General features: G+C 44.7%; 1 protein-coding gene across 1 annotated transcript; it reads left to right on the forward strand.

Annotated features, from left to right (window-relative positions):
• Positions 1-35909: 35909 nt before the first annotated feature.
• MED11 (mediator complex subunit 11) lies at positions 35910-107991 on the forward strand. Its single transcript, XM_044305920.1, has 4 exons — positions 35910-35996; positions 57052-57197; positions 66079-66209; positions 107571-107991. Exons 2-4 carry the CDS (start codon positions 57113-57115, stop codon positions 107709-107711), a joined length of 357 nt encoding a protein of 118 aa, XP_044161855.1. The 5' UTR covers positions 35910-35996; positions 57052-57112; the 3' UTR covers positions 107712-107991.
• Positions 107992-144179: the final 36188 nt, after the last annotated feature.

The following is a 144179-nucleotide window of genomic DNA, read 5'->3' on the forward strand; positions in this document are numbered from 1 at the left end:
AGAATCAGAAGGCGCTGATGCGTTTTTTGGGCTTTGCCAATTATTACAGGAAGTTCATTTTGAATTATTCTTCTATTGTTAAACCACTCACTGATATGACCAGAAAGGGGGTAGATTTTTCTTCTTGGTCAGTAGAGGCGCGTAAGGCTTTTTCTGATATCAAGGAGAGTTTTGCTTCCGCTCCCATCTTGGTGCAACCTGATGTTTCTTTACCCTTCATAGTTGAGGTTGATGCTTCTGAGGTGGGTGTGGGGGCGGTCTTGTCTCAGGGTTCCTCTCCTGCCAATTGGCGACCGTGTGCCTTTTTCTCAAGAAAACTCTCCTCCGCAGAGAGAAATTACGATGTGGGAGATAGGGAATTGTTGGCCATCAAGTTGACTTTTAAGGAATGGCGCCATTGGCTAGAGGGAGCCAGACACCCTATTACCGTATTTACTGACCATAAAAATCTGGCCTACTTGGAGTCAACCAAGCGTCTGAACCGGAGACAGTCCAGATGGTCTTTGTTCTTTTCTAGGTTTAATTTTGTTGTCACGTTACGCCCTGGAGTTAAGAATGTGAAGGCAGATGCCCTGTCACGTTGTTTTCCGGGAGGCGGGAATTTTGAAGACCCGGGTCCCATTTTGGCTAAAGAACACCACGATACGGTCCTTGCTGGGCACCCGGGGGTAAGAGCCACACTGGATCTCATCGCTCGGAGATTCTGGTGGCCTGCGCTTCGTAAGTCGGTTGAGGGTTTTGTGGCAGCCTGCGAGACTTGCGCTCGTGCCAAAGTCCCTCATTCACGGCCATCAGGTCCTCTCCTTCCCTTACCCATTCCTTCCCGTCCTTGGACACATCTGTCCATGGACTTCATAACGGACCTGCCTCGTTCCTTGGGGAAGACTGTGATTCTGGTGGTGGTGGACCGTTTTAGCAAAATGGTGCATTTCATCCCTTTTCCTGGTTTGCCCAATGCTAAGACGCTGGCGCAGGCATTTATTGATCACATTGTCAAATTGCACGGTATTCCTTCAGACATAGTCTCTGATAGGGGCACGCAGTTTGTTTCCAGATTCTGGAAGGCTTTCTGTTCTTGCTTGGGGGTTCGGTTGTCATTTTCTTCTGCTTTCCACCCGCAGTCGAATGGCCAGACAGAGCGCATCAATCAGAATCTGGAGACATATCTGCGCTGTTTTGTGGCGGAGAATCAAGAGGATTGGTGTTCTTTTTTGTCTCTTGCTGAGTTTGCTTTAAATAACCGTCGTCAGGAGTCCTCTGATAAGTCACAATTTTTTGGTGCATATGGGTTTCATCCGCAGTTTGGGACTTTCTCGGGAGAGGGGTCTTCTGGTTTACCTGATGAGGACAGATTCTCCTCGTCTTTGTCATCTATTTGGCAAAAGATTCAGGATAATCTAAAGAGCATGAGTGAGAGATATAAGCGTGTGGCAGATAAGAGACGTGTGCTTGGTCCGGACCTGAATGTTGGTGATCTGGTGTGGTTGTCTACCAAGAATATCAAATTGAAGGTTCCCTCCTGGAAGTTGGGTCCTAGGTTTATTGGGCCTTACAAAATCCTGTCTGTCATCAATCCTGTTGCATACCGTCTTGATCTTCCTCAGACTTGGAAGATCCATAATGTTTTTCATAAGTCCTTATTGAAACCTTATGTTCAACCCATTGTACCCTCGCCTTTGCCTCCTCCTCCGATTATGGTTGATGGGAATCTTGAATTTCAGGTCTCTAGGATTGTGGATTCTCGTCTTGTCCGCGGTTCTCTTCAGTACCTTGTTCATTGGGAGGGTTATGGTCCTGAGGAGAGGATGTGGGTCCCAGTGACGGACATTAAGGCCTCTCGTCTCATCAGGGCTTTCCATAGGTCCCATCCTGAGAAGGTGGGTTCTGAGTGTCCGGAGTCCACTCGTAGAGGGAGGGGTACTGTCACAACCAGACAGCTGAGAAGCTCTGACAGAGGCCTTTCAGAACCTCCTCCTTGACTTTCTTTGTTGTGGTATTCAGTTCCTCCTGTCATGTGTTGGACTAATTGCTTGCCTTTAAATTCCTCCCCAGAATGCTTTTCTGGGCGGCTTATACTTCTTCCTGGAGTGTGTGTGCATGCTGATCTTGTTCTCCTGTCTGCTACAAAAGCTAAGTGTTGAACATTTATCTGTTATTTTCTGTTTGCTGGATCCCAGGTGACCCTGACTCCCTCCGTATCTTGTGTAGGGAGCTGGTGGTCGTGTCCCCTCACTATTGTAGGGTGTTCAGGGGTTATATAGTCAAGTTACGTGGATATGCAAACCTCCACCATTCGGATCTTTGCATAGGCTGAGCAGCCAGGGAAAGTGCCAGGTCTTCTGCAGGGGTCTCCCCTTGGTTCCTTAGTTTTCGGATCCAGCGAGTCATTTATGCATGTTGCTTTGCCTTGTTTCCTGTACACCGTCCGTGACAAATACTTTCGCTATGCTTTACACTAATCGCTACACTAACTGCATGCGCCTTACTGAACTAACTATCGCCAATAACTACACGTTACACAGATAGTTACAAGTAACACAGTATTTATTATTTACAATACACTACGCACGCAATACACTAACAATACAGCAGTAAATATACAATCCTAAACTACACTACACGTTCCCAAATTCCACCCATAAACTAACTATAAAGTTCACACATACAAGTAATATTAACAACAACCCACCCATCTGCACTGTCCCTACGGGGTACAAGGGGTTAACAGTGGCACTGCAGGGGAGTGCAGGCCACAGACACTATAGATTCAGCACTGCAAGGGTTACTTGCAAGTGAGTGCTGAGGTTATCTAATTATACGCTATATCTATATATATTTATAGATCAATGGTTATAAATATATATACATATAGACGTACACACCACAATACAAATCTAGCTACACTAGACAATTCCCAATTCCACCCCACACTCTAGCTGTACATACATTCCTTAGCAGCCCACCCCAAAACACACACTCAGCAGCTACTGGAGTAAGCAGGCAGCAGTGAAGGGATAAGATTACAGGGAAGGGGTGAATATGGTTGGCACTGCAAGGGCAGAGGTACAATGCCATGCCAGCATATACTCAGCCATCTCCAGGGGCATATGGGCCTCTCTTCCTTCAGGCAGCAGTCCCAATGTGTCTCTGATTGTAGTCTGGTTGCAAGCGACCCTCTTCCTGGTTTCAGGCTCCTATATCAGCCTCAGAAACCGCCCACCTCCCCCCTTCTCAGGGGTGTGACATCATAGTGTGACTGTGACGTATGCATGCCAGTTGGCCCCCTGAGGCTAGCAGCACCACACGCCCAGCCATGTCACAAACACAAGGTGGGGCTGCATAGTAAATAGGCTGATAAACTCAACAAAGTGCCTCAAATCAATTGATCCCTTAGCCTTTCGAAGTCACCAGCCACCTGGAGACATATCCACCCCCTGCAGGAACTGGCTGAACGCCGGGGAAATTTAAGTATATATATATATATATATATATATATATATATATATATGTATATAGATACTTGGGGCGCATCTATATACATATATATACTCATTATAAACCTGGGGGCATACATGGGCAGTTATAGGCCCATATATATATATATATGTATACACACCCATATAAGGGGCATAATGTATTCTAAGGGGGATTATATATATATATATATATATATATATATATATATATATGTTATAAGGGGCCACAGCCATATATATATTATAAGGGGCATGGTCTAAAGGAGGCACATAGTTCCCACAGGCGCCACCATGAGCCCCTGGGGATCACCATGGGCACATCTGCACACATCGTCCCATGATGCTGTGGTTAATGTATGCACATATATACCATACATGCCCGCACGTGTTTGCAGGCATGCATGGATATATATGCATACGTCTCAACCCTTCCTCAACAGGGTAGTCTCAGGGAATACCCCTAAATTTAGTTGCCCAAATGTCAAACGGGGTATTCTTCTGAAGAGGCCTACAGGCTTCTGACCCAGTCGGATGAGGAATGGGAACCCTCATCTGATGAATCTAGCGGGTCAGAATACGAACCTGTAGAAAGCAGTGGCTCTCTGACCCAAAGTTCGGACGAGGAGGCCGAGGTCCCTGATAGCACCAGGCGGACCCGGCCCCGTGTCGCTAGACCACAGGTTGCGCAGGATCCGCTTCAAGGGCAGCAGAGTGGGGCTGGCGCTGTCGGATTACGTGGTGAGGCATACACCAGCATCGCAGTCCTCCCTGGACCTAGTACCAGCACTGCCATTCAACCTGGTGAAGTGGCGAGCACCAGAAGGGCAGTTGAAGCAGGTACGGTGGCACGAGCAGTAGTGACCCCGTCGCAGCCACCGTCACAGCCAAAGACAGGCCCGTAGACCCCCTAGAATCCCTGAGGTGCTGGCAAATCCTGATTGGCAGTCCCACACTTCAGAGGCACCTGTAGTTCCCCCTTTCACCGCCCAGTCTGGAGTTCGGGTTGAGACAGCTCAGATCGGTTCGGCCTGGGATTTTTTGAGCTGTTCTTGACTGCGGAGCTCTTAGACATAGTCGTGGCCGAAACAAACAGGTATGCCACACAATTTATAACCGCCAACCCGGGAAGCTTAATAGCCCAGCCTTTCCGGTGGAAACCAGTCCAAGTTTCCGAAATTAAAAATTTTCTGGGCCTTCTCCTCAACATGGGTCTAACTAAAAAGCATTAATTGCGGTCATATTGGTCCACGAACCCAATTCATCACATGCCCATGTTCTCTGCTGCTATGTCCAGGGCACGTTTTGAGGCCATCCTGCGTTTCCTGCACTTTAGCGACAACACCGCATCCCGTCCCAAAGGCCACCCAGCTTTTGACCGGCTCCACAAAATTCGGCCCCTCATAGACCATTTCAACCTGAAATTTGCAGATTTGTATACCCCAGAGCAAAACATCTGCGTAGACGAGTCCCTGATACATTTTACCGAGCGCCTTGGCTTCAAACAATACATCCCAAGCAAGCGCGCCCGGTATGGGGTCAAATTGTATAAGCTCTGTGAAAGGGCCACAGGCTATACCCACAAATTTCGGATCTATGAGGGAAAAGATCAGACCCTGGAGCCGGTCGGTTGCCCTAACTACCTGGGGAGCAGTGGGAAGACAGTCTGGGACTTGGTGTCACCCTTATTCGGCAAGGGGTACCATCTTTATGTGGACAATTTCTACACAAGTGTGGCCCTCTTTAGACATTTGTTTCTAGAACAGATTGGCGCCTGTGGCACCGCGCAAACTAGTCGCACGGGCTTCCCCCAACGGCTCGTTACCACCCATCTTACAAGGGGGCAGAGGGCTGCATTGTGTAACGAAGAACTGCTCACGGTGAAATGGAGAGACAAGCGTGACGTTTACATGCTCTCCTCCATTCACGCAGACACGACAATACAAATTGAGCGAGCAACCCGTGTCATTGAAAAGCCCCTCTCAGTCCACGACTATAACCTTCACATGGGAGGGGTGGACTTCAATGACCAGATGTTGTCTCCGTATTTAGTTTCCCGCAGAACCAGACGCTGGTATAAGAAGGTGTCTGTATATTTGATTCAATTGGCTCTGTATAATAGTTTTGTTCTCTACAGTAAGGCTGGGAGAACTGGATCCTTCCTCAAATTTCAGGAAGAGATCATTGAGAACCTCCTGTACCCAGGAGGTTCCGTGGCCCCATCCGCCAGTGTAGTTAGCCGTCTACACGAGCGACATTTCCCCAATGTCGTTCCTGGTACCTCAACCCAACCGTCACCCCGAAAAAGATGTTGTGTCTGTAGCAGGAGTGGAATAAGGCGTGACACCCGCTATTTCTGTCCTGACTGTCCTGACCACCCTGCCCTATGCTTTGGAGAGTGTTTCCGGAAGTACCACACACAGGTACACCTAGCATAGGGATCACATCTCACCAGGACAGGCACACAGGGCTATTAGGGCCAGTTCACATACAGCTGCTGCAAACGTCTCCTTTCACCTGGGACAAAGTGCATATTGCACTTCGCCACATCTTTGGGCGCTTTGTGCTTTGCACATTGACCCATGGGAAAGGAGTAACACCAGTAAGCAAAAAGGTTAATGTTTAGTTCAAAAAGTTAAAGTTTATATGTTCTGTTCCAAAGTTAATAAAATTATTGCGTTGCGGCCTGTTTTTTTTTTTTTTACCTTCCAGGTGGACCAACCGATCGACTAGCTGCAGCACTGATGTGCATTCTGACAGAAGCATTGCGCTGCTGTCAGATTACACGCAAGTCTGTGTATGCGGCGCTGCAAGACGAGATTTCTACTCTGCAGTAAAAGATACGTTTGCCAAGGCATACGAGCTGAGGAGGAGGCGGTGTTCCTATGCTTTGGCAAACACTTTGTATATAAAAAAAAAATTAAAAAATCCCGGCAATGATTTATTCATCCACATCGATTGATGTGAATGGAGAAATCTGGTTTGCCAGGGCATACAAGCTAAGTGGGTATGGATGTTGGGCGGAGCTCCTATGTCCTGGCAGACGCCTTTCCCCTCTTTTTTTTTTTGGCAGAGATTTTTTCATCCACATTGATTGATGCGAATGAAGAAATCTGTGCCGTTCATTTTTTTCTTTCAGCCCAGAGGCTGAACGGAAAAAAAAATCTCATTACCTGTATGCTCAATATAAGGAGAATAGCAGAAACTCCTAATGCTGGCCATACATGTAATGATTGCGGAGACCCTCAAATGCCAGGGCAGTAAAAACACCCCACAACTGACCCCATTTTGGAAAGAAGACACCCCAAGGTATTCGCTGAGGGGCATATTGAGTCCATGAAAGATTTAAATTTTTGTCCCAAGTTAGCGGAAAGTGAGACTTTGTGAGGAAAATAAATAAATAAAAAATCAATTTCCGCTAACTTATGCCCAAAAAAAAAAAATTCTATGAACTCGCCAGGCCCCTCATTGAATACCTTGGGGTGTCTTCTTTCCAAAGTGGGGTCACATGTGGGGTATTTATACTGCCCTGGCTTTTTAGGGGCCCTAAAGCGTGAGAAGAAGTCTGGGATCCAAATGTCTAAAAATGCCCTCCTAAAAGGAATGTGGGCCCCTTTGCGCATCTAGGCTGCAAAAAAGTGTCACACATGTGGTATCGCCATACTCAGGAGAAGTTGGGGAATGTGTTTTGGGGTGTCATTTTACATATACCCATGCTGGGTGAGAGAAATATCTTGGCAAAAGACAACTTTTCCCATTTTTTTTTATACAAAGTTGGCATTTGACCAAGATATTTATCTCACCCAGCATGGGTATATGTAAAATGACACCCCAAAACACATTCCCCAACTTCTCCTGAGTACGGCGATACCAGATGTGTGACACTTTATTGCAGCCTAGGTGGGCAAAGGGGCACACATTCCAAAGAGCACCTTTCGGATTTTGCAGGCCATTTTTTACACATTTTGATTGCAAAGTACTTCTCACACATTTGGGGCCCTAAATTGCCATGGCAGTATAACTATGCCACAAGTGACCCAATTTTGGAAAGAAGACACCCCAAGGTATTCCGTGAGGGGCATGGCGAGTTCCAAGAATTTTTTATTTTTGTCGCAAGTTAGTGGAATATGAGACTTTGTAAGGAAAAAAAAAATCTTTTTCCGCTAACTTGTGACAAAAAATAAAAAAATTCTAGGAACTCACTATGCCCATCAGCGAATACCTTAGGGTGTCTACTTTCCGAAATGGGGTCATTTGTGGGGTGTTTGTACTGTCTGGGCATTGTAGAACCTCAGGAAACATGACAGGTGCTCAGAAAGTCAGAGCTGCTTCAAAAAGCGGAAATTCACATTTTTGTACCATAGTTTGTAAACACTAACTTTTACCCAAACCATTTTTTTTTTGCCCAAACATTATTTTTTATCAAAAAAAATCATTATATTTCGATTAATAACAAAAAATGTCAGCAGCAATGAAATACCACCAAATGAAAGCTCTATTAGTTAGAAGAAAAGGAGGTAAAATTCATTTGGGTGGTAAGTTGCATGACCGAGCAATAAACGGTGAAAGTAGTGTAGTGCAGAAGTGTAAAAAGTGGCCTGGTCATTAAGGGGGTTTCAGCTAGCGGGGTTGAAGTGGTTAAAGAAAAAATGCTTGCTGTGTTCAGATTGTACCCTGTATCCCCAGAACAGCAGAGCGAGATTCTTCTTGCGCAATTAGAAGGAGCTGCTCTCAGAGAAGTGAAATCCTGGCCAAGCTCCGAGAGAAGGACACTGGAGCAGATATTTGAACGTCTCTACACCACCTTTGAACCCAGGACCGTGTCAGAGGTCTAGATGAGGTTCTTCAGTAAGAAAAAGCAAACGGGTGAGTCACTCAGAGACTTTGCATTATATTTACAAGAAGCCCGTAGAGCTGTTGTACAAGTAGAGCCCCGTTAGGCAGAGAATCAGGACAAAACCCTGAAAGAACAGTTTATTGAAGGTGTTAATACAGACAATTTAAAGAGTCAACTAAGAATGTTAGCCGCCCAGCATCCAAGTGTCGCTTTCCTAGATTTTAAAGAACTAGCTATCAGTATACTGGGAAAAAGTTCACCAACAGAACCCGTTTGATCCGCTGTAGTGCCAGCAACACAGCCGGTCACCCCTGTCAAACCTTTACCTGTCATCAGTCAGGCAACTGAAGCCCCAATGCTGACGCAGTTGCTGCCCTTACTGAGCAAGTCCAATTCCTAACTAAAAGTCTGGAGAAAGTTCACAAAAAATTGGAACAATGGGAAAAGCCACTGTTACTGGAGGACGAGAAACCTGTATCCAGAAGGCTCTTCTCCCCTGAGTACAAAGGGACTTATTCCAGAAATTCAGGCGGATGCCCACCTCACCGCACTAGTACCCCCAGGCGGCCTATCTGTACATACTGTCACAAGCCAGACCATACAGAAGCCACCTGCTGGCAGTTAAACGGGCGACCCCCAAGGTCAGGGATTACCCCTCGGGAGGTAGATCAATAGGTCCAGAAGATCCTTATTGGATGCCAAGATATGTAGGATCCCGTCCAGAAGTGACACTTCAAATAAATGGAGTTCCTTTTGTTGCCCTAGTTGACACAGGATCCCAAGTCACTACCATACAACAAACAGCATTTGAGAAATACCGGGACCAAAATCAACTTACCCAGCCACCAGAATCCTGTCTGAGTCTCATAGCCAGTAACGGCAAACCGGTACCAATACTGGGTTACTGGGATTCTACCATTCAAATAGGAAGAACCATCCTATCCCAAGGCATTATTGTAGTGCAAGTGAAGGAAAATAACAACCCTCCTATAGTCCTAGGCATGAATGTCCTTAGAAATTGCTATGTTGAAATGTTGGAAGCTTTACACCAATCCGTGCCTACTGCTTCTTTTTCTTCTAAGAAGGTAATCCAACAAACCATCCGAGTACTGAGTGCACAACAGAAATTCGCCAATGAAAGAGGAGAAATTTGCTGTGTCCGCATCCGAGATAATCAACCTCTGATTCTCAAGCCCAACACCGAAACTCTCCTGTGGTGCCGAGCTGTAGTCGGAATTCAAAGTCAAGACTACCAAGCCTTGGTAGAGTCCGTCGTCTTGGAAGACTATCCTTTAGTCAGAGCTCCAAGAAGCCTGGTCACTAAAGGTAAACTGCCTATTTGTCTCCTCAACTTGAGTGATCACAGTGTAACATTAACCAAGTACCGTCCCATCGCACAGCTGATCCAAATCACCTTTCAAGGCATCAGTGTGACTACAGATCTCAAGAAAATACACCCACAGGGCCAAAACTTAAACACCCCCTGGTGGAAAGAACTTAATGTGGGAGATGCCTCCACACCAGACCACTACATAGAAGGTGTGTTGCAAGTCGTGAAAGAACATCACCGTGCCTTCAGCAAACATTTTACAGACTATGGAGAAGTAGACATCATAAAAAACTCCATCCCTACAGGTTCACACCCACCGATCAAGGAAAGGTATCGGCCTATACCACCTACTGTGTATCAATCTGTCAAGCAAATGATTCAAGAGATGAAAGACTCAAACATCAAAGACAGCCATAGCCCATGGGCTGCACACTAGTCCTAGTCCGGAAAAAAGACGGCAACATCAGATTTTGTGTGGACTACTGTCACGAGGGTATCGAGAACCACGCCTGACTCCGTTATACCCGGGGTCAGGAAGTCGCAGCGGTTGGCTGCACGCTCTATTTAAGATAGGGCTGTTTTCCTTATGGTAGCTTTCTGGGTTTGCTTTGCAAACCCTTTTGGCTCACTCAGGGATCCGTAGCTCCTTCTCCTCAGCTGTTCCTTGTCCAGCACTCCCAAACCTCCTTATATTCCTCTCTCACACTTCTCTGGTTGCCAGAGATAGAGCTTCCTGCCTGGACATCTATTCTGACCCACTGGAGCTGTGTTGCTGCGCTCTCGGATGGTTGTTTCAGAACGCTACCCTCCGGATCCCTGTTACACCTTTGTGGACTGCTGTGGTCGCCCACCTGGGTGTTTGTGTTTGTTTGTATTTGTCTGTCCTCTCCCTGGTGTTTCCCTCTTAGTGCAGTGGTGCGGACTAGCGATCCCACCGGCCCGTTCACTATCTAGGGCTCATTTCAGGGAAAGCCAGGGTTTAGGCACGTGATCGCCGCACGGGTGAGGAACCCGTCTAGGGACGTCAGGGCAGTCAGGTGCCAGCCGCAAGGGGAGTTAGGGGTCACCACCTTTCCCTCTCCCTTGGGCAGGGCTTTCCCTGTTTTCCTCCCTGTGCGTGACGCCGGTCATTACATTATCTCTGGCCCTTATTTTGTGTAGGTAAAAAAAATATTTTTTTTTTTACCTACTTAGAATCCAGTATGGATCAAATTGCTGCTCTGTCCAGACAATTTAATGGCCTGTCTTTGGAGGTGGTAGGATTGAAGGCGTCGGTCCTGCAGCAATTACAACTGACCGCAAGCCCAGCGGTTGCTACTGGTAACCAGGTTGTTGCAGAACCCAAGGTCCCTCTCCCTGACAGATTTTCTGGGGGAAGGGACAAGTTTTTGACGTTCCGTGAGGCCTGTAAGTTATACTTTAAACTGCGCCCTTACTCCTCTGGTAATGAAGATCAGCGGGTGGGGGTTGTTATTTCCCTGCTGCAGGGGGACCCGCAGTCCTGGGCGTTCTCTTTACCTACTGATTCCCAGGCTCTTCGGTCAGTGGATGAGTTTTTCGGGGCCTTGGGTCTCATATATGACGACCCTGACCGAGTAGCACTGGCTGAATCAAGATTACGGAGACTCTTACAAGGAGAGCGGCCGGTAGAGGATTATTGCTCTGAATTCCGTAGGTGGGCTACGGATACCCAATGGAACGACCCGGCTCTCAGGAGTCAGTTCTGCTCTGGGTTATCCGAAAGGGTTAAGGATGCGCTTGCATTATATGAGACCCCCGTTTCCCTTGATGCGGTTATGTCCCTTTCTATCCGTATAGAGAGACGCCTTAGGGACAGGTTGAAAGAACAGGAGAAATTGGTAACCCCTCCCAAGCAGCAGTTAGTCTGTACGGACTTAGACGAGCCTATGCAGCTAGGAGGAACTACTCGTCAGGTCCGTCCTCCTGAGGCTCACCGTAGGCGCAGGGTTTTTCTTCGTTAAAAAGAAAGATGGGGGCCTGCGTCCTTGCTTAGATTTTCGCGAATTAAATCGGATAACCATCCGAGACCCATACCCTCTTCCTCTCATTCCTGACCTGTTTAATCAGATTGCGGGTGCTAGGTGGTTCTCCAAACTTGATCTTAGGGGGGCCTACAATCTGATTCGTATTAAGGAGGGGGATGAGTGGAAGACAGCGTTTAACACCCCTGAGGGGCATTATGAAAATCTAGTTATGCCTTTCGGTCTGACCAATGCTCCTGCCGTCTTTCAACATTTCGTTAATGACATTTTTAGTCATCTAATCGGCAGGTTTGTGGTAATATACCTAGATGATATTTTAATTTATTCGTCTGATCTGAAAACACATGAGGTGCATGTCAGACAAGTACTGCAGGTCCTACGGACGAATGAATTATATGCTAAGATTGAAAAATGTGTCTTCGCCGTTCAGGAGATACAATTCCTAAGTTATTTTTTATCTGCGTCAGGTTTCCGTATGGATCCTAGGAAGGTCCAGGCAATTTTAGATTGGGATCTTCCTGAGAACCTCAAAGCACTGCAACGGTTCTTGGGCTTCGCGAATTTCTATAGGAAATTCATTAAAAATTATTCAGTTATTGTAAAACCCCTTACTGACATGACTAGGAAGGGGACTGATTTTTCTAAATGGTCTGACGCCGCTAAAGTTGCTTTTTCCTCTCTAAAAGAGAGGTTTACCTCAGCACCTGTACTAGTCCAACCTGATGTCTCTCAGCCTTTTATTGTTGAAGTCGATGCGTCAGAGGTGGGAGTGGGGGCTGTGCTGTCTCAGGGTCCGTCTCCTGGCAAATGGCGTCCTTGTGCTTTCTTTTCTAAAAAACTATCTGCAGCAGAAAAGAACTACGATATTGGCAATAGGGAACTATTAGCTATTAAACTTGCATTTGAGGAGTGGCGTCACTTCTTAGAGGGGGCAGTCCACCCCATCATTGTGATTACGGACCACAAAAATCTCCTGTACCTCGAATCAGCTAAGCGTCTCACCCCTAGACAGGCTAGGTGGTCGCTATTTTTTACCAGGTTTAACTTTGTGATTACCTATCGTCCTGGGGCAAAGAACACCAAGGCTGATGCACTATCTCGTTGTTTCCCTGGAGGGGGTACTGTGAGTGATCCGGTGCCCATTCTACAAAGAGGAGTGGTTGTCTCTGCGGTACACTCTGTTTTGGAGGGGAAGGTGCTAGAGGCCCAGGGGGACGCCCCGGTCTCTTGCCCCTCAGAGAAATTGTTTGTACCGTTGAACCTACGTTTCGAATTATTAAAGGAACATCATAATTCGGCACTTGCTGGGCACCCGGGTAGTAAAGCAACCTTGGAGCTATTGTCTCGTCGTTTTTGGTGGCCAAAGTTGCGTCAGGATGTATTAGATTTTGTGTCTTCTTGTTCTACCTGTGCGCGCGCAAAAGTTTCACATACACGTCCTGCAGGGTCTCTATTACCACTCGTCATTCCCAATAGACCGTGGACACATCTGTCAATGGATTTTATCACTGACTTACCTTTGTCTGCGGGTAAAACAGTTATTTTGGTAGTAGTGGACAGGTTTAGCAAAATGGTACACTTCGTTGCGTTACCCGCACTACCTAATGCTAAGACTCTTGCTCAGGTATTCGTCAGTGAAATCATGAAGCTTCACGGGGTCCCCTCCGATGTTGTTTCGGATCGGGGTACCCAGTTTATTTCTAAATTTTGGAAAGCTTTTTGTTCCCGTTTGGGGGTACACTTGTCCTTTTCCTCAGCTTTCCATCCTCAGTCGAATGGACAGACTGAGCGTACCAACCAAAACCTTGAGACATATCTAAGATGTTTTGTGTCTGAAAACCAAGAGTTGTGGTCATCATATTTACCGTTAGCTGAGTTTGCCATAAATAATCGTCGTCAGGAATCCACTGGCAAGTCACCATTTCTTGGTGCATATGGTTTTCATCCCCAATTCTGTACTTTCAAAGAGGGGGGGTCTTCTGGGGTTCCCGAAGAGGAACGTTTTTCGTCATCTCTTTCATCGGTATGGCAGAAGGTGCAAGCTAACTTGAAAAATATGGGAGGTAAATACAAATGCATGGCTGATAAGAGACGGTCGCCAGGTCCGGACCTAGGAGTGAATGACTATGTGTGGTTGTCTACTAGGAATATTAAATTGAAGGTTCCCTCTTGGAAACTGGGTCCTAGGTTTATTGGCCCTTACAAAATTGTAGCCATCATCAACCCCGTGGCTTTTCGCCTGGAGTTACCTCAGACTTTTAAAATTCATAATGTTTTTCATAAGTCGTTACTCAAAAAATATGTTCCACCTCTAGAACCATCACCGCTGCCACCCCCTCCTGTTGTCGTGGATGGTAATCTAGAATTTCAGATATCCAAAATTGTTAATTCTCGTCGGGTCTGCCGCTCTCTTCAATATCTGGTGCATTGGAGAGGTTACGGTCCCGAGGAAAGAATGTGGGTTCCTGCGTCTGAGGTAAACGCCGACAGGTTAGTTCGGGTTTTTCATGCCTCTCATCCTGAGAGACCTGGTCCTGAGTGTCTGGAGGCCCCTCGTAGAGAGGGGGGTACTGTCACGAGGGTATCGAGAACCACGCCTGACTCCGTTATACCCGGGGTCAGGAAGTCGCAGCGGTTGGCTGCACGCTCTATTTAAGATAGGGCTGTTTTCCTTATGGTAGCTTTCTGGGTTTGCTTTGCAAACCCTTTTGGCTCACTCAGGGATCCGTAGCTCCTTCTCCTCAGCTGTTCCTTGTCCAGCACTCCCAAACCTCCTTATATTCCTCTCTCACACTTCTCTGGTTGCCAGAGATAGAGCTTCCTGCCTGGACATCTATTCTGACCCACTGGAGCTGTGTTGCTGCGTTCTCGGATGGTTGTTTCAGAACGCTACTCTCCGGATCCCTGTTACACCTTTGTGGACTGCTGTGGTCGCCCACCTGGGTGTTTGTGTTTGTTTGTATTTGTCTGTCCTCTCCCTGGTGTTTCCCTCTTAGTGCAGTGGTGCGGACTAGCGATCCCACCGGCCCGTTCACTATCTAGGGCTCATTTCAGGGAAAGCCAGGGTTTAGGCACGTGATCGCCGCACGGGTGAGGAACCCGTCTAGGGACGTCAGGGCAGTCAGGTGCCAGCCGCAAGGTGAGTTAGGGGTCACCACCTTTCCCTCTCCCTTGGGCAGGGCTTTCCCTGTTTTCCTCCCTGTGCGTGACGCCGGTCATTACAACTACAGAAAAATCAACCAAATTACCCACAAAGATGCTTACCCTTTGCCACGCATAGAGGAATCCTTAACAGCTTTAGGATCTTCGGCCTACTTCTCTACTCTTGATTTAACCAGTAGATACTGGCAAGTACCCATGGCACCAGAAGATGGCGAGAAGACTGCATTCACCACCCCTATGGACCTATTTGAGTTCAATTGCATGCCCTTTGGACTTTGCAATGCCCCTGGAACTTTTCGGAGACTCGTGGAGCGTTGTCTGGGCCACAGAAATTATGAAACCGTCCTGCTGTACCTAGATGATGTCATCATCTATTCCAAGTCTTATGACCGAAGTTTTTCAAGTTCTTATTAAGCACGGACTTAAAGTTAAGCCATCCAAGTGTCATCTATTGAAGCCATAAGTTAAATACTTAGGGCATATCGTCATCTCCGAAGGTGTTAAACCGGATCCAGAGAAGATAGCCGCAGTCCATAATTGGCCTATTCCCACTACGGTGAAGGAGGTAAGAAGTTTCCTTAGCTTCGCAGGATATTACAGACGTTTCATTCCTCACTTTGCCCAAATTGCAGAGCCAATATTGGAACTTTTGAGAGGGCATCCTAAAAGATACCAGAAGACTCCCAAACCAGTGGAATGGAACACTGAAAGAGAAATTGCCTTCCAGTTCCTGAAGAAGAAATTAACAGAACCACCAATCTTAGGTTATCCAGATTATTAACAGCCATTTCATCTTTACACAGACGCAAGTAAGAAAGGCCTGGGAGCTGTTTTGTCACAAGTACAAGAAGGTAAAGAAAGAGTCATTTCTTACACTAGTAGATCTCTTAGAGTTAGTGAAAATAACGACCAAAACTACAGTTCCATCAAGTTGGAATTCCTTGCACTCGTGTGGGCTGTTACAGAAAAATGTTAAGACTATCTTGCCGCAACACCCTTCATCGCCTTCACTGATAACAATCCACTAGCACATCTTAACACCGCCAAGTTAGGAGCGTTTGAACAAAGATGGGCCTCACGCCTTGCTAACTATAATTTTACTGTAAAATACAGAACAGGAAAAGCAAACAAAAATGTGGATGCATTATCTCGTCTGCCAACCAAAGAAGACCCCACTTCACAAGAAGATATTTGGGAAGAGGTGGAAATGCCATCCTTCTACCACAACTTTGCCCATCAAGATATCATCTCTGTTAAAGGGAAAAAAGGTCTTCAACTCTCAACTGCAAGTGGATCCAAAATCTCACGTAGACCAAGTTACAAAACGAAAGCAGAGTGTTAGGAGAATTACAAGATTTCTTCACCAGTGAAAGAACCCCAGAAAGAATCCGCAGAAAGAACGCAGATCATAGGCGTGCGCACAGGGTGTTCCGGGTGTGCCTGGGCACACCCTAATCACACCTCTGTGCTCCTGCACCGCCGCCTGCCGCAGCTGCCTCTTAAACTCCAGCTGTCCCGCACATTCGCACAGCTTCAATGACATCTGCTCGACTGCTCCTGGGAAGTCCTGTGCTCCATGTCCCGGCGGCCAGCTGCATAACGTCACTCACTCCGACGTCATGCGCCTGCTCCGCCTGCTTCATTAATAAAGTGGGAGGAGCAGGCGTGAGTGACGTCATGTTATGCTGCCGCCGGCCTAGTTTGAATGTTTGAGAGCCCGTCCAGTGCCTGTGTGAATACTAGCTGGAGGGAGTCCCACTGTCCCAGGAAGTTAGTAATAGTAACACTTTACCAAAGGAGCGCGGCGGGGTCTATAGTTGCCAGCCTGAGGCCTCCACCCCCCCTGTTGGGGGTCACTGTCAGGGACACTGTTATGGGGGGGGATCTGTGGACACATATATAGCACAAGATGCTGCTATATATGTGTCATCCACAGATACCCCCGCGCCCCCCATAACAGTGCCATCCACAGATATCCCCTTAATAGACTATTAAGGGGATATCTGTGGTCTGTGGATGACACTGTTATGGGGGCATCTGTGTGGAATATGACACTGTTATGGGGGATCTGTGGCTGATACTGTTATGGGGGAATCTGTGGATGACACACTGTTAATAACAGTGGGTCATCCACAGATGCCCCTATAACAGTGCCATCCACAGATATCCCTTCAATAGACTGTTAAGGGGATATCTGTGGTCTGTGGATGACACTGTTATGGGGGCATCTGTGGAATATGACACTGTTATGGGGGATCTGTGGATGACACTGTTATGGGGCATCTGTATGGAATATGACACTGTTATGGGGGATCTGTGGCTGATACTGTTATGGGGGGATCTGTGGATGACACACTGTTAATAAAAGTGCATCATCCACTGATGCCCCCATAACAGTGTCATCCACAGATGCCCCCATAATCGTGTGTCATCCACTGATGCCCCCATAACAGTGGAGTGTCATCCTCAGATGCCCATAACAGTGCGTCATCCACAGATGCCCCCATAACAGTGTCATCCACAGATGCCCCCTACACCTGCGCACTGAGGAGAGACTGAAAGCAGGGGAAGATCCGCGGTAAATAAATTATTTTATTATAGTGCTGAAACTGCTTTAAACTCTAAAGAAAAGTTTTGGAGAGTGTTTCTCTCTTTCTCAGGTCTGAAGCAATACCGAGGAAGAAAGGAAAACTCTTGAAAGCTTGTCTTTTAAGTATTAGGATAGTACTATAAAAAGGTATCCCTGCTTACCGCAATACTCTCCTATTTTGTAATCTTATTTATATATACTTATTTAGTTTTTTTTCAGTAGTATGATTAAGTGGTGAAAATTATTAGTGCCCCCCCCCCCCACTTTTTACTGTGGTATCTTATGTGCCCCCCCTATATATTGTTCCTAGAGTCGCCACTGTGCAGAGGCGGAGTCACGGCAACGCTAGGGTGAGGCTTGGCCTGTGTGTGTATGCATATAATATATATATACATACACACGTGCGCGGGGCGTGTGTGTTTGTACTTTAGGGTGCACACCCTAATGCAATAGGCTGCGCACGCCTATGACTCAGATTTAGAATTGTCCAAATTATGGAGACATAGAAAACACCTCTTTCTACAAAAGGGCCTACTACTAAGAAGAACTTTGGACCCAATTACATGGGATCGTCTTTATCAAATCCTAATACCACGCCGTGATGCAAGAATCATTCTTGAGATGTACCATGATCAATCAGGACACTTTGGCGTGCAGAAAACAGAAGCCACCATCCGTAGAAGATTTTATTGGATCGGGATGAGAGGAGATATTGAGAAATGGTGTCTAGAATGTTACACCTGTGCTGTTGGAAAAGGTGAGAAACATGACCGAAGAGCTCCCTTACATTCCATTGTGAGCAGAACACCGTTGGAAATAGTAGCAATTGATTATGTAAAGTTGGAACCAAGTAGCTCAGGTTATACCTATGCTATGACCATCATTGACCACTACACAAAATTTGTTGTAGCTGTGCCTGTAAAAGACTTGACCGCAAGAACAACTGCAGATGCTTTCTGGAAACATTTCTTGTTACTATATGGATGTCCAGAGAGAATCCTCACAGATCAAGCATCTGCCTTCGAATCACAGCTCTTTAACCCCTTAGGGACGCATGACGTACCGGTACGGCATGTTTCCCGAGTCCTTAAGGACCCATGACGTACCGGTACGTCATGGCTTTAATTCGCGATTCCGGCACCGCGGGGGTTAATCGGAACGGGATGCCTGCTGAAATCATTCAGCTGGCATCCTGTAACAACGCAGGGGGGGTCATTTGACCCCCCCGTATCGGCAATCGCAGAAAACCGCAGGTCAATTCAGACCTGCGATTTTCTTAGTTTCCGGTCCATTCGGGTCTCCGGTGACCCGATGAACCGGAAAAAGACTGTGATCGGTGGCGTGATTGCACACCACCAATCACAGTCTGTGCATTTGGAGAGGCGGTGCTGGCCCTGGGTGCTGATTGGTGCTTGTGCAGAACAGGAAGAGGAGCGCAGGAAGTTTGAATCTCACGCCTCTCTCCCCTCCACTTCCTGTTCTGCACGAGCACCCTGCAGCACCGTCCAGAACCAGCTCTTGAATCCCCCCTAATCGCCATCCATCACACTCCTGCACCCATCGCCATCCAGGTAGGTTAGGGTCAGTGAGGGAGAGGCACCATTAGGCAGGGAAAGAAGGGAAAAGTTAGGAAAAAATAAAAATAACTTTTATCCTAAACTTTCTTTGTTCCATCTTTCAGACCCCAGACCCCCCCCCCCCCCCCCCCCGCCGCCACTTGCCCCCCCCACCACCAGCCCCCACCAGGACATTTTGGGGCCTCGTGCTGCATACGGGTCTATACAAAAACCCAGTGTCAGGCAATACTGGAGTGGGGACGTCCTATACAAGACCCCACTGTACAGTATGGTCATGACACGTCCCCGGTTTGAGGCCATCCGGAAATGTCTGCATTATTCCGATAATGCAGCATGTCCCCCCCCCCCGAGGTGATCCTGCCTATGACCGTCTGTATAAGATACGGCCGGTCATCGATCACTTTGGGGCCAAATTCATGGAGGCCTACGTACCTGGAAGGGAGGTCGCAGTTGATGAGTCTCTCGTTGTGTTCAAGGGGAGACTCAGTTTCCGCCAATACATTCCCATAAAGCGGGCGAGGTATGGCGTGAATCTATACAAAATTTGTGAGAGTACCTCAGGGTACACTTAAAAGTTTCGTGTGTACGAGGGGCGAGATTCCCGTATTCAACCCCCAGAATGTCCCCCCACTCTGGGTGTTAGCGGGAAACTCGCGTGGGAGATTATGTACCCACTGCTGGATAATGGTTACCACTTGTACGTGGATAACTTTTATACCAGCATTCCCTTTTTCAGGTCCCTTGCCGCCACATCCACGTTCGCTTGTGGGACCGTGCGGAAAATCAACGCGGCCTCCCTGCCCACCCCCTCCAGGTACCTATCCCCAGGGGTGAGACCCGTGCACTTACCAGTGGAAACCTGTTGCTGGTCAGGTATAAGGACAAGAGGGATGTCCTTATGCTGTCCACAATCCACGGTAACAGCACCACCCGCGTCTCTGTGCGAGGTACCACGGCAACGGTCCTCAAGCCCGATTGTATCGTCGACTACAATCGGTATATGGGAGGAGTTGATCTCTCTGATCAAGTCCTCAAGCCATATAATGCCATAAAACCCAGGCATGGTACAAAAAAGTTGCGGTCTACTTGGTGCAGGTTGCCATGTACAACTCTTTTGTACTATCCCGAAGAGCTGGCAGCACAGGGACATTCCTCCAGTTCTATGAGGCAGTCCTCAAGGCCCTGATCTTTTCGGACCGGGAAAGAGCAGGCCGGAGTACCTCGGGAACTGGAGGCGCCCGGATCGTCCCTGGCCAACACTTTCCAGGTGTGGACCCCCATATTGGAAAGAAGGGACGAACCCAAAAAAGATGCAGAGTGTGTAACAAGAGGGGGGTACGGAAGGACACCACCAAATTAGCAAATTTCAAAGTTTCAGTTTCTCTACTTCTGTAATACATAGTAATACCCCCAAAAATTGTGATGGCTTTACATTCCCCATATGTCTACTTCATGTGTGTAGCATTTTGGGAATTATATTTTATTTTTTGGGGATGTTACAAGGCTTAGAAGTTTAGAAGCAAATTTTGAAATGTTTCAGAAATCTTCAAAATCCCACTTTTTATGGACTAGTTCAGGTTTGAAGTCATATTGTGAGGCTTAGATAATAGAAACCTCCCCATTCTAGAAACGACACCCCTCTAGGTATTCAAAACTGTTTTTTCAAACGTTATTAACCCTTTAGGTCTTCCACAAGAGTTAATGGCAGATGGAGAAACAATTTTGAAATTTCTATTTTTGGGAAAATTTTCCAATATACCGTAATTAATTTTTTCCAGGAGTAAAACAAGGGTTAAGTGCCAAACAAAACTCAAAATGGGTTGCCCTGATTCTGTAGTTTGCAGAAACACCCCATATGTGGTCGTAAACTACTGTTTGGCTAAACGGCAAGACATAGAAGGAGGGGAACGTCATATGGTTTTTGGAAGGCAGATTTTGCTGGACTGGTTTATTTACACCATGTACCCTTTCAAGCCCCCTGATGCACCCCTAGAGTAGAAACTCCATAAAAGTGAACCCATCTAGGAAACTACGGGATAAGGTGGTTGTTGTTTTGGGACTATTTTAGGGGTAAATATGATTTTTGGTTGCTCTATATTACTCTTTTTTGAGGCAATGTAACAAAAAAATGTAATTCTAAAAATGTTTCTACATTCGCTATTTAGTTTTGTGGAACACCTAAAGGGTTAACATAGTTTGTAAAGTAACTTTTGAATACCTTGAGGGGTGTAGTTTCTTACATGGGGTCACTTTTTTGGAGTTTCTAGTCTAGGCTACATCAGGGGGGCTTCTAATGGGACATGGTGTAAAAAAAACAAAAAACTGTCCATCAAAATCTGCCTTCCAGAAACCGTATGGAGTTCCCTTCGTTCTTTGCCCTGCCGTGCGGCTATATAGCCATTTACGACCACATATGGGGTGTTTCTGCAAACTACAGAATCAGGGCCATAAATATTGAGTTTTGTTTGGCTGTTAACCCTTGCTTTATTACCGGCAAAAAGGATTCAAATTGAAATTTTGCCCAAAAATGGGTGTTTTGGTACCGGTTTTGTTTTATATTTTTAACACCGTTTATCCGAGGCGTTTGGTCGAAAGTTATTTTTATAGCGACGACTTTTACGCATGCGACGATGCCCAATATGTATGGCTCTCAGACACTAAGCAGGCATCCTAAAAACTGCGGCCCTCCAGATGTTGTAAAACTACAATTCCCACCATGCCCTGCTGATGGCTGTAGTTTGTCTGGGCATGCTGGGAGTTATAGTTTTACAACATCTGGAGGGCCGCAGTTTGAGGATGCCTGCTCTAAAACTAATATTTTTTGGGGGGCAAAAAAATGTTTCTGTGTCTCCAAAGTCTAAGAGCCATAGTGTTTTATGTTCTCTAGTGAACTGTTGGGGATTATAAAAATGTAGTACTCCATGGAAGTGTGATACTCCCCTGAAGCAATCGATAACGCAGAGGCCCGGATGATCGGGGCACGTGTTACATTGAGTAGTGGTGTCCTTCCGTATCCCCCTCTTGTGACACACTCTGCATCTTTTTTGGGTTCGTCCCTTCTTTCCAATATGGGGGACCACACCTGGAAAGTGTTGGCCAGGGACGATCCGGGCACCTCCAGTTCCCGAGGTACTCCGGCCTGCTCTTTCACGGTCCGAAAAGATCAGGTCTTTGAGGACTGCCTCATAGAATTGGAGGAATGTCCCTGTGCTGCCAGTGCTTCGGGATAGTACAAAAGAGTTGTACATGGCAACCTGCACCAAGTAGACCGCAACTTTTTTGTACCATGCCCGGGTTTTGCGCATGGCGTTATATGGCTTGAGGACTTGATCAGAGAGATCAACTCCTCCCATATACCGATTGTAGTTGACGATACAATCGGGCTTGAGGGCCGTTGCCATGGTACCTCGCACAGAGACTGGGGTGGTGCTGTTACCGTGGATTGTGGACAGCATAAGGACATCCCTCTTGTCCTTATACCTGACCAGCAACAGGTTTCCACTGGTAAGTGCACGGGTCTCACCCCTGGGGATAGGTACCTGGAGGGGGTGGGCAGGGAGGCCGCGTTGATTTTTCTGCACGGTTCCACAAGCGAACGTGGATCTGGCGGCAAGGGACTTCAACAAGGGAATGCTGGTATAAAAGTTATCCACGTACAAGTGGTAACCGTTATCCAGCAGAGGGTACATAAGGTCCCACATGAGTTTCCCGCTAACACCCAGAGTGGGGGGACATTCTGGGGGTTGAATACGGGAATCTCGCCCCTCGTACACACGAAATTTGTACTCTCACAAATTTTGTATAGCTTCAAGCCATACCTCGCCCGCTTTGTGGGAATATATTGGCGGAAACTGAGTCTCCCCTTGAACGCAACGAGAGACTCATCAACCGCGACCTCCCTTCCAGGTACCTAGGCCTGTTCAAATTTGGCCCCAAAGTGATCGATGACCGGCCGTATCTTATACAGCCGGTCATAGGCAGGATCACCTCGGGGTGGACATGCTGCATTATCGGAATAATGCAGACATTTCCGGATGGCCTCAAACCGGGGATGTGCCATGGCCATACTGTACAGTGGGGTCTGGTATAAGACGTCCCCACTCCAGTATTGCCTGACACTGGGTTTTTGGACTAGACCCATATGCAGCACGAGGCCCCAAAATGTCCTCATCTTGGCTGCACTGACCGGCGTCCAGCCACTGGGTCTAGCCAAAAATGAGCCTGGGTTTTGAGCGACGACCTGTTGGGCGTATAGATTGGTCTGCTCCACCATCAGATTCCCCAGTGGGTTACTGAAAAAAAAACTAAAATAGTCAATTTCAGTAAACCCCACTGTGGGAATCTGGATTCCAGGATTGCCAGCAAAATCCGGAATCTCAGGCTCGAAGTCCACTGGGGGGCACCAGCTAAGTTCATCGGCAGGGGGCTCCGGTGAACTTATTTGGTGGGCCGGGAAACCAGTACGAACCCCAGGGCGGCTCGTACTAGGGTGGGCCACAGGATCCCTAGCATGTGCGGCCCCTGGCTCCGCCTGGCGGCGTCTCCGCCGCCTTGGTGGCTCATCGTCATCCGATGATGATGAGGAGGATGCGGATGATAAAAGGAACGTTGGGTCATCCTCATCCTCACTGGGGCTCTCAGAGTCGGAGGCAATCTGGGCGTATGCCTCCTCGGCCGAGAACATTCGGCGGGCCATGGGTGGGTGTGCGTGTAGGTGTGCGTGTGTGGAAAACTTTATTATATGTGCGTGTGTGTGGGGGCAATGGGTGTTCGCGGACTAAAAAAAAAGGAAAAAAAGGGGCAAGTGTTAGAAAAAAAAAAATTAAGTTCAAAGTTGATGATCAGCGGTACAACGCTGATCAGCGGTGGGGCGGGCGATGCGCTAACAGTGGACGGACGCTAAAGTGCCGACCAGTCAGCGAACGCAGAAAAATAAAAAAAAGTGGTGGTAAGGGGGCTAGTGGTGGGGGGGGCTGGTGGGGGGATGGGTGTGGGGGTGGTGGGGTTCTGGTGGTGGTGGTGGGCTGGTAGGGGGGGGGCAAGTGGCAGGGGGGGTCTGGGGTCTGATAGATGGATCAAAGAAAGTTTTGTGTAAAAGTTCTTTTTTTTTTTTTTTCCTGACTAACTTTTCCCTTCTTTCCCTTCCTAATGGTGCCTCTCCCTCACTGACCCTAACCTACCTGGGTGGCGATGGGTGCAGGAGGGTGATGGATGCCGATTAGGGTGACGCAGGAGCTGGTGCTGAACGGTGCTGCACGGTCAGGGTGCTGGACAGGAAAAGGAGGGGAGAGAGGAGCGCAGGAAGTTTGAATCTCGCGCCTCTCTCCCCTGCAGCAAACTTCACAAACCTGTTGAATAGTATCTTGGCCAAAATATTTCTGTCCATATTGAGAAGTGCTATGGGTCGCCAGTTCTCAATATGACTTGGATCTTTACCCTTTGACAGAAGGATCAGGGCTCACCTCCTCATTGACTTCGGCAGAGTGCCCGAGGATAGACACTCATTGAACACCTCAGTCAAAAGGAGACTTAAAGAGTCCTTAAAGGTCTCATAAAACTCGGATATTAAGCCATCCGGACCTGGTGACCTCTTCAGAGCTAACCCTTCCATCGCCAGGATAACTTCCTCCTTACTGATCTCTTCCACCAAACCATCAAAAGAGAGGTGAGTCAGGGGTAATTTCAGCCAGGAAAGCCAACATCCTGTCCTGAACTAGATCCTTCCATCCCAAGAGGCATGAGTAGAAGGATCTGACGATTTCCAGGATCCCTGATGTGGACCTGTTCAGGGATCCTGTACTATCAACCAGTCCCATCACCAACTTACTACTCACTGATATCTTGCAGTTTCTGTAAGGGTCGGGCGAGCAGTACTTCCCGAAATTCCTCTCAAAAACCAAAGATGTGTGCCTATCATACTGGCACCTCTTGAGCAAAGATTTCACTCCTCGCGGCTACCTCCAGTCGAGACCAGATGCTCGAGTTTCCTCCCCAGACCCTGGTATAGGCGGTACCTGTTCAGGGACCTGAGGCTCGAGAGCTGGCGGAAGAACTTTGCCGCCCGATCTTTGAATCTCTCCCACCACTCTGACTTAGTATCACAGAGATCCAGAAAAGCTACCTGACTCTGAAGGAAGTCCTCAAAGGATTGTCTCACCTCTGCTTCCTCAAGGACTCCCGAATTCAGCTTCCAGTAACCTCTTCCCATTTGGGGGGACTCTCAAATATTCAAAGAAAACATAATCAGACAGTGATCGGAGAATTCTACCTCGACAACCCTTAAGGGTGAGAAAGTATCAGAATCAGAATTAGCTTTATTCGCCAAACACGACACAGTCGATCGTGCTCGGAATTGGGTTAGGCACAGGTACAGGCATAGTACTAGGGGGTGGAAGGGGGGGTTATGCAATGGGCACATTAGGGTCGAGAGATTATGGGCGGGAGATGTGGCGTGATAAATTCAGCAGTCTGACGGCCGTTAGGAAGAAAGTGTTCAGCCTCCTCGATGTCCTTGCAGGGATGGCCTGATACCTGCGGCCGGACTTTAGACGTCTGAAGAGATGATGGCCCGGATGTGAGTGGTTATTGAATATTTTCAGAGCCCTGGAGCACAGTCTGTTGGAGAAGATAGAGTCAAGGGGTGGTAGTGGCAGTCGAGTAGTTCTCTCCGCCGAGCTGATGACCCTTTGTAGTTTGCGCTTGTCACTGGCTGATGAGCCGGCATACCACACCAGAAGGGATGAGCACAATACCGACTCGATGGTACAGGAGTAGAAGGACTTCAGTAGGTCCTGAGCCATGCCGAACTTCCTCAGTTGTCGAAAGAAATAAAGCCGCTGGTGAGCCTTCTTTATGATGGACGAGATGTTGGGACGCCAGGATAGGTCCTCAGAGATTGTCGTGCCTAGGAGGCGGGCACTGGGTACCCTTGCGACTTCAGATCCGTCAATATAGGTCGGGGGGGGACTTCCCTTCCCTTCCTGAAGTCGACGACCAGCTCAACCGTCTTTGTGGCGTTTAGGACCAGATTGTGCGTGCCGCACCAGTTGCTGACCCTGTCAATTTCCTTACGGTAGGCCTGCTCATCGCTGTCGCTAATCAGGCCCACGAGTGTGGTGTCATCTGCGAACTTGATGACTTTAACTGAGGCCTCCTCCGATCTGCACTCGTTCGTGTACAGAGAGAACAGGAACGGCGATAGTACACATCCCTGAGGGGCGCCAGTGTTGGTTTGGAGGTCAGATTGCCTAATCTGACGACCTGGGACCTGTTAGTGAGAAAGTCCATGATCCAATGTCGTAGTGTTGGGTGGACATCAAGTGCTGTAAGGTTCCTCTGCAGGATGCTGGGGGAGATGGTATTAAAAGCCGAGCTGAAGTCTAGAAGGAGGATTCTCGCGTATGTGTTAGGTTTGTCAAGGTGTTCAGCGACGTATTCTAGGCACATGTTAATCGCATCGTCAGTGGATCTGTTTGCCCTGTAGGCGAATTGCAGAGGGTCCAGCCGGTCCAGAGTGGCGGTCTTCAGGATGGAGAGGACCACCTTCTCTAGGGTCTTCATGACCACTGAAGTCAGAGCCCCGGGCCGGAAGTTGTTTAGATCAGAAACGCCCTGTTTCTTCGGCACAGTAGCCTCCTCCTTAAAAAAACAAACTGTCTATTCTTGACCTAATCTGACTACCTCTATAGAAAGTGAAACCCCCGTGGCCTGGGGTATGCCTGATGTGGACATCCACCAGATGAGCCTCACTAGCTACACTATTTAAAGCGATACTATCATAAGTCAGACGGTCTCTGGCGCCTCCCCTATCTTGGGACCTGGTGATGGTATTGAAGTCCCCTCCAAAGACCACTTGCCAGCTCATAAAAAGAAAAGGCTTGACCCTCATTAAGAGACTTTTCCTGTCCCACTGGGACTGGGGTCCATAGATGTTGATTAGGCGCAGTTCTTGTCCCCCCATGAGGATATCCAAGATCAAACACCTCCCCATTTCTAACTCTAACACCCGTCGACATTCTACCGGTGCGGTAAAAAGGACCACCACTCCGCTATACGGCTCAGCCGCAAGAGAACAGTAGGAGGGCCCTGATCTCCACTCCCTTCTGGCTTTGTCAACCGCTGACAAATCTGGCAGCCGTATCCGACTTAATACTGGCGACATTAATGGTCGCCAGTGTCAGCAGAGCGGGTACCGCCATATAGGGTGATTGAGTTAGACTGCCTTCTTCCCACTCTTTCTAACCCTCCCCCTCCCGGGGCTGTCTTCTAAGGCGGCACGACCCCTCTTGAGGGAGAAGGTGGTGTCCATCTCATTTGTCACCACCGCCTCCCCCTGCGCACCACCCCCGGTTTCCTCGGTCTCAGGGCCCGGTTTTGCCACCCCTCCTGAGGACCTTACATCCCCATCAGAGGGGGGCGCAGGGCCTCCTGAAGGCCCTCCCTCCTTCGCCCCAGTCTCCCACCTTCAACCTCCACCTCAGAAGAAGAGGAGGCAGTGGTCTCATCCAAGGTGAAAAACCGGTTGGAGAGCTCCAGAGGGGAGCCGGTTAGGCCTTCCCTGGCTACTTTGGTCGAGCCAGGTCTTTTCTTGGTACGGTGTTTCCGTCTTTTCCGATTTTTTGGGACCCTGCAGCGCTTTCATAGTGTGAGGACAGAGTCTCCTCGGCACGCTCCAGTCTTTCGTTTTCCTCATTCAGCTCCCTGTCCCCTAGGGTCTCCGATGTGGGAGGGGCAGCTGCTTGGGAAGGGGCAGGCATCACCCCAGGACAGGGTTCCTCCCGCTCCCTCTCCGCCTGGCGCCTCTCCCTCCGCTGCTGCCGGGACGGACCATCTTTGTTCGTCACCGACCCCTGAACTCTCTTGTCTTTGCCAGCACTCGCCTCAGCCGAAGGGACCTCCCGGCCCACTCCTACGTGAGCTCGGGCCGTATTGACCTCAGAGAGAGGACAACGACTGAAAGGGTGACCGAGTTCACCGCACAGGTTGCATCTAATCTCCCCACAAGACGCGGCTAGATGACCAGTCACCCCACACAGCGCGCACTTCTGCACTTGGCAGCTGGTGCTGAAGTGTGAGGGGCTGCCGCACTTATGGCAGAGCTTAGGCTGCCCCCTGTAGAAAACCAAAATCCTATCACGGCCGATAAAGGCAGATGATGGAATGTGGGAAACCGTAGTACCCAGACGCTTGAGCTTCATGTTAAACATCCAGGCGCCCGACCAAATGCCAAACTCATCCAGGTTCTTTGATGGAACCCCCTGGATCTTACCATACCTGCCCAGCCAGGTCATGATGTCAATACAAGAAAGCGACTCGTTACGGGTCAAAACGGTCACTCTCTTGACCTTACTCTGACGGGTTATTGCTTTCGCAAGGAAACCACGCCAGTCCGGCGTGTTCTTAGCCAGCAAATACCCGGACCAGAAGAGCTCAAGCCCCTCTGGCCGGACAAAGCTGACGTCGAACTCCTTGGAGCTGTACGGATGGATCAAGGCAAAGGTGTTAGTCGCCTTGAAACCCATCCCAAGCAGGAGCTCCGCCACCCTCTTTCTTGTAGGGCAAGCTTGATCGCTACTCCACTTGAGACAGACCACATTCTGTCTGACTCCAGGGCAGGATGTGGGCGACGACCAGGCGGTCTCGCCCCCCATTCTGCTCTCGGAAAGCCATCATGCCATGTCTGTCAAACCAGAATGACAGGTCAACCTTCTTTCCCTCTACAATGATGGAGCTCTCCCCCTTTTTGAGGGCCTCTAGCAGTCGCCGCTGCAAGTCACCATCACCAGACCAGGAGAGCGAGGAAGCCAACGAAGACAGCCCCTCTCCCCCTACGGCCACACTGGCATAACTTCTGCCAGGCGCCACGGACGCAGGAGGAGCAGCCGAGCCGGCCCCCCCCCCCCCCCTAAACTATCTACAGCCGCGGCAGGAGCCACCCCAGACCCCCCTGAAGGGGGCACACGGGGAGCCCCTGCCACTTTTACAGCGGCCGACCGCTCCCCCGCATCCACCCAACCACCAGACAACGGGCCAACAGCCCCCATACTCTTATAGTCACCGACCCCAGGAGCTCGAGAGGCCACAGAGGCAACAGCCGGCTGAACAGGCGCACAAGCAGCCATCCCAGCCACCAGTGTCCTACCGACAACCACCCCCATAGCCCCCCCTAGCCCCAGCGGCCAGCGACACATCACATGTTTGCCCGCTAGAGGTGACTCCTTGTCCAGGAGCCACCTCCTGCGAGCAAACTGCTGGGCCAGCTATTCATTTTCACTTTATTATTCATAACTTATTTTATTTCGTCATTACTGCCTGCCTCCTTCAATAACTGAGCACAGGTCGTGATTACCCTCCCCCCTCCAGCGCTTGACTCAGTGCTAGAGGAGGAGGCAGGGTCCTCAGCAATAAGTCCAGTTTTTACATATTCTGCCATGGCATTGGGGGACACAAACCCAGCTTTCTCTAACCTCTTCACCTTTTTTCCTTTCTTTTTTTTTTTTTTTACCTTAGCGGGGGATTGGTGCGCCGTGGAACAACTGTTCCCAGGCACGCCAGTCCCTGCTTCCCCTTCAGCCGCTACCACCGAGTGCTGACGCTTGGGTGCGCCCCGGACACGCCCCCGGCTCCACCCCCGGACAAGGGAGCATCACCAGGCCCGCCCCCAGGTACGCCCCCAGCCACGCTCACCGCACTGCCTCCATTGCTTCCCGTCTCCGGGACTCTCAGGCTCCGCCCATGTGTGGGAGGAGCAGTGTCCTCGTCGCACCGCCCCAGCCCCACGCCACAAGCGCCCACCAGGGTGGCAGACGGGGACACTTACCACAGGAGCGGACCCCGGGGGCCAAGCCACTATCCCTCCCACAGGGAAGCAGCCCACAGCGCCAGAGGCTCCCAGCTGGCCCCGCCTCCTCCATCGCCGGCGTCTTGCGACATTTTTCCTCCCGTGCCCACCATGACAGTGGGACCCAGGGAACCAGCCTGTAGCTCACCCTGCACGGACCCTTCAGCCCGCACAGAGTGAGCCACAGGGACATAGACATAACGGATCTCCACTTTTTGTTTCTTGGCTTTCTTGCTCTTCTTGCCTTTTTTTTCGATTCTGTCTTCTGGCAGCTCACTGCCAAACGAAAACCCACTTAAGTCTATTGGGGACTCCTACAGTCTAATCTGCTGCATCAGGCCCCCACTGCAGCCACTTTCCTCCTCACTGAAGTTGTCGCTAGCCGAGGATGCGCTGTCATCCGAAGTAGGCAAGCCGACCTGCTTGGCCGGGACCCCGCTTCCGCTCTCCAGACTTTGTACTGGCTCCTGGGATTCAGGGGGTGCAGGGGAAGGTTTAGGCCGAGGGGTGACTTTCCCCCCAGACCCAGTTACCTCACTGGGCCTCGGGTTCACCTCCTCTTCCTCACTGTCATCCCCGCACTGCCCCCCTTTCCTCTTCATATCCGCAAAGCGGTCCTCATTGGAGAGCTCCTTGAAGGGCCCACTTTCATTCATTAATCTCTCCCTTTTCTCTTCAGTCGTTTTAATGACCACTTTTAGTTCCCTTATTTTCTCAGCTATGGGATACCTTTTCTTACTGGAAGTCATGTTGGCTTTAACTCGCTCCGACTTTAGCTTAGTCCGCAGAGCTTTGAGGTGTCGCCCCAGCTCCCCATACCTCTGCAGTTGGGACGCGATACGGGAGCTGTAGGTGGTGGTGGATTCCCCCACCCGCCGGGACCCCCAACCTACCTGGGACGACACCTCCATTGCCTCGAGCTGAGCCTCCTCCTTCCTTCCAGGGTCCTCAGGGGGGACTCGGATCTCTCCTTGTGCTGGTCTTCCTGCCCCCTCGCCTCCTCAACTCTGGGTCAGACACTGTGTCTTCTTGCTCCCCGTCGACCCTAGGGAGGGCCCGGGCTGGGGAAGCTGTTATCACCCTGCTAGTCTGGTGCTGCTCCCAGGGACAAAGGTGGAAAAATCCCTAGAAGTTTCACAGGTTCTCAGGAGCTCACAAACACACGTCTTCACACCAAGGCAGCTGATGTGAATGTAGCTAGCATGCCTTTGATGGGGATGTGGGGGTGGGGTATGTAATGTGTGCCTCTCCCCTTAGTGGGGAGGGGGTCATTCCTGCCAGCTGTGCTGAAGCTCCAGGGTGTGGCCAGCAAGCCTCCTGGAACCTGTTGTCCTCCAGTGTGGTGACTGAGGGGAAGGACAAGAAGGGGGCAGACAGCTGCGGGGGAGGAGGATGCAAATGAGGTTAGGGCTGTCCCAGGAGAACTAGGGTTGCCAGGTGAAGCCTCAGTGCAGGGTTCCTCCCCCACTGGGATGTCAGAGAGCCAGGTTAGTCCGTCTGGACTTGCGACTTGGTCGGGAGCTGAGGGGAACAGGCACTACCAGCGGTACCAGCGGCTGTCAAGCGCAGTGGAAGTGCTGGGGCCCTCGGGCCTCTCAGGGGTCTGATGGCTTTCCCCCTTCCGACCAAGTGGCTGCCAAGTCAGATGGAGGCCCGGAGACAGGTCCCGGGGACCTGACAGGGGACGTGGCAGTCTTGTCCATTTTGGCCACGTCCAGTCAGGAGTTTCAGGCAGCGTTAGTGGCTGACGCCAGCCTGAACGCTCTCAAGGAGCAAGCGGAACAGCCCCCCTTGGACTCAGACCTCGAGCGGATGGTCTGGGACCAAGAACAGCTGTGCCAGGTCCCGGTACAGCAGGGCTCACCGGAGGAGTGGCCTACGGACCACCGGCAGTTAGTAGAACTGACAGGGAACATGGCAGTCTCATCTATTCTGACCACGTCCCACCAGGGGTTTCAGGTGGGTACAGCAGGGCTCACCGGAGGAGTGGCCTAGGGACCACCGGCAGTTAGTAGAACTGACAGGGAACATGGCAGTCTCATCTATTCTGACCACGTCCCACCAGGGGTTTCAGGTGGCGTTAGGGGCTAGCGCCAACTTGAAATCTCTCACAAAGCATGTGGCGCAGCTTGGGCGGTTTGGGACCAGGATCGGTTGTGCCACCCCTGGGGCATCGTTCGTCGAGGGTGTCATGCGCTTCCAGGAAAAGGCGCCAGCCTTGTCGCAGTTGGTGCACGACAGTATGGGGCAGGCCCAGACCGTCCAGAAGCGAGGATACGACCAGTTGGCTTGTGAGAGGACCCACCACGTGGCTCAGCAAGCATGGATACTGGTTACAGTACCTCAGGACAAGCTTCAGGCGGCCTGGGCGGACCGTACCTCGCGCACCAGCGTCTCAATGCCAGGATGTTTCTGATCACCCTGGACCACGCCCGGGGAAGGCGGGAGGCAGGTGCTCTCCCAGAATGCCGTCCCTTCTGGGAAATGTTAGCCAACACGCCCAGAAGGACAGCATCCACCAAGATGCCCTTGGGCATGGAGTATGCCCCTGCCACTTCTAAGCGGAGGGTCAAGCAGCTTAAGGGACTTGAAGTATATGTGGCCGCATACCTGGAGGCCATTGCCGTCTTCGGTCCTACAGAGGAGGATCGCCGAGAGCATCTGGCGCAGATGCTCGGGCAGATCTGCCAGGCAGGCTTGACCCTTATGCAAGGAAAGTGCCAGCTGGGCATAAGCGAGGGGCCCCGAGCAAGCAGGGAAGTTTCAGAACCGGAACCTGGGAGAGTGGATGCCAGCTCATCCTGGCTCACCCTCCGGGACAAGCACCAGGTGATGTGCTTCCTAGACACCGCTGGGTACTATATGGAGTTCGCACCCCACTATAGTAGCCTGGCGAGGCTCCTGACGGACCGCACCAGGAAGAAGCTGTCGATTGGACAAACGACTGCGAGGCGGCCTTCCAGACGCTGGAGGATGCCCTTTCTAGCTTCCCGGTACTACAAGCAGCCGACTGCACACGGAAGTTTATAGTACCGACTGATGCCAGCAATTGTGGCCTCAGGGTCAGGCTCAGTCTGGGTGACCCCATGGGTCAGGAACGAATAGGAGGTGGGTACCTGGGAACCTGGCGCTCTAGCCGTACCACTTTGCCATTCACCACCAGAGAGGGTGCGGATGGGCGCACGGGGAACACAGGAATGTGCTGCCCCCTAGCAACCTCTAAAAGGGGGAGGTGTGAGGAATATGGATTAATATTTACTGTCAGCCATGTCCTCACACCCCCATTTGCTGACAGATAGCAGAGGTAGTGAACTGCACAGGAGGGCCCTGCTTCAAAGCCCCAGCCCTGATTGTCATTTAATTCACCTCTTGGCATGTTCATCAGTGTACATGCAAAATAAGTTTCCACCCCCCAGCCATCTGAGTGTCAGCTGGCAAGGAAGAAAGCCCCAGGGGTCCAGGCTTCAAGGATGCCCCAGGTGGATAGACTCACACCTCTTCCAGCAGCTAGAAGCCAGGCCGAGGTTACAGGAAGGATCTCTCAGTATGGGGTCCCAAACCTTCCCGAGTTCAGTCAGATTAGCAGACATATTATGGCCAGCGAGTTATAAGGGATTATGAATTGCCCGGCCATCACAGGCGCAAACCGGAGGCATATTTGTGTCCCGTGGCCACGATGTACATGCCCATGGTCTTTATTAGATGGGGGCATGCCAGGGAAAGGAGATATCCATATCTCTCCACAGAAACCACATAACAGTACCAGTTTTGGACTCTACTTGTAGACGGAACCCAGGCAGGTCCGTTGGTCCCAGAACCATCTCCCTGTGACCCTCTGGTCTGGAGCTATAAACCCTAAAGGGTTTTGTGGGTCATTTGCTGCAAGCCCAGAAGAGGGGGAGTAGATCCCTCCCTGAGGCAGGGAGGGGTGGGGCCGGCTACAGGTTAAAAGGCTGGTGCCAGCAAGTGGGCGTGTCTTTCTCTGAAGAAGAATCACATTGTGTAATATGTTTAGAGGGACCCAGGAACTAGCTGAGATCATGGCCCTTCATGTGGACTGCAGCAAAGAACACCTCACCACCAAAAAGAACTTTCATCTACCCGGTAACTGACTTTTACACTGCTTAACCCTGTTGTACCCATATAATCTCTATCTGTAACCTCAGACTACTGTATATATTCTCTGTGTATATTGTGTTAAATCTAGTTATATTGTGATATATGACAATATAATTGTGTTACTTACTTTGATCCAGCAGTTTCTGCAAAAAACGAAGTTTTATAATATGTAAATTCGGTCTCTACCAGCAAGTAGGGCGTCTACTTGCTGGTAGCTGCTGCAGAAATCCGCCCCCTCGTCGTGTTGATTGACAGGGCCAGCCGGGATCTCCTCCTCCGGCCAGCCCTGTCAGTATTTCAAAAATCGCGCGCCTGTGTGGATTCGGCGCAGGCGCTCTGAGATGAGGAGGCTCGTCTCCTCAGCACTCCCTCAGTGCGCCTGCGCCGATGACGTCTTCTATTTCGGTGATGTCATCGGCGCAGGCGCACTGAGGGAGTTCTGAGGAGACGAGCCTCCTCATCTCAGAGCGCCTGCGCCGAATCCACACAGGCGCGCGATTTTTTAAATGCCGACAGGGCTGGCCGGAGGAGGAGATCCCGGCTGGCCCTGTCAATCAACACGACGAGGGGGCGGATTTCTGCAGCAGCTACCAGCAAGTAGCCGCCCTACTTGCTGGTAGAGACCGAATTTACATATATTAAAACTTCGTTTTTTGCAGAAACTGCTGGATCAAAGTAAGTAACACAATTATATTGTCATATATCGCAATATAACTAATTTCACTAGCCCAAAAAAAAAAAAACACTTTAGTGGGGTGACAGAAGCCCTTTAAGCCACACACCCACAACCACACTCCCTTTGAATGTGTGGCTTATCTTGGCCTGTATTTTTTGTTGGGAAAGGTGGCAATCCTAGGCACAATATGAGCTAACTACAGTGAGCGGGGCACAATATACATTTCTACTATGACGGGGGAACAATGTGGGCATTTCTACTGTGAGAGGGGCACAAGGTTGGCATTACTACAGTGAGGGTGGCACAATGTAGGCATTACTAATGTGAGTGTGCGGGGGGGGGGGGGGGCTTGGGTGTAGCTGCAGTGAATTATTGTACTGGGTGCTGGAAAGCCTAGCTACAACCCTGGGGAAAAAGTACCTATGCCCAATCCCGGCCACCAGAGAGGTTGGCGCTTTTTTCCTATAGTATGCAAGCGCAGCCACTGTATTGTGGATGGTCGTAACTAGGGATGAGTGAATTGACTTTGGATAAAAAGTCGATTCCCATAAAAAGTTTTAATAATCTCGGAAATTAATTTCTACTGTAAAAAACCTTTGTATCAAACTCAGGTTTCGTTCCAAATGGTACCTTGGAACCGAACCTGAGTTTGGTGCAAAGCTTTTTTACAGCCGAAATGAATGTCCGAAGTTATTACACAAAGTCTTGCGAGATTTCATGAAGTAATAACTTCGGCTCATCGGAGCATTCGGAATACATTCTAATATTGTACGGATCACCAGCTCAATACAGTATTAAAACAAAGTTTTATGTGAATCGACTTCGGATGAAGCGTCTGAAGTTGATTCGGTAATCCCTAGTTGTAACCATGGAAACGAGCAGTGAATAATGTGGACAACCACAATACATCAGTAAGTGCCTTGTAATAATTTTTTCTGCAGGAAAAATGCCATTTGCTGAAGTGACAAAACCCCTTTTTTTTTACAGTCCCACAAATTTGCGTTGTCCATGCCGCCCATAAGTGGGTTGTATATGGGGCATTGCGGACAGAGATGTTGGTAAGTATGCCTTTAATAAATATTGGACTGTGAGATGAGAAAATCCCGCACAGCAGAGCATAGTTCTGCTACATCCAGAAGAAATACCGTTATTACACGCATGGCACAAGAAACTCGTGTCACAATCCGCAGCATGACTCCACCACCTTGCCGTAGTCTCCCCGCTTCCCCCGCCTCCTTAGTTCACGTTGGCTTTGCTGTCTCCATGGCAACAGCATGATGCATCTTACGTCTCATTCGCCATCTTCGTGCGACATGTTGCGGATTTCTCCATCTTGGTACTCGCGGAAGCGGAAGTGGTGTGCTCGCGGCTCTATAGACGGCTCGCCTGGTAAGTCGTTTCTGAGGTGTAGGTGCTGCCGCTGTCTGAGTGGACCAGCCTATAGTGGTCAGTCGCCTTGAGCTTACAACGGCCTCCTCCATCAGGATCTGGGTTGTGGAAAACGGTGCCAGTGCACAGCTCTGATGTCGTGCTGGATGCGGCATTCTGTGCCACAGACATGGCATCTATTCAGCCACCACGAATGGCACTGGCTTGATGCTATTAGCCCTGCTGATTGGAGGAGGTCCCAGTCACCCTTTCCAGTCTGAACCTCTGCAGTCACATCTCGTCATATTATTTGATATGTTTGTGTCTGCTTTGAAACGGTAAAATGTGAAACCATATATATATTTTTTTAAAGGGGGGTGTAGGATGCGTTTTTAAAAAAAATGTTATTGCATATTAAGTGTAAAAAAACAAAACAAAAAAAAAAAAAACATATTTTAAAGGGGTTCTGGAGTTTGTTTAAACTGATGATCTATCCTCTGGATATCCGACACCTGGGACCCCTGCCAATCAGCTGTTTGAGAAGGCAGCGCTGCGGCCTTCTCACGGTTTACCGCTGGTCCAGCGATGTCACAACTAGTATCAACTTGTCTGGGCGGGGCTAAGCTGTTCACTTGAATGGAGCTTAGCCCCACCCAGGCCAGTTGATGCTACTCGTGACGTGAGAAGGCCGCGGCACTGCCTTCTCAAACAGCTGATCGGCGAGGGTCCTGGGTGTCGGACCCCTGCCGGTCAGAGGCTGATGGTCTATCCAGAGGATAGATAATCAGTTTGAACAAACTGCAGAACCCCTTTAACTTAGGCTACTTTCACACTCGTGTTTCGTGCGGATCCGCTATGGATCTGCACAAACGCGTTCGTTCAGATAATACAACCGCGTGCATCCGTTCAGAACGGATCCATTAGTATTATCTTTAACATAGCCTAAACGGATCCGTCATGAACACAATTGAAAGTCAATGGAGGACGAATCTGTTTTCTATTGTACCAGATTGTGGCATAGAAAACGGATCCGTCCCCATTGACTTACATTGTGTGTCAGGACAGATCCGATTGTCTCAGTTTCGTCGGACGGACACCAAAACGCTGCAAGCAGCGTTCCTGTGTTCGCCTCCAGAGCGGAATGGAGACTGATCGGAGGCAAACTGATGCATTCAGAGCGGATCCTTTTCCATTCAGAATGCATTAGGGCAAAACTGATCGCTGTGTGTTTAAGACAACTCTTTTAGTACATAAACATACTGTAGTGTCAGATGCATGGTGCAATATAACACGATTTGTCTAAATCCAGGATCAGCTACTCTAGCACTCCAGCAGTTCTGTAACTACAACTCCCAGAATCCTCCTTTCACTTCTATGGGACCTAGAAGAACAACTGAGTAAGGTCTCATGCACACGACCGTGCAGTTTTTTGCCATCCGCAGACTGCGCAGCCACAAAAAACTAAATCCGCCTGTGTGCTTTCCGCAATTTGCGGAACGGAACAGGCTGCCCATTGTAGGCATGCCTATTCTTGTCCGCATCATGGACAAGAATAGGACATGCTATATTTTTTTTGCGGGGCCACGGAACGGAGCAACGGATGCGGACAGCACACGGAGTGCTGTCCCCATCTATTGCGGCCCCATTGAAGTGAATAGGTCTCGGATGCGGACCACAACTACGGTTGTGTGCATGAGACCTAAGGCCCCTTTCACACAGGCGCAAATTCCGTGCAGGTGCAATGCGTGAGGTGAACGCATTGCACCATCACTGAATCCGGACCCATTCACTCCAATGGGGCTGTGCACATGAGCGGTGATTTTCACGCATCACTTGTGCGTTTGGCTGAAAATCGCAGCATGCTCTATATTGTGCGTTTTTCACGCAACAGGGGCCCCATAGAAGTGAATGGGGCTGCGTGAAAATCGCAAGCAAGTGCGGATGCAGTGCGATTTTCACGCACGGTTGCTAGGAGACGATCCGGATGGGGACCCGATCTTTATTATTTTCCCTTATAACACGGTTATAAGGGAAAATAATAGCATTCTTAATTCAGAATGCATAGTACAATAGGGCTGGAGGGGTTAAAAATAAAACATTTAACTCCCCTCATCCACTTGTTCGAGCAGCCCGGCTTGTCTTCTTTCTTCTTCTTTGAGGACCTAGGAGGAAAAGGACCTGTGGTGACATCACTGTGCTCCTTACATGGTCCGTCATACGCGACCTAAGTGTGCATCCTGGAGTGCCGATCCTGGGTCTAGAGCCTCGACTCCTATAAATGATGACAGCATTCAGCAGATCAGAGTGACACTGGCTGGAATTACACATTCAGGTATTATGCTGTTTTAGAAGCAAAATCCATGTATGCGTCATAAAGGAAGAGTCTAAGTACAGATACTACCTAACTGATGGTTTGGAATTCATTCCTGGTTTTGACTTCAAAAACTGCATGAGAAAATCTGAAAGTGTGAACCTGGCCTCATGTAACACAAATGGAGGATATCAAGCTCCTTGCACCCCAAAATGCCCTTCGGTCTTTAGCAATGAACTCAGCGGTTAATGTTGCAGCCAGTAATTTAGCATTTTCATCCCTGCCAGCACAGCTTTGGATTTGCTGGCTCTGCGAAAGCAACTCACACCTAGGGGAAGGCTCGTGAAGTTTTTATATACCCACAAACCCTATTCTTTTATCCTCCCTTGCTGCCAACATTACATTGATGTAGTCACTCTGAATTTATCTAAAGAAAGATATCACAACTTTTTGTATATCTAGCCACATTTTAATTCCAGCACCAAATCATGTAGGAGCATGTTGCTTAACTTTCAAATTCATAGTTCAGGCCGTAAAATAAGGGATCTCGAATGTGTGCTGCTTGTGTCGTTCATTGGGGACTGCAAATTGCGTATCCACAAAAACACAGTTGCTGTGTGCATTCCGCATTTTGCAGAACAAAATGGCCAGCCCATAATAGAACAGTCCTTCCTTGTCCGGAATGCAGAAGATAATAGGACATGTTTTATTTTTTTTGCGAAACAGTGAAGTGAATTGTTCTACATACAGGCTGCAAAAAAGAACAGACACAGACAAAAAAAAATCAAGGATCTGGTCTTCGCTGCAGGGGACCCACCAGGCCACTACCTCTTGGAATAGTCCCGGTGCAGGCAGCTGACCTAAGGGAGACACTGGTGCAAATCATCAAGTGGTCAGGCAATACTCATAGGCCCCTTTCACACGGGCGAGTATTCCCCGCGGATGCGATGCGTGAGGTGAACGCATTGCACCTGCACTGAATACCGACCCATTCATTTCTATGGGGCTGTTCACATGAGCAGTGAGTGCGGATGCGGTGTGATTTTCACGCACGGTTGCTAGGAGACTATCGGGCTGGAGACATTATTATTTTCCTTTATAACATGGTTATAAGGGAAAATAATAGCATTCTGAATGTAGAATGCATAGTAAAATAGCGCTGGAGGGGTTAAAAATAATAATAATTATTTAACTCACCTTAGTCCACTTGATCGCGCTGCCCGGCATCTCTTCTGTCTCCTTTGCTGAACAGGACCTGTGGTGACGTCACTCCGGTCATCACATGATCTTTTACCATGGTGATGGTGATGGATCATGTGATGACCGGTGTGACGTCACCACAGGTCCTGTTCCTGCAATGAATGCTCACCACAGGTCCTGTTCAGCGAAGGAGATGCCGGGCTGCGCGATCAAGTGGACTAAGGTGAGTTAAAGTATTTTTTATATTTTTTTTTTAACCCCTCCAGCGCTATTTTACTATGCATTCTGTATTCAGAATGCTATTTTCCCTTATAACTATGTTATAAGGGAAAATAATACAATCTACAGAACACCGATCCCAGACCCGAACTTCTGTGAAGTTCAGGTTTGGGTACCAAACACTTATGATTTTTCTCACGCGAGTGCAAAACGCATTGCACTTGTGTGGAAAAATCGCACATTTTCCCGCAACGCCCGTGTGAAAGAGGCCATAGTCGATCAACAGGCAGATTTCTGGGCAGGGAAGTCTTTGAAACTAATCTGAGGTCAGGGCAGGTAGCACAGGCTAACGTCAAGGCAGGCAGTGGAGTAACAAGTCTGTAAATAGGCAGACATTCAGTTCACAGATAAATAGCGCACCTCCACTGGTTAAACTAGGAACCTAATGCTAAAATCCTATGCTCACCACTTTCTCCCCCACAGTTCTCTGCACTGCAGCTTCAGTCCTCTTCCTGCTGTTTGGCTGGCAGTGGCAGTATATAGTGAATAAATGTGCAGGGTGATATTCTACAGTGTTGAATGATCAATCACTTGTAGTATAGACCCCCAAGACAAAACTAGAAATAAAGGAAAAAAGAGCGCCAGACCTCGTCTCAAGTACAGTAGGAAAATGGAAAATAGAATGGGAGTGGAACACACCCCTACACAATAATGAATTGTATATCGCACAACAATGTGTCGTGAAGCAATAGCGTGGGGTCGAGATTGTGGGTGCTCCGGGTAAGGGACCCTGGGTATACACCGCTATGTAAGAAGACCTACTCAAACCCTATAGTCAAATAATGTGGTAAAAATGGAATTAATAAAATGGTAAGAAAAATATAAATAGTAAAAGTGTGAAGTGCCCAGGTAGGACAATATCACACGAAATAAATGGATAAATAATAGAATCAATAAATAAATAACACTCACTTCACTGGGGGGTAGTCATCAGGATAAGCATAAAACACCTGTGACTTGAACCCCCCCGGCCAGGATCGCATGTAGAGTCGTAGTGATGGAAGGCAGCAAAAAATCCAGTGCTTCTGATCAATCACCTTTATTGTGTATAAGTGGCTCGACGCGTTTCGGGGACAACAAATCCCCTTCTTCAGGAGCATTACATAACCAAATGACAATAGAATCAAACAATTTATACCCTAATGGCCCTAAAAAGGCGTGTTTTTCAAAGGACCGGAAGTGGTATGGCCGCACTTCCGGTATTTGGAACGCATATGCGTTTCATGATGTAATTACAAGTCAATACATGAATAAATAAATAAAGCGAATAAATGAAGCATCTACAGTAATGACATCAAATAATGTGTGTGTGTGATATATATATATATATATATATCTCAAAATTGGCGAAATGGACTGAATGTATACATATAGCCGGAGCATATCGGACCGGAAGTGACCCCGACTTCCGCTCCGTGGAACACAAGGTGATGCGTTCCACCACGGGCGAGAGCCAGGGGGTCCGGTGACTAGCGGTGATATCAACATGACCTAACTCATCACTTGCCGGAGTCCTGGATGTGCTGTGGATCCTTGCACCATAACGCAAAGTCCTGGGCCGGAAGTGTATATACGACTTCCGCTCGGTGGAACGCATCCCATGCGTTCCAACAGAGACAGGAGCTGAGCTTCCGGTCTACAGCATCGGGGCCCTGGTGGAACGCACAGTGCGGGTCAGCAGGAGCCTGTGATGATTTGCACATGTAAATGATGCCCAGAAGAGCATATTAGGAGGCCAGTACTGCGCACACAAAACTGGTTATTATAATGCACCATAAAATGAGCTATAAAATGTATATATGTTTATACATAGCAAAAAAACAAAAATGAACGCAGTAGGAATACTGCTGAGAATAATTAGATACATTATGATTCGTATTTATATAAAAACTAAAGAAAATAAAATTAGTAATGAATGGATAGTGGATCGTGAATAAATAAATAAATGCATGGGTACAATGGGTAATAAAAAAGTTGGGTAATGAGTATCTAATACCACTAGAAGGAGAAATAAGACTACATATAAAAAAGAAAAATCAAACAAATAAAACCTTTCCTTTCTCCTGTTTTTTATTTTTTATTTTTATTTTTTGTTCCTTCATCCCAATCACCCCTGTCGGCGCCCAAATCCTTCATTCCTTTGGGATACATTGTGATCCCTACGGGTCTGAATTAACTTCCGCTGTTTTTTCTGTTCTTTATTCCATATGGACCGGCATGGGGATCCCCCCCGCCTGGGCTTGGAAGAGCGGCAGACGCAGGGTGGGACTATTTCCACATGGATGTGATCAAGCTTACCCATAGAATAAAAAGAGAAATTAAAGGCATTCTTCTTACCAAAGACATTGAAAAACTCAAAGAAACACCTAATGGAACATGGGTGGACACGACAATGGATCAAAACTGCACCAAGGATCCCACAACCACGATGCGAACAGAACTCAACATTCTCAGACTAATGAAAGACTTTATCCGTAATGAGGTAGATGGGTATTTCTTGACGATCTATCTCTCCTTAGGCGTTATACCTAGAGGCCTAAGGTTACCTATAATATCATCCTTTCCGGATGATTTATCTTTCACTATGAACTGGTTGAAAATCAGTGATGAACTTTCCACTAAAATTATTATACTATTAATTACTAAACGAAAATTAATATGTTCTGATCTAGTCATACAACTCAAAAAACTATTGTCTATAGAATCAAATAAACAATATATGAACTATCCCCTAAAAAGAAAAAGGGAAGAACTTAGACGTTTCGAATATGATGTTGTCATGGAGAAATGCAAGAAGCTCCTAAGAGACTTAACTGATTATTCCACCAATAAGATCAGGAATTGGGAGCGGGCTAAACTCCGCCCCCAAATCCATAACAGGAGTCATGATTACACTCATCATGACCCCTTACTATATTCTGAGACCCTGAAAATACCTCAAAAGTGACTTACCTTTTTCAATAGAAATACGATAAGGGATCTTAAGATGCAAATGACTAGACCTGCTCCATCCAGACAAATGGACCACTCCACTATAAAAACGTTTCCTAAACCAAACCATATCACTACATCAACACACTCAAACTATTCGATACCACCCTTTGGCCTTAAGCCACGCCTTGCAACATCTCCTCCCCAAAGAATATCCGTAGCTGATTCTTTGAAACCAACACCTGTCGAGAAGTCTGACTTTTTTCTAGTAACGACTAACCCTATAGTGGAGGAATTACTTACCAATGCTAAACCCAATGTTTTACCTAACCCAGAGATCAGTCCATCGCTGCCCAATACCGAATGTACTGACTTGGATAATCTAAATTTCCCCACCCATTCTTCAACACCAACTGAATCTGACCAATTCCTAGCTCTTTCATCCAACCTGACTGAGGACACTTTTTTAGACAGAGTCTCCCCTACAATCAGAACCCCCGAACCCCACCCCGCCGTCCAGAATAATCCTTACCAGTATTTTATCCCTGAGTCCGTTTATCAAACCACTAGAAACACCACTCCCAAACACCCCCTCCACACCTCAATCATTGAAAATAACCCACTTCTACACTCCAGTGTCAAGCCTAAAGAAAAAACGACTAAACGTAGATCGAGAGGATGTAGAGGAGGCCGAAATAAATGCACCACTAAACAAGAAACCCAAACCAAAAAATACAGACAGAGTATAGAACCTAACACCGATTTAAAAACTTTTAAAAAATCCAATGGTATTTTCAATCTTTCCAAATACACATTGAACCGTAACGAAATTGAACTCCTTGGTAAAGGTCTATCGTTCTGTCCCACTAACAGTGCTGACCTGTTTGAACTATTTGTGGACCTAAATCAATTTACTAGGAAACTCACACTACATAGACATTTTTCTATTAAAGATCAAACATAACAGATTAAGAGTACTGCCACCCCTTCGAATACCAACCCAGATCTTGTCACAACTGTATCTAGCTTTGCTAACTTAGAATCCAATGGACCAACATCATCTTTGACCACAACTATCATTCCATCTAACATCCAACCTAAATCCAGTTTTTACCCTATTACTAGTAGAAGCTCACATGTAGAAACATTCTACAATATGGTTTTAGCAGACCTTAAACAAAACCTCACAACATCCCCCCCCCCCCCCCGGGCCAATAATCTAAGCTTCAAACAAAGAATGGCCACGAAAACACTAACGGGAAATAAAGATATTGTTATTAAAAGTGCGGATAAAGGAGGGGGGATAGTGGTCATGGACAGCAGCTACTACATCTCTGAATCCCTTAATATATTATCTGATGAGGTATACTATATACGTTTAGCCACAGACCCTATAGCTACATATCAGAAAGAACTATATAACCTCATAGATGAGGGGTACTCTCTGGGTATCATTGATAAGAAATTAAGAACATATTTAAAAATACCCTACCCAGCTATGGCGAAATTTTATTTCCTTCCCAAAATTCACAAGTCCCTGGTTAACCCCCCGGGTAGACCAATCATCTCGGGTATGGGCTCTCTAACTACCAACTTTTCCGAATATATTGACGGTATATTACAAAATTATGTTATCCAGTTACCATCATATTTGAAGGACACATCCCATTTACTACACACCTTAGAGTCGGTGAAGTGGGAAGACAACTATCAGTGGGTTACCTTGGATTTTGCCGCTTTATACAGCAATATCACACATTCCCTGGGCCTTGAAGCTATCAGGGTATTTCTCAGTTCGGACCCTAAAATGCCACCATCACAATGTCAGTTTTTACTTAAATCTATCAACTTCATTCTGCAACACAATTATTTTTCGTTTCTGCACAAAATTTATCTCCAGCAAAAGGGTACTGCGATGGGGACGAAATTTGCCCCATCGTACGCTAACCTTTTTATGGGTCATTTTGAGGAAAAGATGGGCCTACTCTCACATCCCAATATCCGACTATACAAACGATACATAGATGACATCATTTTCATCTGGGATGGTGATGTAGGAGATCTATGCACTTTTGTGGAAACACTAAATAGAAATAGCTGGAATCTCTCATTCTCGTCTGAGTACAGCCAGAGAGAAATTACTTTTTTGGATTTTCATTTAAGTGTAAAGGATAACTTCATCGCTACCAGAACCCATTTTAAGCAAGTGGATACTAACAGCTATCTTGACTATAAGAGCTGTCATCACTACCGTTGGAAAAACAATATCCCATACGGTCAAATGCGTAGGTTACAAAGGAATTGCACTGATAAAAAAATATTACAGGGACAACTAGAGACGATAGGAAAGAGATTTCTGGAGAAGGGCTACCCTAAAGGCCTTATTGCAGACTCCAAAAGAAGGACCTTCGAGACTAGAAAAGAGCCTGTCCCCACAACAAATGGAGACGGTGGAAAGAAATCCAAACAATTTCCTCTAAACTTCATTACCTGTTACAATTCACAACATCTCGCCATCAAAAACACTTTTATTAAACATTGGCCGATTTTGTTGAAAGATCCGATCATTGGCAAGAAATTCTGGCCCCCTCATGCCCCAAAATCGGCGATACAGAAAAACCAACAACCATGGAGAAGTTCTTGGGAAACACTGCCCACCCTACCAGGGTAGGGTCCTTTAGATGTGGGAAGGCCCGGTGCAAATGTTGCGCCATGATTTCTCATAACACCAAAGTGCTATCTCTTACCAAGTTAGAAGGTACGATTCCCTTGCGGCAAGAGATGAGTTGTGGCACATCTTTTGTCATATATTTACTCTATTGCTCTTGCCATATGTACTACGTAGGTCGTACCACACAATCCCTACGCGAACGGATGAACGAGCATCGTTCGAATATCCACCAAAGTGGTCACCCACAGTGTTTCCCGGCATTTCTCAATCCATCACGACGGGGACTCCAGTTCACTTCATGTCACGCCTTTTGGAGTGGGTACCGCACTCCTACCAAACCCTCTGCCGTAAGGAGATGTTTTGGATCTTCAAATTAAATACCCTGACCCCGTTCGGGCTTAATGAAACTTTAGAACATTCCAATTATTAAAGTCCCACCATTAAGATTATGTGCCGCTCGGATAACCATATTTTCTGAAAACACTCAAAAACCCAAATATCAATATCAAAACTAAGAATATAATTCCTTTGAATTATGTATCTAGTATACTCTATCAATACACTATGCCCGTTACTCAGACCTACTATCTCTAGTAGGTGTAAATACCCGAGGCAGAGTGCCATTCGTTGATAAAGAAATGATGATGTGACATGAATATATGTCTTTATTTTGTTTGTTTTTTCTTTTTTATATGTAGTCTTATTTCTCCTTCTAGTGGTATTAGATACTCATTACCCAACTTTTTTATTACCCATTGTACCCATGCATTTATTTATTTATCCACGATCCACTATCCATTCATTACTAATTTTATTTTCTTTAGTTTTTATATAAATACGAATCATAATGTATCTAATTATTCTCAGCAGTATTCCTACTGCGTTCATTTTTGTTTTTTGTTATGTACGCATTTTACGTGTGTGTGTGTGTGTGTGTGTGTGTGTACGTACATAAATATGTGCATATACACATAAAATATATATATATATATATATATATATATATATATATATATATATATATAATTTTTTTATTTTTTTGTTTATTTTATAGCTCATTTTATGGTGCATTATAATAACCAGTTTTGTGTGTGCAGTACTGGCCTCCTAATATGCTCTTCTGGGCATCATTTACATGTGCAAATCATCACAGGCTCCTGCTGACCCGCACTGTGCGTTCCACCAGGGCCCCGATGCTGTAGACCGGAAGCTCGGCTCCTGTCTCTGTTGGAACGCATGGGATGCGTTCCTCCAAGCGGAAGTCGTATATACACTTCCGGCCCAGGACCTTGCGATATGGTGCAAGGATCCACAGCACCTCCAGGACTCCGGCAAGTGATGAGTTAGGTCATGTTGATATCACCGCTAGTCACCGGACTCCCCTGGCTCTCGCCTGTGGTGGGACGCATCACCTTGCGTTCCACGGAGCGGAAGTCGGGGTCACTTCCGGTCCGATATGCTCCGGCTATATGTATACATTCAGTCCATTTCGCCAATTTTTATATATATATATATATATATATATATATATATATTATTTGATGTCATTACTGTAGATGCTTCATTTATTCGCTTTATTTATTTATTCATGTATTGACTTGTAATTACATCATGAAACGCATATGCGTTCCAAATACCGGAAGTGCGGCCATACCACTTCCGGTCCTTTGAAAAACGCACCTTTTTAGGGCCATTAGGGTATAAATTGTTTGATTCTATTGTCATTTGGTTATGTAATGCTCCTGAAGAAGGGGATTTGTTGTCCCCGAAACGCGTCGAGCCACTTATACACAATAAAGGTGATTGATCAGAAGCACTGGACTTTTTGCTGCCTTCCATCACTACGACTCTACATGCGATCCTGGCCGGGGGGGGTTCAAGTCACAGGTGTTTTATGCTTATCCTGATGACTACCCCCCAGTGAAGTGAGTGTTATTTATTTATTGATTCTATTATTTATCCATTTATTTCGTGTGATATTGTCCTACCTGGGCACTTCACACTTTTACTATTTATATTTTTCTTACCATTTTATTAATTCAATTTTTACCACATTATTTGACTATAGGGTTTGAGTAGGTCTTCTTACATAGCGGTGTATACCCAGGGTCCCTTACCCGGAGCACCCACCATCTCGACCCCACGCTATTGCTTCACGACACATTGTTGTGCGATATACAATTCATTATTGTGTAGGGGTGTGTTCCACTCCCATTCTATTTTCCATTTTCCTACTGTACTTGAGACGAGGTCTGGCGCTCTTTTTTCCTTTATTTCTAGTTTTGTCTTGGGGGTCTATACTACAAGTGATTGATCATTCAACACTGTAGAATATCACCCTGCACATTTATTCACTATCCTGTCCAGTGTCAGTAGTCACAGACACTTTTTAGAGCTGCCTCACCTTTCCTTTCTCCTGTTTCTTTTTTTTTTTTTTTTCCTTCATCCCAATCACCCCTGTCGGCGCCCAAATCCTTCATTCCTTTGGGATACATTGTGATCCCTACGGGTCTGAATTAACTTCCGCTGTTTTTTCTGTTCTTTAGTGGCAGTATATACACAGTCCTCAGCGATCTATTGTCATACACCGCTGAGGACAGTAATTGGCTGTAGTGGTATTGTGCCTCATACTACTGCAACCTTGTCTGCAAATGGCGGGAAGAGGACTGGAGCTGCATCACAGAGAAAGAGAGGGAGTATAGGATTTCATGTTAAGTGATGTTGGGGGGATTTTAGAATCCTACACACATGAATTTTGGCAGTAGTTTTTCACCATTAAAAAAAAGCTAAAATACCTGCACTAGATTTACCACAATGGGTCAGGTTGGATGATAAATCTGGTACAGGGATATACTGGTACACTGACTCCATACCAACTATTGGTTGGATTACTTTGAGACAAATTTTTATGCCAGAATTGTGCCTACATTTTGGCACCAAGTGGTGCATCTTAGGCATTGCTCATTTCTGATAAACCCTGCCCCTTGCTAGTGATGATTTGTTGCATGTACATGAGTAAATCTGGGGCAGTGCCCACTGGTGTTTTCTGCATGAAGATGTAAAAACGCAGTGTGCCGTGTGTGCTTGGTAGGCTGTGAAGATACTGCAGTGCTCACCGGGACTAGATTAATAATATAACCCCTTTAATGAAATCAGTTGCAAAAATGTACGTCTTTTCCATCATGGATTCTGACCTAAAAGTACTCTTGACACCTGAGTGAGCAGATCTAGTAAACATATTTGTGTGTTTGCAAAAATGTGAATGAAACATCAAAGAAGGAATTGTGCAAAAGTTTTATGCAAGTGCAGAAAAAAATGCTACATAGAATGCTTTCAAAAATAGAAATGTTACTAGTTTGTTTTAACAAATTAACACAAAGCAATGAACAAAAGAGAAATCTCAATCAGATTAGTATTTGCTGTGACCACCCTTTGCCTTCAAGACAGCATCAGTTGGGGCGTGGTCTGGCTGCCGAGGCGCGCGGATGTAGAGTGCTGCAGCTCCGGAGATAGCACTTCAACCAGCGACTTATATAGCGACGATACCCATGGTGAACACACCAAAACCGGACAGAAAAGGCACCGAACCTTCCCTGACCATGACCGGGAAAAAAAGAAAGGTGCAGAAGCACCCGCAACTGACGAAGTTCTACTTCACAAGGGAGGCGGGAAGATTCCAAGATGGCGCCGGAGAGGAGGATGCCGTTGACAGCGACAAAGAAGAAGACGCCCGCTCAGCTAGTCGCCCAGAGCCTGCGGAAGAGCTGGCCACAGCGAAATCCCCAAGACCTGCACCCGGAATCAGAGATCCAGCTACTGGGCTGGAGGGAGCTTGTGATGCAGCAGCGGCAGGCCGATCACATGGGGAAACGGCGCCAGCGGAGACAGGGGAATCCCCCCACTCTACTCCTATGAAAGGAGCTCCTGAGGCAGTAATCGCCAGCGCAGGTACTTTGGGTTCCAAGGATGACTTGCGGGCTACGGGGGAGGCAGAATTCTTAGCACTGCCAGTCGCTAATATAGCCCTGACAGACACTGCCATGAGAGACATGTTACTGGTACAGAGACGCTCTCTTTTGCATGACATGCGTTTGATAGTGGCCCCCATGAGAAGGGAGGTGGAGGAGATTGGGGCCAGAACAGACCATCTAGAACGAAAATTTGGAGAGTTTGCAGGCTCCCATAACGACCTTATTGATGCTCATTACACATTAGAGGCTGAGGTGGAGGTTCTAAAAAACAAAATGGCGGATCTGGAAGACCGTAGCAGACGCAATAATATTAAGCTAAGGGGCATCCCAGAGACTGTGGTGGCCAAAGATATTCCTCTATACGTCAAAGAGTTGATTAAATGTGCTCTACCTCACTGCAAAGAGGGGGACTTAGAGATCGACCGGGCACACAGAGTCCCACGTCCCAGACATCTGGACGAATCAGTGCCAAGGGATGTTCTTGCCAGAGTTCACTTTTATACTGTTAAAGAGCAGCTGATGTCCTCCGCCAGGAAAAATGGTGGTCTGCCTGCACCGTATCACAAAATAGCCTTATATGCTGACCTGTTGGCTGCTACACTCAGGCATAGAAGAGCCCTGATACCCATCACGTCTGCTTTACAAAAAGCTAAAATTCAGTATAGGTGGGGGTTCCCAGTGCGCCTGCTAATTCACCATATGGGAGAACTGTTTGCTGTTAAAACAGTGGAAGAGGGGAAGAAAATTCTCCAGAGCTGGGATATTCCTATTGATCCCCAGATGGAACAGCGTCGGGGGCATCCCGAAAAAATCCGAAAAGATTGGGACATTGTTAGATGAAGTGATTCACCGGAGGGTGGCTTAATCTTCAGTGCTACAGGCCGGAGCGGTGTTCTGCGGAAGCGGGATTTTACCAAGGCTTCAGACGGGACTTTGATACCCCAAGTTATTTAGGTTCGACGAGAGCCTGTTGGTTCTCACGAGTACACCTACAGTTATGTTTTTAGTTATGTATTATTTTTGTTACTTTGTCTTTACATTATTATGTGAAGCTATGTCCATGATTGGCGCTAAACTTATGCCTGTAATATGCTCCACCATCTTCGTGCTATGGATGCAGGCGCGCTGGCTGGGAGGCGTCTTGCACCTTCTGTATAGTTTAATGTGCGACTTTTATTCCTTACGTTTCAAATTGCTTTACTATGGTAATATCCTTTGCAAGTATTAATGCTAATGGTTTGAATAGCCCAATGCGTAGATCGCATTTGTGGAGGGAGGCCAGATCCCTTAATTGTGACATATTAGGAGTACAAGAAACTCACTTACTAGAGAAAGATGCCAACAGATTACAAAACACTCAGTTTCCCCACATCTTTCAAGCCCATTCTAACTCCAAAACTAGAGGAGTGCTGATAGCTATAAAAAATACCTTGGCATTCACGATGTTAGAACATATAAGTGACTCGGCAGGACGATATGTACTACTGGTATGCACCTTGAACAACTCCCCCTTCACTCTGGTATCGATATACGCTCCTAATAAGGGCCAAGCTAGATATGTGAAAAAAATATTAAAAATGGCTCATAAGAAAAAGAAGGGACAATTATTGATATTTGGAGACTTTAATTTGACCACAGATCCTGAAATGGACTCGCCGTCCTCCTCTTGTAGGTCAGTTCAGTCCTTGAGTGATGCTATTTGGAAGGCGGAGTTGTTCGACGCATGGCGTATCAAACATCCTGCAGACAGAGAGTTTACGTTCCACTCAGGGGTACACAACGTATATTCCCGTATAGATATGTTTTGGGTGGATAGGACGACTTTATCTAAAGTGACAGAGGCGGAGATAGGGCAGATTAAGTGGTCTGATCATGCTGCTATTACACTGAAACTCTCAGAGGACAACAACTACGCCCCAAAGTATCTTTGGAGGAGCAATCCTATACTATTATCGTGTCCACAGCATGGTCAGCGCATTGAATCAGACCTGAAAGAATTCTTCCTTATTAACAAGATGGATGATACTAACCCGGTGACGCTGTGGAACGCCCACAAGGCGTGTATTAGAGGGTCATTCATACAACAGGGGGCGGTGAGGAAAAGGAAATTAGAGGAGGCCATGTCACAATTGCTCACAAAATTGAAACTATTAGAAGATAGGAATAAAAGCGACCCCTCACTCCCCAATGCAGAGGCACTAAAACAAATCAGGCTCGATATAAGGAACCATATGCTGGATTCTTATGAGAAAGGTCTTAGGAAAACCAAGGCACGTTATTATTCCCAGGGGAATAAGGCGGGGAAACTTTTGGCAGCTAGCCTAAAAGCAAAAAGAACTAAAAGTAGGATACATTACCTCCTGCATCCCAAAACACAAACCAAATTATATTCCCCACAGGATATCGCGGAAGGCTTTCAGACATACTACTATGAGCTATACAATCTGCGGAACTCCATACCTGCTCCCCCAATCTTGACAGACATGGTGAGGAGATATCTCAGTTCCCTAGATTTACCCACTCTAACTAAAAATCAACTCCAAGTCCTTAATACTCCAATAACTGTAGAGGAGATTGAGAAAGTGATAAGGTCCTTGCCCCAGGATAAAGCTCCCGGTCCGGACGGTTTTGCAAGTCACTATTATAAAAAGTTTTCGCATATATTGAGCCCCTTCCTGAGAGATTTTTGCCAATCTGCTTTGTCCTCCGGGAATTTCCCTAAAGAAAATTTACAGGCGACTATTATCACACTACCTAAACCAGGTAAACCTGCGGACAGACCGCAGAATTTTAGGCCCATATCTTTATTAAATCAAGACGTAAAAATATACGCCAAGCTCTTGGCTCTTAGGATTGCTACAATACTTCCCTCTATAATCCATAAGGACCAGACAGGTTTTGTACCGACTCGCCAGTCTTATTTTAACACTAGAAGAATGTTGGGCATTTTTCATCAAGTTATACAAAAAAACAGCCCCTTGTTGGTGTTGGCCTTGGATGCCGAGAAGGCATTTGACCGAATTCGGTGGTCGTTTGCCTTCTCGGTGTTATCGGCTATGGGATTCAATGGCCCTATAATGTCCGCAATTGAGGCTCTTTATAGTGCACCTACGGCTAGTGTTTATGTCAATGGAGCCCTATCGGAATCATTCGAGCTGACCAATGGCACCAGACAGGGTTGCCCACTGTCCCCCTTGATCTTCATTATAGCAATGGAACCACTAGCTCAGGCGATTAGATTGGACCCCTTGGTTTCAGGGGTAGGATTGGGAGGGCAAGAGCATGTCATCTCGCTATATGCCGATGATGTATTGTTGTCGCTATCTAACCCAGAAACGTCCTTAGCAGCGGTTATGAATCAAATAGAGCTATATGGCAATCTTTCCTACTACCACCTTAATTCCTCTAAAACGCAAGCACTGCCGATACATATCCCGGACACTCTGACCCGGTCCTTCAAGGAACGGTGGAACTTTGATTGGTGCACGGATAGTATAAAATATTTAGGCACTAACATGTCTGCATCAATGTCAAAGGTATATGTCCTTAATTATGAATCCCTACTGGTTGAGGTAGGTAAAGACATGGAAGAGTTCCATAAACATGAAACTTCATGGTTAGGGAGGATTGCGGCCTTTAAAATGTTCATTCTCCCTCGCTTCTTGTACTTATACCGCACAGTCCCGATTTTGTTACCAAAAAGGTTTTTTAGAAAGGTGCAACAACTACTCTCCAAATATATATGGCGCAATAAGAAGCCGCGGATAGCAAGTAATATAATGCGGAGACCCCGAGCAATGGGAGGTCTAGCGGTCCCAGACATGGAAATTTATTATATTGCCACGTTAGTATCCATGCTTAGGAGTTGGCACAAAGAAAAGGTTGAGATCCCATGGGTCCAAGTGGAGCAAGCACAGGCAGCACCCTTTACCTTGCCAGATTTAGTACATCTGCCCTTCTGGGATATCCAGACCCCAAAAAACTTAACTCCAGTAATGCTGGCTTCGGTGACGGCATGGAAACGTTTTCATGACATAAACAAAGAGGGATATAAGCCGAAAGTGACCTCAATTCCATTCTCTCTGATCAGAGCACTACTTCCACATGCAGATCTCTCGGAATGGAATATAGAGAACGAAAGTAATATTGAACGGTTATTTGAAAATGGGTTGTTGAAATCTTTCCAAACCCTGCAGAAGCAATTGCGGATACCCAAGTCAGATTTTTTTAAATATTTACAAATCCGGCACCTGGTACAATCATTAACATCATCGAATCTGAGATGCAATCAGGTGGGTATGTTATACCTCTCCGGGGAGTCCAAAGGAATTAAAAAATTGTATGAATCCTTACTCCAGCCAATACAATTTAAAAAATCTCACCCTATGCGTAAATGGGAGAGCTCACTAAATATCATCATAACAGATAACGAATGGCAGAGAACAATTAAATTGATACATTCCCACTTGCACTGCTCTAGCCATGTGGAATCGGCTTTAAAGACTATACTGCACTGGTACTACACCCCAGAGAGATTGCAGCATATGTATGTGGGGGTGTCGGGTGACTGCTGGAGGGGTTGTGGAGGGGGGGGTACACTTCTTCACATCCTTTGGAAGTGCCCTCTGTTATCTAAGTACTGGAAAGAATGTGAGGAGCTGCTGAACAGGCTGCTCCAGGGGAAGGTTCAGTGGTCTCCACAATTTGCCTTACTTTTGGTTGGAGTGACAGACCTCCAGTTGAAAAACAGGAAACTGGTATGTGTTATCTGTGTTTTAGCAAAACTAATGATACTGCAGAGGTGGAAATCACAGGAGGCACCAAGTTTGAAAGATTTAGTATCAGCCATTAACACCACCTTTGCTTACGAGAGAATAATAGCCTTAGGGAACGGATCCTATCAAAAATTTGTGAAACAATGGCAGCTATGGCTAACCTCTAGTTATTGTGTTATGGGGTAGATGGTCAATAGTTTATACATAGGTTAGCAGGGATCTCAAAATTGGGATAGAGATTTGGGTGAGTAGGGGTTGACCAACACACATATGTGATCATCACACATATTTATTATACAGCGGACTATCACCATTAGCTAACAAGCAAGAAAAGTTTAATATGGTTACAGAGGAAGGGTGGATACTCATTAAATTATGTTGGGTATACAAAGCATAAGGTTTTCTATGTGTAATACTTGAATTTACATGAAGAACATTGATACTGATCGTGGATGATGTCTATAATACTTGACTCTTTAGTATAAGACAACTGTTATGTTATATACAGTTAGTTGTTTTTTTTCAATAACTCGACTGACGATAAGAAATTTGTAATGCAACTTTTATTGTAATATGTATTTACTTTACAAAATGCCAATAAAAAAGATTGAATCAAAAGACAGCATCAGTTACTATAGGTTCACGTGGGGGTCATTTATCAAACTGGCGTAAAGTAGAATTGGCTTAGTTGCCCTTAGCAATCAGATTCCACCTTTCATGTTCCAAAGGGGCTGAGAAAAATGAAAGGTGGAATCTGATTGGTTGCTATGGGCAACTACGCCAGTTCTACTTTACACCAGTTTGATAAATGACCCCCACAGTTTTTTAAAGAAGCTCAGTAGGAAGGCTGTTCCAGACATTTTGGAAAAATAACAAATCTTCTAAGATGTAGGCTAGCTCAAATCTTTCAGTCTCTTCATGTAATCCCAGACAGACTTGATGACATTGAGATCACAGCTCTGTGGGGGCCATTTTATCACTTCCAGGGCTTCCTGTTCCTCTTTATGCTGAAAATAGTTTTTAATGACGTTGTATGTTTGGGGTTGTTGTCCTGCTGCACAATGAATTTGGAGGCAACCGGATGCCTCTCTGATGGTATTGCTTGATGGATAAGTATCTGCCTGTATTTCTCAGCATTGACGACACCATTGATCCCTGACCACATTGAGGACTGTAGACACAGTCGTTGGCCAAGGAAACTTGAAGCAGTAGATAAAAGACACATGATGCTTACTTCCCTACAAAATCTGCTTCAAACTGGCAGAGAGCAACGGGACCCAGGTAAACCCATCTACTGTTTGGAGAAGTCTGCCCAAAGGTGGTCATCATGGAGAAATTGCAGCCAGCCATAGATTTGACATAAGGCCAAGCGACTCAACAATGCAAGAAAACATAGCAACTGGGGTGGAGAAGAATGGCAGCAGGTGCTGTGGACCAATGAGTCAAAATATGAAATATTTGGCTGTAATCGAAGGCAGTTTGTTTGCGGAGGGCTGGAGAGCTGTACAATAATCGGTGTCTGCAGGCAACAATGAAGCATGGTGAAGTTTCTTTGCATTACAGCAAATGGAGTTGGGGATTTGGTCAGAATTACTGGTGTCCTCAATGCTGAGAAATCCAGGCAGATACTTATCCATCATACCAGGGGTCAGCAACCTTCGGCACTCCAGCTGCTGTGAAAATGCAACTCCCAGCATACACACATGCTCAGCTGTTCTTGTAACTCCCATAGAAGTGAATGGAGGGTTCTGGGAGTTGTAGTTTCGGAGTGTCGGAGGTTGCTGATCCCTGCATCATACCATTAGGGAGGCGTCTGACTGACTCCAAATGTATTCTGCAGAAGGACAATAACCCAAAACATATAGCCATTGCCATTAAGAACTATCTTCAGCGTAAAGAGAAACAAGTTGTCCTGGAAGTGATGATATGGCCCCCACAGAGCCCTAATCTCAACTCGGTCTGTCTGGATTTACATGAGGACAGTAGGATTTCAGCAAGCCTACATCCACAGGAGCACTAAGGTTCGTTCTCCAGGATGCCGAGTTCCTTCAAATCTGTGTGCATGTGTACCTAGATGAATGGAGGCGGTTTTGAAGGCAAAAGTTGGTCACACAAAATAATGATTTGATTTCTCTTTTCTTCATACACTTGGCATTTTGTTAATTTGTTTGAAAGCATGGAGGCAAATGATATTGTGATTAAGGCCTCTTTCACACTTGCGTTGTCCGCATCCGGCGTGTACTCCACTTGCCGGAATTACACGCCGGATCCGGAAAAACGCAAGTGTACTGAAAGCATTTGAAGACTGATCCGTCTTCAAAATGCTTTCAGTGTTACTATGGCACCCAGGATGCTAGTGGGAGCAGTATACTTACAGTCCGTGCGGCTCCCGGGGCGCTCCAGAATGACGTCAGAGCGCCCCATGCACATGGATGACGTGCCATGCGATCACGTGATCCATGCACTTGGGGCGCCCTGACGTCACTCTGGAGCGCCCCGGGAGCCGCACGGACGGTAAGTATTCTGCTCCCCCGCTCCCCACTACACGTTACCATGGCTGCCAGGACTTTAGTGTCCCGGCAGCCATGGTAACCACTCTAAAAAAGCTAAACGTCGGATCAGGCAATGTGCCGAAACGACGTTTAGCTTAAGTCCGGATCAATGCCTTTCAATGGGCATTAATTCCGGATCCGGCAATTCTTCAGGATTTTTGGCCGGAGCAAAAAGCGCAGCATGCTGCAGTATTTTCTCCGGCCAAAAAACGTTCCGTACATACTGCCTAGTAACTGACATAAAATATGGGGGTCATTGCCCCCATGTGTCCCCCAAGCTAATCGCTCTGGTGGGCCCTCACATTCTGACTTAGCAGTACTTTTTTCCACACATGCTTAAAACATTTGCACAGTACTATATGTAAATAATATTTTGTGTACTTCAGGTTGGTGTGGTGCTTTTCTATATTCTGGATATTCTAGACAGGATAAAGATTGGTGGTACTCATGGCAACTTACAGCTTGGCAAATGAAAGACTGCGTATCCTAGAAGAGATTGAGAGGGAAATTGCTTCCATCTTATTGAATGCAGGTAATCTGAAAGGATGACTACACAATGTTTGTTATATAGTACTGTGTACATAATTTTTCATTCCAGAATCAGTTGGGTCACCTGACTGTCTGCAAAATATGAATAAACCTCAGACACACTCCTTGTACTGAATATTCTCAAGCACCCCCCAGAGAGAGAATTGGTAAGGGGAGGTGGGCAATCAAGCTCAGTGTATACAATCAGTCCTGTCTTATCAATGCCCTTTGTAACACAACCCATATTGCCTTACTGCTCAAGATTTTAAAAGGCGAGACACATAGAAGAACAGAACCATAGGAGATTGGGTTAGGGGATACCCTTATCAGGGCGGGTCGGCTGCTCATTTCTGGCTGAGGGCTTACAACTGCATTATGTCAGGTATCTAGGGTATACTAGGTTTTCGCAGTAAAAGACCCCATGGCGCTGCCTCTTATAATACAGAATACATAATTCTGGATCCAACCGGCTACTAAATCATAAATTCTCTTTTTTTTTTATTGTAAATTTTAATGAGAAGTAATAAAAGTTATGTTTTAGACTCATGAAATGTTGAAGTCTGTATCCCTTTCCTTGTACCAACCAGCAGAGTTGTGCACATATGAGCTATAAACTGAAAGGACAGATGCTCTTCATTCTTCACCTCAGCAATTATCAGTTATCACTGAGGTGCATTAGTGTAGCGTTTTCGTACTTGTCCATAATAGCTTTGGATTTGGCATGTCTGCTTGTGTCTGCAGTCTGGGCCATGAAGCTATGCCCACAAACCCTATTTTATTTTATTTTTTACTGTCTCCTGGTGAGAATTGAATACAGTCATGTGAAAAAATTAGGACACCCTTTGAAAGCATGTGGTTTTTTGTAACATTTTTAATAAAAGGTTATTTCATCTCCGTTTCAACAATACAGAGAGATTAAAGTAATCCAACTAAACAAAGAAAACTGAAGAAAAGTCTTTTCAAGATCTTCTGTAAATGTCATTCTACAAAAATGCCTATTCTAACTGAGGAAAAAGATAGGACACCCTCACATGTATTCCCTCTTAAATTGGCTCAGATCTCACACAGGTATATCACACCAGGTGCACATAATTAGTAGATCGTTACTCTGCATGTTGAATGAGGCTTGCCCTATTTAAACCTCAGACATTTAGTTTGGTGTGCTCCTGACTGTTGAAGTGAGGCTTTTTCCTGGAATTAACTGCTCCACATTAAGGCTACATTCACGGATGGCGTGATGACGTGAATACGTCACGTCTCGATCTCCCCCCCCCTGGCCTCCTCTCCCTATGCTCTATGCTCCACATCGGCTCCGGCTCTATGCTTACAGCTGACGCCGAATAACCAGCGCTGTGCTGCACAGCTGAGGCCCAAAACTCGACGAATTGAGCGTCTGGAGCCGCGCTATACCGCGCTTTACCTGATTTGGCTCCTGGTCCCCCTCGCTGGTGGATCGCTGGTGTTCGCTTGCTGAGCGTCTCCTCTTCTACTGGGTCGACTCGTCTTTGATTTGAATGTCTCGCAGCTCTGGAGATCTTCTGCCTTGTTCCCCTGCTGGCTTCTTCCTGCGCTTCCTCCGCTTTGGTCTGGCTGCTCTGTCTGCCGTACTGCTTCTGCTGACGTCTTGCGGCCTGAGGCACTCTTGAACTGCCCGATACCTGAACTGCTCCTCTTACTGGGGGTTAGTGAGAGCTCCAGTCTCCTCTCTCTCCTGCTCTGATCTATTGCACTGGGACGTTTGTGCTCCGGACTGAGGCTCCTTCAGACACGTGAGAATACTGTTCCCTTGACTTCTATTTTTGCTGTTGGCTTTTTGTGTTGTCAAAAAAAAAAAAAAGAAGAAAGGGGGAAAAAAAAAAAAACAAACAAGAATAAAAAAACAAAGATAAAGTAAAGAAAGAGTAAGAGCCGGGAAAAGGGGAGAGGACAAGAGAAAGGAGAAGGGGGAGAAAAGGAAAAGGAAGAAAAAAGAGGGGGGGAAACGAACAGAAAGACAAATAAAGAAAAAGGAAAAAACAAGGAAGAAAAGGAAGATAAATAGATAAAGAAGAAGAGGGGAAGGAGGAAAAAGAAGGGAAAAAAAAGGAAAGAAAAAAAAAAATTAAATTAAAAAGGGCAGGAGGAGAGGGAATGGTCGCCATCTGGATTGTTCTCTGCGTGGGTGATTAGCAAGGCCTGCTTGCTCTCCCACTTTGTGGTCTTGAAAAATTTCTGCTTGGCTGGTGATGCGCATTGAGAGTGTGGGCGTCTCGGATACGTGAGACCATCGTCTTATTTGATTCCATTCTTCTTTTCCTTCGCCACCATTTGAATAACCTTCTTGCTATATTGAAGTGGAAAGAGGGAAAGGAGGGAAAAAAATAAAAATAAAATAAAAAAGAGGTAAAAAGGAAGGGGAAAGCTAAAAAAAAAAGGGGGAGAAAATGGCCCCAAAACGACGGTCAGTGGACCTTTCTGTAATAAAGTCCGGATCTAAGACCCCAGACAACAAAATTGATAAGTTTTTAAAACCGCCCCTCTCAAATGAAAATAATTCAGTAAAAACGAAACTCTCTTCTAAATTGAAGAAACCCGCTAAGCCTCCTCAAACTGATGAAATATCTGATGACGAATCAGCAGAGACAGGTCAGGAAGCGGTAGAGGAAAATCTCTCTACGCAACTGAGAGTTGAATATGATTCTGCAGTACTTAATAAAATTCTCTGTGCTGTGGAAAATAATGGCACCCTAGTGCAAGGGATGTCTACCCAACTGGGCTCAGTGCAGAGCGATATTACTCTAATAAGAGATGATCTGGTAAAAATTCGTGACCGAGTCTTTAACGTTGAAAAAATGGTCGACTCACTGCAAATCGACATAAATACGCTAAAGTCTAAAACTGTTTTTCTCGCCTCAGAAAATCAATTACTACAAAATAAGATGGAGGACCTTGAAAATAGGTCCAGGCGAAATAACGTTCGTATAATTGGCTTCCCAGAAGGAGCCGAAGGTCGACAGCTAGAGGAACAACTTAAAGATGTGGTTTTCAATAACCTTGGGAGCGACTACTTCTCCCCTATGTTTCAGATAGAAAGAGCTCATCGAATCCCAGGAGGGAAACCTACTCCAGGGAGGCCGCCGCGGGCAATCTTAATGAAATTACTACTGTCTGCTGATAGAGATATGATACTGAGAAGAGCAAGAGAATGCACACCTATTGAATATCAGGGCACTAAATTGCTCTTTTTCCCTGACTTTGCTCGACAGACTCAGGAGAAGAGAAGAAATTTTATAGAGATAAAGAAACGTTTGGCGTCCAAGGACATTAAATATTCGCTCCAGTATCCAGCAAAACTAAGAGTGATCCATAACGGGACTTTACAATTCTTTGAAAGACCACAACAAGCGCTAGAGTGGATGGAGCAAATGGGCCTATGATATGATACTCTCCAATATTATGATGCGGGGGGGGCAAGGCTAGAGAGGGGGAGAACGGCCAGAGGTTAGAGATTCGCTGACCAGCTCGGGCGGATCAACAGAGAGGGGGGATGGGAGGGAGCAGGGAAAGGGAACCCACCTTGCAGGTTTGTTGGTGTTTTTTTTTTTTTTTTTTTTTTTTTTTTCTTTCCTTGCTGTGATTGATGGCGACTAGAATTGTAGCATGGAATGTCAGAGGGCTCGGGGAAAGGGTCAAAAGGCAAGCCATAATGGATGCATTGAAAAGATATCTTCCAGCAATTATCTGCATAGTAGAAACCCATCTTACTAAAGAAACCGTGTCCCGTTTGACAATGGGATGGTATTCTCAAGCCTATCATTCCACCTTTAGTGGATCCTCTAGGGGCGTTTCAGTTCTGATCCACAATTCTGTAGATTTCACCCTAATAGAATCTAATATAGATGACCAGGGCAGATTTATTTTTTTGTATGGCGAGCTGCATGGTTGCAGCTATGTTCTTGCTTTCTTCTATATACCTCCGCCATTCTCTATGTATCCACTAATCCAGCTATTGTTTTTTCTTGAAAAGAGACCAGAATGTCGATTAGTTCTGATGGGAGACTTTAATGCGGTCATGGACCCCAAAAGAGACAGATTTACATCAGATGCAGAATCGGGGAGGAATCCGTGTAATTCGCCACTGCCTCAGTTCTGTTTGGAGGCTGGCGTGGTGGATATATGGGAATATTTTGGCGGAGGAAAGAAAATATACTCCTGTGTCTCTAGGGGAGGTAGAGCAATGTCTAGGATTGACCTAGCATTTACTAATGAGAGCAACCTGATCAATATCCGGAAAATGCGATATGGGGTAAGAACAGTCTCGGACCACTCACCCGTACTAATTGAGGTATGCATCAGGGAGAACAAGGACAAGAGGGGGCCAGGATTCAAGCTGAATCCATATTGGCTCACCATCCTGGACAATTATCAGTCTATCAAAATACTGATCTCCTCCTTTTGGGAGGTGAACCTTCCCTCTGCCAACATCAATACAGTATGGGACGCAATGAAAGCATATTCGAGAGGGGTCTTTATAAGCGAGATTGCTGCAGCAAAGAGAAAGTTTAAGGAAGAGGAGAAAGAACTGGCCAAAACTGCTGCACTTACAACTGAGCGGTACACGAGTCATCCGACTGAATACAATAGGGAAGAAATGCAGAAGGCGAGCTGCTCCCTCGAGAAATACTTAATCGAGAAAGCAAATCATAGAGTACTCTTTAAGGGGTTAAAGGATTTTTCGGAGTCTGGACGCCCCGGTAAGCTCCTGGCCAGAATAATTACACAACAAGATAAGAAAAATAAACTTATTCTGTCGATTCGCAACTTAGAGGGGGAAACTATAGTAGAGCCAGAGGGGATTGCGGATACCTTTCTGCAGTACTTTTCCCAGCTGTATAGATCCTCTTCTGGCCTGTCATCTGACCTGGCGATGCGGTTTTTGGATGGGATCCCATTGTCGACCTTAAGCACAACCCAAATGGAATGTTTAGAGGAGGAGCTGTCTTTGCCAGAGCTGCAGGAGGCTCTGGGGTCTATCTCGGGGAACTCATCGCCAGGCCTAGATGGCCTTCCATACGAATTTTACCGTAGGAATGGTGAAGTGATTCTCCCTCAGCTGCTAGAGGTCTTTTCTCATGCAATGAGGGGAGGGGACTTGCCATGTTCTATGATGGAGGCCCTCATTGTTTTGATCCCTAAAAAGGATAAGGACCCGAAAGAATTGAGTTCCTATAGACCAATTTCTTTATTAAATACTGACGTTAAGTTATTATCAAAAGTTCTGGCCAGGAGGCTTTCTCGGGTTATACCCACTATTATACACCCAGACCAAAATGGTTTTATGCCAGGAAGGGGCACACATCACAATTTACATAGGCTATTTATGAATATTCAGTCTCCGGGGTGCGGTACCCGCTCCGTCCTGTCGCTGGACGCTACCAAAGCCTTCGACAGGGTGGAGTGGGTCTTCCTTTGGGAGGTGATGAAAAAAATGGGCTTCGGCCCCAGATTCAGGGCGATGGTTCAGTTACTATATAGCTCTCCAGTTGCCAGGATCAAGATCAATGATACGGTTACAGAGAGTTTCTCCCTAGGAAGAGGCACCCGTCAAGGCTGTCCTCTTTCTCCCCTTTTGTTTAATATTTATATTGAACCCTTAGCAGCTAGTATAAGGCAGGATTTGCAGGTGTCTGGCTTTGGTATAATGGGGAGACAGGATCGTGTATCTCTTTATGCAGATGACATCTTGGTCTTTGTTCACCAAACAGAAACCACCCTCCCTCGCATAATGGACTTGGTAGGTGCTTTCTCCGCCCCATCGGGTTTGGAGATCAACTGGGAGAAGACCGTTCTCCTCCCTATAGATGAGCTGCGAGGTAACTGGGATAACCAGTTAACAACTTCTGGTTGTATAAAGTACCTGGGGATTTCAGTTTCGGCTAAACCTCAGGAATATCTACAACTCAATTTAATTCCCCTGTTGACAAAGTTGAGGGCCAAAATTAAGATATGGCAAAAAATTCTGCCTGCAAGGGCGGATAGAGTCTCTCTAATAAAAATGGTAGTGTTGCCCCAGGTCCTGTATGTTCTGCGTAACTCACCTGTATGGATCGCGGATAAGTATTTTAGACTTATAGAGCGGATGCTGAACGATTTATTGTGGGGGAGGAAGCGGGTCAGACTGAAGGCACTGTATTTCTCTATGCCTTATAATCAGGGAGGTCTTAACCTCCCTTATTTTAAGGGCTACTTTGTGGCCTCTCAACTTTGCTTTCTCAATGACTGGGAAAATAGCCATTTCTGCAATAAAATGGTGAAAGACTCAGGTCTTATGGATTTTTTTTCAGTACTGGAGTCTGATTATCTATTAAATACACAGATTGGGTACACACTTTTTTGCAGAATGGCTATAAGGACTTGGTTGGTTATAAGAAGCTGGTGTGGAGTCAAGGCATCACTTGTTTGTACCCCATTATGGCATAACTCAAAGATCTTGAATCTAGGTGACTTGAGCTGCTGCCAGTACTGGAGGACTAAGAACGTCCAATACCTACATCAGGTAGTCAGTGATGGACAAATTCTGTCCCTGACTGAGCTAAGACAAAGGGCAAATTTGGGTGAGGTAGCTTGGTACGCATATTTTCAATTGAGGTTGGCACTTTCCAGCACTTTGAATAGTCATTTCTTTTTTATAGATACTCCTGAATTTTTACACGACTTAATCACTAAGAAAACAGCCACGAGAATAAAAATATCACACTGCTATAGACACCTAATGAAAAAAAAATTTTCGGGTGTTTTTTCTCCAGGACAAAGATCCTGGTCTTCTTCACTTTCAGAGGTGGGCCCTCTAGATTGGGACAACATAGGGGAAAATTTAAAATTAGTTTCACACAATTTTAATCACATTGTTGTACAATTCAATATTCTTCACAAAATATATGTGACACCCATTTGGCTACATAGGAGAGGATACAGAGCCTCCTCTGACTGCCCACGTTGTGGCAACACCGAGGCAGATCATGTACATCTGTTTTGGGGTTGCCCAATGCTGAGCAGCTATTGGAGAGCGGTCCAAACCAATTTGGCTCGTAAACTTAACATTAAAGTTCCTTCGTCCCCCAGGATATGGGTCCTGGGAGACCTATCAGAGGTTAATTACCAGCCTATAAAACGCCAACTTCTGACCAAGGTAATGTTTTTGGCCAGACTTCTTATTTCTAGATCATGGTTCTGCTCTTCTCCTCCAGACTGTAACAATTGGTTGGGTCTGGTTGAGAAAGTGAAGAGCTACGAGAGGATAATGTACAAACAAAGAGGATCCTATTTAAAATGGGCTGCAGTTTGGAAAGATTGGGATAAGAACAACTAATTCAATTAATTAATTTATTGATCTATTTATAAATTTTATGCACCAATTTTTTTTTTTTTTTTTTTCCCTTTTCCTGCAGGGTGGGGGGGGGGGGGGGGGGGGGGGAAGGATGGGGAATGATCTATTTGTTATGTATTATGTAAACGAATCTTTTGTATATCAATAAAAATTTATTAAATTAAAAAAAAAGAAGTGAGAGTTAGCACCATGGTGAGAGCAAAAGAGCTTTCAGAGGACTTCAGAAAAAAGATTGTAGCAACCTATGAGTCTGGGAAGGGATTTAAAAAGATCTCAAAAGATTTTGAAATCAGCCATTCCACTGTCCGGAAGATAGTCTACAAGTGGAGGGCTTTCAAAACAACTGCCAACATGCCCAGGACTGGTCGCCCCAGCAAGTTCACCCCAAGAGCAGACCGCAAGCTAAAAAGCAGACCCGATGCTAAAAGAGGTCTCCAAAAACCCTAAAGTGTCCTCTCGAGAACTACAGCAGGCTCTGGCTACTGTTGATGTAGAAGTACATGCCTCTACAATCAGAAAGAGACTGTACAAGTTTAACTTGCATGGGAGGTGTGCAAGGAGGAAACCTTTGCTTTCCAAGAGAAACATCGAGGCCAGACTGACATTTGCCAGAGATAAAGTTGACAAAGACCAGGACTTCTGGAATAATGTTCTTTGGACAGATGAGTCCAAAATTGAATTATTTGGACACAACAGCAGAGGACATGTTTGGCGTAAACCAAACACAGCATTCCAAGAAAAGAACCTCATACCAACTGTGAAGCATGGAGGTGGAAGTGTCATGGTTTGGGGCTGCTTTGCTGCAGCAGGACCTGGTCAGCTCACCATCATAGAATCCACGATGAATTCTACTGTGTATCAGAAGGTGCTTGAAGAACATGTGAGACCATCAGTTAGAAACTTAAAGCTGAAGCGGAACTGGACCATGCAACATGACAATGACCCAAAACATACTAGTAAATCAACCAAAGATTGGCTGAAAAAGAAGAAATGGAGAGTCCTGGAATGGCCAAGTCAAAGTCCAGATTTGAATCCCATTGAGATGCTGTGGGGTGACTTGAAAAGGGCTGTACGTGCAAGAAACCCCTCAAACATCTCACAGCTGAAAAAGTTCTGCATTGAGGAGTGGGGTAAAATTTCCTCAGACCGATGTCGAAGACTGGTAGATGGCTACAAGAACCGTCTCACTGCAGTTATTTCAGCCAAAGGAGGTAACACTCGCTATTAGGGGCAAGGGTGTCCTATCTTTTTCCTCAGTTAGAATAGGCATTTTTGTAGAATGACATTTACAGAAGATCTTGAAAAGACTTTTCTTCAGTTTTCTTTGTTTAGTTGGATTACTTTAATCTCTCTGTATTGTTGAAACGGAGATGAAATAACCTTTTATTAAAAATGTTACAAAAAACCACATGCTTTCAAAGGGTGTCCTAATTTTTTCACATGACTGTACATATATCTTAAGCCTTCTAAGTAAATGTCTGTTGGAATGCCAATCTTATGTTTCTCTTATTTGTTGCAGGAAACGTTGTATTGGAGCTCTCTAAGGAGAAACCAAATGAACGCCTCTTAGACAGACATGCTGTTCAGTTCACTACCTCCATGCAGAAGGTTGAATCTGAACTGTCAGCACAAATACGTTATCTTACACAGGTATGTTTATACCCGCATCTTCATATCAGAGGCAGGTGTTAACCCGTCAGTGACCTGCCTGTTTTGGGCCTTACTGACCAAGCATTTTTCTTTTTTTCATCGTCGTCACCTTTCAAGAGCTATAACTTTTTATTTTTTCATCTATGTAGCTGTATGAGGGCTTGTTTTTCACGAGACAAGTTGTAGTTTCTAATGGTGCCATTTTGGTTACACATAACTTTCTGATTAACTTTTATTAACTCTCTGGGAGGGAGATGGGGGGGGAGCAGCAATACTAACACTGAGTTTTTAAGTTATAAATTTTGCAATTTTTGGCATAAATAACATGATATCTTTATTGTTTGAGTCAGTACAATTACAGCGATACCAAATACATATATTAAACAAAAAAAATACGGCTAAATTAGGCATATTTCTGGTGCAGATTGTGGCACAAAGGTCCTTTGCGCCACAGTCTGCAACTTCTCCCAGGTCTAAAAAAGTGTTTGTAGCGGGGAAGGGGATGGGCCGGCAGGCCTGTCTCATTCACCATTTTCTATGCCTGGTTTAGGAAGCTGACTTACAATTAGAAGCGGCAGTGGATCCTCCAAAGTTATGAAGAGACCAGCGACTCTTCATAACTCAGGTGGATCCAGCGCAGGGCCTTAAGACCAGCATCTAAAACGCTGGTCTTAATAAACGTGACCCATAGTTTTTTAGGTTTAGGTTTTAATATTTTTGTGCAGTAAAACTTTAGATTTTTTTATAAAAAAAAAATAAAAAAATCTTTTTGCATCACCGCATCCCAAGACCCATAAATTTACCATATTTTTTTCCCTATAAGACACATTTTTTTCACCCTAAAGGTGGGGCGAATACTAATGAAGCGCTTCCATTATGGAAGCGCTTCATTAGTACCGGAGGACCAGGAAGCGGTGAAGGCTCTGTAGTGACCGCTTCCTGGTTGTCGGCTGTGAAGGCTGTGCACAGTGTGAGGGCGCACTGTGACCTCATGCTGTGCGCGCCAATTCACAGAACAGCAGACGGAGGAGGAAGACCAAGTGCAGGCGGTGAGGAGCGGCGGCGTCCAGAGCAGGAAAGTTAAGTGTTTTGTTTTGTTTTGTTTTTATAAACAAATGCTGGAGGCTGACTTGGGGGCAATATGGACATGCTGGAGGCTGACTTGGGGGCAATATGGACATGCTGGAGGCTGACTTGGGGGCAATATGGACATGCTGAGGCAATATGGGGCTGCTGGGGGCTAATATGAAAGGCAATGGGGGCTGATGAGAGGCAGCAGGCTCTTATCTGAGGTCTGATTGTGGGTCTGATTAACATTGGGGTCTGATTAGTGGTCTGACCTGAGTTCTAATGAAAAAATTATCTAAAACCTAAAAATACGGTATTTCTTTTCTTTGGAGTTATGTGAGGGCTTGATTTTTGCAGGGCAACTTGTAGTTTTCATTGGTATAATTTTGGGGTAAATGACACATTTTGATAATGTGGTCAACTAAGCGTTTAAGATATCCATCCAAATAGATAACTGCTTGAATTTTTCTCAAGTCTCCCCAAATTTTTTTGGCTCCTGGGAGCCTGAAACTTTTGTGATTCGATTTAGACGTATAGCTGAAGATGACCTCCGTTTTACTGATTAGAAGACAACACAACAAAAATTCTTAAAAAATATGTTAAATATAAAAAGTGATTTAAATAGCAGATAATTTTCTCATGACACATCCCCTTGAATTTAGCATAATTTTTTTATTTGTATTTTATTAATGCTTTACATATTATAAAATACATTAATAAAATACAAATAAAAAAATTATGCTAAATTCAAGGGAATGTCTCATCAGAAAATTATCTGCTATTTAAATCACTTTTTATATTTAACATATTTTCTAAGAATTTTTGTTGTGTTGTCTTCTAATCAGTAAAACGGAAGTCATCATCTTCAGCTATACGTCTAAATCGAATCACAAAAGTCTCATGAGCCAAAAATATATGAGCTATATACAGACGTGGACAAAATTGTTGGTACCCTTTGGTCAATGAAAGAAAAAGTCACAATGGTCACAGAAATAACTTTAATCTGACAAAAGTAATAATAAATTAAAATTCTATAAATGTTAACCAATGAAAGTCAGACATTGTTTTTCAACCATGCTTCAACAGAATTATGTAAAAAAATAAACTCATGAAACAGGCATGGACAAAAATGATGGTACCCCTAGAAAACACAGAACATAATGTGACCAAAGGGACATGTTAATTCAAGGTGTGTCCACTAATTAGCATCACAGGTGTCTACAACCTTGTAATCAGCCATTGGGCCTATATATATGGCTCCAGGTAATCACTGTGTTGTTTGGTGATATGGTGTGTACCACACTCGACATGGACCAGAGGAAGCAAAGGAAAGAGCTGTCTCAAGAGATCAGAAAGAAAATTATAGACAAGCATGTTAAAGGTAAAGGCTATAAGACCATCTCCAAGCAACTAGATGTTCCTGTGAGTACAGTTGCACATATTATTCATAAGTTTAAGATCCATGGGACTGTAGCCAACCTCCCTGGACGTGGCCGCAGGAGGAAAATTGATGACAAATCTAAGAGACGGATAATCCGAATGGTAACAAAAGAGCCTAGAAAGACTTCTAAAGAGATTCAAGGTGAACTTCATGCTCAAGGAACATCAGTGTCAGATCGCACCATCCGTCGTTGTTTGAGCCAAAGTGGACTACATGGGAGACGACCAAGGAGGACACCATTGTTGAAAACGAATCATAAAAAAGCAAGACTGGAATATGCCAAACTACATGTTGACAAGCCACAAAGCTTCTGGGAGAATGTCCTGTGGACAGATGAGACAAAAATCGAAGTTTTTGCCAAGGCACATCAGCTGTATGTTCACAGACGAAAAAATGAAGCATATCAAGAAAAGAACACTGTCCCTACTGTGAAACATGGAGGAGGCTCTGTTATGTTCTGGGGCTGCTTTGCTGCGTCTGGCACAGGGTGTCTTGAATCTGTGCAGGGTACAATGAAATCTCAAGACTATCAAGGAATTCTAGAGAGAAATGTACTAGCCAGTGTCAGAAAGCTTGGTCTCAGTCGCAGGTCATGGGTCTTGCAACAGGACAATGACCCAAAACACACCGCTAAAAACACCCAAGAATGGCTAAGAGGAAAAAATTGGACTATTCTAAAGTGGCCTTCTATGAGCCCTGACCTCAATCCTATTGAGCATCTTTGGAAGGAGCTGAAACATGCAGTCTGGAAAAGGCACCCTTCAAACCGGACACAACTGGAGCAGTTTGCTCATGAGGAGTGGGCCAAAATACCTGCTGAGAGGTGCAGATGTCTCATTGACAGTTACAGGAAGCGTTTGATTGCAGTGATTGCCTCAAAAGGTTGCGCAACAAAATATTAAGTTAGGGGTACCATCATTTTTGTCCATGCCTGTTTCATGAGTTTATTTTTTTACATAATTCTGTTGAAGCATGGTTGAAAAACAATGTCTGACTTTCATTGGTTAACATTTATAGAATTTTAATTTATTATTACTTTTGTCAGATTAAAGTTATTTCTGTGACCATTGTGACTTTTTCTTTCATTGACCAAAGGGTACCAACAATTTTGTCCACGTCTGTATGTATAGCTGCATTGTTGGTGGTTGTAGGGGCACTAATAGCTGTAGTGGTAGTAGCACTTGGGAGACGAATTATGGGAGACAAAGAGACCATGACATATCAAAGTCTGAGAAAAGTGTCGGGGGTGGTAATGATTGTGTTGAACAGGAACTGCGAAACAGTGGGGGCGGAGTTTCGCAGTTGAGCTGGATGCACGCTGCTCCGTGAGCTTCGCTGATAGCCTGCCCTAACGGGGCCATTTATTAGCTGTTCCACCACCTAAATATGGGCAAAACCTCCATAGATAGGTCCAGGGACCTGCAGGGAGCCTCAAAATTGAGCTCCACTCAAGGGAAGATCGAGCACTTTATGCGAGAGACTCCTGCAGCTACGGTGTATGAAACCTGCAAGATGGCGCCGACCAAGCAGTGGAGTGCGCAGGTGGAAGACTCTGAGGCTGACGGAGGGAGCGACGTAGAGGATCCCTCAGTGGCAAGCCTTGCTGGCCCAGACACTGGAACCTCTGGTACGTGAACTTGGATATTAAGCAGGATCTAAGACACATGCACTCCAGGTTGGAGTTTCTGGAAACGCACCAAGCGTCCATTATAGACTTTAATAATTAAGTAGCCCACAACGTAGACAACTGCCAGGACTATTTGAACCACCTGTATTCCCTGATAGAGGACCTGAAAAATCGTGGTCGCAGGAACAATCTGAGATTAAAAGGACTGCCTGAGTCCGTGACCCCAGACATGTTGATCCCTGCCCTAACCTCCATCTTTAGAAACCTGCTGGGCCAAGAACCAGGCAACCTGGAGATAGACTGAGCTCATAGAGCACTTCACCCTCTACCGAAACAGCACAAAGCCCCGAGGGACATAATCTGCAGACTGGTCCACTACCAGACGAAAGAAAAAATCCTGGCAGCCTCTCGATCAGCAAACCCTACTATGTATGAGGGTTCCACTATTACCATATACCAGGACTTATCCGCCATAACGCTCCGCAAAAGAAATCATCTGAGACCATCGCTGGACATCCTGAGGAGCAGGGAAATCGCATATAGATGGCTATACCCCTTCAGCCTACTGATTAACTCCCCGGGGTGAAAACTTGTAGTTCGCGCCTTTGCTGACCTGCAGAGGGCTCTGGACATCACCGATTGGAACTTTGCACAAAACATAGCCTCCGTACCTTCACTCCCAGTGATCACTCCTTGGACGCTGGTGACATCTGCTAAACAACAACGCCTGAAGGCCGCAGTCCGTGGGATGACACCAAGGAGACTGCAGCCAGCGCCAGAGGATACATCAAATAATGCCTGAGATCTACATCTACTTTCCAGTAATGAGCTTCCCATATGGTGGTATTATAGGCCCGGTGCGGTGGCTTAAGGCTGTGTGGATGGAAATTTCCTCCCCCAACTACTAACTGACTAGGTCCACAGCAATGTTATATTCCTTTTCTAATGGTTCATTCTCATTTATACTACTTAAAAGTCCTCTCTTACTGAGAAACATGTTCATAGAATTGTTCTACTGCTTTTTCTTCCTGTCTATCCCGTCTGCCCCCCCCCCCACCTGCTCCATTTGGAAAGTATCCTAGACTATATGAGAAATATGAGGTCCGCCATCGAGAACTACCTCTATACAGGGGCACATATATCCTGTGTCACAAAGCCTCTACTACCCATCCAGATTTCGTACCGTATTTTCTCTTTTATTTGATGAGTTACCTATGGCTACCACTAAAGTTTGCACTTTTAATGTGAAAGAACTAAATGTACCGGCAAAGAGGAGCCAAATATGCAAATTTCTGCATAAACACAAGGTATGAATAGCTTTGTTGCAGGAAACGCACTTCAGACATAAACATGTTCCTAGCCTTTCCCACCCGAAATATAATCCGTGGTTTCACAGCACATCTTCCAAGGGGGTTAGTATAGCCATACACAAGATGCTCCCCTTTGCCCAAATTGATCCTGAAGGGAGATATATTTTTCTGAAAGGGGTGATAGGCTCCCAAATATTTACCTTGGGAAACATATGCCCCAAATGTCCATCAGATTGAATGATTGTGTAAGACGTTACTACAATTCAGGGATTTTGTCGAGGGGTGTATTATTATGGGAGGTGATTTAAATGTGCCAATGGACCTGACCTTGGATTCCTCAGGTTCTCTACATCCATCTCAAGAGTGGCTCTGGACAAGCTGCGGGCATCCTTGGCGGACTCCGCCCTGGTAGATACTTGGCGAATGATGCACCCAGGTGAAAGAGACTACTCTTTCTTCTCCCATGTTCACCAGTCCCATAATCGGCTAGACTACCTATTTTTTCCCTTTTCAACATCTGCACCTATGTAATTAGTCTTAGCTGTAATTCTGTTTCCTTGAATCCACCGTGATGGCCACAATGAGAGATGATCCTTGACCTCTGTAGGGGCAGAAACACACAGAGTTTAAATAGCCCCCACCCCTCCACCGCCTCAGTGTTTTACAATTTTCCAAGGTAGGTGAACTGTAGTATGTGTTCTTTGATTATTTCTTCATACCCAATATCTTTTTCCCTAAACTATTAAGAAAATAATCTTTTTATTTTTGGGGGGAAGGGAATTATATGGGCCATCATGGTGGATTCAAGGAAATGAAATTACCCGTAAGACTAATTACAGTTTTCCCATTTCATCCACCATGACAGCCACAATAAGAACTAACAAATATTAAATAGGGTGGAATATCGCCTGCAGAACTTTTTGGCCAAACTGTAGGTCTGCAGAGGCGTTTAGGCTAAGGCGATGGTGTTTAACAAAACTATTTAGACTTGACCAAGTCGAAGCTCTGCAAATTTGGTCCAAAGATACGCCTCCCTTCTCTGCCCAAGAAGAGGCGGTGGTTCTGGTAGAGTGAGCCTTAATACTGCCCGGGCATGACCTTTTCCTGAAGAGAGTAGCAGAATTATATAGTGGATCTAATCCACCTAGCTATAGCGGATTTTGATAGCTTATTTCCTTTATTCTTGCCTGAAAACTGAATCAAGAGGTTATCCTCCTTCCTAAAATCTTTGGAGGCCTCTTAGTACTGAAATACGGTACTTCTTATGTCTAGGAGTTTAATCTTTCCCTCAATCTCCCTCTCCTGAAAGGCAAAACAACCTCCTGTTCACGATGGAAGTCTGAGACTACTTAAGGAAAGAATCCTGTATCTAGTCTTATATGATCCTTAAGAATCTGGAGATAGAGCTCTCTAAAGGAAAGTGCCTGAATCTTCCCTATATGTCTTGCGGAAGTGATGGCTATCAAAAATGCTGTTTTGAAAGAAAGATGCTTGATCGAAATTTCAGATAAGGGAACAAAGTGCGGTTTTGTTAGCCCCTCTAGCACTGTGTTTAGGTCCCACTGGGGAATCCTGGACTTTAATGTTGGTCTTAACCTAGTGGCAGCTTTAATAGATCTTGTTATCCATCTATGTTCTGCAAGACATGTATCATATAAGGTGCTTAAAGCAGATATCTGTACTCTAAGATTACTAGGCCTTAAACCTAGCTCTAAGCCCCTTTGCAAAAAATCTAAGATCTTATTAATTGGAGAAGAAGTAGTATCAGGATGCTCTTCTAGCCAACTGCAGAATCTTCTCCAAATTTTGAGATATATGACAGTTACTTTTTTTTTTTTTCTGCTGGCTTTCAAGGTAAGAATTACTTTGTCTGATAGACCCTGCTTCCTAAGTGTTTCGCCCTCAGGATCCAAACGGCTAGTCTGAAAATTTGAGGATCTGGATGTTGTATAGGAATCTTAAGCAACATCTCCTTCTGAAACTGGATCTTCCATGGTTCCTCCAATGCTAATTGTTTTAGGGTAGAGAACCAACTTCTTTTTGGCCAGTGTGGGGCTACTAAAATTGCTGTTGTTGCCTCCTTTTGTATCTTCTGTATAATACAAGGAATTAGAGGGATTGGAGGAAATGCAGACTAGAGTCCAATCCCAACCTATCCATAGGGCATCCACCGCCCATGGTCTGTCCCTTGGGTCTAGTGAACAGAATAGATCAACCTGAGTATTTTTTCTTGAGGAGATCTTTTTCTGACTGATCCCAGCTGGATGTGATCTTCTGAAAGATGTCCTTGTTTAAGGACCATTCTTCAGGATCTATCCTTCTCCTACTTAGAAAATACGCCTCTATATTTTCGGATCTCTTTAAGTGGACTGCTGTTAATGAAAGGATATTTTCTTCTGCCCATGAGAGAAATATTCTTGCCACTTCCCCCAATAGGTTGGATTTTGTTCCTCCCTGATGTTTTCAGGTATACTACCCACGTGATGTTGTCTGAGAGGATCTTTAGGTGTCTGCCTCTTAATAGATCTGCTGCATCTGAGAGTGTCCTGAGAACTGCATATAGTTCTCTGTAATTTGAAGATCTTCCTCTCATACTGCTGGGCCAAATTCCCTGAACAAACTGGTCTCCCCTATCGTAGCCCCAAGCCCAAGGCACTGGTGTCTGTTATGATCTATACTTTTGGATGTTTGAGCCAATCTGTACCCCAGGGGAGAGTTTTCTTTTCTTTCCACCAGTTGAGGTCTATTTTTTGACTTTTAGTGGTATCTGAATCTTCTTGTCTAAGGTTGATTGTTCTCCATTCCATTCCTTTAAAATCCAGTTCTTTATTACTCTTGTGTGAGACTGACTCCAAGGGACTGAGGTTAGACAGGAGGTTAGATTTCCTAACGGACTCATTGCTTCCCGAATAGAACATCTGCGAGTCGTCTGGAAGCGTGATATTTTCTCCCTGAGGGATTCCGACTTGTCCTGGGGTAGCTACGTCTTCTGAGATCTGGAATATAACTCTATGCCTAGGAATCAGATTTTTGTGGATGGGGTAAGAGTAGATTTTCTTAGATTTACTATCCATCCTAGATCCGAAAGAGTGTCCATAAAGTTCTGTGTGGCCCAGGAACTTACTTCTTTTGAGTTGCCAACTATTAAGAAATCATGCTGTTTTTCTTTTTTGCGTAAGAAGGCGACCATCTCCACCACTAATTTGGTAAATATTCTTGGTGCCGATGAGATGCCGAACAGGAGGGTTACATACTGGAAATGATGAAGGATTCCTTTTGGATCTCTTAACATGCATCTGTCACGGCTGTTTAAGGGTAACAAGAGCATACACAGTAAAAAGAGCTACTGACCAGACCCAAACTAGGGAAGAGAAAGGGTGACCCCTGTCAGACCCTCAACACTCTCCCTATGCTGCTAAAGCACATGCCCGGATCCATGTGGTGGAACGAGGCATGCCCGCGTGCCTAAGACTGATGAGCCCTGTAACCCCTACAATAGTGGAAGGGGCACTGCCACCGATGCCCTGCTCAGAATATGGAGGGAACCGTGGCCACCTCAGATCCAGTCAGAAAATCACCAGGTACACAACAATGTCTGCACACTTAGCTGATGGAGCTGCAGCCGCAGAGAAGATGGATCCAAGGGCCGCTGGCAATATCCGGAGTGCTTGCAGCAACAGAACACAGGTCCAGAGAACTAATAGCTTAACAAGTGAAGATACTCAAGGCAGAGCTACAACTGAAAAGAGAAATATAATCCACGCCCTGCAATAGGAGGAGGGGTGATTTAAAGGCAGGGAAATCAAACGCAGGAGGAACAGCTGGGAGTAAAGACCTCATCACAGGGGCGGAGAGACAGAACAGTGAGAACACCTCCAAACTCTAAGTGACATCATCACAGGGGTGGAGACACAGAGCTGTGAGAACGTCTCAAAGCTCTGGTAGTGACAGCATCTTAGAAATCTTTGGGACACCTGTTGAATTGGAATGTAATAATAGGCATCCCTTAGGTCCACTGACGTCATAAATGCACCCTCTGGAATTAACGGTATTGCCGAGCCGATTGACTCCATCTTGAATCTCCTGTACGTAATTAATCTGTTTAGAGGCTTCAGATTTATTATAGCACTAGTGTGTGTGTGTGTGTGTGTGTAATATATATATTTAGTATAGTACTCCCTTACCCTTTTCCCTTTCCCCCTACCCTCCTCTATGTTTTACCCTTCCACTTTCTCTCCTGTTAACTGTATTACTATGTTACGGTTGTCCAATAATTTTACAACATCTAATTTGTTAGGAGTGAATTAACTCCAACTGTTTACAAAGCAATTTTTCCTTTTTATAAAAAAATTTTTTTACAGATTTATTATAGTACAAAATGTGTTATTTTTTTTTTTCTGAATCTGGAACCTGATGGACTCCTCCTGATCTTACAAAGTCCTGAACACCTTGCCAAATCTTTGTTTGAACACCTTTGTTTTGGGACATGATCTGAAATATCTCTGGAGGTATTGAATAGAATTCTATTTTGTATCCCTGGGCAATGATGTCTAATGCCCAGGAATTTGATGTAATCTAACTCCACTGAACAAGAAATCTCTTCAATCTGCTTCCCACTCTGGCGTCATTGTCTGTTTCCCGGTCTATTCTAGGAATTAAGGATAAATCGTCTGCATCTACTACCCTTGGGGTAGCTCCACCAGCCCAATTTTCCCTTCACGCTGTATGATCTGGGTTAAGAGGGGAATTGACAAAAGGGCTTCTTCCTTGATTCTTTCTCCTCTTTTTTTTTTTGTCGGCCGCCTTTTACAGTATCTTGTTCAATGTTGGACCAAACACGAATTTTCCCGAAAAGGAGATGGAGCATAGTTTAGCCTTGGATGCCTTCTCTCGTAACCAAGCCTTCATCCATAATGCTCCGCGTGCTGCGTAGGAGAAAGCAGCTTCCTTAGAGGAAAAGCGTATCGACTCCGCCGATGCATCTGCCAAAAAGGCAGTTCCTGATCTTAGCAGAGGTATAGAATCTATAATATTTTCTCTGGGAGTCTTATTTTTAAGATGATCTTCTAGCTCTGCTAACCAAATGTACAAAGCCCTAAGCACGGAAGTCGCCGCTATGTTAGTTTTGACCCCAAACTAACAATACATTTATGTTTGGTCAGTAATGGTTCAGACAATTGCACGGCAATGGGGACTCCAGTCTCGTGCACGTTCGCCAACATATATCTCAGCAGATTCCCTTCCTAATACATATGAAATTATTTATACGCTACTTGGATGATATCTTTGTGATGTGGATGGGTACACAGACGCAGCGTGAGGATTTTGTGGCTTGTTTTAATCGCACCAATGACATGAACATGAAGTTTACCCTCAATTTTGGGGGCAATTCCTTGGAGTTTCTCGATGTGTGTGGGATTGTCACAGAAGGGTATAGAAAACCCACTGCGACTAATTCCCTACTGAACCACAGTAGCTTTCACCCACATACCATAAAGGAAGCTATACCATATGGACAATATGTGAGACTGAGACAAATCAATAACACCAATGAATGGTACGCCAGACAAGCAAATGAATTGAGAAAAAGATTCACTAGGAGAGGGTATTCGATCAGGGGATTGGATAGTGCTATGCGTAGGGCACAATTGCACACACAAGAATTTCTGCACCGCGATGGTAAAAACAAAAATGTGATGTAGAAAGTGAAGGTAGATTTGTGTTCGCTTTTAAATTCAGCCCTATGTCGGACTGGATTAAACAGGTCATTCTAAAAATTTGGGACATACTTAGAAATGAATATAGAACCTACACAGAAAATTGCCAGACCGCTTATACTATTCAAAATCTTTATTACAAAAAATCACAATTATTTGCATGATTAGACATAAAAACAATAAAGTGCAGGAGATAAAAACGACATCACTGGAGGAGATCTACAGCGGATCCAAGTCCATATGTATTCAACATGATTTTCACTTTTTAAAGTGCATGTGCAGCAGAATGACAAATAAACGTATAACAAATATTAAGTAAGTCTTTGGACATTTACCCATGCTGTTTCTCCTCCAGGATGGCGCCAACCCCAACGCGCGTTTCGGCGCCGAAACGCGCGTTGGGGTTGGCGCCATCCTGGAGGAGAAACAGCATGGGTAAATGTCCAAAGACTTACTTAATATTTGTTATACGTTTATTTGTCATTCTGCTGCACATGCACTTTAAAAAGTGAAAATCATGTTGAATACATATGGACTTGGATCCGCTGTAGATCTCCTCCAGTGATGTCGTTTTTATCTCCTGCACTTTATTGTTTTTATGTCTAATCATGCAAATAATTGTGATTTTTTGTAATAAAGATTTTGAATAGTATAAGCGGTCTGGCAATTTTCTGTGTAGGTTCTATATATATATGATAGCTGCCATAGGCTTAGTCAATTACTTGGATAAAGTAATCATCCCTCGGTTGAGGTGGATATCGGATGTTATACTTAGAAATGAACAGAGTTTGGCAAAATTTGTGGAAAAGAGGCTGGTGGCCACGTTTTATAAGGAGTCGTAGAATTAAAGGGAACCTGTCACCAGTTTTATGGTGTCCTAACTAAGGGCAACATAAATAAGTGACTGATTCGCTTAGCAAAATGCTAATTGACCCAGTCAATCTGCCAACATTTTGTATTGAAAAGCTCCAGCTGATAATGATGAGTCAGGAATATTCGAGCTCCTGACTCTCCCCGCCCACCTGCTGCTGAATGACAGTTATTTTCCATATGAATCAGCAGCAGTTGGGCAGGGGAGTGGCTATAGCTCTGAATTAAATATACGCTGGACTCCAATCAGCTTATTAGCATGTGGCATACGGCATCTTTGTATGTATATTATGAGGTAACCATCTGTCACACCAGTAAGTGAATACATCTAAGGTACTTTTTAGTAGTTAATGATTGTATATAATTAGTTAGATTATAATCAAATATCCACATGACAGGTTCCCTTTAAGGACATGCTGGTTAGTATCTGCTTTAAAAGAAAAAAAACACAAAGAATTGGCTAACAGGTAGGAAACCATGTGGCAACTTTAAATGTGGTGACTGCTCTTTTTGTAGCTATAATTATCAAAAGAAAGCACTCACCATTGGAGGTGTAAACCATAGGATAACCCAATTTATTACATGTAAAACTACCTTTTGTGGTGTATTTTATGTGGGCAAAACCATTAGGCCTATGTACGAGAGGTTTAGGGAGCACCTAAACTCGGTAAAGTCAGGGAAAGGTTGCCCCCACCTCATAGAGTCCATGGAGGCGATATTAAATGCCTCAGCTTTGCTGGAATCGACGCCGTCCTCCGATGACCCAGGGTGGTGATAGACATCGCCTCCTGCTTCAGAAAAAGGCGCAGCTGTATAATGACACTAAGGGAGTGAATACAGAGCTGCCCTGAATGACATGTCTGTCTGCTGGAAGAATCAGCAGCATCTTGTAAGTGTAGAACTAAAAGTCCCACCTGTATAATGACACTGCTAATACACACAGGATCTTCCCCCTACCTTCTTGTGCAATGCTCTCTCTAGTCTGTCAGATCCTGTGCCCAGAGATGTCACTGCTCCAGGTAGCCAGTATGTGCAGCTGAAGGGGTTAAGAATCCTAGGACAGACAAGACGGCAGTGAAGGGGGGGGTGGCCAGCACAGTGATGTCTCGTTTACAGGCTTGTAAACGACCTTTATCAGAGCAGGGAGAGAAGCTGACATCACAGGTCATGTGACTCTGAGACACCAGCCACTGGGGATAAAGTGAGTTAATTGGAAAGCTGTTACATTTGCTTAGTTCGGAACATAGAAAGAACAAAAAATAACTGACAACCCCTTTTGAGATGTTTTTCTAGCTCTGCTAACCAAATGTACATAGCCCTAGCCACGGAAGTAGCTGCTATGTTAGTTTTGACCCCAAACATGGCGGATTCCCAAGATCTTTTTAGAAGGCCATCTGCTTTACATTCCATAGGATCACCCAGTTGTGAGGAATCTTTTTAAAGGGTAACTTTTTTCACTACTTTGGCTACCCTAGGGGTGGGCGATATAGGCGCTATGCGATATAAATTTGTGCCACGATATGGATTTTGTGCATATCGCCTATATCGCCGGACCGCGATATGATTGTGCTCTCTGTGCACACTATGTTCTCCTGAGCCAGCACACTGGGCACAGTGGAGAGGGAGGGAGTCCCTCCCTCCTCACTGTGCGCGGCTGCCGCTGACCACCAATGACAAAAGAGGAGAAGGAGGGGAGGGACTGACAGTAAATCATTGAGTTTTCATGATCTCAGTAAGCTCGTGAAAACTCAAATCCGATGGTATATTCTAACCCCCAGGTGTTCCCATGGTGACAGGGATGCTTGCCTGGGGGTTAGAATATACAGGGCCACGTCGCTCACAGTAGAACATTTAAAAACTAATCAGTAACTTTAACTTTATTCATTGGTGATCTCTTTACTGTATACCTTACTCTGTCTTGGCTCCGGTAACAGCAGGCAGTGCGGGCTGGCGGCGCTCACTCACGTCACGCGCCTGCTCCTCCCCGCAGGCGCGTGACGTCAGTGAGTGAGCGCCGCCCGCCAGCACTGCCTGCTGTTACCAGAGCTAAGACCTAATAAAGTTAAAGTTACTGATTAGTTTATAAATGTATTCCTGTGAAGCAATTTGGGGATGGCACCGTTTAGGGGAGGGGACTCAAAGCACAGGGCAGCAGGGAGAGTGTAAAGTCCTATTCACCCTAATAGAGCTCTATTAGGGTGAATATGACAAGGGTTATAGCCCTTAAGGAGGCTAATGGTTATAGTTATAGAAAGTAAAAAAAAAAAAAAAAAAAAGTTTAAACACCCCCCCCCCCCCCCAATATAGAAAATATATCGCGATATATATTGCATATTGCACATGCTTAAAATTATATCGCAATATAGATTTTAGGCCATATGGCCCACCCCTAACCTGAATGTCTGTCTATTTTTGGAATATCATCACAAATCTTGCATTCTGTCTGATCAAAGCATAGTCTTTCTGAATTATTTTGCAACACCAAGTCTCTTCTCCAATCCAGCCACTCATCCATAGTCATTTCCCTGATATTTTCATTAATAGGGAAAGACGATGGATTTTTTTGAGCGAAGGCCCCCAAACATATCATCTTGCACCGTGCGAGGCTTAGGAGTGTCCTCTATACCCATTGTGGATCTTACTGCCTTCAACAACTCCTCCATATCATCAGAGGAGAAAAAATATTTTTTATCAATATCTATGATCTCTTCCTTTGAGAGGTGATCCTCCTCCAATACTCGTCTAGAGGTAGAGGAGTCCTCCTCAATGTCCCCTGGGTCAGAGGAGGACTGGATGGAAAGTCTCGGCTTTTTTGCAGGAGGAATAGAGGTGATGGGAGTAGACATGGAAGCCAGGGAAGATTTTATTTCTTCGTGAATGAAGGACTTCATTTCTGAAAAGATATTTGGTTGTTCTTCTTTCAAATTGTCGGACATGCAAGATCTGCATAGTCTTTTTTCTTATAGTTTTCAGGAAGCTTTTTTGAACAAGCAGAGCATTTACATAGTTACATAGTACATAAGGCCGAAAAAAGACATTTGTCCATCCAGTTCGGCCTGTTATCCTGCAAGTTGATCCAGAGGAAGGCAAGAAAAAAACAAAAAACCCTGTGAGGTAGAAGCCAATTTTCTCCACTTTAGGGGAAGACATTGCTTTAGACTTGGGGTCTCTTGTGCCCTAAGGGACAAAAGAGAGCAACCAAATAGCAAGATTATCACATATCAGAAGCTTGTGTGTATGTATGTATGTATGTATGTATGTATACAGGTCCTTCTAAAAAAAATTAGCATATTGTGATAAAGTTCATTATTTTCTGTAATGTACTGCTAAACATTAGACTTTCATATATTTTAGATTCATTACACACAACTGAAGTAGTTCAAGCCTTTTATTGTTTTAATATTGATGATTTTGGCATACAGCTCATGAAAACCCAAAATTCCTATTAAAAAAAATTAGCATATCGTGAAAAGGTTCTCTAAACAAGCTATTAACCTAATCATCTGAATCAACTAATTAACTCTAAACACCTGCAAAAGATACCTGAGCCTTTTAAAATCTCCCAGTCTGGTTAATTACTCAAAACCGCAATCATAGGTAAGACTGCCGACCTGACTGCTGTCCAGAAGGCCATCATTGAAGCCCTCAAGCAAGAGGGTAAGACACAGAAAGACATTTCTGAACGAATAGGCTGTTCCCAGAGTGCTGTATCAAGGCACCTCAGTGGGAAGGAAAAAGTGTGGCAGAAAACGCTGCACAGCGAGAAGAGGTGACCGGACCCTGAGGAAGATTGTGGAGAAGGACCTTGGGGGACCTGCGGAAGCAGTGGACTGAGTCTGGAGTAGAAACATCCAGAGCCACTGTGTACAGGCGTGTGCAGGAAATGGGCTACAGGTGCCGCATTCCCCAGGTCAAGCCACTTTTGAACCAGAAACGGCGGCAGAAGCGTTTTACCTGGGATACAGAGAAGCAGCACTGGACTGTTGCTCAATGGTCCAAAGTACTTTTTTCGGATGAAAGCAAATTTTGCATGTCATTCGGAAATCAAGGTGCCAGAGTCTGGAGGAAGACTGGGGAGAGGGAAATGCCAAAATGCCTGAAGTCCAGTGTCAAGTACCCACAGTCAGTGATGATCTGGGGTGCCATGTCAGCTGCTGGTGTTGGTCCACTGTGTTTTATCAAGGGCAGGGTCAATGCAGCTAGCTATCAGGAGATTTTGGAGCACTTCATGCTTCCATCTGCTGAAAAGCTTTATGGAGATGAAGATTTCATTTTTCAGCACGACCTGGCACCTGCTCACAGTGCCAAAACCACTGGTAAGTGGTTTACTGACCATGGTATTACTGTGCTCAATTGGCCTGCCAACTCTCCTGACCTGAACCCCATAGAGAATCTGTGGGATATTGGGAAGAGAAAGTTGAGAGACGCAAGACCCAACACTCTGGATGAGCTTAAGGCCGCTATCGAAGCATCCTGGACCTCCATAACACCTCAGCAGTGCCACAGACAGATTGCCTCCATGCCACGCCGCATTGAAGCGGTCATTTCTGCAAAAGGATTCCCGACCAAGTATTGAGTGCATAACTGAACATAATTATTTGAAGGTTGACTTTTGTATTAAAAACACTTTTCTTTTATTGGTCGGATGAAATATGCAAATTTTTTTTTAGATAGGAATTTGGGGTTTTCATGAGCTGTATGCCAAAATCATCAATATTAAAACAATAAAAGGCTTGAACTACTTTCAGTTGGTGTGTAATGAATCTAAAATATATGAAAGTCTGTTTATCAGTACATTACAGAAAATAATGAACTTTATCCCAATATGCTAATTTTTTTAGAAGGACCTGTGTGTATATGTGTGTGTGTGTGTGTGTGTGTATATATATATATAATTTGCAAGAAAAAGTATGTGAACCCTTTGGAATGATATGGATATCTGCACAAATTGGTCATAAAATGTGATCTAATCTTCATCTAAGTCACAACAATAGACAATCACAGTCTGCTTAAACTAATAATGCACAAATAATTAAATATTACCATGTTTTTATTGAACACACCATGTAAACATTCACAGTGCAGGTGGAAAAAGAACCCTTGTATTTAATAACTGGTTGAACCTCTTTTTTGGCAGCAATAACTTCAACCAAACGTTTCCTGTAGTTGCAGATCAGACGTGCACAACGGTCAGGAGTAATTCTTGACCATTCCTCTTTACAGGACTGTTTCAGTTCAGCAATATTCTTGGGATGTCTGGTGTGAATCGATTTCTTGAGGTCATGCCACGGCATCTCAATCGGGTTGAGGTCAGGACTCTGACTGGGCCACTCCAGAAGGTGTATTTTCTTCTGTTTTAAGCCATTCTGTTGAGGGATCCGGGCCCTCCAGATGAGGTGTAGGTGTCTCTGGACATCACGGCGGAGATGCAGAGAAAGTTCTGTATGAGCACTGTGTAATTTAAATTTCCTGGCGTCTTGCGTCATAAAGCTGACCCCTGTATTATACCTTACACTGCTGCATTCACTGCGCGCCCCGATGAACCTCAGATGCACTCCATGTGCTGCATCGCACTTGCCGTCAGCCGGTCCCAACAAGATGGGAGACACCGCACGCTGTGCGCATGCTTCTCCTGGAACCGGCTGTGGCTTAATACACAGCAATGATAGCTGTATATAGTATTGATAAAGCAAAGGGTAAAAAACACGAGAAAAGAACCCAGACACAGAATAGGCGCCAATCACCTGTGTGAAATGAAGTCTGATTAGAGTAGAGTTTTAAGAAGTATATATGGTCTGTGAATAGAAGAACGGCTGTGCGTTATTAGAGGAACAGTCTGTATATATCAACAGTTAGTTAAAAGTGGGTTCAAAACCTCAGTTCTGGTAGCATATATAGGTATATAAAACCACAAGCCAATAAATAAAATAAAATACGGATAAAATAAATAAAATTATACATATAAGTAACTCACTTCACATGGGGAGATAGTCTAAGGGTTAAGCATAAAACGCCCAAAGGCTAAACTCCCCCGGCCAGGATCGCTTGTAGAGTCACAGGAACAAACCGCAGTCGCCACAGGAAGAGCTTCTGGAATATTCCTTTTATTAGAATCAAGACTCAACGCGTTTCAGGGGCTGGGCAGATACCCCCTTCCTCAGGAGCAATGTATAAGTAAAAACATATAGAACATACAATGATAAACATGGGCTATTTATACCCATCCATATTGTGTATCCATTAGGAGCACATGTGTCCGGGAGGGATAACAAAGTGATGTCACTTCCGGTTCCGGTGGGGAATGCGTTCCACTGTGTAACGCATGTCCATTCTGTGTTAATTGGTATAAAAAGGAAGAGTCTGTGTCCTACAAGGCATATATTGTGAATATCCTCCGTCCCCGATCTATATGTGAAGGTGGGGAGGAGGTAAAAGGACGCCTCGATCCATCCTAGGTCGGAAGGACTAAACTTCCGGTATATGAACCGCATCATGGAACGCATGCAGCCCACGTGACTTCCGGTTTTCGGACTTAAAGAGGACCTTTCACTCGTATACAAACTAAAAATAACTCCATCTGTGGGCAGAGCGGCGCCCAGGGGTCCCCCTGCACTTACTAGTATGCCTGGGAGCTGCTCCGTTCGCCCGGTATAGGCTCCGGTGTCTCAGCTCTGTCTGTTGTATTGGACTGATTTTTTGTAGGAGGCGTGTCCCTTGCTGCAGTGCTGGCCAATCGCAGCACACAGCTCATAGCCTATACTGCCCTGGCATTTTATGGGCCCATATGCGTGAGAAGTAGTTTGCAATCAAAATCTGTAAAAAATAAATGACCTGTGAAATCCGAAAGGTGCTCTTTGGAATGTGGGCTCCTTTGCCCACCTAGGCTGCAAAAGTGTCACACATGTGGTATCGCCGTACTCAGGAGAAGTTGGGGAATGTGTTTTGGGGTGTCATTTTACATATACCCATGCTGGGTGAGATAAATATTTTGGTCAAATGCCAACTTTGTATAAAAAAAAATGGGAAATGTTGTCTTTTGCCAAGATATTTCTCTCACCCAGCATGGGTATATGTAAAATGACACCCCAAAACACATTGCCCAACTTCTCCTGAGTACGGCGATACCAGATGTGTGACACTTTTTTGCAGCCTAGATGCGCAAAGGTGCCCAAATTCCTTTTAGGAGGGCATTTTTAGACATTTGGATCCCAGACTTCTTCTCACACTTTCGGGCCCCTAAATAGCCAGGGCAGTATAAATACCCCACTTTGGAAAGAAGACACCCCAAGGTATTCAATGAGGGGCCTGGCGAGTTCATAGAAATTTATTTATTTTTTGCATAAGTTAGCGGAAATTGATTTTTTTTTTTTGTTTTTTTTCTCACAAAGTCTCACTTTCCGCTAACTTAGGACAAAAATGTCAATCTTTCATGGACTCAATATGCCCCTCACGGAATACCTTGGGGTGTCTTCTTTCCGAAATGGGGTCACATGTGGGGTATTTATACTGCCCTGGCTTTTTAGGGGCCCTAAAGCGTGAGAAGAAGTCTGGAATATAAATGTCTAAAAATGTTTACGCATTTGGATTCCGTGAGGGGTATGGTGAGTTCATGTGAGATTTGACATTTGGATCCCAGACTTCTTCTCACGCTTTAGGGCCCCTAAAAAGCCAGGGCAGTATAAATACCCTACATGTGACCCCATTTTGGAAAGAAGACACCCCAAGGTATTCAATGAGGGGCCTGGCGAGTTCATAGAATTTTTATTTATTTTTTGGCATAAGTTAGCGGAAATTGATTTTATTTTTTATTTTTTCTCACAATGTCTCACTTTCCGCTAACTTGGGACAAAAATTTCAATCTTTCATGGACTCAATATGCCCCTCAGCGAATACTTTGGGGTGTCTTCTTTCCAAAATGGGGTCATTTGTGGGGTGTTTGTACTGCCCTGGCATTTGAGGGTCTCCGCAATCATTACATGTATGGCCAGCATTAGGAGTTTCTGCTATTCTCCTTATATTGAGCATACAGGTAATGAGATAATTTTTTTTTTTTTCCGTTCAGCCTCTGGGCTGAAAGAAAAAAATGAACGGCACAGATTTCTTCATTCGCATCGATCAATGTGGATGAAAAAATCTCTGCCCCCCCCCCCCCCCCCCCAAAAAAAGGAGGGGTAAGGCGTCTGCCAGGACATAGGATCTCCGCCCAACATCCATACCCACTTAGCTCGTATGCCCTGGCAAACCCGATTTCTCCATTCACATCAATCGATGTGGATGAATAAATCATTCCCGGGATTTATTTATTTTTTTATACAGTGTTTGCCAAAGCATATGAACACCACCGCCTCCTCAGTTCATAAGCCTCGGCAAACGTATCTTTTACTGCAGAGGAGAAATCTCGCCTTGCAGCGCCGCATACACCGACTTGTGTGTAATCTGACAGCAGCGCAATGCTTCTGTCAGAATGCACATCAGTGCTGCAGCTAGTCGATCGGTTGGTCCACCTGGAAGGTTAAAAGGAAAAAAAAGAAAAAACCAGGCCGCAACGCAATAATTTTATTAACTTTATAATAACTTTTGAACAGAACATATAAACTTTAACTTTTTGAACAGAACGTTAACCTTTTTGCTTACTGGTGATTTTTTTTTATTTTTATTTTTTTACCTTTTTATAGGACAAACCTCTCCTTCCCCATGGGACAATGTGCAAAGCGCCCAAAGATGTGGCGAAGTGCATTATGCACTTTGTCCCAGGTGAAAGGAGAGGTTTGCAGCAGCTCTTTGTGTAAATGGGCCCTGTGTGCCTGTCCTGGTGAGATGTGATCCCTATGCTAGGTGTACCTGTGTGTGGTACTTCCGGAAACACTCCCCTAAGCATAGGGCAGGGTGGTCAGGGCGGTCAGGGCAGTCAGGACAGAAATAGCGGGTGTCACACCTTATTCCACTCCTGCTACAGACACAACATCTTTTTTGGGGTGACGGTTGGGTTGAGGTACCAGCAACGACATTGGGGAAATGTTGCTCGTGTAGACGGCTAACTACACTGGTGGATGGGGCCACGGAACCTCCTGGGTACAGGAGGTTCTCTATGATCTCTTCCTAAAATTTGAAGAAGGATCGTGTTCTCCCAGCCTTACTGTAGAGAACAAAACTATTATACAGAGCCAATTGAATTAAATATACAGACACCTTCTTATACCAGCGTCTGGTGCGGCGGGACACTAAATACGGAGACAACATCTGGTCATTGAAGTTCACCCCTCCCATGTGAAGGGTATAGTCATGGACTGAGAGGGGCTTTTCAATGACACGGGTTGCTCGCTCAATTTGGATTGTCGTGTCTGCGTGAATGGAGGAGAGCATGTAAACGTCACGCTTGTCTCTCCATTTCACCGCAAGCAGTTCTTGGTTACACAAGGCAGCCCTCTCCCCCCTTGCAAGACGGGTGGTAACGAGCCGTTGGGGGAAGCCTGCGCGACTAGTTCGCGCGGTGCCACAGCAGCCAATCTGTTCTAGAAACAAATGCCTGAAGAGGGCCACACTTGTGTAGAAATTGTCCACATAAATATGGTACCCTTTGCCAAATAAGGGTGACACCAAGTCCCAGACTGTCTTCCCACTGCTCCCCAGGTAGTCAGGGCAACCGACCGGCTCCAGGGTCTGATATTTTCCCTTATAGACATGAAATTTGTGGGTATAGCCTGTGGCCCTTTCACAGAGCTTATACAATTTGACCCCATACCGGCCGCGCTTGCTTGGGATGTATTGTTTGAAGCCAAGGCGCCCGGTAAAATGTATTAGGGACTCGTCTACACAGATGTTTTGCTCTGGGGTATACAAATCTGCAAATTTCTGGTTGAAGTGGTCTATGAGGGGCCGAATTTTGTAGAGCCGGTCAAAAGCTGGGTGGCCTCTGGGACGGGAGGTGGTGTTGTCGCTAAAGTGCAGGAAACGCAGGATGGTCTCAAATCGTGTCCTGGACATTGCAGCAGAGAACATGGGCATGTGATGAATTGGGTTCGTGGACCAATATGACCGCAATTCATGCTTTTTAGTTAGACCCATGTTGAGGAGAAGGCCTAGAACATTTTTAATTTCAGAACCTTGGACTGGTTTCCACCGGAAAGACTGGGCATAAGAGCTTCCTGGGTTAGCGGTTATAAATTGTGTGGCATACCGATTTGTTTCTGCCACAACTAAGTCCAAGAGCTCCGCAGTCAAGAACAGCTCAAAAAATCCCAGGGCCGAACCGATCTGAGCTGTCTCAACCCGGACTCCAGACTGGGCGGTGAAAGGGGAAACTGCAGGTGCGGCTGAAGTTGGGGACTGCCAATCGGGGTTTGCCAGCACCTCAGGGATTCTAGGGGGTCTACGGGCCCGTCTTTGCGGTGGTTGCGACGGGGTAACTAATGCACGTGCCACCTTACCAGCTTCAACTGCCCTTCTGGTGCTCGCCACTTCACCATGTTGTACGGCAGTGCTGGTACTAGGTCCAGGATGGACTGCGCTGCTGGTTTATGCCTCACCACGTAATCCGACAGCGCCAGCCCCACTCTGCTGCCCTTTAAGCGGATCCTGCGCAACCTGTGGTCTAGCGACACGGGGCCGGGTACGCCTGGTGCTATCAGGGACCTCAACCTCCTCGTCCGAACCTTGTGTCAGACTGCCACTGCTTTCTACAGGTTCATATTCTGACCCGCTAGATTCATCAGATGAGGGTTCCCATTCCTCATCCGACTGGGTCAGAAGCCTGTAGGCCTCTTCAGAAGAATACCCCCTGTTTGACATTTGTGCAACTAAATTTAGGGGTATTCCCTGAGACTACCCAAGAAAAAAAGCAAGCCTGTCTTACAAATGGGAGGCTAGCGAAGTACCGGAGGCCGCTGCGGTTGATAAAAAAAATATCAAAACTGACTTTTTTTTATCGCCGCAGCGCTTGTGAAGTGAATGTGCAGTGATCAAAAAATTATAATTTTTGGTCACTGTGGCGGGGCGGGCGTGGGTGAACGCACGTGTGGGCGACGGATCAGGCCTGATCGGGCAAACACTGCGTTTTGGGTGGAGGGCGAACTAAGGTGACATTAATACTATTATAGATCTGACTGTGATCAGTTTTGATCACTTACAGATACTATAAAAGTACAAATGCTGATTAGCGATACGCTAATCAGCGAATAAGTGACTGCGGTGCGGTGAGCTGGGCGCTAACCGATCGCTAAACTACCTAACCAAGGGGCCTAAACTATCCTAAAACCTAACAGTCAATAACAGTGAAAAAAAAAAAGTGACAGTTTACACTGAACACTTCTTCCCCCTGTCAATCACTAGTGAAAGGGAAAAAAGGGGTGATCAAGGGGTTAATTGAAGCCTGCTCCTCTGCTGGAACCAACCGACCAAAAGGACCAGCAGAGGAGCAGGGAAGCCATTTAACACATCATATTTACTAATCTGATGTGTTAGATGGCTTCTGATTTGACATTTTAAAAATCGCCAGCCCGCCAGCCACGATCATTGGCTGGCAGGCTGGTGGCAAAATTGTTCTCGTTCATTTGCCGGCCCGCGAGGCGCATGCGCGGGCCGGCTCAGTCCGAAATCTCGCGTCTCGCGAGATGACGCACGGATGCGTCCAGGAGGAATGAATCGACCGCCTCCAGGACGCATCCGTGCGTTAAGCAGTCGGGAGGCGGTTAAGTCCCCCCTTGCCCTCCGGCAGTAGTATAGATATAATCTAATGAAAAGTACATGTGTATGAGGAATTGAAAACATGAGACAATGGGGGCATATTGCTAAGATATGCTACTATTGTCTAATAAATGCAGGTCCCACCGCTGGGACCCGCATCTATATCGAGAACAGAGCCCTGAAAGTGGTGAAGAGCGCACTGCACTTGATCAGCCGCCCTCCAATTATTTCTATGCTGCCGCTGAAAATAGCCGAGCAGTGGCCAGTCATGTGCGGTGCACTCCCATTCACTTCTATGGGGACAGCGCTTGGTGGTGGCCGGACCAGAGTCCCCCAGCCACCACTTTACGGGGCTCTGTTTAGAAGAAAGGTGCGGGTTCCACCACAGGGACCCGCACCTATCAGACAATAGGGACATATCCTAGTAATATGCCCCCCATTGTCTCAGATGAGGGAACTCCTTTAAAAGCAGAGAAATGAAAATGTTAAACTGCAAATTTCTCCAACCTTACAGGAAATTTTAGATTTTTTGAAAATAAAGGTAGAATATATTAACTCAAATTTGCTACTAACATGAAGTACAATGTGTCACAACAAATATCTCTGAATCATTTGGACAAGTAAAAGCATTACAAAGTTTTTACCACAGAAAGTGACACCTCAGATACAGTGGATATAAAAAGTTTACACACCCCTGTTAAAATGTCAGGTTTCTGTGATGTAAAAAAATGCGACAAAGAGAAGTCATTTCCGAACTTTTTTCCACCTTTTAATGTGATCTATGCTGAAACAGCAACACGTTGCCCCAGGCAACAGCAAGCATGGCAAAAGTGTCACAACGCACACCAAAGGCCGTGACACAGGCGCAGTCACACACACACATTGTGCTGATTCCTGGGTTTGCACGCTGCCTCCTACACAGCCCAGCATCTCAATGTGGGGAGTGCCATAGCTCAGCTGACCGTTGAAGCAGCGAGCGGACAGCTTGCTGCTTCACCATCTAAATGAACTGCCCGGGCGCACCACCCGGGACATGTGCCCCACTTGCCCCCCTCCTCGCAACACCCCTACTTTTTCGTAAAGTGTTCAAGCATTGCCGCTGCTGCTTTATTGCAGGGTGGTCATAACCATGGAAACGAGCAGTGTACAATTTGGTGGAAAAATTAATCTAGCCATCAAAGGAAGCAATATGGACGATCACAATATATTGGTAAGTGCCTTGTGTTAACCCCTTCAAGACCCTGCCATTTTTCACCTTCCTGACCCTGGCTATTTTTACATACAGTGGATATAAAAAGTCTACACACCCCTATTAAAATGTCAGATTTCTGTGATGTAAAAAAAAAATTGACATAGATAAATCTTTTAAGAAGTTTTTCCACCTTTTAATGTGACCTATAAACTGTACAACTCAATTGAAAAACAAACTGAAATCTTTTAGGTAGAAAAAATCTAAAAATAAAATAATCAGCCTGGCGCATTTTGATTTGGCAAGATTTGTCCACTCTTTGCAAAAACACTTCAAATCTTTCAGATTGCGAGGACATCTCCTGTGCACAGCCCTCTTCAGATCACCCACAGATTTTCAATCGGATTCAGGTCTGGGCTCTGGCTGGGCCATTCAAAAACTTTAATCTTCTTCTGGTGAAGCCATTCCTTTGTTGATTTGGCTGTATGCTTTGGGTCGTTGTCATGCTGAAAGATGAAGTTCCTCTTCATGTTCAGCTTTCTAGCAGAAGCCTGAAGGTTTGTGCCAATATTGACTGGTATTTGGAACTGCTCATAATTCCCTTTTAGTGTAACTAAGGCCCCAGTTCCAGCTGAAGAAAAACAGCCCCAAAGCATGATGCTGCACCACCATGCCTCACTATGGGTATGGTGTTTTTTGGTGATGTGCAGTGTTGTTTTTGCGCCAAACATATATCTTTTGGAATTATGGCCAAAAAGTTCAACCTTGGTTTCATCAGACCATAACACCTTTTCCCACATGCTTTTGGGAGACTTTTGTGTTTTTGCAAAATGTAGCCTGGCTTGGATGTTTTTCTTCATAAGAAAAGGCTTTCGTCTTGCCACTCTACCCCATAGCCCAGGCATGTGAAGAATACGGAGATTGTTGTCACATGTACCACACAGCCAGTACTTGCCAGATGTTCCTGCAGCTCCTTTAATGTTGCTGTAGGCCTCTTGGTAGCCTCCCAGACCAGTTTTCTTCTCGTCTTTTCATCAATTTTGGAGGGATGTCCAGTTCTTGGTAATGTCACTGTTGTGCCATATTTTCTCCCCTTGATGATGACTGTCTTCACTGTGTTCCATGGTATATCTAATGCCTTGGAAATTATTTTGGTACCCTTCTCCTCACTGATACCTTTTAACAATGAGATCCCTCTGATGCTTTGGAAGCTCCTTTGCTATGGGATGCGACTAAGAAAATTTCAGGACCTTTTGTCTCCGCTGAAAAATCATGTTCTGAGCGGACGCCGAACGGACCCCATTATAGTCTATGGGGTCTTTAGGCTCCGTTACGCTCAGTTAGGTCTCAGTTATCTTCAGAATCCGTCCTTTCCGTTCTCCTGCTTCTCAACGGAGCCGAAGAACAGAAAAGGAGAAATGGTGATGTTAAAGGAGCTTTAGAGAGATAAAAGGGACTCGTCCTATAATAGCATTCAGGAGATGTCACACACTAAAAGGTTAGTTTGGAGCCGTTTCACAGAGAGTAAAAATTAATACATGGATTGCTGGTGACAACAAGGAAATCGCTGGTGTGGTAATTTCTCCTGTTGTAAGTTCAACCCCCAGTTGAAAGTTCTGTCTTTTGGTGGGTTACAACACCATGTCAACACTTTGATCACACGCAAAAGCAAATTTGTGGTTTACCTGATATTGTGCATATGCGGTAGATTTTACAGTGCTGCCTATAATTATTCATACCCCTGGCAAATTTTGACTTAAAGTTACTTTTATTCAACCAGCAAGTAATATTTTGACGGGAAATGACATAGGTGTCTCCCGAAAGATAATAAGACTATGTACAAGAGGCATTTTACATTTGAGCAAAAGGTGTCCAGTCCAAAATTATTTATACCCTTCTCAATAATCAATAGAAAAGCCTTTATTGGCTATTACAGCAATCAAACGCTTCCTATAATTGCAGACCAGCTTTTTGCATGTCTCCACAGGTATTTTTGCCCATTCATCTTTAGCAATGAGCTCCAAATCTTTCAGGTTGGAGGGTCTTCTTGCCATCACCCTGATCTTTAGCTCCCTCCACAGATTCTCAATTGGATTCAAGTCTGGACTCTGGCTGGGCCACTCCAAAACGTTAATGTTGTCTCCTAACCATTTCTTCACCACTTCTGCTGTGTGTTTGGGGTTATTGTCATGCTGAAATGTCCACTGGTGCCCAAGGCCAAGTTTCTCTGCAGACTGCCTGATGTTGTCGTTGAGAATCCTCATGTATTGCTCTTTTTTTCATGGTGCCGTTTACTGTGATTAGGTTCCCTGGTCCATTGGCTGAAAAACATCCCCCAAAGCATTAGGTTCCCACCACCATGTTTGACACTGGAGATAGTGTTCTTTGGGTTGAAGGCTTCTCCTTTTTTACACCAAATGATGGAAACATCATTGTGACCAAACAATTAAATTTTTGTTTCATCTGACCATAATACAGAAGACCAGAAGTCGTCTTCTTTGTCCAGATGAGCTTTTGCAAAGGCCAAGCGAGCTTTTGTGTGCCTTATCTGGAGAAGTGGCGTCCTCCTTGGTCTGCATTGTGCAGTGTCCGTTGCATTGTCTGCCTTGAGACATTGCCACCAGCAGAGCCCAGATTTACCAGGATAGCCTTGGTGGTGATCCTCGGATTCTTTTTCACCTCTCTAACTATCCTCCTGGACAGCACAAAGGTCCCTTTTGGCTTCCGACCACGTCCTGAGATTTTCCACAGTGCGGAACATCTTGTATTTTTTTCTCAAATGTAAATAAAAGCTGAGAAAAGTTTTTTTTTCCCACAATAATGCCTCTTGTACATCATCTTATTATGTTTTGGGAGACACCTATGTCATTTCCCGTCAAAAAATTACTTGAATAAAGTAATTGAATAAAAGTAACTAAGTCAAAATTTGCCAGGGGTATGAATAATTAGGGGCAGCACTGTATATAGGTAAGACTATCATATGCCTACATGAAAGAATTCATGAACACATAAATTCAATTGTTACAGGAAAGGGGTGTCCACGCCTTATTAACCATGTTGAACATGAAGGAAATAGTGATATGTTAAAGTTCGCAGGCATAGAAATTGTACCGAACCACCCACAAGGGGGAGACAGACATAAAGAACTTCTCAGGAGAGAGAGTAAGTGGATTCTGCGCTCATGCGCAATGGGCGTCCTAGAGTTAAATGAAAAAAATCAATATGGGAGTGTTTCTAAAGGATTTCGTATGTCATAATGTCGGGTTTTGTTTTTAAAATTGTGTGTTTTTGTAACACGGTAAGGAATGCTGGTCCCGTTGTGACGTCACCAGCAGGCGCTGTACTCCAGTGCCGTTGGTGACGTCACGCATGTGAGATGAGCGCCGGTATTCAAAAGCTGGAGTAGTGATGCCACCATGTTTGGCCTGAAGAAGCGCTTAGGCGCGAAACGCCCGTTGCCTTATCACCTGTGTCAGCACTGCATGTATGTAAGTCCGCCTCCAGCCATTTTATGTACTCAGCTTTCATGTATCCAGCCATCATGTACTGAGCCATGTGTACACAGCAATGATGTATTCAACAATGATGTACCCAGCTCTGGAGGAAATAAAAAGAAGATTGCACCGATTGGTGAGTGCTGCCTACATATTTTCATTTAGAAGCTGAAAATGGTAGATTGAGATTTCAATTTTATCTCTTGGCATTTTCCCTGCCAAAAGTCAAATGATAAAGAAAGCCCATTTGAATTTTCATTTTAACGTTGTACTGACATTCAGATGAGCAGCATGCAAAATGTTATTTAATTCCTGACTGAACAGACAGTGACTCTGTATGTCCACTAGAGGGTGCTGTGCTTCTCCACATATCCAACAGCTATCACAGGATCAAGTTTACAATTCCAATAGATGGCGCTGTGACAGTAAAATCTTAGTATTGTGCCCTATTTTTGAGGAGTGAATTATACTAGGAGTAAGATTATATCATCAACTCTGCTGCCCTGTTAACCCCCTAGATGCAGTTTTGCATAATCACCTGTAGCATCAATGGGGTTAATCCGCTCTGCCATACTTGAGTGAGGACGTGGTGGATGTTGCTCCAGGAAAAAGCCAAGAAGCTTAAAAAGTCGCAAATTATGGTACACATGTCATGCACCATAATCGGTTACTTTTTTACATCAGTATAATCGCATAATACGATTAGGAAATGTACTCCATTGTGTCTGTGTGACCAAAAATAAGGGTGCATGACTTGCAGAAACGCGGAGCATCCTTGGTATCACTGTGCTGATTGGTGGGAGAGCTCAGACCCCCATGATCAGTATTGATGGCTTACAATAGCGCTCAGCAACCTTTGGCAAGGGGTATAACTATAGGAGGTGTAGAGCCTGAGGGAGTCCAAAGACTCCTGTGCTGCTTAAGAAGACACTGGTATTATATAAAGTACATGCTGGTCAAGTAACTCCACTGGCTGAAGAGAAAGGGTTAGGTAAAAAATTTGGCATGGGGGGGTAGGTGGTGCCGTTTAAATTTTTGCCTCAGGCACTGCAAAGACTATGTGCTTCCCTGCCACTGGCAACAAAGCAATGGCTTAAGGGGGCCCAAGCTGAACTCTTGCACCGGGCCCATGAGCCTTTAGCTATGCCACTGCCTTCTGCACGCCAGCTGCTGTGAAACTAAAACTCCCAGCATGCACACTTACTCAGCTGTTCTTGTAACTCCCATAGATGTGAAAGGTTCTGGGAGCTGTAGTTTCAGAACAGTTGGAGCTCCGGGAGGTTGCTGATGCCCAGCCTACGATATTGATATGTCACTCTCTTCTTCTCCGGCCGGTGCTGCACTGTTACCTGACAGCGTGCAAAGTCAGGTCATAGTGCGCGCACTAGGTCCTGACTCTTTACAGGGTCAGGAAAGTGCAGCGCCGGCCACAGCAAAGAAGACCAGTATCAGAAGCGCTTGCACCTGGTGAGTATCGGAAGCTCCTCCCGGCACCTAATGCATGCTAGTGAGCACTTCCATAATGGAAGTGCTCACTAGTATTCGCTTTATAAGACGCACAGCAATTTTCCCCTCACTTTTGGGGGAAATAAGGAAGTCTTAAAAAGCAAAAAATACGGTAATTCACACAAAAAGAGGTCACCATCTATTAGACTCATAATCTTATCCTATGCATTCGGCACAATACTAAGATTTCACCGTCACAGCGCCATCTATTGGAATTGTAAACTTGATCCTGTGTTAGCTGTTTGAAATGTGGAGAAGCACAGTGACCTCTAGTGGACATACAGAGTCAGTCTGTTCAGTTAGGAATTAAAGGAGTTCTGCAATTTTTTTTAAACTGATTATCTATCCTCTGGATACATCATCAGCATCTGATCGGCGGGGGTCCGACACCCGGAACTCCTGCCGATCAGCTATTTGAGAAGGCAGCGGCCTTCTCGCTGTTTACTGCAGTCCCAGTGACGTCATGACTAGTATCAATGGCCTGGATGGGGCTAAGCTCCATTCAAGTGAACAGAGGCCATTGATACTAGTCGTGACATCACTGGGACTGCGATAAACAGCGATAAGGCCACAGCGCTATTGGTAGCGCCGCTGCCTTCTCAGACAGCTGATCGGCAGGGGTCCCAGGTGTCGGACCCCTGCTGATCAAATGCTGATCTATCCAGAGGATAGATCGTCAGTTTAAAAAAACTGCAGAACCTCTTTAAAAAACATTTTGCATGCTGCACCACGCCCACTGCTGCTCATTTAAATGAATCTGAATGTTAATAACATACTAGAGAAATAAGGACCCTTAAAACACAATACTTTAATTTAGATAAGAGTATCCCAAACCTAAATAAAGGCTGACTACAGTACACACAAGATAGAAATAGAAACAGATATCAAAAATAAACAAAACCACTCTCGCAGAAAACACTAGGGGAATGTACTCAGCGACCGAGGTAGGGGGAGTAACCGGTAAACCAGGGAGGGGGGAACTGTCCCTACAGAAAACCCTGGTCTACCCTCAGCCCGGGGACAACTCCTGATGGTGGAGTTTTCCCGTCCTTGTACCTGTCCTGATATGCCCTTTAATTTCCCTGTGTGGTGGGACCTAATACCGGTTCACCCCTATCTGAATGTTAGTACAACGTTAAAATGAAAATTCAAATGGACTTTTTTTCATTTGACTTTTGGCAGGTGTGACGAAATACCGCACCTCGCGGCCCCGCCTGACATCGAGCTCACGAGATACGGTTTAGTCATTGGTTTTCAAGACCAGACGTGACGTTACACCCTCCTTGGGAGCACGTAAGGTCAGCTTGATGCAGTTTATACAGACGCCTCCTTTCCACTAGGGCACAGAGAGGCAGGGGGGTGAGAGACGGTGGTCCACGCGGCCTCCGGTGTGTAACTCCACACTCGCTCACAACCCTGACAAGCTGAGAGAGCCTTTTCACTGCCCCAGTGAAACAGAGCTTTCTCAGCCTAGTAGACTGCCACCAGTTCCTCGTTTGATATAAGCCCAGTCTGCTATCGGGATTATATAGGGTGAGAAACCAGTGATGTCAGCAGTTTGTCCACGGTCCCTCCAAACACATTTCTCAATATGACCCCTTCAGAGAAAGACACTGGCCTCTGGCCTGCATGGTCCTTTTAACCTGTAGTCCGTCACGCCCCTTCCTTCATCTGGGAGGAGTCCACCCTCCCTTTCTTGTCCTGGTAGCCAAAGACCCACAACATCCATTATGGCCCATAGCTCTAGACGTGAAGGTCACACAGAGATGGTTCTGGGACCCGCCTGGGTCCTGACTACAGGTGGAGATCAAACCTGGAACCTGGTGCTGTTATTAGGTTCCTACTGGGATATCTCTGTATCTCCCCTTCCCAGCACCTTACCCCCCCCCCCCAACTATTACCAGGGGCAAGTCCATCTTGGCCCCAGGGTTGCAGATATACAGACGTGGACAAAATTGTTGGTACCCTTTGGTCAATGAAAGAAAAAGTCACAATGGTCACAGAAATAACTTTAATCTGACAAAAGTAATAATAAATTAAAATTCTATAAATGTTAACCAATGAAAGTCAGACATTGTTTTTCAACCATGCTTCAACAGAATTATGTAAAAAAATAAACTCATGAAACAGGCATGGACAAAAATGATGGTACCCCTAGAAAACACAGAACATAATGTGACCAAAGGGACATGTTAATTCAAGGTGTGTCCACTAATTAGCATCACAGGTGTCTACAACCTTGTAATCAGCCATTGGGCCTATATATATGGCTCCAGGTAATCACTGTGTTGTTTGGTGATATGGTGTGTACCACACTCGACATGGACCAGAGGAAGCAAAGGAAAGAGCTGTCTCAAGAGATCAGAAAGAAAATTATAGACAAGCATGTTAAAGGTAAAGGCTATAAGACCATCTCCAAGCAACTAGATGTTCCTGTGAGTACAGTTGCACATATTATTCATAAGTTTAAGATCCATGGGACTGTAGCCAACCTCCCTGGACGTGGCCGCAGGAGGAAAATTGATGACAAATCTAAGAGACGGATAATCCGAATGGTAACAAAAGAGCCTAGAAAGACTTCTAAAGAGATTCAAGGTGAACTTCATGCTCAAGGAACATCAGTGTCAGATCGCACCATCCGTCGTTGTTTGAGCCAAAGTGGACTACATGGGAGACGACCAAGGAGGACACCATTGTTGAAAACGAATCATAAAAAAGCAAGACTGGAATATGCCAAACTACATGTTGACAAGCCACAAAGCTTCTGGGAGAATGTCCTGTGGACAGATGAGACAAAAATCGAAGTTTTTGCCAAGGCACATCAGCTGTATGTTCACAGACGAAAAAATGAAGCATATCAAGAAAAGAACACTGTCCCTACTGTGAAACATGGAGGAGGCTCTGTTATGTTCTGGGGCTGCTTTGCTGCGTCTGGCACAGGGTGTCTTGAATCTGTGCAGGGTACAATGAAATCTCAAGACTATCAAGGAATTCTAGAGAGAAATGTACTAGCCAGTGTCAGAAAGCTTGGTCTCAGTCGCAGGTCATGGGTCTTGCAACAGGACAATGACCCAAAACACACCGCTAAAAACACCCAAGAATGGCTAAGAGGAAAAAATTGGACTATTCTAAAGTGGCCTTCTATGAGCCCTGACCTCAATCCTATTGAGCATCTTTGGAAGGAGCTGAAACATGCAGTCTGGAAAAGGCACCCTTCAAACCGGACACAACTGGAGCAGTTTGCTCATGAGGAGTGGGCCAAAATACCTGCTGAGAGGTGCAGATGTCTCATTGACAGTTACAGGAAGCGTTTGATTGCAGTGATTGCCTCAAAAGGTTGCGCAACAAAATATTAAGTTAGGGGTACCATCATTTTTGTCCATGCCTGTTTCATGAGTTTATTTTTTTACATAATTCTGTTGAAGCATGGTTGAAAAACAATGTCTGACTTTCATTGGTTAACATTTATAGAATTTTAATTTATTATTACTTTTGTCAGATTAAAGTTATTTCTGTGACCATTGTGACTTTTTCTTTCATTGACCAAAGGGTACCAACAATTTTGTCCACGTCTGTATAACTGGTTTATGCCTGTGATGGGCGGGCAATTCATAATTCCTTATAAATCCCCAGTTCCATGATGTCTGATGGATTTGAGTGATCTGGGTAATAGCTGAGACCCCTTACAGGTTTTTTTTTCCCTGTAGGATGAGTTGGCCTCCGTGCTGGCTGAGTGAGGTGTGAATTGTACGCCTGTGGCCTGCTTGAAGCCAGGACCCCTTTAGAGTTCACTCCCTTTGTTATCTCACAGCAAATGGCTGGCATTAGATCATAATTCCACATTCCTCACAACAGGGAAAATGCCTGCAAGAGATTAAATTGAAATCTCAATCTACCATTTTCAGATTCTACATGGTGTTTTCATTTCATTTATGATTTTGATATGAAAAACCCGCTATAGGAAGAGGAGAATTAATTGACAAAGTGGAAATTTACAAAAACCTACACAGACAACCTATGAGGGCCACATATATTGATTAAATCACAACCTATAACACCACTTTGTGCATACCCAGATCACCTAAAAAAAAAGCGACCATCTGTAAGCAAAAAATATATTATTTTATTAGAACAACACAATAAAACACATATAATGGAGTCTTACATCATTGGATGGAGTAAAACGGTTATAAGAGAGGGACGCAGGGGGGAGGGGGACTGATAAATGTGATACATATAGGGGAAGCAGCAAATGTAATTAAATAAATACACATATGTAAATGCTACCCTAAGTTAGTAACTAACAATTAAGGAAATAGATACTACAGCAGGTTTCCACACACAGGCAAAGAACCTAGTAAAGTACATAGCAATAGTGCCTCGGGTAGACCAGGAACCACATATAGTAGCTCATTCAAATGTGAACAAATGTATTAACGTTCACATCACCCATCCAGTGTCCCAAACTTATCCGACGCGTTTCGCCTCGCCGGATGGCGGTCAGGGGCAGTCCTGTGTCCCTCTTTTATACCTGTTTTACTCCATCCAATGATGTAAGACTCCATTATATGTGTTTTATTGTGGTGTTCTAAAAAAGTATATATTTTTTGCTTACATATGGTCAGCAATTACAGTTTGGGACAGTATGTGTCTTTCATGGCCTGTTGGATCTGTCGTTTGCAGTGGTAGCAATGAGTTCCGGTGCTATTGACATCTCCATGGCTGTGCCAGTCTGGTTCTTATCTCCTTTCTCTACGTGCTCTTTAATGGATATCTTCCTGTCCCTAAGAGAAACAGGACAGAGCATTGATTCTACTTCACATTCCTACTTTCTTATGTGTTATGCATTGCCATGCTGTCTTACAAATAATGTGCCTGGGCGAAAGAAGCCACACAGTGGATGGGTTTGTCACTGGATGTCTCCCAGCCAACTGCTGGGCGACATGGTCTGCGACAATGGAGTATAACTTGTGTGTCCTGTATGGCACAGATAATTAATTTGGTGGTGCAACGCTTTTTAAAAACATATTATGGCTTGTAGAATGCGTTTACCATGTCCAGGAGAGTGTCTGTGCATTTCAGTTAGGCCTCATGCACACGACCGTTGTGTGCATCCGTGGCCGTTGTGCCGTTTTCCGTTTTTTCTCGCGGACCCATTGACTTTCAATGGGTCCGTGGAAAAATCTGAAAATGCGCCGTTTTGCAGCCGAGGCCGTGATCCGTGTTTCCTGTCCGTCAAAAAAATATGACCTGTCCTATGACCTGTTCACGGACTCATTCAAGTCAATGGGTCCGTGAAAGAACGCGGATGCACACAAGATTGGCATCCGTGTCAGTGATCCGTGGCCGTAGGTTGCTTTCATACAGACGGATCCGAAGATCCGTCTGCATAAAAGCTTTTTCAGAGGTGAGTTTTCACTTCGTGAAAACTCAGATCCGACAGTATATTCTAACACAGAGGCGTTCCCATGGTGATGGGGACGCTTCAGGTTAGAATATACTGGAAAACTGTGTACATGACTGCCCCCTGCTGCCTGGCAGGTGCTGCCAGGCAGCAGGGGGCAGACCCCCCCCCCCCCCTGTTTTTAACTCATTGGTGGCCAGTGCGTGTTAGAATATACTGTCGGATCTGAGTTTCACGATGTAGCTCATATCCGACAGTATATTCTAACATAGAGGCGTTCCCATGGTGATGGGGACGCTTCAAGTTAAAATGTTCGGGTGTCCGCCTGGCCGTGCGGAGGCAAGCGGATCCGTCCAGACTTGCAATGTAAGTCAATGGGGACGGATCCGTTTGAAGATGACACACTGTGGCTCAATTTTCAAACGGATCCGTCCCCCATTGACTTTCAATGTAAAGTCTGGACGGATCCGTCTGAGGCTATTTTCACACTTAGAAATGTTTTAACAATATAATGCAGAAGGATCCGCTCTGAACGGAGCCACCGTCTGCATTATATGAACGCAAGTGTGAAAGTAAAGGGACTCCTGACTTTACATTGAAAGTCAATGGGGACAGATCCGTTTGCAATTGCACCATATTGTGTCAACGTCAAACGGATCCGTCCCCATTGACTTGCATTGTAATTCAGGACGGATCCGTTTGGCTCCGCACGGCCAGGCGGACACCAAAACAACTTTTTTTTTTCATGTCCGTGGATCCTCCAAAAATCAAGGAAGACCCACGGACGAAAAAACGGTCACGGATCACGGACCTACGAACCCCGTTTTTGCGGACCGTGAAAAAAAACTGTTGTGTGCATGAGGCCTTATTGTGTGGCTAAAAATGCCCTCCTGGACTTGCGGCTCCAGAATGGACTGCCTTTTTACTGCTTCATCTGCAACATTCCAACCCGCTGGCAATCCACCATGCATATTCTGGACTACTAGATCACCGCAGCAGGGAGCATGTGTTATTTTTGAGCTCAGGCAGTGGCAGCTCATCAAAGACACATATCGTGTACTCGGGGCCTTCGATGAGGCCACCAGATTTGTGACTGTCATCCCACTGATATTTGTGTTGGAGCAAGCAATCACACTGATGCAAGAAGGGATGCTTTCACATCTTGATCACCTGTTGGGGTCCTGCGCGGATAATGTTGTATGCATGAGGAAGTGGAGGAGAATGAGGAGCTATGACTTGAGGAGGCTGACACTCATTATGGCAGAAACGAAGATGATGATGATAGTGTTTTCTATGACCTACCATCAGAGTTTGGGGAAGAGACTGAAACAATATTGTTGTTTGACAAGATATGTTATGTACCCGTCTTGCTGCAGTTTTCACTGAGCCAACGCCTGCCTGCATTTGTCTGATCAGAAGGCCATTCTCTACCCTCTGTTGAGTCACCACTTCTGCCACTGCAACAAGTAGCAGAAGCACCAGTTTGTTGAACATTGTGGAACAATTTTTTCAACCATCGCATCAACCTGACGCACATCAGCAAATTGATACATGTCACCTGAACAACCAGGTTCAGTGGTACCTGAACTGTGCTCTTTCTCTAGCACATACATCAGTCAAGACAGTCTAGCCTCCAGTATACCCTTAGAGAGGGTACTCAGTGTGGCAGGTGGTATTGTCACACCGAAGGTGATAAAATTGTCCTCTATAAGTGTGGACAAAATTAAAGTTGTGTAAATTAATCATGCATGGATCAGTGAAGATTTTCACACGCCTCTGGCAAATGCTAATGAATAGATAAGCCATTTAGGCTGTGGCTATTTATCACCAGCACAATGATGCCACTGTTACTGTCTGCCTGTCCATCATGTCCCATACTGCTGTAGCTACTACTGCCCCGGCTGCCAATACTACTACTCCTACACACCAATACATATTTAAACTTTAGAGGGGAAAAAAATGTTTTTATTTTTTTTACATCACCACATTCTGACATTCTGTCATTTTTTTGCGAGACAATCTTTAGTTTTTATTAATACCATTTTGGAGTGTGTGACTTTTTGATCACATTTTATTAAATTTTTTGGGGTAAGAGAAGGAATAAAAAAATGGCATATTGACCATTTTGACCCTTTTTTCCATTACGCCATTCGCCATATTGGAAAAATATTTTAATATTTTAATAGTATGGGCGTTTTCAGTCAAGGTGATACCTATGATGTTTATATTTATTGTTATTTAGGTATTTTTATTATACAGAAAGAGGGGTGATTTAACCCCTTCAGGATCCTGACATTTTTCACCCTAAGGACCAGGCCGTTTTTTAAAAACTTGACATGTCACTTTATGTGGTAATAACTTTGAAATGCTTTCATTTATGCAAGCCATTCTGAGATTGTTTTCTCGTGACACATTGTACTTCATGATAGCGGTAAATTTCAGTCAATATTTTTCATTTTTATTTAAAAAATAAAATTAAAAATGTACAAAAATATTGGAAATATTTGCAACTTTTAAAATTTATATTTCTCTGCTTTTAAAACAGATAGTGATACCTTATATAATAGTTATTACTTTACATTTCCTATATGTCTACTTTGGATCATTTTTTGAATGCCATTTAATTTTGGGGGGACGTTAAAAGTTTAGAAGCAATTCTTGAAATTTTTCTGAAAATTTCCAAAACCCACTTTTTAACGACCAGTTCAGGTCTGAAGTCACTTTGTGGGGCTTACATAATAGAAACACCCCATAAATGACCCCATTTTAGAAACTACACCCCTCAAGGTATTCCAAACTTATTTTACTAACTTTGTTAATCCTTTAGGTGTTCCACAAGAATTAGATAAAAATGTAGATGAAATTTCAGAATATCACTTTTTTGGCAGATTTTTCTATTTTAATCCATTTTTTTTCCACAAGCAAAGCAAGGGTTGAGCAAACAGTCCAACAAAACTCAATATTTATTACCCTGATTCTGACATTTACAGGAGCACCCCATTTGTAATCGTAAACTGCTGTACAGGCACACAGCATGGCACAGAAGGAAAAGGGCGCCATGTGGTTTTTGGAGGGCAGATTTCACTGGGATAATTTTAAGTTGCCATGTCACATTTGAAAACCCCCTGAGGCACCCCTAGAGTAGAAACTCCAAAAAAGTGACCCGATTTTGGAAACTACGGGATAAGGTAGCAGTTTTGTTAGTAGTATTTTATGGTACATATGATTTTTGGTTTCTCTATATTACACTTTTTGTGAGGCAAGGTAACAAAAAATAGCTGTTTTGGCACCGTTTTTATTTTTTGTTATTTACAGTGTTCATCTGACAGGTTAGATCATGTGCTATTTTTATAGAGCAGGTTGTTACAGATGCGACAATACCAAATATGTCTTTTGTTGTTTGGTTTTCAAAAATGCTTTATTATGTAAAACAAAAAAAACAAAAATAAAAATCTCCATATTCTGAAAGCCATAGTTTCTTTTTTTGGGGGGGAGGGGGGCGATGGTCTTCGGTAGGTCTTATTTTTTTCTGGGATGAGATGACTGGTACTATTTTAGGGTGCAAATTACTTTTTGATCGCTTGGTATTACTTTTTGTCATGTAATGTGACAACCTTTTTTTTTTTTTTTTTTTTTTTTTACTTTAAGGCTGTTTTTTGGAAACTTTTTTACGGTGTCCACCTGAGGGGTTAGTTCATGTGATATTTTTATACAGAAGGTTGTTACAGACTCGGCAATACCTAATATGTGTACTTTTTTTATTTAAGTTTTACACAATAAAAGCAGTTTTTTAAACAAAAAAAATCATGTTTTAGTGTCTCCATATTCTGAGAGCCATAGTTTTTTTTTATTTTTTGGGCGATTCTTAGGTAGGGTCTCATTTTTTGTGGAATGAGATGATTGTTTGGTACCATTTTGGGGCTAATATGACTTTTTTTTATCACTTGGTATTACACCTTTTGTGATGTAAGGTGACAAAAAGCTTTTCTGCGACTTTTATTTTTTTTATACAGTGTTCACCTGAGGGGTTAGATCATGTGATATTTTTATACAGCAGGTTGTTACGGATGCGGCAATACCTAATATGTATACTTTGTTATTTAAGCTTTTAACAATAAAAGTATTTTGTCTCAATATTCTGAGAGACATTGTTTTTTATTTTTTGGGCTGTTGTCTTTAGGTAGGGTCTCCGTTTTTGCAGGATGAGATGACGGTTTGATTGGTTCTATTTTGTGGAGTGTATGACTTTTTGATCGCTTGGTATTAGGGTTGCACCGGGTATCGAATTATCTATACCCCCAATCGATACATTTGTACAGGTATCTATTTGATACCGAGATTTGACATTTACCGATACTAGGCTGCGCTACTGCACAGCCTAATATCGGAGAACATGGTGCGCTGCTCTCAGCGCGTGCCATGTTCTCAGCAGTACAGTGAAGGAGTCTCTCCCTTCCCCCTTCCGCTGCTGCCAATAAGAGGAGAGACGGGAGGAGGAGGGGAGGGGCTGTAGCCACTACACCACCAATGATGATAACCCATTAATACAAATATAGGTGGCGGGTGCCGGCAGCAGAATCACATAGCCGGCACCCGACTTCTATGACAGGGAGCTGCACACCTGAGCCGCTGATCTCAGAACCCTGTCATAGAGGTCAGGTGCCGGCTATGTGATTCTGCCACCGGCACCCGCCTCCTGTATTTGTATTAAAAGGTTACTTATCTTCATTGGGGGTGCAGTGCGCCACCCCCAACCACCCCAGTATTATAATCATCGATGGCTATGGCCACAGGGTCCCCTCTATTCATTGGTGGTGCAGTGGCAGTTGTGATCGGAGCTCCAGCAGTGTAATCCTGGGACTCTAATCTGTTACCATGGCACCCATGATGCTACTGAAGCCCTGGCTGCAATGGCAAGCTCCCTGCTGCTGTGTGCACAAAGCACAGGGCAGTAGGGAGAGTGTGAAGTCCCAGTCACCCTAATAGAGCTCTATTAGGATGAATAGGACAAGGGATGGAAAGATCCCAGGTTCTAGCCCCTAAGGGGGCTATAGTTAATTAAGTTATTAAATAAAAAGTAAAAAAAACACCCATAAATATTAAGTTTGAATCACCCCCCTTTACCAATTTTACATATAAAATATACAGTATAAACAATAAATAAACATATTGCCACGCCCAAAAAAGTGCGAACTGTTAAAATATAAAAAAAAAAATCTATGCACAATTTTTTAGTCACCTTGTCCCCCCAAAAAATAGGATCGGACTGTTCGATTATGGGCCTGATGTTCCATAAAATTCGGAATGCACGTGGCTTTTTTGGTGGTTTAATTTTTTTCGCCTGGTATCGAATTGTATTGAGTATCGCAATACTTTTTTATGGTATCTAAATCGAATCAAAATTTTGGTATCATGGCAACCCTACTTGTTGTTACACTTTTTGTGATGTAAAGTGACAAAAATGGCTTTTTTGACACTTTGTTTTATGTAGGGGCTAATTTTTTGCTGGATGAGGTGATGGTTTGATTGGTACTATTTTGGGGGGTATATGCCTTTTTGATCGCTTGGTGTTCTTTTTTGTGATGATTTTGAAGCTCCTATAGGAGACTACAAAATCTATCTTTTAATTTTGAACAATGTATTTTTAAACTGCACTTATTATTGAAAATTGCTCATTTCTTATGTTGTCAATGTAAGAATTGCACTTTGAATGTTTTCAGCCTCTTCAGCGAGGCTGAGCCCAATTAAATCAATTACTGGCATCTGCATTGGCCGAAGAAGACGCCGGTAATGCTCCCGGAAGCGCGAGCTTCTGTTTTTTGCGCATTTAGATGCCGTGATCTCACTTGATCACGGCATCTAAAGCCTGTAATTAGCCACAGGTCTCTGCTGTTTGAAACAGCAAAGACCTGCCGGCCTTGACACCTGCTGCACGTGTGAGCGGGCGCCATGTTTCTGCTGGTAGCGAAGGGGTTAAAGTGTATTTGAGTAGTAAACACAAGTAAGAATTGCCTTTTTTTCCATACTTTTTGACACTTGATATTCCCTCACAGGTAGCCACTGGACAGCCCCATGAAGGTTCAAGTTACAGTGCACGCAAGGATGGAACAATGGCACTAAACAGAATTGACTATGCTCGAGTGAAGCTAGCTGAGTTGTGTAGAACGTGTGAACAAATTCTTGAGCAGTCCTGACCTTCATTAAGAAATCAAATACAATATTAATAAATGTATTTCTAACTGCATTAGAAAGATATGAAACAAATGGCAGGATTCATAGTCTCTGCCGATGGCTTACAGTAAATCTAAGATCAGTGGTTGCATATAATGTAAGCAATACAAAAATGTTTGAGGCAAAGGAAAATACTTTTTATTTTTACTATTTTGATTCTATGAATTTCACCTCAGTTTTTTTAGTTTTGGCTACAGGCATTGTTTTTTTTATTTTTAATCTGAAGACGTGCAAGTTACAAATTGCTTGATTTAGTTATCTACCTATACAAACCTTCAGGGTTACGTTTTGTTAATAAAATGTATTGATAATGTATCAAAGATTGCATGTCCGATAAACATAATAAATTTCTACAAGTTCATTACAATCACTTACGTATTGGCTATTTAGGTATCCTACTGTTGTTGCATTGTCGGAGAATACCTTTACATAATGACATCGGATTATTTGTTTCAGGCTCAGAAATGATTTAAAAAAACTGCCAATAACTGCGGTTTGAAGAGTATAGTGACATCTGAGGACTCCAGGTTCCTTGAACCATATTGTGTAGAGTATGGCCCCCCTGCTCTTTCTGCTTTCATCGGTGGTCACTTTAATTTGATTCTGTGGCCGGTCCTGGACTCCTGTCTGCAAATGCTTTTTTAGCATCCACCAGATGAGTGACCTTTTTACTTGATCTGGAATTTTTACCTTCTTTTCCAAGGAACTTTGCTTATTGTCCCAAGATGAGAGAAGGTAGGACTTTAATATTCTCATTCGACCCTGAGCCTAATTCACTAAGGTTATTGTTGATGTTAGAAGGCCAACAAATGCATGATTTCCCTTATCGAGGCTGTACGTGGGGAGAGTCCAAGAATACTCCCAAAAAGATTTTTAGTTGACTCGGAACTAGGTTTGATTTCTCGTGATTTATTGTCAAGCCCAGTGAGGATAGTCTCTTCCACTATTTTAAGATGAAGTAAGAGGGTTCGATATGAGTCCGCTGCAATTAGGTCATCCAGATAAGGGATGACTAGGATCCCCTTCAGATGAAAAAACCCCCACTACATCCACCATGATTTTTATAAAAATTCAAAGTGCACATGAATTTTTGACTTTCCTTGTGAACTGGGACATGGTCATAAGCATTTGCCAGATCGAATGTTACCATGTAATAGTCCTGGCTGAGAAGATTTATAGTGGATTTCATTGACTCCATCTTGAAATTTATGTAAAGGATGAAGTGGTTTAGATATTTTAGAGTGAAGATTGTTCAGAATTTTCCACTTGGTTTCTTTATCAAGAATAGAGGAGAGTAAGGCCCCTTTCACACGGGTGCAATACGTGACATGAACGCATAGCACCCGCACTAATTTCAATGGGTCTATGTACATGAGCGTTTTTTTTCATGCATCAGTTCTGCGTTGTGTGAAAAATGCAGCATGTTCTATATTCTATGTTTTTCACGTAGCCCTGGCCTTATAGAAGTGAAAAGGGCTTTAGTGAATAATGCATTGCATACGGAAGCAAGTGCGGCTGCAATGCATTTTTCACTGATAGTTGCTAAGAGATGTTTGTAAAACTTCAGGGTTTTTTTATCGGCGTCATCCGACCAAGAGCTCAATCGGATAGCTCTACAAGTGGCATTTCACAGATCCGTAGATCTGGCTGAACGTCTCACCAGGTCAGCCGAGGCATCAGCAAGGAAGTTAAAGGCCTATTTTAAACTGGGAGAGAAGATAAAATCTCCTCACAGGGAGTCCCAGCTGCTAAATGATTCTAACGTTGACTAATCCACACAGATAAGGATCTAGCTGTACATATTGCCGCTATTGCCGGTTATATACATAGCTCACCTTGTTTCCCGTAATTTTTTTAGGGAGGCCCTCACACTATTTTTTCCATAAGGTCTTTTAACAAACCCATGAAAAAACGATCAAAACACATTGCACCCACGTGGAAAAAACTGAACGTAACGGCAGACAAAACTGACTGGACTTGCTTGAAAAATAGTGCAAGTTTCACTGAACACACCCTGAACGCATCCGGAGCCAATCTGTATCGTTCGTGTGAAAGAGGCCTAAAACCCCTTAAGTATCTGGTCTACTCTTTTACAATGACTCTCTGCTCTAGCAGGGTTGCTAACATCCTCTACCTTCATCGTAGCTCGCAGTAGGGACACTCTGTCCTCAGGTGAACACAATGGACAACCAGACCCATTGTCAGAGGAATCAGAGTCCCCATCCGAAAAGGGCTCTCCTTCACCAAAATAGATTGTATCTGGATATGGATCCAAGGATCTTGACGTTGAAGGATGGGGAGAAGTGGGTGTCATGCGGTGGTCAATTTCAGAATTCACTTCATCCCTAATAAGCGTACTAAGATTTTCCATTAAGGAAGGAAATTCTTCCACTAGCATCTTTTCTGTACAAAGTGGACATAGCGGCTTTTTACATGAAGGGGGTAGACCTTTACTGCACATGGCACTTTTCTTTTTTTACAGATTCACCACCTGTGGCCTTTGTAGGGTCAGCGTTTCTAGCCTAGAGAGCACAAATCCGCATTAGAACCCAAAGCAGAGGCTTGCACCAAACACCCGGGTGGTGAATTTCAGGGACCAAATGAATATAAATCCCACCAAAACCCCAATGCAGACGGAGGAGGACTTTTACCGGGCCAAGGGATTTGCAGATCTGCATGGGACATCTCCAGGGTCAGTGGAGGACATCTTGCTGCCAGTAGTAGAAGACTACGCTGTCCTGTAGCTACAAAATGCATTTAAATTATCTGCAGCCTTGTACTCCTCTGGCTTTACCCCCACGTTCCGATGTCCAGTGTACATCGAGTGCGCTTCCATTGGATGCACCCTCACTTCCTCCGGCTGGTGCCAACTGCCAGAAGTGCCGATTTGTCCTCTGCCTCTTGGAGATTGTCCTGAGGAGGAATTATTTCCTTTTTGGTGACACCTATCAGCAGAGGCGGGGTGTGGCCACGGGGTCCAATGTGGCCCTCACCTATGCCAATATTTTCATGGCCGAGGTGGAGGACAAGTTGGTTTACCAATCCCTATTTTTTGGGAGGGCCCTATGTTGTTGGCGCTACATCAACAATATTTTCATGATCTGGACTGGTACTACCAGTGAGCTTGAGGAGTTTCATCTACACCTGAATTCGGGTGTAACTGGGTTACACTTCACGGTTACATCCTCAGATAGTGAACTTAGCTTGTTAGATTTGCGAGTCTATGTTGAGGGGGGTGAAATTAACAGACCTTAATCAGAAGTCAACAGATAGGAACACCCTTCTCACACATGACAGTTACCACCCACGTCGGATGTTGGACTCCTTACCTTGGAGTCAATTACTTAGGGTTAGGCGCATTGTATCCGATCAAGTTAACTTCACACAAAGGGTGGATGCCATGTGTGACAGGTTCATGGAACAAGGTTATCCCAGGAAGCTTCTGGATAGGACTAGAAGTAGGTTCACATTGACAGAGATTCTGCCCTCCGTAAATCATCAAGAAAGAAGGTCACGAATAGAGTTCCTTTTGTATCTATATATGGGCGGGACAGTGGGGATATTGCCCACATTCTTAGAAAAGAGTGGCACATATTGCAACGAGGTTTGCCAGACATTGAGGAATTTAGTGCCCCTCCCCTAATGGCATACAAGAGAAACTCCAATTTGCGTGACAAGCTAGTAAAAACTGATGTTGGAGGCTTGGGTGTTGGCACACAGAAACTTTTGGCCCCACGCAGGAATGGAACTTTTCCTTGCTGGTCTTGTTGCAACTGTAGTAACATTCTAAAAGGTAATAATTTTTTTTTACCCCTACAGTGGCAAGAAATACAAGATTAATGGCTACTACACATGTAGATCACGAGACGTTGTATATGTAATACAGTGTCCTTGTAGTCTCATCTATGTGGGCGAGACTACAATGGAGATTCGTGAGCGGATCAATAAACATAAAAGCACAATACGTAAAGACAAACCAGTAGCCAAACACTTTGTGGATGCAGGACACTCTGTCAATCAATTGCGCTTTAGGGTGATAGACAGTGCGGGTGCTTTACGCAGGGGTGGAGACAGAGATGCTGTTCTCAGGAGGAAAGAACTTAAATGGATATACACCCTAAGGTCTCTGCAACCACATGGACTCAATTTGGAGTTCAATGTGACTTTGATTAGTTAGATGTCCATTCGGCACTATTTCTATTGTGTTTTTATTCACATGCCTTTATGTATGTATCCCAGGGTTGACCACAATATAGAATGGTGTATTTTTGCAGAATGGCTGTTTAGCAGTTTCTGTTTGTGTTAATCTTATTATGGAATTTATGAGTTGAATATCTGTATCCCTCATAATAACTGTATTTCCCTCTCCCTGATAGCGGACTAAAGTTCCATGTGCCTCGCTGTTCCCTTTATGTGGATGCGCTTGTCCTAGATAACGACGTTATGTGATTATAAATCGGCTTGATTGATAGCCATGTAAACATATACAGCGGTCATCTGATCAGGATTATTGGTCATGTGATGTGCATGTCGACGATGACGTCCTCTGTGCGGGTGCCCCCTATTGGTTGAGGTGCCGCTGTTTGATTTCCATGGTTATCCCCACGCTGAGTGCAGGGCCGTGGCCGTGGCAATGCTCGTGAATCTTGGCCTGTCGCTTCCTTGTGACGTTTGCGGACATGCGCACTCCTTGGTTGGACACGTGTCGAGGCACATGCAGCCGTGATCATGTAAGGCCCGCACAGGTGAGTGAGAGGGGTGTATTCACATAAACAGGTGCTTTATTTTGAGTCTTGTTTGATTGGCCATGTTCAGGTTGCTTGATCATTCTTACTTTTTGATTGATAACCCTGTGGGAGTTAATGTTTTTCACTATATATACAGTACAGACCAAAAGTTTGGACACCCCTTCTCATTCAAAGAGTTTTCTTTATTTTCAGGACTATGAAAATTGTAGATTCACACTGAAGGCATCACAACTATGAATTAACACATGTGGAATTATATACATAACAAAAAAGTGTGAAACAACTTGAAATATGTCATATTCTAGGTTCTTCAAAGTAGCCACCTTTTTGCTTTGATTACTGCTTTGCACACTCTTGGCATTCTCTTGATGAGCTTCAAGAGGTAGTCACCTGAAATGGTTTTCACTTTACAGGTGTGCCCTGTCAGGTTTAATAAGTGGGATTTCTTGCCTTATAAATAGGGACCATCAGTTGTGTTGTGAAGAAGTCAGGTGGATACACAGCTGATAGTCCTACTGAATAGACTGTAAGAATTTGTATTATGGCAGGAAAAAAGCAGCTAAGTAAAGAAAAATGAGTGGCCATCATTACTTCAAGAAGTGAAGGTCAGTCAGTCTGAAAAATTGGAAAACCTTTGAAAGTGTCCCCAAGTGCAGTCACAAAAACCATCAAGCTCTACAAAGAAACTGGCTCACATGCGGACCGCCCCAGGAAAGGAAGACCAAGAGTCATCTCTGCGGAGGAGGAGGATAAGTTCATCTGAGTCACCAGCCTCAAATCGCAGGTTAACAGCAGCTCAGATTAGAGACCAGGTCAATGCCACACAGAGTTCTAGCAGCAGACACATCTCTAGAACAACTGTTAAGAGGAGACTGTGAATCAGGCCTTCATGGTAGAATATCTGCTAGGAAACCACTGCTAAGGACAGGCAACAAGCAGAAGAGACTTGTTTGGGCTAAAGAACACAAGGAATGGACATTAGACCAGTGGAAATCTGTGCTTTGGTCTGATGAGTCCAAATTTGAGATCTTTGGTTCCAACCACCGTGTCTTTGTGCGACGGAGAAAAGGTGAACGGATGGACTCTACATTTCTGGTTCCCACCGTGAAGCATGGAGGAGATGGTGTGGGGGGTGCTTTGGTGGTGACACTGTTGGGGATTTATTCAAAATTGAAGGCATACTGAACCAGCATGGCTACCACAGCATCTTGCAGTGGCATGCTATTCCATCCGGTTTGCATTTAGTTGGACCATCATTTATTTTTCAACAGGACAATGACCCCAAACACACCTCCAGGCTGTGTAAGGGCTATTTGACCATGAAGGAGAATGATGGGGTGCTGCGCCAGATGACCTGGCCTCCAGTCACCGGACCTGAACCCTATCGAGATGGTTTGGGTGTGAGCTGGACCGCAGAGTGAAGGCAAAAGGGCCAACAAGTGATGAGCATCTCTGGAAACTCCTTCAAGACGGTTGGAAGACCATTTCAGGTGACTGCCTCTTGAAGCTCATCAAGAGAATGCCAAGAGTGTGCAAAGCAGTAATCAAAGCAAAAGGTGGCTACTTTGAAAAACCTAGAATATGACATATTTTCAGTTGTTTCACACTTTTTTGTTATGTATATAATTCCACATGTGTTAATTCATAGTTTTGATGCCTTCAGTGTGAATCTACAATTTTCATAATCATGAAAATAAAGAAAACTCTTTGAATGAGAAGGTGTGTCAAAACTTTTGGTCTGTGCTGTATATGTTGGCATCATCACTATTGTTTTATGCTTGACAAAGGCTATAATTAGCCGAAATGTTGCTATTTTGTACCGCACCTTGGACATTTGAATAAAGAAGTTTATGGAGATGCCGCTGTAGGCCACATCTTTCTACTACATTAATCTTTGACCGCCTTGGATCTAGGGTCTTTCGGCTCAGCTGTTGCATTCCACAACCCTAGCGGGGTGCAGCGTGCTTTGGGAATCCTGTCCACAGAGGATTCCCATCTGCTGGGGGTGCAAGTGATGCCAATCCCCCCTGCCCACACAACACACAGCCTGGGATGCCTTAAGCAGGATTAACTCCAAGGGACAGAGAAGGAGAGCCCATGCTCCACCCAGAGCCTCTGTCTCCAGCTCAGCCCTCCCAGGCTGAGTGAAGATTTAAGCCAAAGCACTTGAAGAGGCTTGGGCAGGAAACAACTAAAGCGGGTAGGAGATGTATTTTTATTGGGGCTTCCGCTGTTTTTTCCTGTACTCGGGATCATCCTCCTAGTAGTGTCGGTGTGGAGGTGTTAGAGAAACAAAAATGGTTTGGGTAAAAGTTATAGCGTTTACAAACTATGGTACAAAAATGTGAATTTCCGCTCTTTGAAGCAGCTCTGACTTTCTGAGCACCTGTCATGTTTCCTGAGGTTCTACAATGCCCAGACAGTACAAACACCCCACAAATGATCCCATTTCGGAAAGTAGACACCCTAAGGTATTCACTGATGGGCATAGTGAGTTCATAGAACTTTTTTTTTTGTCACAAGTTAGCGGAAAATTATGATTTTTTTTTATTTATTTTTTTTATTATTTTTTTTTCTTGTGACAAAAAATAAAAACTTCCATGAACTCACTATGACCATCACAAAATACTTTGGGGTGTCTTTTTTCCAAAATGGGGTCACTTGTGGGGTAGTTATACTGCCCTGGCATTCTAGGGGCCCTAATGTGTGCAAAGTAGTTTGAAATCAAAATGTGTAAAAAATGACCTGTGAAATCCTAAAGGTGCTCTTTGGAATGTGTGCCCCTTTGCCCACCTAGGCTGCAAAAAAGTGTCACACCTCTGGTATCGCCGTACTCAGCAGAAGTTGGGGAATGTGTTTTGGGGTGTCATTTTACAAATACCCATGCTGGGTGAGAGAAATATCTTGGCAAAAGACAACTTTTCCCTTTTTTTTTTATACAAAGTTGGCATTTGACCAAGATATTTATCTCACCCAGCATGGGTATTTGTAAAATGACACCCCAAAACACATTCCCCAACTTCTCCTGAGTACGGCGATACCAGATGTGTGACACTTTTTTGCCTCCTAGGTGGGCAAAGGGGCACACATTCCAAAGAGCACCTTTTGGATTTTACAGGTCATTTTTTACACATTTTGATTTCAAACTACTTACCACACATTAGGGCTCCTAGAATGCCAGGGCAGTATAACTACCCCACAAGTGACCCATTTTGGAAAGAAGACACCCCAAGGTATTCCGTGAGGGGCATGGCGAGTTCCTAGAATTTTTTTTTATTTTGTCACAAGTTAGCGGAAAATTATGATTTTTTTTTTTTTCTTACAAAGTCTCATATTCCACTAACTCTCATATTCCAGGAACTCGCCATGCCCCTCACGGAATACCCTGGGGTGTCTTCTTTCCAAAATGGGGTCACTTATGGGGTAGTTATACTGCCCTGGCATTTTAGGGGCCTGTATGCGTGAGAAGTAGTTTGCAATCAAAATCTGTAAAAAATGACTGGTGAAATCCGAAAGGTGCTCTTTGGAATGTGTGCCCCTTTGCCCACCTAGGCTGCAAAAAAGTGTCACACATCTGGTATCGCCGTACTCGGGAGAAGTTGGGGAATGTGTTTTGGGGTGTCATTTTACATATACCCATGCTAGGTGAGAGAAATATCTTGGCAAAAGACAACATTTCCCATTTTTTTATACAAAGTTGGCATTTGACCAAGATATTTATCTCACCCAGCATGGGTATATGTAAAATTACACCCCAAAACACATTCCCCAACTTCTCCTGAGTACGGCGATACCAGATGTGTGACACTTTTTTGCAGCCTAGGTGGGCAAAGGGGCACAGAGCACCTTTCGGATTCCAAAGAGCACCTTTCGGATTTCACCGGTCATTTTTTACAGATTTTGATTGCAAACTACTTCTCACGCATATGGGCCCCTAAAATGCCAGGGCAGTATAACTACCCCACAAGTGACACCATTTTGGAAAGAAGACACCTCAGGGTATTCCGTGAGGGGCATGGCGAGTTCCTAGAATTTTTTATTTTTTGTCACAAGTTAGTGGAATATGAGACTTTGTAAGAAAATAATAAAATAAATCATCATTTTCCGCTAACTTGTGACAAAAAATAAAAAGTTCTATGAACTCACTATGCCCATCAGTGAATACCTTAGGGCGTCTACTTTCCAAAATGGGGTCATGTGTGGGGTGTTTGTACTGTCTGGGCATTGTAGAACCTCAGGAAACATGACAGGTGCTCAGAAAGTCAGAGCTGTTTCAAAAAGCGGAAATTCACATTTTTGTACCATAGTTTGTAAACGCTATAACTTTTACCCAAACCTTTTTTTTTTACCCAAACATTTTTTTTTTTATCAAAGACATGTAGAACAATAAATTTAGCGAAAAATTTATATATGGATGTAGTTTTTTTTGCAAAATTCTACAACTGAAAGTGAAAAATGTCATTTTTTTGCAAAAAAAATAGTTCAATTTCGATTAATAACAAAAAAAGTTAAAATGTCAGCAGCAATGAAATACTACCAAATGAAAGCTCTATTAGTGAGAAGAAAAGGAGGTAAAATTCATTTGGGTGGTAAGTTGCATGACCAAGCAATAAACGGTGAAAGTAGTGTAGTGCAGAAGTGTAAAAAGTGGCCTGGTCATTAAGGGGGTTTCAGCTAGGGGGGTTGAAGTGGTTAAGATCTAAAGTAGAGTCCCTCACATATGACAAGTTACAAGGACAGATCACAAGATAGACATCATAAGTGGTATCGCAAGTCAGGAAGTGTCTCATAGATTACCAAAGAGTGGGTGTGCAACGCTTTCACACTTCAATATGTACAGACAGTGTACACAACTAATACATGGAAAGCATCCCAATCTTTTTCTGGGTCTCAACTGAGACTGCACTGTCGATCTGTGGTTCATTTTCTGCCATCCATTTATTGTATACAGAAAACATTTATGTTAACAGATGCCTCAGACTGATGCCATACAGTGGCATCCATTCACCATAGAGTTCCATTGTTAAAAAAAAAGTATACGTTAATGGAGGATAAAAAAAAGCATTGTGTGCTGCGCTTTTGTATACATATTTTTAATTTTTTTACAACATATCCGTTAAACAGATAACACAGACTTGGTAGAAAAACAAAGGGGGATTATCGAGTTATGGGATGCTATGTCTTTGAGAATGTTTTTCTCTGTCCTACCTGTAGAAGACTATTTCTTTCTAAGTTGGTGACCCTATCCTGATGGTACAATTTCTTTTGGTATTCTCTCTTTAAGAATCTGTGAGATTTTATTTAGTATTTGGCGCTGGGGAGTGGCTTTCCACTGTGCCAGTAATGAATTCTGCTCACTAGAGGTTTGTTACTTTTCAAGAAAATGGCACCCCGGCATGTGCAATTGAACAAACATATCATCCCAGATTTGGCAATACTGGATTACTTTCCGGAAGCATAGATTATAATTACAATTGCAAAAATAAAATTAAAAATTAAATTCTGCCACAGTTTCATGTGTTATGTTTTTACTGTGTTCTCTGTGTTAAAACTGACCCATTCCCTTCTTTCTCTGGGTCAGTACTATTGCAGTGATTTGTATAATTTTTCTTGTGCCGTATTTTGCCATACTTTTCATTGCCATATTCTGACCCCTATCATTTTTTTTGTTATTTTGTGTGTGGGGTTAATTTTTTAAGTACGATTTGTAGTTTTTATTGATAAGATATTAGAGTGTGTATGACTTGTTTAAAAAATAAAATAAAACTTTTAACCCTTTCATGACCAAGGATCATTGATGCCCCAGTGTCCAGGTCAAAATTAACAAATCTGACACGCGTCACTTTATGTGGTAATTGCTTTGACTGCACCCCAATTGATACTTTTGTGTCCATAGTGTCTAACAAGTTGAGTCAGATTGACATGCATGGACTTAACAGTGACAATTTGAATGACCAAGAAAGAGGGGCCTTGTGGTTATTGCAACAGGACAAAGAAGTGGTGATTAAATCATCAGACAAAGGCGGAAATATTGTTGTCCTTGGGCACGAACAATACCGTAATATGTGCATGAGCGTGCTCAGGGACAAGCTTACATATGAACTACTTCCGTCTGATCCCACGCCAGCTTACAAGGTGGAATTGTCCTGTATTTTGAACCAAGCCCTTGAGAAGAAACTCATTGATAAGACTGAATTGGCCTTTTTGTTACCTGCACACCCAGTCACTGCGGCCTTTTATTGTCTCCCCAAAGTTCATAAGGGGTATGAACCTTTAAAGGGGAGGCCGATAGTGTCTGGGAACAATTGTTTGACAGCCAATATCAGTACTTACGTTGACACCATCCTGCGTCCATTTGTTAACAGCTTGCCCTCACATGTAAGGGATACTATGGATGTGCTGGGACGCCTGGATGGTGTCCAATGTGACAGTGGTACCTATCTAGCTAGTTTGGATGTGGAGGCGCTCTACAGCTCAATCCCTCATGGATTGGGCTGTGGAGCGATCCTAACATTCCTTCAACAGAGAGGTGAACAATACAGGGCCCATAATGCCTTTGTGATGGAATTGTTGAGTTTCATACTCACACACAATGTATTTTTGTTTGATGGCTCTATCTTCCACCAGCTCAGGGGGGTCGCAATGGGCAGTCCCTGTGCCCCGACTTTTTTGCGAACCTCTACCTGGGCTGGTGGGAGAGGGAGGTAGTGTTTTGTGAAGATATGGAGCGATTCACAGACGTTGTCCCCCTCTGGATCAGGTACATCGATGATGTGCTGATCCTGTGGGGGGGGGGGGGGGGGGGCGACAGTGAGTTGTTCCGTGAATTTGTTGCGGTCCTCAACAATAACACCGTGGGACTTTTTTTCACCTCAGAAATGGATATGAAGAACATTTCCTTCCTGGATCTATCCATTTCATTGTCTGCTGATGGGCATATTAGTACCAACGTCTTCAGAAAGCCCACAGCTACCAATAACCTTTTGAAATGGGACAGTGCGCACCCTGTGGCCCTTAGGAGAGGAATCCCTAAGGGCCAATACTTGAGGGTTAGGAGGAATTGTTCTCATCTCAGTGATTTTAGGGTGGCTGCTAAAGATCTCCAGCAGAGGTTTCGGTGTCGTGGTTATCCTCAGCAGTGTCTAAAGCAGGCTTACCAGCACTCAATGAGTACCAACAGGGATCTGTTGTTGTCTCCGAAAAAGAGGGACACTAGTGAGAACATCGTGAGGATTATTGGGACTTTTGACAGTGCCCATGACGAGGTGCGTCATGTCCTTAATGAGCACTGGGACATTTTGAAATCCGATCCGGATATTGGTGGGATGATTTCAGCCAACCCTTCAGTCACTTATCGCCGCAACAATAATTTACGTGATATGTTGACACATAGTCTGTACATCAGACCCCGTCCGCAATCATGGCTACGAAACCCACTTACAGGTACGTTTCCTTGTGGATCCTGTAAATTTTGTGGGTTCATTAAAAAATCCAAAAGCTTCACTAACAGCACTGCGGACAAAACGTTTTTCATCAAGTCTTTCCACAATTGCAAGTCAGCTGGTGTTGTGTATTTAATGACGTGTATGCAGCATCAAATATGTGGGTAAAACCATCAGAGAGCTAAGAAGACGGATTGGGGAGCATATTTTGGATATCACCAATCTCAAAGATACGCCAATTGCTCGTCATGTTCTTGACCTTCACAGGGGGGATACATCATCGGTCAAATTTCAAGTGATCGACTCTGTGAAGCCGTCACCAAGGGGCGGTGATTATGATCGCATATTGTTACAAAAAGAAGCGAGATGGATTTTTTCTCTGAATACCATCAAACCATCTGGCCTTAATGATGCGATCTCATACGTCCCGTTTATCTAGTGACCAGGCTGATTTCTTTGTGATACTGTAGAATGCACTATGAGGAGTGGATTCATGTGTGTGATTATTGATACAAGTGGTTACACACATGAATCTATGTGTCTGTCCGTTTTTACATACTTCTCCTGGATTGACCCTCCTTCACTTTATATTTACAATAAAGGTGTCCATGCTGCGATAAATGTATATAAAGCCGCCTTGTAAATTCCTTGTTTTGTTTATGTGGCGCTTGCTGCGCTTTCCCTGTGACTCACCGTGTTCCTCCTTCCTCCAGCCTTTGGTTCGCCTTGTGCCGTGCCTCCTGGCCGGATTGGCTGATTGACGGAGGCGTGTCTAACAGGGCGGGGCTTCACCCTGTAAAGCTCGGCGTTCTGTGGGCCGCTTTGCGGCCATCACAGTGCCGAATTACATGCACACTAGCACGCAGCACCTCAGCCTAGAGGTTGCTAGCTCAGGCAGGATAGTGACTGTTTGTAAAGCTCCGCACCTCACACTAGAGGAAAACGGCGCTAGGCAGGGATCTCTATCACTGTTTGTTCGTCCATTACCTCGGTCAGTAAAACAACACTGAGGCTCTGGGCTCTATTATTAACCTGGTGCACATAGCTCCTGATGAAATGCATCCCCAATGCATGGAAACGCGTTGAGCTGTTGCCAATAAGGGACATGTCAGGGCAACCATTGCTCCTTTAATCCACCTGGAGTGATTGCTATTGCTCTGCCATAGTCCAGCACCTGTGATTATTAGTGCAGTGAGAGTCTGCGCGCTGGCTCTCACTGTTTTGGAGTGGTGTTTGGTGAAATTCCTATACCAATACATCCCCTCGATACCTTTTCACCCTGGGTTACACATCTTGAACCCTGTGGTGCAATGAGCCCCTTATGCTAGTAGCTTGTGAGACTACACTGGTATTCCAGATGGTGGCGCTGTTTGGCATATATCAGTGTTTTCACAATTGTTATAGTCAGTATTGCACATTACACTGACGGTTGACACCCCCTATTTCTTAATTAGACAATTAATAAAGATATTATTATTTTGTTTTAGCGCCTATCCTCATGTTATTTGCTCTTGGTAATTGCTTTGGAACACTTTTATTTATCCAAGCCATTCTGAGATTGTTTTCTCATGACATATTGTACTTTATGATAGTCATAAATTTGAGTCAATATATTTCACCTTTATTTATGGAAAAATCCCAAATTTATAAAAAAAAAAAAATGAAAAATTCACAATTTTCAAAATTTCTATTTCTCTGCTTCTAAAACAGAAAGTCATACCTAATAAAATATTTATTACTTAACATTTCCCATATGTCTACTTTATGTTGGCATAATTTTGGAAATGTCATTTTATTTTTTTTAGGATGTTAGAAGGCTTAGAAGTTTAGAAGCAATTCTTAAAATTTTTAAGAAAATTTCCAAAACCCACTTTTTAAGGATCAGTTCAGGTCTGAAGTCACTTTGTGGGGCTTACATAGTGGAAACCCCCCATAAATGACCCTTTTGTAGAAACTACACCCCTCAAGTTACTCAAAACCCCTGATGCACCCCTACAGTAGAAACTGCCAAAAAGTTACCCTATTTTATAAACTAGGGGATAAGGTGCCAGTTTTATTGGTACTATTTTGGGGTACATATGATTTTTAATTGCTCTATATAAAGTTTTTTGTGAGGCAAGGTAACAATGGCTGTTTTGGCACAGTTTACTTATTTTTATTTTTTGCAAGATTCATCTGACAGGGTAGATCATGTGCTATTTTTATAGAGCAGGTTGTTACGGACGCAATGATATCAAATATGTCTACTTTCTTTGTTTCAGTTTTACATAATAAAGCAATTTTGAAAAAAATATGTTTTTGTGTGTCCATTTTCTGAACGCCATATGTTTATTTTTCTGCCGATAGTCTTGTGCAGGGGCTTGTTTTTTGCAGAAAGTTCAGGTTTTTATTGGTACCATTTTTGGGTACATAGGATTTTTTGATCATTCATGATTACACTTAATGGGGCAAGGTAACCCAAAAATTGCCTGTTTTGGAACAGATTATTTTTCCAGCGTTTATCTGAGGGGTTAGGTCATGTGACCGTTTTATAGAGCAGATCGTTACGGACGTGGCAATACCCAATATGTATACTTTTTCTTATTTATTTAAGTTTTACACAATAATAGCATTTCTGAAACAAAAAAAATGATGTTTTAGTTAGTGTCTTCATAGTCTGAGAGCCATAGCTTTTTTATTTTTTGTGTGATTGTCTTAAATGGAATATCATTTTTTGTGGGATGAGGTGACTGGTACTATTTTGGGGGTCATAAGCCTTTTTGATTGCTTGCTGTTGCACTTTTTGTGATGTAAAGTGACAAAAATGGCTTTTTTGGCACAGTTTTTTTAATTTATTTTTTATAGTGTTCACCTGAGGGGTTAGGTCATGCGATATTTTTATCGAGCAGGTTATTACGGATGCGGCCATACCTAATATGTACACTTTTTTTTATTTATTTCACTTTAACACAATAATAGCATATTTGAAATAAAATGTTTTAGTGTCTCAATGTTCTAAGAACGTGTGGGGGATTAGCTCGTGGGGATCACCTTTTTCTGAACAGACTGTCCGTAAGCAGGCAGTTTCCTTGAAAATCTGGCTTGTTGCCAGGTTTATTTAGGCACAAAGGTTTGCACAGCAGAAAACAAACAAAACAAAGTAAATCCTTGCCGTCCGGCGCTAAGCTAAACAGTCGTGTCCTGACTATACGGTGTGGGGCTGCTCCCCAACATCCACAACACAAATGGTGAAGCAAACCTTTTGTTTTTCCCGCATCCAAACATAGCTCTCTCTTCAGCAACACAGGTTACAGTCCTGAGACTCAGCACATGAGAGACCTGTTGTGCTCTCTTCCTGTTTATTTAAAGTCCACCTGGAGGTGAACTCCAGTGGACCATAATCTCTGGACCGGAACCAAGCCTGCCACAGAGGCTGGAAAAACCCGGGCCGGATTCCGGTTCAGTCCCTGACAACAGAGCGCATGCGAGGTGAAACATACCTATCATCCACCACCTCACCTCGCATACTGTCACAAACTATATAGTTTTTTTATTTTTTGAGCGATTTTCTTATGTAGGGTCTCATTTTTTGCGGGAGGAGGTGATGGTTTTATTGGTACCATTTTGTTTAATATGCACCTTTTTTGATCGCTTGGTGTTGCACTTTTTGTGATGTAAGGTGACAAAAATTGCTTTTTTTTTACCCTTTTTTTAATGGCGTTTATCGGGCGGGATCTATCATGTGATATATTTATAGATACTGTTGTTACGGACGCGGTGATACCTAACATGTGTAGTGTTTTTGTTTTGTTTTTTATAGGAAAAGGCAATACATTTTTTAATTTTACATTTTTATTTATTTATTTTAACCTATTTTCATGGATTCCAGTCGTGAAGGGGTTAATGAGGGAAGAGGCATGAATAGTTCTTGACAGTGCAATTACTGAAACTACATACCGTATTTTTCGCCGTATAAGACGCACCGGCGTATAAGACGCACCTAGGTTTTTGGGGAGGAAAATAAGAAAAAGAATATTTTTAACCAAAAGGTGTGCTGTGGGTTTGGAACTAGGTGGTCTGTGGATGGCACTATTACTGGGGATCTGTGGATGACGGACACTGTTATGGGGGGGATCTGTGGATGACGGACACTGTTATGGGGGGATCTGTAGATGACGGACACTGTTATGGGGGGATCTGTGGATGACTGACACTGTTATGGGGGGATCTGTGGATGACGGACACTTATGGGGGGATCTGTGGATGACGGACACTGTTATGGGGGGAACTGTGGATGACGGACACTGTTAGGGGGGAACTGTGGATGACATACACTGTTATGGGGGGATCTGTGGCTTTCACTGTTACAGGGGGATCTGTGGCTGGCACTGTTACAGGGGGGGATCTGTGGATGGCACTGTTATACATGTGTCATCCACAGACCCTCCCAGCCCATAACTGTGCCATCCACAGATCCCCCGCCGCTCCTGTATACTAATATAATATGTCTTATTCAATTAATAGTTATTAAATATGCCTCTTTATTCCTAAAAGTACCTTAAATCCGAAGCGCTTCAGTACAATGCCGGCAGGCCGGGCAGCCGGCGCGGCGCGTCACTCACTGACGTCACTTGCTTGCGCCGCCTGCTTCATTCATAAAGTAGGCGGCGCAGGCACGTGACATCAGGGAGTTACGCTGCCGCCCGCCCGGCCTGCATTGTACGGATGAGCTTAGGATTTAAGGTACTATTAGGCATAAAGGGGCATATTTAATAACCATTCATTGAATATGACATTTTATTAGTACACCGGAGCGGCGGTACTAAGTTTAGTACAGTGACTGCACCGCCCCGCCGCTATTGCCGGCCCCAGCTCCTCCTCCCAGTCCCTCCCCGAGTCCTCGCTCTCTTTCCATCGCTGCCAGCGATGTAAAACTGACTGCATTCGCCGTATAAGACGCATTTTGGGGGAACAAAAAGTGCGTCTTATACGGCGAAAAATACGGTATGTATAAAAGTTACATTGCTTGCCGGTAATTAACATTGTTTCATAATACAATTTGTCAAATTTGTTTATGATTTACTACGGAATAGATGTTATATGCATATTGTTTCCCATATTTTAATTTTTTTCCCTCTCAAAAGCTTTTATTTCGAGAGAATACCAACTTGTTTGATGGCAATATAGCCCTCACACTAGGAATATGATGTATTTCACAAATAAAACATCATAGCTTTCAACAGATACCAATAGACATGTGTAAGTCTTGTTTCTAACCTATTTTCTTTTTCCTCTCCTAAACCCCCCTCCCCCTAGCCAATTCAACTAATAAACATCCTGCTCAAAACAAAACCTTAGCATATTCCATGAACATAAACCGAATTAGCGAAGATTGCACTTGTCGTGTACACTTCCACTTCACACTAGTGTAGAATGATTATTTCTGTGCCAAACGGCCTAGCGTTCCCTTCAATTGTTCTTTCAAATAAGTAGATGTAAATGTAATACATAAAGGTAACATATTACAATGTCATGCAATGCCGTATACATTATAGAGCAATCTCCAGACAAAGGAGGCAGCAAGGTACAATGTCTCATATGTAAGGGCATTAAGAACATGTGGCAACACATGAGTAAGAGAAGTATATTGCTTACATGAAGCAGAGAAGGCCATAAGAATCTAAGCCTAGTAAGACATGGACGCAACATAAAAAGGAGAGAACGTAACAATAGACCACAGACAGAGAAGAAAGGTACAGGGGAAGCGGGGAGTGGGGGAGTGCGGGGTTAAAGACGGGGATTACGAAACTCATCTGACCCCCGGAAAGTTTCTCAAGGGCCCCAGGTTTGAACGAATCGAGAGATGTCCTGAGGAGAGACGCAGATGAGATCCTCCATCCGCTGATGTAGGGCAATTTCTTCAAACCATTCCTCCGGGGAGGGAGGCGTAGGTGATTTCCAATGGCGAGGGACGACCGTTTTTGCAGCCTGTAACATATACTTAAGGAGCGAAACCTTAAAAGCAGGGATAGTCAAATCAAAGATAAACAACAAAAGCGCTTCAGGAGCGTTGGGAATGGGTATTCCCATCACTGCCCGCACAATACGATGTACAAAGTTCTAGTAAGGTCGCAGGATGGCACAATGCCACCAAATGTGTAACAAGGTGCCTTCATCGGTACAGCACCTCCAACAGCGATCTGAAACAGATGGAAACAATTTGTGAAGTGCAGACGGCACTCTGTACCACCTGGAAAGAACTTTATAATTAGTCTCCTGCGCCTTAGTGGAAATTACTGCTTTATGAGAGAGAAGAAAAGCCCGCTTCCACTGAGATGGGGTAAGGCCATTCCCTAGGTCACGATTCTAGGCGTGGCAGAAGGAGGGGAGCTGGTCAGAGGTCTGGAGAGCAAACAATTTGTAAATGGTGGAAATGTCCCTGAGGACAGCAGAAGGGGCTAGATACATATGTTCAAACACCGTAAGGCTCCTGCATAAGGTGTGGGTGGTACGTATAGAGGAGTAAAAATGTGGGAGTTGTACATATTCAAAGTTATGCCGGGGGTGTATTTGAGAGGGCTCCATCAATTGGTTTAAGTGTTTCAGTCCTGTGGTAGTGAGGGGCGCAATTTAGTACCAGTAAGGAAGGGTTTCGAGGATTGTCCTGGGCGAAATGCTGGGTTATCAGTAATTGACGCAAACGTGTGATTGGCTGTGAAGGATAGTGGGGGAATTTTAAAACCTGGCTTGCCGGCTAGCCAAGGAAGGACCGTGAGCGCGTGTGGGGAAGAGGTGCGTGCAATATGGACCCACAGTTTACTGGAGTCTGATCGCAACATATCCAAAAGTCTGGCGTATACCGCAGAATAGTAATATAACTTACAATCTGGCAAACCAACACCCCCAAGTTCTTTAGACCGGGTCAAAACCTCCCATTTTATCCGTGGCTTACCCGGGGCCCACACAACGCGTGAAACAGCGTCTGATTTTGTGGCCAAAAATTGATCGGTAATCGAATGGGTATGGTTTGCAAGAGGTAAAGCAGCTTAGGCAGTAGGTTCATTTTCAAAATGCTGACCCTGCCGAACCAAGAAAAGTCTCGGCGGTGCCAGGCGTCCAGGTCTTTCTGGAAACTTCGCGAAAGTGGGGCAAAGTTCAACTTAAAAAGGGCGGGCAACTCCGCCGAGATTTTAACCCCAAGGTATTTAATCCCCGCCGATGGCCACCTGAATGGGAACGTAGATTTAAGCGATGAGACTAATGCTTGAGGTAGGGATACATTCAGTGCCTCTGATTTGGTCATGTTGATTTTAAAATTTGTCCATTTACCGAAGAGTGCGATCTCACGCAGAAGGGACGGGAGGGCGACATGGGGGTTAGTGATGTATAGCAAAAGGTCATCCACAAAGGCCGCGCATTTATGTTCCACAGAGCCAATCGTGACCCCCTGATATGTCCGGGTTGGCACGGATCGTGGAGAGGAGGTGCTCCATTACCAGAACATACAAAAGAGGAGACAGGGGACATCCCTATTTTGGCGTATATTTTTAAATCTACGTTTAACAAAGAGATGGGACGGTAGCTAGTGCACAAATGGGGATCTTTGTCGAGCTTAGGGATAACCGCGATGTGGGCCATAGTGGATTGGGGGGAAAGGGGTATTGGGAAGATACCGCATTTGAAGACCTTCACCAGAAAGGGAGCAAGGATGGTGGAAAAAGATTTAAAGAAGCCAGCGGTGAACCCATCACGGCCCGGGCCCTTACCACCCGGGAGGGATGCGATCACTTCCTTTAGTTCCCCTTCCGAAAAAGGCGTCTCCAAGCTAGTAGCTTGTTCGGTGGACAATTTAGGGCAATCGCTCAACGGGTAGGGAGACTCATCGGATTCCCTACTAGAGAGGTCGGGAAGATTGTACAAGTCAGTGTAAAAGGACTGAAAAGACGAGGTAATCTCCTCCGTCGTGTGCAACAATTGGTCTCGGGAGTTTTTGACCGCTGGGATATGAAAAGCAGCGATGTGACCCCTGAGTGCCCTAGCCAACAAGCGGCCACACTTATTACCGTATTCGTAGAACTTACTGCGACATGTTTGAACTATCCGTTTGTAGGAAGAGTCCAATAGCAGGCGCGCGTCCATTCGTGCATTATGGAGGTCTCTGAGCACCGGTAGCGAGAGGGCAAGCTTGTGGGCTAGTTCCAAGGAAGCCACTTTCTGCAAGGCAGCCCTGAGAGAGACAGCTTTTTCTTTTTTAAGGCGAGAGCCATGTTTAATGAAGATCCCCCTGAGAACACATTTAAGGGCTTCCCATTGCATAAGAAGGGGCATGGGGTCCGAGGCATGATCAGACACGAAATTGGCAACAGGGTCAGTGAAGTCCTGTGCGCATACAGTGTCGAGGAGGAGGGACTCATTCAAATGCCATGTCCATTCACTTTTAGTTAAGAACAGGAGGGTGAGGGAGCAATACACCGGGGCATGGTCAGACCACAAAATGTTGCCAATAGAAGTGGAGTCCAACCATGACAGGGCGGTTTGCTGGACTAAGATGTAATCTATCCTACTATAAGAAGAGTGCGGAGCCGAGAAAAATGTGTAGTCTTTGTCCGAGGGATGTTGCAAACGCCACGGGTCAAATAGTTGTAGCTGCAACAATCCTCTTTTCACTTTTTTGATAGCTGTATAGGAAAGGGTTGCCCGTCCCGAGGAGTTATCGAGCGTGGGGTCAAAAGTAAGATTAAAGTCCCCGCTAAAAATGACCGTTCCGCGGATTAGGGGCAAGGCCTTGTCAACTAAGTCAATTAGGAATACAACCTGGTTTTGGTTTGGGGCATAGGCGTTAATAATGGTAAATTCCCAGCCTCCTATCAGAAGCGTGAGAATAATATAACGAGCCCTGGGGTCAATTACACAGCCCAGCACCTGGTGAGGGAGAGATTTGTGTATCGCTATGGCGACACCTTTTGACTTAGTGTCTGGATTATCTGCAAAGTGCCAGGAGGTGTAATATTTATTGCGAATGGCAGGAGCCTTACCGTGTTTGAAGTGAGTCGCTTGGAAACAGACAATCTGGGCTCTTTGTCGGTGGAAGTGGTAGAGCACCTGGGATCTCTTTTCTGGGGAGTTGAAGCCCTTCACATTGAACGATGCCAATTTGAGTGATGTCATACCTGTGACAGGAGGGAGGGGAACACACAAGGGGAGAACACTAGGGATAAGGACAAGGAGGGGAAGAAGAATCGACAAACAGTAGGAAAAAAGAAAAAGAGAGATGACTATCGGGGTCCAAAAGACCAAAGGAGGCAGTCACTAGGGAGCTGAGATTCCCCAGGGGGTGCCTCAAACTACGTGGGAAAGGTGACAGCTTAGGAAGAGCAAACCAACCACACTTCCTGACATAAGAACAATGAGCCAATAATAAGTCCCCCCATCCAGACGGGGTCCAGAAGAGGGAGGCGAACATGGCTAAATGTAAGATAAAAGCGTCCAAGACCATAAAAGCAACAAAAGCAGCCTGGGGGCAGTCAAACGACCCGGCCAGTATGATGTCTTCAATGGCGGCCCACCTGCAAAACAAATTAACTACAATTCCTAAAACAGAAGGAGGAAACAAGGTTAAGCATTATTGGTGCCAATGAAAAGCAAGCACGTGGCTCCACAGGGGCGTTCAAGTGTCCCAGTCAGCTGAGGATCTTCGGCGACGGTTCATAGGACGTCGTCTCCTTTGCCCAGATAGAGGCAGTGTGGATGCTATAGGCAGTCCAGATCTGTTGGGCTCAGGTGAACGAGGACGACCCAGTTGAGCGGGCTTAGGATTCAATATGGTGGGCCAAGATTGACAGGCGGCAAGTCCAGAGCTACCAAAAATTCCGGCAAGTCCTCCGGGCTATGCAGTACCACTGCTTGTTTCCTGGGTCCAGCAAAAAGGGTGAATGGGTAGCCCCATCTGTAGGGGATTTCGCGTTCTCTAAGGAGATCCAGTAAGGGTCAGAGCGCAGCCCTCTGTGCAAGAGTGTGACAAGATAGGTCCTGTAGTAGTTGCAGGGAGGAACCCTCATAGGACAGAGGCGATGACTGACGTGCATAGTTCAGGATCCGTTCTTTAAGAGCATAGAAGTGAACTCTGCAGATAACATCTCTTGGCCTAGAGCCATCTGGATTGGGAGGTCTGAGAGCTCTGTGTACTCGATCAATTTCAATGTGGGTGCCCGGCGGCCGTCCCAGGATTTTGTTGAACGGTCCAACCACAGTGGGCATGAGATCAGGTGTCGCAACAGATTCAGAGAGGCCACAGATCTGCACATTATTGCGTCGATTGCGGTTCTCAATATCATCTAGGTGGTAATGAAGCGCGTTGTTCGCTATGGGACTGGACCGCGTCTTGGAGAGTAGAAACTGTAGCTGATAGGGCCTCATGCTCACGGACTGTGGAGTCAATTCTAGAGTCCAGTACTTTCATGTCAGAGCGGACCTGAGAAAATTCTTGACAGCATTCTTGCAATATGTTAGTAGCAACAACTGATGGGTCCTCTTTAGAGGGTAATGTGCTGATAAGAGTACGCAAGTCTGCCAGCGATGGAGGCCTGGTGTCCTCACTATGTATAATTGCTGATGCTGATGGTTGCACGCCCAGAGGGGCAGGGGATGCAGCATGTAAAGCGGGCCGAGCACCGGCTGAGGGACTGGTTGCGGTCACCTGCTCTCCCAAACGCTGATGGTGCGGACTGTCCCATGATGATCCAGAAGACCAGTGGGGTGAGAGAGCTAAGGAGTTCGCTGGAGAGCGGGAAGGGATACGGAATGGGTCCAGAACCCCCTGATGAGTGACCTCTGGGGTGAGAGGAGTGGAGGGCAGTTGATGTGTCAGCCCATTGAATTGCCCCAACGCAGGAGGGGATGTGGCTGCCGGCAGCGTTGATGCCGCGGGGCCCGTTCCACTGTGAGTGGGCTCAATAGAGCCTATCAGAGACTTATGTGGCCAGAAAGAAGGGGCTGAAGGCCTCAGGCCTAGTCCGCGTGCGGAGGCATCAGTGTTTGGGTCCAAGCCCACATTAGGAGGCAGTGATAGGGGGGCCGACAGCTGTATGTGCGGCCCTACAGCCGGGTCTGAGCTTCAGGCAGGGGGCCCCGATCCAAGGTCTCGGGCGGCAGGTGGAGAGGACGCCTGGGGCATCATGAGCGGGCGGGGAGACGAACTCCGGGACCCGCCATTACCTGTCGCCGGCGAGGAGAGAGGGAGTGGAGGCACAGAGGAGGATCGCTGACTGCATGAGGACCGGGTCGGGCTCTCCAGAGCGTCCGGGCATGCAGGCGGTGAGTGCAGCAGCGGCGTGGCGGCGCCATCTTGTAGGCCCGTGCGGCGGTCTTGGCAGGCTGGGGACAGAGCAGCCGAGTGTCTGACAAAAAGAAGAGGCAGGTCGCCTTGGGATGAGGCCAGGGGAGCCGATGGACAGGCTCTACCCTTTTTGACCGATTTCCCCATCAGGATGGCGGAGTGTGGCGGAGCTCTCAGTGAGCGCATCTTCACTCTTCCATGGCTGGCCACGCCCCCTTCTCAATTGTTCTTTCAAGTACCATTGTGGGAGTGTGAAGGGTTTCATTATATTTTCTATTTCTGAATTAGACTAAATTTGAGTCATAAAACCTCGCCACTTTTTCAAAAACTTGCCCCCCTTCCCTTTCTTTACTTCTCTCTGCTTCCCTGTGTTCCAACGCCAATAAACCTTTCAGGTTTAATAAAGTGCTATCTCTAGAGGGAATCAAGGGTTTCAGCCAAAGTTGCACTATGCTTTTTTTTGGTTATCATGCAAATTGCTGGCAACTTTTGTTCTGTGGTGACCCCGTCCTTCGTCTCTTCCTAATAGTGGAACAGATATAGTGGGACTATAAGGTTCCAGATATCTTTGATTATCTGAGCTACTTGTTGCCACAAACTATAGATTTGGGGGCAAGTCCGCAGACCATGATATAGATCCTTGTGTGGAGTAAAGCAATTTGGGCAGCTGGTGAGCCTGTTAGGTCTGCTGGGGGGTGATGGCAGGTTGAAAGCATATACGGCATTATGCATTAGTTTAAAGTCCTTCCACGTTTCATTTAATATAGACTTCCTTAGAGCCCAACAACCTTTTTGAATCTTTTCCCCAGCTTCTCCATCTTTCCAGTATTTGAGCCCAAGGTCGAAATGCCTGCTGCGGCAACCCATTACCCAATATCTCCTGTAATTGGGAATATAAGAGCGAAATGGACTGGGGACCTGTCCCTCTCAACAGTATCTTGTCAAAGTCATTTTTAATTACCTCTCAAGAGACATCTATTAATCTGTCGGTCAATAATTTCTTGATTTTTGTGTATTGTATGGTCTGAAAGGGGCTTAGCTGGTATGTGTCCCTAACTTCCTGGCATGTTCGCCATCTATTCTCAGTGTCATTCATCATTTGTTGAGCTATCAATATCCCTTTTTGTCTCCATTCTTTAAACAGAACACTATTTCTGCCCTGCTTAAATTCTGGGCCTCACCATAGAGGCAAATCTTTTGACAGTCTATAACATAAGTGAAGGTTTTTCCTAAGTGCTCTCCAAGCTACCCAAGTGTGTTGAAATAATTAATGAGTTTTGCAAGTGCATTGGTAGATCCTTCAGATTTGTGTGTAGTAAGGGGCAAAGGTCCCAGGGAGCGCAGAGGTTACTCTGTAGTGCATAGTCTGAATGAAAACTAATGTGTCGTATCCAGTTTATATGTCTGAGCAAACACACTTGATTATACACTCGTATGTTCATTCCTCCCTTGATTTTGAGAGCCATAAGCTTCATCATGCTTATTCTAGTTCGTCTACCTTTCCACCTTTCCAAATGAAATGTGTCATTTCATTATGCAACCTGATGATATCCATATGTTTAATCAGTAAAGGTAGTGTTTGGAGGGGATATAAAAGTCTGGAGAAGCTTATCATTTTAATTAAATGTATTCCAACCAGAAGAGACAATGGTAGGTTCTTGCGCAATTCTTGTGTCACCTTGGTTAGCAGAGGGTATCATTTAGTCGGTACATTAAGTCAGTTTTAGCTGCTATTTGTATACCCAGGTAGGTTATATGGTCTTTTACTATTGGTATACTGCATAGGGTCTGTTCACGACTCTATCTCTCTTGTTCCTTTTCGTAACTGTAAAAGAGCACATTTGGCAATATTGATCCGGAAACCAAACAGTTTTCCAAAGTCTGTTATAATATTCAGAACCATCTTTAACTCCTCTCTTGGTTTTTACATGAATAATAGGATGTCAGCGGCAAAAAAAGATTGCTTTCAGTTCAACATTTCCTACCTTAATGCCCTCAAACTGTCCACTGGAGTTCAATAAGTGAACCAGGGGCTCTATAGCCAGATTGAATAGGAGAGGTGACAAGGGACAACCCTGCCTGGTTCCCTTATGTAGGGCGAAAGTCAGACAAAAATCCTTGCATGCCTATCCTGGCCATTGGGGTTGTGTATAACTATGCTAAGTACATCCTAAAAGAGCCCCTTATCCCAATCTGATCTAACATCCTCGCTAGCCATTCTCAGTGTATGTTGTCAAAAGCTTTTTCAGCATCCAGGGTAACTAAGGAGGGTGCCGTTTCTCCCCCTCCCCTCCGACCTATCTCATCAAGAACCAACAGAACTCTGCGTATATTTGTAACCGGCGATCGCTCTCTTACAAAGGCTACTTGCATTGGGCTGATCAGACTCTAAAGAACGAGAGCCAGTCTATTAGCCATTCATTTGGAGAGGATTTTCAAATCCTGGTTAATGAGGGAGATTGGACGGTACGACGCTGGGTCCTCAGCTGGTCTTCCCTCTTTTGGGATCATGCGTATATGTGCCATGGTAATTTGTGGCATTAATTTCCCCCAGCTCTCCCAGCTGGGAGATCCATTTCCTATCTCAGCTAGCACGGGCGGCAGTTTTATTTTCAAAGCTTTGTAGAAATCGCCAGAGTAGCCACCGGGCCCTGGAGCTTTGTTTCTGGGCAGCTGGGAGATCGTGTTTTGTATATCTACTTCCGTAATGGGTGTATTAAGTAGGGCTAGATCCTCAGGAGTAATATTCGGGAGGTTTAAACCATCTAGGAACTTCGATTCTCCCTCCCCATGGTCTAAGGACTTACTATATAGATTGGAATAGTAACTTATAAAAATATTTTCAGAATTTTTGCAGGTTGTGTCACTATATTTCCCCTCTGTCCACCTTAGTTTTTTTTTCTGGCGTTTTGTATGAAATCTCTATATCCTCTCTGGACCTCCAAGCTACTTTTAGTATATTGGGCTTTAGTGGCTTTTTTAAGTCCTGTGACATAGAATGTGTCGGCAGATAAGAACCATTTGGCCCATCTAGTCTGCCCAATATATCTGAATCCTATGAATAGCCCCGGCCCTATCTTATATGAAGGATGGCCTTATGCCTATCCCATGCATGCTTAAACTCCTTCACTGTATTTGCAGCTACCACTTCTGCAGGAAGGCTATTCCATGCATCCACTACCCTCTCAGTAAAGTAATACTTCCTTATATTACTTTTAAACCTTTGCCCCTCTAATTTAAAACTGTGTCCTCTTGTGGTAGTTTTTCTTCTTTTAAATATGCTCTCCTCCTTTACCGAGTTGATTCCCTTTATGTATTTAAAAGTTTCTATCATATCCCCTCGGTCTCTTCTTTCTTCCAAGCTATACATATTAAGGTCTTTTAACCTTTCCTGGTAAGTTTTATCCTGCAATCCATGTACTAGTTTAGTAGCTCTTCTCTGAACTCTCTCTAGAGTATCTATATCCTTCTGGAGATATGGCCTCCAGTACTGCGCACAATACTCCAAGTGAGGTCTCACCAGTGTTCTGTACAGCGGCATAAGCACTTCACTCTTTCTACTGCTTATACCTCTCCCTATACATCCAAGCATTCTGCTTGCATTTCGTGCTGCTTTATTACATTGTCTTCCCACCTTTAAGTCTTCTGAAATAATTACTCCTAAATCCCTTTCCTCAGATACTGAGGTCAGGACTGTGTCGAATATTCTATATTCTGCCCTTGGGTTTTTACGCCCCAGGTGCATTATCTTGCACTTATCCACATTAAGTGGATCATATGCGATCAACCTGCCCCGCATCACCACCTTGCCCGCCTCCCAGAAAAGTAGCGTATTTGTCCTTTGTTCCTGATTGAAAGTGCAATATTCCAGCCACCATCCCCTCAGCAGTTCAACAAAAGGTCTCATCATTCACTAAGAAAGACAGGAATTTCCAGATGGGTTCTGGCCCTCTCGGTTCTGTGTCCGCTAGCATCAGGACCATCGGTGAGTGGTCTGAAATTACCAAATTTTCTATGGATACTTCCCAAACTCTAGATAAAAGTTCTGCCTTTGCTAGCCAGTTATCGATTCGGGACCAAGAATTTTGCACATGAGAGAAGTGGGTGAATTCCCGGTCATCAGGATGAGAAACCCTCCAGATATCCACTAACGCCTCCTACAATCTTATCTACTGCTGCGTCTTGTAAGATTCTCTCTCTCGGAAGCAAATAAGCATCCCTGAGCTACATTGAGAGCATATACAGTCAGGTCTATAAATATTGGGACATTGACACAATTCTAACATTTTTGGCTCTATACACCACCACAATGAATTTGAAATAAAACGAACAAGATGTGCTTTAAGTGCAGACTGTCAGCTTTAATTTGAGGGTATTTACATCCAAATCAGGTGAACGGTGTAGGAATTGCAACAGTTTTCATATGTGCCTCCCACTTAAGGGACCAAAAGTAATGGGACAATTGGCTTCTCAGCTGTTCCATGGCCAGGTGTGTGTTATTCCCTCATTATCCTAATTGCAATGAGCAGATAAAAGATCCAGAGTTAATTTTAAGTGTGCTATTTTCATTTGGAATCTGTTGCTGTCAACTGTCAAGATGAGATCCAAAGAGCTGTCACTATCAGTGAAGCAAGCCAATATTAGGCTGAAAAGACAAAACAAAACCATCAGAGAGATAGCAAAAATATTAGGCGTGGCAAAAACAACTGTTTGCAACATCCTTAAAAAGAAGGAATGCACCGGTGAGCTCATCAACACCAAAAGACCTGGAAGACCACGGAAAACAACTGTGGTGGATGACCGAAGAATTCTTTCCCTGGTGAAGAAAACACCCTTCACAACAGTTGGCCAGATCAAGAACACTCTCCAGTAGGTAGGTGTATGTGTGTCAAAGTCAACAATCAAGAGAAGACTTCACCAGAGTGAAATACAGAGGGTTCACCACAAGATGTAAACCATTGGTGAACCTCAAAAGCAGGAAGGCCAGATTAGAGTTTGCCAAACGACATCTATAAAAGCCTTCACAGTTCTGGAACAACATCCTATTGACAGATGAGACCAAGATCAACTTGTACCAGAGTGATGGGAAGAGAAGAGTATGGAGAAGGTACTACTCATGATCCTAAGCATACCACCTCATCAGTGAAGCATGGTGGTGGTAGTGTCATGGCGTGGGCATGTATGGCTGTCAATGGAACTGTTTCTCTTGTATTTATTGATGATGTGACTGCTGACAAAAACAGCAGGAAGAATTCTGAAGTGTTTCAGGCAATATTATCTGCTCATATTCAGCCAAATGCTTCAGAACTCATTGGACGGTGCTTCACAGTGCAGATGGACAATGACCCGCAAGCATACTGCGAAAGCAACCAAAGAGGTTTTTAAGGGAAAGAAGTGGAATGTTACAATCACCTGACCTGAATCCGATTGAGCATGCATTTCACTTGCTGAAGACAAAACTCAAGGGAAAATGCCCCAAGAACAAGCAGGAACTGAAGACAGTTGCAGCAGAGGCCTGGCAGAGCATCACCAGGGATGAAACCCAGCGTCTGATGTCTATGCGTTCCAGACTTCAGGCTGTAATTGACTGCAAAGGATTTGCAACCAAGTACTAAAAAGTGAAAGTTTGATTTATGATTATTCTGTCCCATTACTTTTGGTTCCTTAACAAGTGGGAGGCACATATGCAAACTGTTGTAATTCCTACACCGTTCACCTGATTTGGATGTACATACCCTTAAATTAAAGCGGACAGTCTGCAGTTAAAGCACATTTTGTTCATTTCATTTCAAATCCATTGTGGTGGTGTATAGAGCCAAAAATTTAGAATTGTGTCGGTTTGTCCCAATATTTATGGACCTGGCTGTATATGTCAATTTTTAGTTAGTACTAATTTAGATTTTTGAACCCACACACGTGCCATCTGCGTGCAATTACTGACTGCGTCTGCTCAGGTTTAGTGCCTTTTTTATTTAATTTTTTGAGTCTTTTTTTTCTAAAGTTTTATCTAATTCTTTCACTTATTTTTTTTCTCCTTTCTTTCTCTTTTTTTTTTTTTTCTTTATCATACATTTTCTTTTTAATTCATTCATTACAAGTCCCCTCACGTGTGAAATCACTACATACACCCCACTGCCTTTTTTTTTTTTTTTTTTACTTTACATACACCAATAAAATAAAAATGTCCATTGTACTCCGCTGAAGAGGCATACGCCATCCTTGCCTCTGAAACGAAGTCTGCAAGTGAGGGAGAAGAGGATGCCACATTGCTCTACTCCTTTATCATCATCGTCATCCGGTGATGAGGGACCCTCAAGGAGACGCCCCAGGAGAGATGAAGTAGCCCCCCCCCCCCCCCAGTGATCCCCTATGGTCCACACCGCCTGAGGATTATGAGCCCTAAATTCCACAGTTTTTGGGAAACTCTGGAATCCAGATTGACTGTACGGGCTTCACGGAAATAGATTTTTTTCAAAATCTATTTCTCTCATAAATTTGATCGTGACCCAAACAAATTTGTACGCCCAGCAGTTTATTTCTCAAAACCAGACATCCTCATATGCTAGACCCCTAGGTTGGACCCCTGTAAATGCAGCAGACATTATGAAGTTTTGGGGGCTGTTGCTGCATATGGGCCTTGTATAAAAAAATAAATAAAAAAATTAAATTAGACAATATTGGGAGTTCTGATGTCTTGTACCACACTCCAATTTACAATATGGCCATGTCCTGCTCAAGATTTGAATCCATTTTGAAATTCCTACATTATAATGATAATGCACAGTTTGACCGTCTTTTCAAAATAAGACCCCTCCTGGAGCACCTCAACTCAAAATTTACAGAGGTGTTAACCCCAGCAAAAGAAATTAGCATAGACGAGTCCCTTGTACATTTTAAAGGAAGTGTTAAATTTCGCCAGTACCTGCCCAGCAAGCGGGCACAGTACGGAATAAAAATGTACAAGCTGTGCGAGAGTACCTCTGGGTACACCTACTGGTTCCGGGTTTATGAGGGGAAAGATTCCCGGATACAACCCCCCCCCCCCCCCCCCCCTCCCTCCCCGTCCTAGGAGTTACTGGCAAGATTGTGTGGGACTTACTGCACCCACTGCTGGATAATGGTTATCACCTCTATGTAGATAACTATTACATCAGCATACCCCTGTTCATGTCCCTAAAAGCCTGAGGTACTGTGGCTTGCGGCACAGTGCGAAAAAATCAGAGAGGGCTCCCTAGATCCCTGGTAGGGCAACTACTCCGAAAAGTAAGGCTCTCCTCCATGAGAACATGCTGGCGGTTAAGTCCCAGGACAAGAGGGATGTCCCTGTACTAACCACCATTCACACAAACACCAGTTCTCCTGCCCAAGTGTGAGGTACCACTACCCCTATCAACAAGCCAGACTGCATCCTTGATTACAACAGGTACATGGGAGGGGTTGATCTGTCCGATCAAGTTCTGAAGCCCTACAGTGTCATGCGTAAAACTAAGGTGTGGTACAAAAAGCTTGTCGTATACATTGTACAGATGGCAATGTACAATGCGTACATTTTACATTGAACTGCAGGCCAGACAGGAACTTTCCTTCAGTTCCAAGAGGCAGTAATCAAGGCTCTAATTTTCCAAAGTCAGGAAGGGGAGGGCCCGAGTACTTCAGGAGGACAACATTTCAACAAAAGGGGAATACGAAAGGACACCATTTATCAGTGCGACACCTGCCCTGATAAACCTGGCCTCTGCATGAAAGAATGCTTCCGAACCTACTACTCATCCATGGTTTTTTAATTTCATCCTTTATGCTCCCTTTAATATTTCCATATCTCTGATTTAGTCCACCTCACTTGCATACCCACTTTCCAACAACCACTACATAATCATTTCTGTGAGAAAAGTACCCTTTCCACCACTTAAAATGTCAGTACGGGGGTGTTCTTTCCAAAATAGGGGCACTTCTTGGGATTTTTCATTTCTGGGGACTTCTGGAAAAAAAATTATGCGGCAGCTAAAATCCATGTCTGCCAATTCAGGCCTGCAAATAACATATTTTGCACTTTGCCTGCAGCGGCCTGCTGTGTGCCAATACAGCAGGCTACGAGCACATATGGGGAGAAAATGGGGAACATATACTGGGGTGCATTTTCTCCTTTAACCCCTTGTGAAAGTGAAAAATTGGGGTCTGCTAGTAATTTTTACAAATGTGTGCTATGAAATGCATGTCTCAAGTTCGTATGGGGGTGCTCTTTGCGAAATGGGGTCACTTTTTGGGATTTTTCATTTCTGGGGACCTCAGGAAAATTTTTAAATGTGACATGGCAGCTAAAATCCATGTCTGCCAATTCAGGTCAGCAAAATCCATATTTAGCTTTTTGTATCTAGAGCCCTGTCTTGCGTCCATACATCATTTTATGAGCACATATTGGGTGTTGGCGTATTTGGGGGAAAAATGGGGAATTAAATGTGGGGTGCAAAGGCAAAGAGAAAAATGAAAACAGCGGCACTCACCCGTGTGTTCACAAAAATTCAACAGCTTTATTGATCCCGAATTACATCAGGCAGGGGGCGGACATTCAGAGGCACGCATTGATCAGCGGCGGCCGTTTCGCGCTAACATGCGCTTCTTCTGGCTGTGCGTCAATGCATGCCTGCACATTGCTCCTTTTGAATGCTGGCGCAAGCCGTCATCAAGCAAGTTGACAAATCGGATTGCGTCTACATAAAGGAGGTAACTGAAGTGGGGCACATATAAAAACAATGTACGTGTGATAGCCACGATATACATACAAATAGAGCACTGAAGTTTAATGTGATATGGTATTTACAAAAAAGGGCTCAGATCGTTCCGGTCATTAAGTCCAAGTTCCCCTAAGGCTTGGGTACGTAATATCCACCTGGCCTCTCTCTGCAGGAGGAGGCGGTGTCTATCTCCCCCCTGCAGAGGAGTGGATACGGTCTCCAAGCCAGAGAAGGAAATGCAACCTGTATCGCCATCATGTACACTTCTAATATGTTCTATTAGTCTAGGGCAACCTTTTCCTGTCTTGATGGAATTAAAATGCTCCCTCACACGTTCAAAAAGACATCTGATAGTTTTTCCGATGTAGAAACGTCCACATGTGCACAATAATAAATATACTAAATAAGTACTCCGACAATTAATAAAGGTATTGACAGTGTGTTTAATACCAACCAGCAAATTCAATACTCTTTTTCTGGGAGTTATTAGTGCACAGTGAACAGTTTCCACACCTGTAGTTGCCTTTTGGGAGGTTACTTTTGAGCCAATTCTTGCTCTTCTCCATTTGGAACCTGCTCCTAACAAGTTTATCTTTAACGGTGTGACTCCGTCTAAAGGAAATAAGAGGTCTCTGTCCTGTCAACTCATTTAGAGTTGCGTCCCTCCTCAAGACGTCCCAGTTCTTAAATATGACTGATCGAATACGATCAGCCATGGGACTGTATTTGAAGGAGAACGCAAATCTAGTACCCTAGTCTGATCCACACTTCTATCTGGATTCTGGTTGCCACTACTCAAAAGGCTATCCTGTGAGAAATTTTTCTCTACCCTTTCCATGCCCTGTGGGGATCCGCTCTGGTAGGCAGTGGTAGCGAGTGCAGTATAGAGGCAACACAGAATGGTCTTGGTGTAAAACACGATTCTTTGTTTATTCACACGGTGCATATTTGTGAAAGACGGTGCAGTTCACAGGGAGGGTGGTCACACACAACAGCAAAATAATAGTTCAAACACAGCAAGTCCCTGCTGCAGGCTACTTGAGGCCTGTTTCAGTCACATAAAGCAAAGTCTATTTAAAGCCAGGAGTAATGTCACCTTTTTCTCCTTGGTGAAGTAAGTCCATGGGTCTTGCTTCTAGCCACAGGACACGGATCCCTCCTGGTTTCAGCTGCAGGATCCTGCACAGTCCTCCACAGGCCTCAGCACACAGCCCAGCTCACCTCCACTTCTCACTCTCACAGCCAGAGAACACCAAAGCTTCACATTGCGCACCACACCCTTGTTGCTGGTCAGGTTTTAACCCTTCCCTGCAAAACCTGGCCTGGACCGTGGGGAGACAGGCACCCGCCCGCATATCTGCCTGCTCCCAATAAGAGCCGGCCCAGATCCGCTGTGTTAACAGCATAACCGCTGCAAAATGCACTTTTCTGGCTCTTACTCCACCGGGGCCAGGACCCCCGGTGGCACGTACCTCCCGTCTACTACCACCCCAGGTACTCTCCTACAGTCCTTATTTAATGTTTCCTCGGGGTAACCCCTTCTAACTAGACGCTGTTTAAGATCGTTGGCCTGTCTATGGTAACCACTGACTTTGCTATTAATACGTCTCAGTCTGATGAACTGTCCGTATGGTACAGCTTTTTTGACACTTCTTGGATGGAAGCTGTCGTAGTGGAGCAAGGAGTTGGTCGCCGTGGGTTTGTGAAAACCCTCCGTGACCAACTCGTCGCCTTCCACCACGACAGCCACATCCAAGAATTCTAACCTGCTGCCCCCAAAATTAAGGGTAAACATCATACCCATGTCATTTTTATTTAAATAGTCAACATTGCAAATCATTGCACTCTTTTTCCGTACCCTCCCAGACTATGAACACATCATCTACAAAACGTAGGTATGTTTTTAATTTTAAAAGAAATGGATTGTTCACAGAGTACACATATCTGTCCTCTAGTCTGGCAAGGTACATATTAGCAAAAGTGCAGGATACGGGGGTCCCCATAGCCGTACCCAGCCGCTGCCTGAACCACTCGTTACCAAACTGAAATACGTTGTTCGTCAAGATGAACTTCAATGCCTCCCCAATGAACTCACAATACACAGGGTCTTTACCCAGGTTCGCCACGATGTCCAGGATCGCCTCCACACCAGCATCATGAGGGATGCGGGTGTAGAGGCTCTCCACATGGAGGGATACCAGTTGGTAATCCTTCTGCCAATGGATTTCTTTAAGAGCCAACAAGAAATCATGAGTGTGGGGTGCATTATGTCCTGCTACCCCTTGTGAAAGTGAAAAATGTGGGTGTAAAGCAACTTTTTCTGGAAAATGTTTTAATTTTTCATTTTCACAGCCAAGCGTTTCCAAATTCTGTGAAACGCTCGATGGGTCTAAGTGCTCACTACACACCTTGAAATATTCCTTGAGGGGTGTAGTTTTCGGAATGGGGTAACTTTTTGGGGGATTTCCACTCTAGGGGTACTTAAGGGTGTCTTTATATGCGACATAGTTCCCAAAAGCCAATCCTGCAAAATCTGTCCTCCAAAAGCCCTATGACGCCACTTCCCTTTTGGACCCTGCCATGCATCCATACATCATTTTATGAGCATATATTGGGTGTTGGCGTATTCAGGGGAAAATGAGGAACAAATATGGGGTGCATTTTGTCCTGTTATCCCTTGTGAAAGTGAAAAACGTGGGTGTAAAGCCACTTTTTATTAAAAAAAAATGTTTAATTTTTCATTTTCACAGCCAAGCGTTTCCTAATTCTGTGAAACGCCTGATGGGTCAAAGTGCTCACTACACACCTTGAAATATTCCTTGAGGGGTGTAGTTTCCAGAATAGGGTGACTTTTTGGGGGTTTCCACTGTAGGGCCACCTCAGGGTGTCTTCACATGCAAAATAGCTACCAATTACCATTCCAGCTAAATCCGCTCTCCAAAAGCCATATGATGCTCCTTCCACTATGAAGCCTGCTGTGCGCCCATACATCAGTTTTTAAGGACACATGGGGTGTTTCTGTATACCCCAGATTCAGGGTAATAGATTTTGAGTTTTGTTTGGCTGTTAACCCTTGCTTTGCTACTGGAACAAATGGATTAAAATGAAAAATCTGCCAAAAAAGAGAAATTCTGAAATTTCATCTCCATTTGCCATTCACTCTTGTGGAACACCTAAAGGGTTAACAAAGTTTGTAAAATAAGTTTTGAATACCTTGAGGGGTGTCGTTTCTAAAATGGGGTGGTTTCTAATATGTAAGCCCCAGAAAGTGACTTCATAACTGAACTGATCCTGAAAAAATTGGGTTTTGGAAATACTTTTAAAAATTTTAAGATTTGCTTCTAGGCCTTCTAACGTCCCCAAAATATAAAATGTCATTTTCAAAATGATCCAAACGTGAAGAAGACATATGGGGAATGTAAAGTAATTACTATTTTTGGAGGTATTACTATCTATTATAAAAGTAGAGAAATAGAAATTTGGAAATTTTTCAATTTTTTTTGTATATTTGGTATTTTTTTTTTATAAATAAAAAATAATTTTTTTGACTCCATTTCACCAGTGTTATGAAGTACAATATGTGACGATAAAACAATTTCAGAATGGCCTGTATAAGTAAAAGCGTTTTAAAGTTATTACCACATAAAGTCACACATGTCAGATTTTCAAAAAATGGCCTGGGCAGGAAGGTGAAAACAGGCCCAGGGTTGAAGGAGTTAAAATAAATATAGAACATTAAAAGTAGCTGACATGATGAATTAATAAAAACAGTTAACACGACATGATGCTTGGTCATGATTCAAATAAAACAATTAATGATAGTTAATCATTGCTTATAGTTGATAATTGAGAGAGACTGGAAGTATACGAATATTAATAAGGATTAATATGAATTGAGAAATATAAATAGAGAAATGGATAAATAAATATATATATATATATATATATATATACAGGTCCTTCTCAAAAAATTAGCATATTGTGATAAAGTTCATTATTTTCTGTAATGTACTGATAAACATTAGACTTTCATATATTTTAGATTCATTACACACCAACTGAAGTAGTTCAAGCCTTTTATTGTTTTAATATTGATGATTTTGGCATACAGCTCATGAAAACCCAAAATTCCTATCTAAAAAAATTAGCATATCATGAAAAGGTTCTCTAAACAAGCTATTAACCTAATCATCTG

This window comes from Bufo gargarizans, chromosome 1 (genome assembly GCF_014858855.1).
Source record: "Bufo gargarizans isolate SCDJY-AF-19 chromosome 1, ASM1485885v1, whole genome shotgun sequence".
NCBI classification, from domain to species: domain Eukaryota; kingdom Metazoa; phylum Chordata; class Amphibia; order Anura; family Bufonidae; genus Bufo; species Bufo gargarizans.

What these genes read in the sequence shown, in the direction of transcription:
- MED11 (XM_044305920.1), top strand. Translation starts at nt 57,113, where the DNA reads ATGGCAACTTACAGCTTGGCAAATGAAAGACTGCGTATCCTAGAAGAG. An exon ending in TTCCATCTTATTGAATGCAG is followed by an intron (nt 57,198 to 66,078) that starts GTAATCTGAAAG and finishes TATTTGTTGCAG; the next exon opens with GAAACGTTGTATTGGAGCTC. An exon ending in AAATACGTTATCTTACACAG is followed by an intron (nt 66,210 to 107,570) that starts GTATGTTTATAC and finishes ATTCCCTCACAG; the next exon opens with GTAGCCACTGGACAGCCCCA.